General features: G+C 51.7%; 2 protein-coding genes across 2 annotated transcripts in view; both read right to left on the bottom strand.

Moving 5' to 3' along the window:
• Window positions 1-43,500: 43,500 nt before the first annotated feature.
• STARD8 (StAR related lipid transfer domain containing 8) lies at window positions 43,501-119,320 on the bottom strand. Its single transcript, XM_038748486.1, has 15 exons — window positions 119,239-119,320; window positions 103,557-103,587; window positions 64,665-64,736; window positions 63,824-63,905; window positions 63,477-63,537; window positions 61,589-62,409; window positions 58,282-58,455; window positions 56,071-56,230; window positions 53,479-53,677; window positions 52,135-52,345; window positions 50,583-50,697; window positions 49,762-50,013; window positions 48,657-48,877; window positions 45,797-45,988; window positions 43,501-44,425 (listed from the first exon to the last, which is right to left on the bottom strand). The coding sequence occupies exons 1-15, from the start codon at window positions 119,281-119,283 to the stop codon at window positions 44,308-44,310; spliced, it is 2,754 nt and encodes a 917-aa protein (XP_038604414.1). The 5' UTR covers window positions 119,284-119,320; the 3' UTR covers window positions 43,501-44,307.
• Window positions 119,321-129,053: 9,733 nt separating this feature from the next.
• Window positions 129,054-144,179, bottom strand: part of YIPF6 (Yip1 domain family member 6) — a 17,338-nt gene continuing 2,212 nt past the window's right edge. Inside the window, exons 2-7 of the mRNA XM_038747971.1 lie at window positions 141,566-141,694; window positions 138,680-138,758; window positions 134,224-134,266; window positions 131,025-131,150; window positions 130,549-130,715; window positions 129,054-129,979 (exon numbers count right to left, since the gene is read on the bottom strand). Coding sequence (XP_038603899.1) covers window positions 129,861-129,979; window positions 130,549-130,715; window positions 131,025-131,150; window positions 134,224-134,266; window positions 138,680-138,758; window positions 141,566-141,694 — 663 coding nt within the window. The 3' untranslated portion in view covers window positions 129,054-129,860. The remainder of the gene's footprint in view (window positions 129,980-130,548; window positions 130,716-131,024; window positions 131,151-134,223; window positions 134,267-138,679; window positions 138,759-141,565; window positions 141,695-144,179) is intronic.

Genomic DNA, 144,179 nt, shown 5'->3' with positions numbered 1-144,179 from the left:
CATCATTCTTCTTATTATTATTCTCTAAACCTCAGTTACCTCATCTGTAAAATGGGGATGAAGACCGTGAGCCCCCCGTGGGACAACCTGATCACCTTGTATCCCCCCCAGCGCTTAGAACAGTGCTTAACACATAGTAAGTACTTAACAAATACCATCATTCTTCTTCTTCTTATTCTCTAAACCTCAGTTACTTCATCTGTAAAATGGGGATGAAGACCGTGAGCCCCCCGTGGGACAACCTGATCACCTTGTATCCCCCCCAGCGCTTAGAACAGTGCTTAGCATATAGTAAGTACTTAACAAATACCATCATTCTTCTTATTATTATTCTCTAAACCTCAGTTACTTCATCTGTAAAATGGGGATGAAGACCGTGAGCCCCACATGGGACAACCTGATCACTTTGTATCCCCCCCCAGCGCTTAGAACAGTGCTTAACACATAGTAAGTACTTAACAAATACCATCATTCCTCTTCTTATTATTCTCTAAACCTCAGTTACCTCATCTGTAAAATGGGGATGAAGAACGGGAGCCCACGTGGGACAACCTGATCACCTTGTATCCCCTCCAGCGCTTAGAACGGTGCTTCGCACATAGTAAGCGCTTAACAAATGCCATCATCATCATCATCATCATCATCAATCGTATTTATTGAGCGCTTACTGTGTGCAGAGCACTGTGCTACGCACTTGGGAAGTACAAACTGGCAACATATAGAGACGGTCCCTACCCAACAGTGGGCTCACAGTCTAAAAGGGGGAGACAGAGAACAAAACCAAACATACTCACAAAATAAAATAAATAGAATAGATATGTACAAGTAAAATAAATAGAGTAATAAATATGTACAAACATATATACATCATCATCATCATCAATCGTATTTATTGAGCGCTTACTGTGTGCAGAGCACTGTACTAAGTGCTTGGGAAGTACAAATTGGCAACATATAGAGACAGTCCTTACCCAACAGTGGGCTCACAGTCTAAAAGGGGGAGACGGAGAACAAAACCAAACATACTAACAAAATAAAATAAATAGAATAGATCTGGACAAGTAAAATAAATAAATAAATAGAGTAATAAATATGTACAAACATATATACATATATACAGGTGCTGTGGGGAAGGGAAGGAGGTAAGATGGGGGGATGGAGAGGGGGGCGAGGGGGAGAGGAAGGAAGGGGCTCAGTCTGGGAAGGCCTCCTGGAGGAGGTGAGCTCTCAGTAGGGCCTTGAAGGGAGGAAGAGAGCGAGCTTGAAGGATGGGCAGAGGGAGGGCACTGTACTAAGCACTCAGGAGAGTACGATAGAACAATAAAGAGACATATTTCCTGCCCGTAACCGGCTTACGGTCTTAGAGGGGGAGGCGGAGGGGAATAGAAGGAAAGAAATGAGGGAGGAGGGGAAGGGCGGAGGGGGGCATGAAGGCCAGGGCCTCGGTGGCCTAGGAGGGGTCGCGGGGGGGAGAGGAGAGTGGGAGGAAGAGGGGGCGAGGATGGGAGGGGGCTCAGGGGAAGGAAAACAGAGGCCAGAGGGGCAACAGGGGGTAGACCAGCACGTGGGTTGTAGTTGTTGGGGGCAGGTGGTTTCGATTAGGGGGGGAGGCCACTGGCAAAGCCCACCGAGGCCCCGGACCCCAGGAATTTCCAAGCCCTGAGAGGAGGCAGCTGAAGCCTCCGACGCCTTCCCCGCCCCGCTTTGGGCCTCCCCTAATTCGTTCATTCCATCGTATTTATTGAGCGCTCACTGTGTGCAGAGCGCTGGACTAAGCGCTTGGGAAATCCAAGTTGGCAACATACAGAGGCGGTTCCCTACCCAGCAGGGGGCTCGCAGTCTAGAATAATAATAATAATAATAATAATAATGATGGCATTTGTTATGCGCTTACAATGTACAGAGCACTGTTCTAAGCGCTGGGGGGGATACGAGGTGACCAAGTTGTCCCACGTGGGGCTCACCGTCTTAATCCCCATTTTACGGATGAGGACACTGAGGCTCGGAGAAGTTAAGTGACTTGCCCAAGGTCACACAGCAGACATAATAATAATAATGATGGTATTTGTTAAGCGCTTACTATGTGCAAAGCACTGTTCTAAGCGCTGGGGGGATACAGGGCGATCGGGTTGTCCCACGGGGGGCTCACAGTCTTAATCCCCATTTGACAGAGGAGAGAACAGAGGCCCAGAGAAGTGAAGAGACTTGCCCAAAGTCACACAGCTGGCAATTGGCGGAGCCGGGATTCGAACCCACGACCTCGGACTCCAAAGCCCGGGCTCTTTCCACTGAGCCACGCTGCTTCTCCTGGTCTCTCTGAGTCCCTCTCGGTCTCTCCAGGTCTCTCTGGATCTCTTCGGGTCTTCTGGGGGTCTCACTGGCTCGCTAGTTCCCCTCTGGATCCCGTTTTCTCTGCCTTTAATAATAATAATGATGGCATTTGTTAAGCGCTTACTATGTGCAAAGCACTGTTCTAAGCGCTGGGGAGGTTCCAAGGTGATCAGCCTTTCTGTGTCTCCCCTTCTCTGTCTCTCTCTTTGTCTCTGTGCCTCTTTCTCTGACTCTCTGTGGTTCCTCTACCCCCGTCTGGGCCTCTGTCTCTCCGCCCGTCCCGCGACCGTCTCTCTCTATGACTCGGTTTCCCCATCTCCCTATGCACCATTTCTCTTTATCTCTGCCTCTGTGAGAGTCTCTCACTTTCTGTCCGTCTCTCAACCGCTCAGGACAGCGCTAGGCCCGTAGTAAGCACTTCCACAAATGTTAGTCCCGTTATTCATATCTGGCTCGGATCTTCTAAGCATCTCCCTCGATTTCTTTACCCCTGTCTCTGTCTCTCTTCTCTGTCTCCTGTTTCTCTCTCTTTATCTCCGTCCCTCTACATCTCGTCAGTGGCTTTGCACATAGTAAGCGCTTAATAAATGCCATTATTATTATCTCTCTATGTTCTTTATCTCTGTCTCTGCCTCCCCTCCCGGCCCGCCGGTAAATGGAGCAAATATGGAGACCAGATGTGAGCATTTCTCTGGCAGAAGGGTCTCTGATCCCTGCCTCTCTCCATCCCCCATTCATTCATCCAGTCGTATTTATTGAGTGCTTAGCACCGTACTAAGCGCTCGGGAGGGGACGATATGACGACAGACAGACGCGTTCCTGCCCACAGCGAGCTCACAGTCTAGAGGGGGAGACGGACGTTAAAATAAATAAATAGATAAAGAAATAAATTCCATCCCCTCGATTTCCCCCCGTTCAGCATTGCTTGGCAGACTGACTGGGCGGGGAGAGAGGGGGTGACGGGGTTGAATTGGCACAGATCCCCAAACCACACAATTAATCAGTTAATGGTATTTCTTAAGCGCCTACAGGTTGGCAGAGCACTGGACTGAACGCTCGGGAGAGTCCAATAGAGTTAGCGGGCATGATCCTTGCCCACAAGGAGCTGACAGTCTACTACGTACTGAGCGCTTGGGAGAGGGCAATAGAATAAACAGACACAATCGCTGCCCACAATAAGCGTACAGTCTAGAGGGACTGTACTAAGCGCTCGAGAGAGAATAGAGTTGGTAGACATGATCCCTGCCTATAAGGAGCTTAGGAAGCGCCCCTCCTCAAGCCCCAACAGTTGGGGTCTTTCCACTGGTCAAAGACCTTTCCCCCCCCAGTTCCCTGGATCACCATTTCTGGGCCTCCCACCCCTTTCTAATAATAATAGTGGTATTTGTTAAGCGCTTACTCTGCGCCAGGCACTGTACTGAGCGCTGGAGTGGATACAAGCAAACTGAAGTCCCACGTGGGGCCTCAGAGTCTCAATCCCCGTTTTCCAGACGAGGGAGCTGAGGCCCTGAGAAGTGAAGTGACTCGCCCAGGGTCACACAGCGGACAAGTGGCGGAGCCGGGATTAGAACCCACGACTCCGGGGCCGGGGCTCTATCCACTACGCCCTGCTGCTTCTCTACCGGGAAGTCCTTCCTCACATCTGACTCGGATCCCTCCTGCTGCAACAGCTGGCAAAACCCATGCTGTCGAAGCGGACGAGGGAGGTGGGAAGAGAAGTTTGTACAGTCGGATTTATTGAGCGCTGACTGTGCGCGGAGCACTGGACTAAGCGCTCGGGAGAGGACAGTAGAACAGACGGGCACATCCCCTGCCCACAGACAACTTGGCAGGATGCCTCGGGAGTGCCTCGGGAGTGCAGGATGCCTTTTAGACTGTGAGCCCACTGTTGGGTAGGGACCGTCTCTATATGTTGCCAACTTGTACTTCCCAAGCGCTTAGTACAGTGCTCTGCACACAGTAAGCGCTCAATAAATACGATTGATTGATTGATTGATTGATTGGGGCTCGGGAGGGCTTCAGGGAGCCAGCTGAAGCCAACCCAGGAAAGTAACTTGCAACTTGTCCTTCCCAAGCGCTTAGTCCAGTGCTCTGCACACAGTAAGCGCTCAGTAAATACGATTGAATGAATGAATGAATGAATGAATGAAAGCTTCCTGGAGGAGGTGGGCTTTCGGGGGGGGCAGCAGAAGTCTGGTTCCTCTCCCCCACTTCTCTGTACCTGGGGGGTCCCATGGGACCCCTCTGCCTGCCCTCCGCCTTCTTCCCCCTGCCTGTAATAATAATAATAATAATAATAATAATAATAATAATAATAATAATAATAATAATTGACGATGATGACGGTATTTGTTAAGCACTTCCTATGGGCCAAGCACTGTTCTAAGCCCTGGGGTAGATACAAAGTAATCAGGTTGTCCCACATGGGGCTCACAGCCTTCATCCTTATTTTGCGAGAAGTGAAGTGACTTGTCCAGGGTCACACAGCAGACCACCCTGTCCTCCGACTCCCAGGGCCATGCTCTTCCTAAGCCCCCTCCTCTTCCTTCCCCGTGCCCCGTAGACGCCCCCCACCCCTCCGGCCCCCTCCTCCCGGGGTTCATGGGGAAACCAGACAGCAGATTTAGCTTTTCTGCAGCTTTTTCCCCCGGCCCGGGCCCGTAACTCTAAACCGGCTGAACGGATTTAAATCAAACTTTCCGCAGAAATCCCTCTTCGGTGGGGAGGTCGCAGGAGGGGGTGGGGGCGGACGTGGGGGAGGGGGAGATGGAAAACCTCAGCCTGAAGGGGGAATTTTTCAGATGGTTTCCAGGATGGCCCGCCCCCCACCGCCCTCGGCCTCCCCCCGGCCTCCTCCTCCTCTTCTTCATCCTCCTCCCCCTCTTCTCCTCCTCCCCCCCACTCCCCCTCTCCTCCTCCTCCTCCCCACTCCCCCTCTCCTCCTCCTCTGCCTCTTCCTCCTCTCCTTTCCCCCTTCTCCTCTTCTCCCCCTTCCCTTCTCTAGTCTTCCTCTTCTCTTTCTCCTCTCCCCCCTCCCCCTTCCCCTCCACCTCTCCTCCTCCTCTTCTCCTCTTCGCTTCCTCTCTCCCTCCTCCCCTCCAGTCTTCCTCTCTCCCTTTCCCTTCTCTTCTCCCTCCTCTCCCCCTTCCCCTCTCCTCTCTCTCCTTTTCTCTCCCTCTCCTCCTCCCCTTCTTCTCCTTTTCCCTTCCCCTCTTTCCTTCCCTTCTCTTCTCCCTCTTCTCCTTTCCCCCTTCCCCTCCACCTCTCCTCTCTCCTTTCCTCTCCTTCTCCTTCCTCTCCTCTCCCCATCCCCTCCTCCTTTTCTCTCTCTCCTTTCCTCTCCCTCTTCCTCCTCCTCCCTCTTCCTCTGCTCTCCTCCTTCCCTTCTCTTCATCCTCCTCTCCTCTCCCTCTTCCCTTTCCCTCCTCTCCCCTTCCCCTCTCCCTCCTCCCCTCCAATCTTCCTCTCTCCCTTTCCCTTCTCGTCTCCCTCCTCTCTTCTCCCCTTCCCCTCCACCTCTCCTCTCTCCTTTCTTCTCCCTCTCCTCCTCCCCTTCCTCTCCTCTCCCTTCCCCTTCCTTCCCTTCCTCCCTCTCCTCTAGTCTTCCTCTTCCCTCTCTTCTCCCCTCCTCCTCTTCTCTTCTTTCCTCTCCCTCTTCCCTTCTCTCTCTCCTCCTCCTTCCCCTCCACCTCTCCTCTCTCCTTTTCTCTCCCTCTCCTCCTCCCCTTCTTCTCCTTTTCCCTTCCCCTCTTTCCTCCCGTCCAGACTTCCTCTCACCCTTCCCCTTCTCTTCTCCCTGCTCTCCCCTTCCCCTCCTCCTCTCCTCTCTCCCCTTTCCTCTCCCCTTCTTCTCCTTCCTCTCCTCTCCCCATCCCCTCCTCCTTTTCTCTCTCTCTCCTTTCCTCTCCCTCTTCCTCCTCCTCCCTCTTCCTTTGCTCTCCTCCTTCCCTTCTCTTCTCTTCATCCTCCTCTCCTCTCCCTCTTCCCCTTCCCCTCCACTTTTCTCCTCTCCCCTTCCCCTCTCCCTCCTCCCCTCCAGTCTTCCTCTCTCCCTTTCCCTTCTCATCCTTTCTTCTCCCTCTCCTCCTCTCCTCTCCCTTACCCTTCTGCCTCCTTCCCTTCCTCCCTCTCTTCTCCCTCCTCTCCTCTCCGCCTCCGCCTCCTCCTCTTCTCTCTTCTTTCCTCTCCCTCTTCCCTTCTCTCTCTCTCTCTCTCCTCCTCCTCTGCTCTCCTCCTTCTCTTCTCTCCCTCCTCCTCTTCCTCCCCCAGGGGAGAGATTCCTGCAGGAGAGAGATTCCTGCGGAGGGTGAGAATCTGACCTCGCAGCCGGTGGGAGGGAAGGAGGGAGGAAAGGAAGGAAGGGGGAGACCAGGGGAAGCAGCGGCCCCCACATTTCTCCAGGGTCACTGCCCAGGGGTTGGGGACCAGCTGGACTCCGTCTCCGCCAAGCTCCAACCTGGGGCTGTGGGCCAAAGCTGCAGCCGGGGGGATGATAATAGTAATAGTAATAACAATAATAATAATAACGATGGCATTTGTTAAGCGCTTACTATGTGCCAAGCACTGTTCTAAGTGCTGGGGGGATACAAGGTGATCAGGTTGTCCCACGAGGGGCTCACAGTCTTAATCCCCATTTTCCAGAAGAGGGAACTGGGGCCCAGAGACGTGAAGTGACTCGCCCAAGGTCGCACAGCAGACAAGTGGTGGAGCCGGGATTAGAACCCGTGACCGGGATGGAGGTTAGACTGAGGGATAGACCTTCCCCACAGTGCGGGGAGACGGGAAGGAGGAGAGAGAGAGAGCTCAAGTCCCCATGGAGGCAGGGGAATGGACAGGTTGACCCGGGAAGGGGGTTGATTTGCTCGGATCAACCCCAGCGCTCAGTGCAGTGCCTGCCACGTAGTAAGCGCTTCACAAATACCATCATTATTATTAGTAATATTATTACCAGCTGGCGTGCCAGTCTGGCCTCCTGCCTGCACCCCCAGACTCCCCCCAAGCCCAGATGGGGAACCCCAAATATCTCAAAATGCAACCTTCCGCGAGCGTGCAGCGTGCAGACAGTAGCCGTGACAGCAAAGATGCCACTATCACAAAGCAGGCACACAACCCACATGTTGGCAAACACACACATGATCATAGGGCAAGCATTCAGCACGCGTGTAGGAAACACTGCAAGCACGCTTAGTGCAGTGCTCGGCACACAGTAAGCGCTCAATAAGTACGACGGAATGAAGCGTGCAACATACGTCAGCAAACACGCCGCAAGCATTCGGCACGCGTGTAGGAAACACGGCAAGCGTGCAGCAAACGTTTATTTCATCCAATACAGAGCCAAGCGCACAGCAAACATTCAGCCAACATCCTTCAAGCATACAGGATGCGTACCTGCCAATCAATCAACCGTATTTATTGAGCGCTTGGTCTCTGTACTAAGCGCTTGGGAGAGGACAATACAGTGGAGTTGGCGGACGCGGTCCCTTCCCACAGTCAGTCTGTGGCATTTATTGAGCTCTTCCTGCGTGCAGAGCATTGTACTAAGCGCTTGGGAGCGGATAATAGAACAGAATTGGCAGATACCATCCCTCCCCGCTATCACTCAACCAGTGGTACTTACTGAGCGCTTACTTTGTGCAGAACACTGTACTAAGCGCTTCGGAGAGGACAACAGAACAGAATAGAATAGAACAGGGTTGGCAGACACCATCCCTCCCTGCTATCACTCAACTAGTGACATTTATTGAACGCTTACTTTGTGCAGAGCACTGCACTAAGCGCTTAGGAGAGGACAATAGAATACAGTAAGCACTCAATAAATATGATTGCAGGAGTTGGCAGACATATTCCCTTCCCACAATCAGTGCATGGTATTTAATGAGTGCTTCCTGTGTGCACAGCACTGTACTAAGCGCTTGGGAGAGGATAATAGAAAAGAGTTGACAGATACCATCCCTCCCTGCTAACACTCATTCATTCATTCATTCAATCGTATTTATTTATTCATTCATTCAATCATATTTATTGAGCACTTACTGTGTGCAGAGCACTGTACTAAGCGCTTGGGAAGTACAAGTTGGCAAGATATAGAGACGGTCCCTACCCAACAGCGGGCTCACAGTCTAGAAGCAAATGCCATTATTATTATTATTATTATTATTATTATTATTATTACCCTTATTATAATTATAATAATGATGAGTAGTGCTGATTATTGTTCTTCAGTCCCGATTTTCATTCATTCATTCAATCGTATTTATTGAGCGCTTACTGTGTGCAGAGCACTGTACTAAGCACTTGGGAAGGGAACTGAGGCCTAGAGAAGTGAAATCACTCACCCAGGGTCTCCCAGCAGACAATAATAATAATAACGGCATTTATTAAGCGCTTACTATGTGCCAAGCACTGTTCTAAGTGCTAGGGAGGATACAAGGTGATCAGGTTGTCCCACGCGGGGCTCACAATCTTAATCCCCATTTTACAGATGAGGGAACTGAGGCCCAGAGAAGTGTGAAGTGACTTGCCCAAAGTCACCCAGCTGACAAGTGGCGGAGCGGGGATTTGAACCCACGACCTCTGACTCCAAAGCCCGGGCTCTTTCCGCTGAGCCACGCTGCTTCTCCAAGTAAAATAAATAAATAGAGTAATAAATGCGTGCAAACATAAATACATATATACAGGTGCTGTGGGGAAGGGAAGGGCTCACAGTCTAGAAGGGGAAGACAGAGAACAAAACAAGACATATTAACAAAATACCTATCCCAGGGCTTAGAACAGTGCTTGGCACATAGTAAGCGCTTAAATACCATCATTATTATAATGATTATTATTAATCAGGGAAGCAGTGTGGCTCAGTGGAAAGAGCCCGGGCTTTGGAGTCAGAGGTCATGGGTTCAAATCCCGGCTCTGCCACTTGACAGCTGGGTGACTTTGGGCAAGTGACTTCACTTCTCTGGGCCTCAGGTCCCTCATCTGTCAAATGGGGATGAAGACTGTGAGCCCCCCGTGGGACAACCTGATCACCTTGCAACCTCCCCGGCGCTTAGATCAGTGCATTGCACATAGTAAGCGCTTAATAAATGCCATTATTATTATTGTTATTATTATTAAAGACGCATGGGGGTGGGGGGCTACTGTTTGGAGATTAGATTTCAGGCCCAGACAGGAACGCGTCATATGCCAAGCCACGCCTGGAATTGCAGACATCCTGGGGTCCCCCGGCCCCCAATCCATCAATCGTATTTATTGAGCGCTTACTGTGTGCAGAGCACTGTACTAAGCGCTTGGGAACGCACATACACACATCCACACCCTCCCCTCACCCCCCAGGGGGGCTCAGCCTAAGGGGCGACCCCCTCCCCAACAAAGCTCATCTGGGCTGGAGATCCCAACGTCCATCGCGGAAAGAACAGCCCGGATGACGGGAATTCCGGGGAATTACAAAGGAGCCGATGCATCATTCACTCAGTCAATTCATTCAGTCAATTCAATCGTATTTATTGAGCGCTTACTGTGTGCAGAGCGCTGGACTAAGCGCCTGAGGAGTCCAAGTTGGCAACATCTGGAGACGGTCCCTACCCAACAGAGGGCTCCCAGTCTAGAAGGGGGAGACAGAGAACAAAACAAAACCTATTAACAAACTAAAATAAATAGAATAAATGTGTAAAAATCAAATAAAATCATATGTAGAAGTGTCAGTTCCCTCATCATTTTATAGATGAGGGAACTGAGGCCCAGAGAATAATAATAATAATGATGGCATTTATTAAGCGCTTACTACATGCAAAGCACTGTTCTAAGCACCGGGGAGGTTACAAGGTGATCAGGTCGTCCCACGGGGGGCTCCCAGTCTTCATTCCCATTTTCCAGATGAGGGAACTGAGGCCCAGAGAAGTGAAGTGACTCGCCCAAAGTCACTCAGCTGACAAGTGGCGGAGCCGGGATTCGAACCCAGATCCTTCCGCCTCTCGGGCCCGGGATTTCCCCGCTGGGCCGCGTTGCCTAAATTGGACTGTGAGCCCACTGTTGGGTAGGGACTGTCTCTATATGTTGCCAACTTGGACTTCCCAAGCGCTTAGTACAGTGCTCTGCACACCATAAGCGCTCAATCTCCTTCTCCTTCCCCTCCCCACAGCACCCGTATATATGTATATGTTTGTATGAATTTATTACTCTATTTATTTATTTATTTTACTTGCACATATCTATTCTATTTGATTTTGTTAATATGTTTTGTTCTCTGTCTCCCCCCTTCTAGACTGTGAGCCCGCTGTTGGGAAGGGACCGTCTCTAGATGTTGCCAACTTGGACTTCCCAAGCGCTTAGTACAGTGCTCTGCACACAGTAAGCGCTCAATAAATACGATTGATTGATTTTATTTTGTTAATATGTTTTGTTTTGTTGTCTGCCTCCCCCTTCTAGGCCGTGAGCCCGCTGTCGGGTAGGGCCCGTCTCTATATGTTGCCAACTTGGACTTCCCAAGCGCTCAGTCCAGCGCTCTGCACACAGTAAGTGCTCAATAAATACGATTGATTGAATGAATATTTATTACTCTATTTTACTTGTACATATTTACTATTCTATTCATTTTATCTTGTAAATAGGTTTTGTCGCCTGTCTCCCCCTTCTCGACTGTGAGCCCGCTGTCGGGTAGGGCCCGTCTCTAGATGTTGCCAACTTGGACTTGCCAAGCACTCAGTCCAGCGCTCTGCACACAGTAAGTGCTCAATAAATACGACTGAATGAATATTTATTACTCTATTTTACTTGTACATATTTACTATTCTATTCATTTTATCTCGTTAACAGGTTTTGTCGCCTGTCTCCCCCTTCTCGACTGTGAGCCCGCTGTCGGGTAGGGCCCGTCTCTACATGTTGCCAACTTGGACTTGCCAAGCGCTCAGTCCAGGGCTCTGCACCCGGTGAGCGCTCAATAAATAGGATTGATTGATTGATTGATTGATTGATTGGGGGTAAGGGGCCGGAGCCCCCCGGCCTTCCCGCTCCCCTGAACTTCCTCCCCGCCCCCCCGGGCTGCGTGCGGGGCTTCGTCCTTTGGAAAAATGCTGTTCTCTTGGCTATGCTCAGTTGCACGTCCAGTATGCATACTAATCGGCCGGCCCTGCCAGCAATTTGCTTCAGATGTGGAGTCCTGTAAGGTATTTATTTATTTTTATTTTGCATTTCTCCCTCCTGTCCCCGCTCAGGTTGCCGGAGGCCTGGGCCGGGCCCGGGGAGCCACCCTCTGGTGGGTGCAAGGCCTCCGTATTATTGTTATTATTATTAATAATAATAGTAGCGCTAGATTATATTAGTATTGCTATATTGTGCAGGGTCTTCATATTATCAATATTATCATTAATATTAATTATAATAGCAATGCTAGATTATATTAGTATTACTCTATTATGCAGGGTCTTCATATTATCATTATTATTAATATTAATTATAATAGCAACGCTAGATCATATTAGTATTACTATATAATGCAGGGTCTTCATATTATCAATATTATCGTTAATATTAATTATAATAGCAGCGCTAGATTATATTAGTATTACTATATTATGCGGGGTCTTCATATTATCAATATTAGTATTAATATTAATTATAATAGCAATGCTAGATTATCTTAGTATTGCTATATTATGCAGGGTCTTCATATTATCAATATTACCGTTAATATTAATTATAATAGCAACGCTAGATTATATTAGTATTACTATATTATGCAGGGTCTTCATATTATCAATATTATCGTTAATATTAATTATAATAGCAACGCTAGATTATATTAGTATTACTATATTATGCAGGGTCTTCATACTATCAATATTATCATTAATATTAATTATAATAGCAATGCTAGATTATGTTAGTATTACTATAATATGCAGGGTCTTCATATTATCAATATTAGTATTAATATTAATTATAATAGCAATGCTAGATTATATTAGTATTGATATATTATGCAGGGTCTTCATATTATCAATATTATCATTAATATTCATTATAATAGCAATGCTAGATTATATTAGTATTGCTATATTATGCAGGGTCTTCATATTATCAATATTAGTATTAATATTCATTATAATAGCAGCGCTAGATTATATTAGTATTACTATATTGTGTAGGGTCTTCATATTATCAATATTAGTATTAATATTAATTATAACAGCAACGCTAGATTATATTAGTATTACTATATTATGCAGGGTCTTCATATTATCAATATTATCATTAATATTCATTATAATAGCAACGCTAGATTATATTAGTATTACTATATCATGCAGGGTCTTCATATTATCAATATTAATATTAATATTAATTATAATAGCAACGCTAGATTATATTAGTATTACTATATTATGCAGGGTCTTCATATTATCAATATTAATATTAATATTAATTATAACAGCAACGTTAGATTATATTAGTATTACTATATTATGCAGGGTCTTCATATTATCAATATTATCATTAATATTCATTATAATAGCAACGCTAGATTATATTAGTATTACTATATTATGCAGGGTCTTCATATTATCAATATTAGTATTAATTATAATAGCAGCACTAGATTATATTAGTATTACTATATTATGCAGGGTCTTCATATTATCAATGTTATTATTAATATTAATTATAATAGCAACGCTAGATTATATTAGTATTAATATATTATGCAGGATCTTAATATTATCAATAATGACATAATATTAATATTAAAGGGCATAGTAAGTGCTCAATAAATACGATTGATTGATTGATTGAGCCCGCTGTTGGGTAGGGACTGTCTCCACATGTTGCCAACTTGTCCTTCCCAAGCGCTTAGTCCAGTGCTCCGCACACTGTAAGCGCTCAATAAATACGATTGAATGAATGAATGAATGGGGTATTAATATTATCAATACTGCTATAATATATTAGTATTAATATATTATGCAGGATCTTAATATTATCAACAATGACATAATATTAATATTATTGAATGAACGAATGAATGAATGGGGTATTAATATTATTATCAATACTGCTATAATATATTAGTATTAATATATTATGCAGGATCCTACTATTATCAATAATGACATAATATTAATATTAATGGGAACAGTAAGCGCTCAATAAATACGACTGATTGATTGATTGAGCCCGCTGTTGGGTAGGGACCACCTCTACATGTTGCCAACTTGTACTTCCCAAGCGCTTAGTACAGTGCTCCGCACACAGTAAGCGCTCAATAAATACAATTGAATGAATGGGGTATTAATATTATTAATACTGCTATAATATATTAGTATTAATATATCATGCAGGATCTTAATATTATCAATCATGACATAATATTAATATTAATGGGCACAGTAAGCGCTCAATAAATATGATTGATTGATTGAGCCCGCTGTTGGGTAGGGACCGTCTCTACATGTTGCCAACTTGTCCTTCCCAAGCGCTTAGTCCAGTGCTCTGCACACAGTAAGCGCTCAATAAATACGATTGAATGAATGAATGAATGAATGAATGAATGAATGGGGTATTAATATTATTATCAATACTGCTATAATATTATTAATAATAATAATGGGGTAGCAGCTTGGCTCACTGGAAAGAGCACACACTTGGAAGTAACAGATCATGGATTCTAATCCCACCTCCGCCACTTGTCAGCTGTGTGACCTTGGGCAAGTCACTTATAATAATAATAATAATAATAACAATAATAATAATAATGGCATTTATTAAGCGCTTACTATGTGCAAAGCTCCCCTAAGTCACACTGCTCCCTGCTTCCCTGTCCCCCCGTGAGGCTCACATTCTTAATGCCCCCCTATTCCAGATGAGGGAACTGAGGCCCAGAGGAGAGAAATGACTCACCCAAGGTCTCCCGGCAGACAATAATAATAATAACGGCATTTATTAAGCGCTTACTAAGTGCAAAGCACTGTTCTAAGCGCTGGGGAGGTTACAAGGCGATCGGGTTGTCCCACAGGGGACTCACGGTCTTAATCCCCATTTTCCAGATGAGGGAACTGAGGCCCAGAGAAGTGAAGTGACTTGCCCAAAGTCACCCAGCGGACAGTTGGCGGAGCCGGGATTTGAACCCATGACCTCTGACTCCACAGCCCGGGCTCTTTCCACTGAGCCACGCTGCTTCACTTCACCTCTGTGGGCCTCAGTTCCCTCATCTGGAAAATGGGGATGAAGACCGTGAGCCCCACGTGGGACAACCTGATCACCTGGTATCACCCCCAGTGCTTAGAACAGTGCTTGGCACATAGTAAGCGCTTAACAAATGCCCTCATCTTCATTATTCATTCATTCAATCGTATTTATTGAGCGCTTACTGTGTGCAGAGCACTGTACTAAGCGCTTGGGAAGTCCAAGTTGGCAACATCTAGAGACGGTCCCTACCCAACAGCGGGCTCACAGTCTAGAAGGGGGAGACAGGGAACAAAACAAAATATATTAACAAAATAAAATTATAAATAGAAGAGTAAATATGTACAAGTAAAATAAATAGAGTAATAAATCTCTCTACAAACATATATACGGGTGCTGCGGGGATTTGAAAAGCAGAGTGGCTCAGTGGAAAGAGCCCGGGCTTTGGAGTCAGAGGTCACGGGTTCAAATCCCGCACGGGTGGGTGACCTTGGGCGAGTCACTTCACTTCTTTGGGCCTCAGTTCCCTCATCTGGAAAATGGGGATGAAGACTGGGAGCCCCACTGGGACAACCTGATCACCCAGTGCTTAGAACAGTTGTTGGCACATAGTAAGCGCTTAACAAATGCCCTCATCATCATCATCATTATTATTATTATTAGAGAAGCAGTGTGGCTCAATGGAAAGAGCCCGGGCTTTGGAGTCAGAGGTCATGGGTTCAAATCCCGGCTCCGCCAATTGTCAGCTGTGTGACTTTGGGTAAGTCACTTCACTTCTCTGGGCCTCAGTTCCCTCATCTGGAAAATGGGGATGAAGACTGTGAGCCCCCCGTGGGGCAACCTGATCACCTCGTATCTCCCTGAGCGCTTAGAACAGTGCTTGGCACATAGTAAGTGTTTAAAAACTGCCATTATCACTATTAATAATTATTAATTAGTAATTAATATATATAGTGCTTGGCACATAGTAAGCGCTTAACAAATGCCATTAATATTATTATTAATAGGGTGAAACAGATGGCTCAATGGAAAGAGCAGGGGCTTTGGAGTCAGAGGTCATGGGTTCAAATCCCGGCTCCGCCAACTGTCAGCTGGGTGACTTTGGGCGAGTCACTTCACTTCTCTGGGCCTCAGTGACCTCATCTGGAAAATGGGGGTGAAGACTGTGAGCCCCACGTGGGGCAACCTGATCACCTCGTATCTCCCCGAGCGCTTAGAACAGTGTTTGGCACATAGTAAGCGTTTAAAAAATGCCATTACCATTATTAATAATTATTAATTAGTAATCAATATATAGTGCTTGGCACATAGTAAGCGCTTAACAAATGCCATTACTATTATTATTAATAGGGAGAAACAGCGTGGCTCAATGGAAAGAGCAGGGGCTTTGGAGTCAGAGGTCATGGGTTCAAATCCCAGCTCCGCCAATTGTCAGCTGTGTGACTTTGGGCGAGTCGCTTCACTTCTCTGGGCCTCAGTTCCCTCATCTGGAAAATGGGGATGAAGACTGGGAGCCCCACGTGGGGCAACCTGATGACCTCGTATCTCCCCGAGCGCTTAGAACAGTGCTTGGCACATAGCGCTTAAAAACATGTCATTATTATTATTATTATTAATTAGTAATTAGTAATCAATATATGCTGCTTGCCACATAGTAAGCGCTTAACAAATGCCATTACTATTTTTATTAATAGGGAGAAACAGCGTGGCTCAATGGAAAGAGCCCGGGCTTTGGAGTCAGAGGTCATGGGTTCAAATCCCGACTCCGCCAATTGTCAGCTGGGTGACTTTGGGTAAGTCACTTCACTTCTCTGGGCCTCAGTTACCTTCATCTGTAAAATGGGGATGAACCCCAAGTGGGACAACCTGATCACCTTGTATCCTCCCCAGCGCTTAGAACAGTGCTTTGCACATAGTAAGCGCTTAACAAATGTTATTATTATTATTATTACTGTTATCTGGGCCTCAGTGGCCTCATCTGGAAAATGGGGATGAAGACTGTGAGCCCCACGGGGGGCAACCTGACGACCTCGTATCTCCCCGAGCGCTTGGAACATAGTAAACGCTGAACAGAGGCCCTCATTATTACTATAATGGTTGATAATAATAATATACCTGGTATAGTGGGTAGAGCCCGGGCCCGGGAATCAGAAGGTCGTGGGTTCTAATCCCTGCTTCACCACTTGCCTGCTAGGTGACCTTGGGCAGGTCACTTCCCTTCTCTGGGCCTCAGTTCCTTCGTCTGGAGAATGGGGACGGAGACTGGGAGCCTCACGTGGGACGGGGACTGCGTCCAACCCCCTTTGCCCCGCCCACAAGACCATCACGTCACCGCCCCGACCACGCCCACCAATCCCGAGCTCCGCCTTCAGGCCCCGCCCACAAGACCATCACGTCACCGCCCCGACCACGCCCACCAAGCCCGAGCTCCGCCTCCAGGCCCCGCCCATAAACCAATTACACCACCTTCCCGACCACGCCCACCAATCCCGAGCTCAGACGCCAGGCCCCGCCCACAAACCAAGCACGTCACCGCCCCCGACCACGCCCACCAATCCCGAGCTCCGCCTCCAGGCCCCGCCCACAAACCAATTACGTCACCTTCCCCGACCACGCCCACCAAACCCGAGCTCAGCCTCCAGGCCCCGCCCACAATCCAATTACGCCACCGCCCACGACCACGCCCACCAACCCAGAGCTCCGCCTCCAGGCCCCGCCCATAAACCAACACGTCACCGCCCCGACCACGCCCACCAATCCTGAGCTCAGCCTCCAGGCCCCGCCCACAAACCAATCACGTCTCCGCCCGCAAACCAATTAGGTCACCGCCCCGACCACGCCCACCAATCCTGAGCTCAGCCTCTCAGATCTCGCCCACAAACCATTTATGTCACTGCCCCGACCACGCCCACCAAATCCTCAGCTCAGCCTCCAGGCCCCGCCCGCAAACCAATTAGGTCACCGCCCCGACCACGCCCACCAATCCTGAGCTCAGCCTCTCAGATCTCGCCCACAAACCATTTATGTCACTGCCCCGACCACGCCCACCAAATCCTCAGCTCAGCCTCCAGGCCCCGCCCACAAACCAATTACGTCACCGCCTCGCACCACGCCCATCAGTCCGGAGCTCCGCCTCTCAGGCCCCGCCCACAAACCGACGGCGTCACCTCCCCGACCACGCTCACCGATCACGACCGCGCCCACCAACCCCCGAGCTCCGCCTCTCAGGCCCCGCCCACGCCCCGACCACGCCCACCAACCCCCAGCTCCGCCTTCAGACCCCGCCTCCAAGCCAATTACGTCACCGCCCCGACCACGCCCATCAACCCAGAGCTACCCTACAGGCCACGCCCACAAACCCATTACGTCACAGGTCCCGCCCCCAGACTCCGCCCACGTATCCCGAGCTCGGCAGCTCAGGCCCCGCCCCCAAACCGATTACGTCACAGGCTCCGGCCCCGCCCACCAATCCCGAGCTCCGTCTCCAGGCCCCGCCCACACACTAATTACGTCACGGGCCCACCCCCGGCCACGCCAACAAACTCTTTTATTAATAATAATAATAATAATAATAATAATAATAATAATAATAATGGTATTAGTTAAGCACTTCCTACGTGCAAAGTACTGTTCTAAGCGCTGTGGGGGGCTACAAGGTGATCAGGTTGTCCCCAGTGGGGCTCCCCATTTTCCAGAGGAGGTCACTGAGGCCCAGAGCAGTGAAGTGACTTGCCCAAGGTCACACAGCAGACAAGTGGCAGAGGAGGGATTAGAACCCACGACCTCTGACTCCCAAATCCGGGCTCTCTTCACTCAACCACGCGGCTTCTTAACAGAGCATCCCAGGCCACACCCACAGATCTCTATGGCAACCACTCTGGCCCCTCCCAGACCCCGCCCATTGGTCTCTATAGCAACCGCTCAATTTCTCGGGGCCTCAGTTCCCTCATCTGTAAAATGGGGATGAAGACGGTGAGCCCCACGTGAGACAACCTCAGTACCTTGTAATAATAATAAAAATATAATGTTGGTATTCGTTAAGCGCTTACGATGTGCCAAGCACTGTTCTAAGCCCTGGGGGGATACTAGGTCAGCAGGTTGTCCCCTGTGGGGCTCACAGTCTTCAAACCCATTTTACAGATGAGGGAACTGAGGCCCAGAGAAGTGAAGTGACTTGTCTAAAGCCACACAGCTGACAAGTGGCTGTGCTGGGATTAGAACCCACGACCTCTGACTCCCAAGCCACTAAGCCATGCTACCCCAGTGCTTAGAACAGTCCTTGGCACATAGTAAGCGCTTAACAAATACCAACATTATTATTATTAATAACCACTCTGACCTCACCCAGACCGCACCCACAAAACCCTCCCATGGGCCAAGTAGCCATCTCCCCTCCTGTGGCAGCTTCTACTCTGGGAGACAGGGTCCATGCAATCGATCAATTAATCAATCAAATCATTAATAATTCACTCATTCATTCAATCGTATTTATTGAGCGCTTACTGTGTGCACTGGACTAAGCGCTTGGGCAGTCCAAGTCGGCAACATCGAGAGATGGTCCCTACCCAACAACGGGCTCCAAGTCTAGAAGGGGGAGACGGACAACAAAACGAAACATGTGGACAGGTGTCAAGTAACTGTGGTATTTATTAAGTGCTTACTATGTGACAGGCACTATATAAGCTCTGGGATGGGTACAAATAAATCGGGTTGGATACACAGTCCCTGTCCCAGTTGGGGCTCACAGTCTCAATCCCCATTTTACAGATGAGGGAACTGAGGCCCAGAGAAGTGAAATAATAATAATAATGATGGCTTTTGTTAAGCACTTACTATGTGCCAAGCACTGTTCTAAGCGCTGGGGGGGTCAACAGGTTGTTCCACGTGGGGCTCACAGACTTCATCCCCACTTGACAGCTGAGGGAACTGAGGCCCAGAGAAGTGAAGTGACTTGCCCAAAGCCACACAGCAGACAAGCGGCGGAGCTGGGATTAGAACCCATGACCTGCTGACCCCCAGGCCTGGGCTCTATAATAATAATAATAATGGCATTTATTAAGCGCTTACTACATGCATAGCACTGTTCTCAGTGCTGGGAAGGTTACAAGGTGATCAGGTTGTCCCGCGAGGGGCTCACAGTCTTCATCCCCATTTTCCAGATGAGGGAACTGAGGCCCAGAGAAGTGAAGTGACTTGCCCAAAGTCACACAGCTGACAATTGGCAGAGCCGGGATTTGAACCTGTGACCTCTGACTCCAAAGCCCAGGCTCTTTCCACTGAGCCACGCTGCTCGCTCTATCATCATCATCAATCGTATTTATTGAGCGCTTACTGTGTGCAGAGCACTGTACTAAGCGCTTGGGAAGTACAAGTTGGCAACATATAGAGACAGTCCCTACCCAGCAGTGGGCTCACAGTCTAAAAGGGGGAGACAGAGAACAAAACCAAACATACTAACAAAATAAAATAAATAGAATAGATAGGTACAAGTAAAATAAATAAATAAATAAATAGAGTAATAAATATGTACTATATATACAGTATATATATATACATATATATATATATATATAAATATATATCCACTCCGCCATACTGCTTCTTGAATAATTGAATAAATAATTGTTCAAGAGCATTGAAAAGTGCTTTCTGTGCACCGAGCACTGTACTGAACTCTTGGGATGGTAGACAAAATCCCTGCCTGGGAGCAGCTGACTGTCTACTGTGTGCAGAGCACTGGACTGAACGCACTGGACTGAACAGAGAAGCAGTGTGGCTTAGTGGAAAGAGCCCGGGCTTTGGAGTCAGAGGTCACGGGTTCTAATCGCAGATCTGCCACTTGTCAGCTGTGTGACTTTGGGCAAGTCACTTCACTTCTCTGGGCCTCAGTTCCCTCATCTGTCAAATGGGGATTAAGACTGTGAGCCCCCTGCGGGACAACCTGATCACCTTGTAGCCTCCCCAATGCTTAGAAAAGTGCTTTTGCACATGGTAAGCGCTTAAGAAATGCCACCATTATTATTATTATTATTCTCTGGGCCTCAGTTCCCTCATCTGTATAATGAGGATTAAGACTGTGAGCACCACGTGGTTCAACCTGATCACCTTGTATCCCCTCAGCGCTTAGAACAGTGCTTTGCACATAGTAAGCGCTTAACAAATGCCACCATTATTATTATTGTTCTCTGGGCCTGTTACCTCATCTATAAAATGAGGATTAAGACTGTGAGCCCCATGTGGGACAACCTGATCACCTTGTAGCCTCCCCAACGCTTAGAAAAGTCCTTTGCACATAGTAAGCGCTTAACAAATGCCACCATTATTATTATTATTATTCTCTGGGCCTCAGTGACTTCATCTGTAAAATGAGGATTAAGACTGTGAGCCCCACGTGGGACAACCTGATCACCTTGTAGCCTCCCCAACGCTTAGAAAAGTGCTTTGCACATAGTAAGCGCTTAACAAATGCCACCATTATTATTATTATTATTCTCTGGGCCTCAGTGACCTCATCTGTAAAATGAGGATTAAGACCGTGAGCCCCACGTGGGACAACCTGATCACCTTGTATCCCCCCCACCACTTAGAACAGTGCTTTGCACATATGTTGCCAATTTGTACTTCCCAAGCGCTTAGTACAGTGCTCTGCACACAGTAAGCGCTCAATAAATACGATTGATGATGATGAGTAAGCGCTTAACAAATGCCACCATTATTATTATTATTATTATTATTATTCTCTGGGCCTCAGTTCCATCATCTATAAAATGAGGATTAAGACTGTGAGTCCCATGTGGGACAACCTGATCACTCTGTATCCCCCCCAGCACTTAGAACAGCGCTTGGCACATAGTAAGCGCTTAACAAATACCATCAATAATAATAATAACGCTGGGGAGAGTCCATTAGAGTCAGTTGACAGTATCCCTGTCCTCCGGGAGCTGACAATCCGGCTGTGGAGGAGACAGACATAAAGTGAATAACAGGTGTGGGAGGGGAGAGAGGAGATGAGGACAAAGCTGTTTCAGATGAAAGCCCGGAGAGGGTGGGGGGCTTGGGGTCTATTGGGGAGGGGGCTGCAGGGGCATTGGGTGGCTCCCCTCAATCAATCAATCAATCAATCCATCAATCAATCGTATTTATTGAGCGCTTACTGTGTGCAGAGCACTGTACTGAGCACTTGGGAAGGACAAGTTGGCAACATATAGAGACGGTCCCTACGCAACAGTGGGCTCCCCTTGTCCCCTTCTCTCTCTCTCCCCGAGTAGGGACTATTTTTAAAGCTCTCTCGCTGCTCAAGGAGGTTTCCTGTCACTTCGAATTCCAGTCTCCCGGCTTCCTGTCAGTCTACACTTTTCCCAAGCCCTGGGTTGGATCCCCCCCTCCCCACCATCCCCTTCCCCCAGATCCCTTCCCCGGGGCCCTGTGGACTAGACAGGGCTGGGGTGAAAATCCCCCTCTCCCCCCAAAAAGAGGAATCAGGTAGACGTCAAACCGTTCTGCGTTGGAAAAACCACTGGCTTGGGAGTTGGAGGTCGTGGGTTCTAATCCCGCTCCTCCACGCATCGGCTGGGTGACTTGGGGGCAAGTCACTTCGCTGGGCCTCAGTGACCTCATCTGGAAATGGGGATGAAGGCTGTGAGCCCCACGGGGGACAACCTGATGACCTTCTATCTATCCCGGGGCTTAGAACAGCGCTTGGCACACAGTAAGCACTTACAAAATACCGTTATTATTAGGCACAGAGTAAGCGCTTAACAAATACCATTATATATAATATTATTCTTCAACTAATGATGTCAAAAGAGAGACTTCTCCCCATGGTGTTCCAGCCCCTGCCCCTATATTCCAGAGTCCCCAGAGCGGCCCAAACTCCCTAATTCTCACAAACTTATACTTATACTTAGACACTAATACATATAAATAAAATGACAGATGTATACTTAAATGGTGTGGAGCTGGGTGGGGGGAAGAGGAAAGGGAGCAAGTATATATGTATATATGTTTGTACATATTTATTACTCTATTTTACTTGTACATATTTATTCTATTTACTTGATTTTGTTAATACGTTTTGTTTTGTCGTCCGTCTCCCCCTTCTTGACCGTGAGCCCGCTGTTGGGCAGGGACCGTCTCTAGATGTTGCCAACTTGTGCTTCCCAAGCGCTTAGTCCAGTGCTCTGCACTCTGCTCAATAAATACGACTGAATGAATGAATGAAAGTCCGGGCGGCACAGAAGGGAAGGGGAGATGAGGAAAAGCGGGGCTCAGCCTGGGAAGGCCTCTTGGAGGAGACGGGCCTTCGAGAAGGCTTTGATTGTTGGGGTGGAGGATTTGAGGAGGAAGGGCATTCCAGTCCGTGGAGCTGTGGGGCAGGAAGGAGGAGGCTGGAAAGAGGCTGAATCTTTCATAATAATAATAAAATAATGACGGCATTTATTAAGCGCTTACTATGTGCAACGCACTGTTCTAAGCGCTGGGGAGGTTACAAGGTGATCAGGTGGTCCCACGGGGGGCTCCCAGTCTTCATCCCCATTTTCCAGATGAGGGAACTGAGGCCCAGAGAAGTGAAGTGACTTGCCCAAAGTCACACAGCTAACAATTGGGGAGCCGGGATTGGAACCCATGACCTCTGACTCCAAAGCCCGGGCTCTTTCCACCGAGCCACGCTGCTTCTCTAAGCATCCCAACCCGCTTCAGCTCCTGGGCTTCCGGCTCGCCCCCTCCCCCTGGTCAGCGGAGGCCTGTGTGGAAAGGAATCCAGGGTGGGTGGGGGGAGGATAGGGGGAGCAGGCCGGGGGTCCATTAAAGCGGAGGAAATCAGGACGTGTTAAACAATATTAGACATGAAATATTCATGGCGCGCTGGCCGGCTTGTTAATGCGTCTATGTTGGCCGAGCGGGAAGCAGGGGCGACTCCGGGAAGGAGGGAGAGCTCAGAGGGAGGGGGGGGACCGAGGTTGGAAGTCTCCTGGCAGGGAAAAGGCGGTCCGTGGAGCAGGTGGTGGAGAGAGGCAGTGTGGCCCAGTGGCCTGGGTGGCAGAAGGACCTGGACTGCTGTGTGACCTTGGGTGAGTCACTTCTCTGGGCCTCAGTTCCCTCATCCGTAAACTGGAGATTAATAAGACTGCGAACCCCATGTGGGACAGGGACCGTGTCCAATCCGATTAGCTCGGATCGACCTCGGGTAAGTGGCTTGGCTTCTCGGTGCCTCAGTGACCTCATCTGGAAAATGGGGATGGAGACTGTGAGCCCCACGTGGGACAACGGGATCACCTTGTATCTCCCCCAGTGCTTAGAACGGTGCTTGGCCCATAGTAAGCGCTTAACAAATACCATCATTATTATTATTACCTCCCGCACTCAGTACAGTGTCTGGTCCATAGTAAGTGCTTAACAAGAGAAGCAGCGTGGCTCAGTGGAAAAGAGCCCGGGCTTTGGAGTCAGAGGTCATGGGTTCAAATCCTGGCTCTGCCAATTGTCAGCTGTGTGACTTCGGGCAAGTCACTTAACTTCTCTGGGCCTCAGTTCCGTCACCTGGAAAATGGGGATTAAGACTGTGAGACCCCACCGTGGGACCACCTGATCACCTTGTAACCTCCCCAGCGCTTAGAACAGTGCTTTGCACATAGTAAGCGCTTAACAAATGCCATCATTATTATTATTATTATTATTAAATACCATTTTTTGGGAAAACAAGACTCTGTTTCTCCACCATCGGAGCTGACCGGGAGATCCGGCCGGGGCCGAGAGGGTGGATGGGAGGGTGGACAATTCATGGTGTTGGTCAGCAGAAGCAGTGGCCGAAAGAGGAGCAGAGCGAAAATAAACATGGTAGTTAGGGGGCCGGGGGCAGAGGTCAGAGGTCAGGGGTCAGGAAACAGGGGAAAGGGGACGGTGAAAAGGGGACAGAGGGCAAGGACAGGCCAGCTAGAATGTGAACAGCCCACAGCAGACTGTCGGTTCCTTGAGGGCAAGGAATTCATTTATTCATTCATTCAATAGCATATATTAAACACTTACTGTGTGCAGAGCACTGTACTAAGCGCTTGGAAAGTACAATTCGGCAACAAATAGAGACAATCCCTACCCAACAACAGGCTCACAGTCTAGAAGTGGGGAAATGGAAAACAAGTAGATAGGCATCAGTAACAGCATTATAAATAAATAGAATTGGAGGTATATACACATCATTAATAAAATAAATAGAATAATAAAATAGGCACATATGTACCCAAGTACTGTGGGGCGGGGAGGGGGTAGAGCAGAGGGAGGGAGTCGGAGCGATGGGGAGAGGGAAGAAGCAGAGGAAAAGGTGGGGCTCAGTGTAGGAAGGCCTCCTGGAGGAGGTGAGCTCTCAGAGGGGCTTTGTAGGGGGGAAGTGGGCTAGTTTGGCGGATGTGAGGAGGGAGGGCGTTCCGGGCCAGAGGTAGGTCGATGGAGATCTTTGAGGAGGGGAGTGACATGCCCCAGAGCGTGTCTGTAGAAAGAGAATCCGGGCAGCAGAGTGAAGTATAGACTGAAGTGGGGAGAGACAGGAGCCAACTTGTACTTCCCAAGCACTTAGTACAGTGTTCTGCACACAGAAAGCACTCAATAAATACGATTGAATGAACGAATGAAGATCAGAGAGGAGACTGATGCAGTAATCCAGTCTCAGCCACCTGTGGCTCTCTGTGCTTCCCACCTTCATGGAAACACTCCTCCTTAGCACTTAGGTGTGGTTGGGGGGGGGGGGTGGAAGAGGAGGAGGAAGAGGTTAAGGAGGAGGAGGAAGAGAGGGGGAAGAGGAGGAGAAGGCAAAGGAGAAAGAGGAGAAGGAAAAGGAGAAAAATGAGGAGGAGGAGGAAGAGGAGGAGAGGCAGAGGAGGAGAGGGGGAGGAGAAGGAGGATGAGGAGGAAGAGAAAGAGGATGAGGAGGAAGAGACGGAGGAGGAGGGCGTCAGCCGGTGATAAATAATGAACCGTATTGATCCCCCTGACGGTAAGCATGCCGTGACCTTTATTAAAAATACAAGAAAACCACACAGCATCCAAGAACGGCAGCGGGGGTGGGGCAGGTGGGGTTGGGCTGGGACCCAGAGCAAAACCTTGGAATAGGGGGAGGTGAAGCAGGGAGACCCCCAGGGCTGGGGGAGCAGAGATGGGAAGGCCCCAGGGCTGGGGGAGTGGAGCTGGGGAGACCCTAGGGCGGTCTACCGTGTGCTGAGCACTGGACTGAACGCTCGGGAGAGGACAATGGAGTTAGTAGATGCCATCCCTGCCCTCGAGGAGCTGTTTACTGTGTGATGATGATGGTATTTGTTAAGCGCTTACTATGTGGAAAGCACTGTTCGAAGCGCTGGGGGGATACAAGGTGATCAGGTTGTCCCACGTGGGGCTCACAATCTTAATCCCCATTTTACAGATGAGGCACCTGAGGCACAGAGAAGTGAAGTGATTTGCCCAAAGTCACACAGCTGCAGAGCACTGTTCTGAGCACTCAGGAGGGTACAACAGTTCATAGACGAGATCCCGAAAACTGGACTGTCCAGCAGAAAATGGCCACCCTGTTCCTTTCCTTCCAATCGGCCAGCTCGCCCCTGCCTTCGGAGTCCTCCCAAAATGCCACCTCCTCCAACCAGCCTTCCCTGATTGACTCCCAACCCTGGCCAGCCCCATCAGCCCAAATTCTGCCATTCACTTTAATGGTTGTCAGCCCCAGAAGCGGGGCCTGGGCCCAGACACTTCACCCTGCCCTCCCTTCGGTGGCTCATTCCATTTCCTCTGGTGGCCAATGTTTTCTTGACCATCTCTCTGGTTAAGAGTGGGAGCTCTTTGTGGGCAGGGATCGGGTGCCCTGATTCTGTCGAGCTTTCCTGAGCATCTAGTGCAGTGCACCAAACCCAGTGGTGTTCAATAGGTCCCATTACTATAGGCCCCGGGTCTGATGTGGATTTAGCACTGGACGCCATCCAAGTGCTGTGTCTCTACGGTCAGGGGCGAGGAGGGGAGGGCATGGTGAGGAAGAGCAGAGGGAGGGGAGGGGAGAGGAGGAGGGGAGTGGGAGTGGATGGGGGAGGGAAGGGGAGGAGAGGGAGGAAGGGGAGAAGAGGAGTGGAAAGGAGGGAAGAAAAAAGGAGAGGAGGGAAGGGGGGAGTGAAAAGGAGGGGAGAAAAAAGGAGAGGGGAGAGGAGAAGGGGGGAAAGGAGGAGGGAAGGAGACAAGGGGAGGGGAGAAGAGGGGACAGGAGAGAAGGGGAGGGGGAGAATGGGAGAAGAAAGGAGGGGAGAGGAGGGAGAAGAACAGAGGAAAGTAAGGGAGAGGAGTGGAAAGGATGGGAGAATAAAAGAGAGGGGAGAGGAGGAGGGAGGGAGACGAGGGGAGAAGAGGGGACAGGAGAAAAGGGGAGGGAGGAGAATGGGAGAAGAAGGGGAGAGGAGAGAAGGAAGAAGAAAAGAGGGGAAGGAGGGGAGGGGAGTGGAAAGGAGGGGAGAAGAAAGGAGGAGGGGGAGTAAAAGTAAGGGAGAAGAAAAGAGGAGAAGAAGGGCAAGGGGAAGGGAGAAGAGGGCAGAAGAGAGAAGGGAAAGGGGAGAGGAGGGAAAAGAAGAATGAAGAGGAGGGGAAGGGAGGGGATGGGAGAAGAAAGGAAGGGAGGAGAGAGGAGATAAGGGAGAAGAGGAGAGGAGAGAAGGGGAGAAGAGGAAAAGAGGAGAGGGAAGGGGAGAATAGAAGGCAAGGGAAGAAGAGAGACGGGAGAAGAGGAGAGGAGAAAAGGAGAGAAGAAAAAAGAAGAGGGGAGGGGAGGAAATAAGGGGAGAGAAGGGAGAAGAGGAGAGGAGAAAAGGGGTGAAGAAAAGAGGAGAGGGGAGAGAAGGAAAAAAGGGGAGAAGAAGAGAGATGGGAGAAAAGGAGAGGAGAAAAGGTAGAAGAAGAAAAGAGGAGAGAGGAGGGGAGAGAAGGGGAGGGAGAAGAGGAGAGGAAGGAAGAAAAGGGGAGAAGAAGAAAAGAGAGGGGAGGGAATAAGGGGAGGGCAGAGGACGGGAGGGAGAAGAGGCGAGGAAGGGAGAAAAGGGGAGAAGAAAAGAGGAAAGGTGAGGGGAGGAAAGAAGGGGAGAGGAGGGAAAAGAGGAGAGGAGAAAGGGAGAGAAGAAAAAAAGGGGAGAGGGGAGGGGAGGAAAAAAGGGGAGGGGAGAGAAAGGGACGGAACTGTGGGCCGGGCAGGGAATGTGTCTGTTATATTGTTGCAATGCCTTCTCCCAAGCGCTTAGTCCAGTGCTCTGCACACAGTAAGCGCTCAATAAATACGATGGTTGGTTGGACGGATGGATGAATGGATGGATGGAGGGATGGATGGATGAAAATTCCAGTTCTGGGGAAGCGAGAATTTTAGCCGCCGGAGGCAACTTCCCATAAAACCTTTATGGCCAGGAAAGTTTGCTTTATAGAAATCAGATTATTAAGGGTCTGGGGTCTCCCCTCCTCCTCCTCCTCCTCCTCTCTCCCACCCTCCACCAAGGCAGCTCCCCTACCTGCCCCGGCGCCCGTTTTCTAAGGAAAATTAAATGCATTTTTGGGGGGGATTTGGGGGGCGTAAGGGGGAGGGTGAGCTGAGAAGTCAGCCCCCCAACAGGGTAGAGAAACAGAGAGGCCGAGAGGAAATTACACAGAGTCGGGAGATCTGGGTTCGAATCCCCACTCCACCCCTCGCCTGCTGTGTGACATTGGGCAAGTCACTTTGCTTTGCTGGGCCTCAGTTTCCTCCCCATCTCCCCATTTCCCCCTTTTAGACTGTGAGCCCACTGTTGGGTAGGGACTGTCTCTATGTGTTGCCACCTTGTACTTCCCAAGCGCTTAGTACAGTGCTCTGCACACAGGAAGCGCTCCATAAATACGATTGATGATGATGGGGATTCGAGGCAGCGTGGCTTAGTGGATAGAGCGCGGGCCTGGGCGTCAGAAGGACCTGGGTTCCAATCCCGCCCCTCCACGCGTCTGCTGTGTGACCTTGGGCAAGTCGCTTCACTTCTCTGGGCCTCAGTTCCCTCATCTGAAAAATGGGGATGAAGACCGTGAGCCCCCCGTGGGACAACCTGATCACCTTGTAACCTCCCCAGAGCTTGGAACAGTGCTTTGCACATAGTAAGCGCTTAACAAATGCCATCATTATTATTATTATCTGAAAAATGGGGGTGGAGACTGTGAGCCCCACATGAGACAGGGACTGTGTCCAACCTGATTTGCTTGGATCCACCCTAGTGCTTAGCACAGTGCCTGGCACATAGTAAGCGCATAACCAATACCATCATTATTATTATTATTATTATAAGTGGTGTGGGGCTGGGAGGGGGGAATGAATAAAGGGAGAAAGTCAAGACAGCACAGAAGGGAATGCTATCAATCAATCAATCAATCGTATTTATTGAGCGCTTACTGTGTGCAGAGCACTGTACTAAGCGCTTGGGACGTACAAGTTGGCAACATATTCACAAAATAAAATAAATATAGAATAAACATGTACAAATAAAATAGAGTAATAAATACGTACAAACATATATTTGTTAAGCACTTATTATGTGCCAAGCACTGTTCTAAGCGCGGGAGGGAATGCAAGGCGATCAGGTTGTCCCCCGTGGGGCTCACAGTCTTCATCCCCATTTTCCAGGTGAGGTCACCGAGGCCCAGAGAAAAATTGAGTGGCTTGCCCAACGACAAGTGGAGGAGCCTGGGCCTCAGTTCCCTCACCTGTAAAATGGGGATGAAGACCGTGAGCCCCATGTGGGACAACCTGATCACCCTCACCAGCGCTTGGAACAGTGCTTGGCACATAGTAAGCGCTTAAATGCCATCATTATTACAGTGCTCTGCACACAGTAAGCGCTCAATAAATACGACTGAATGAACAAATGAGGGGGAAAAGAGGAAAGAAGGGCTTAGTCAGGGAAGGCCTCTTGGAGGAGGTGTGTTTCTTCCAGGGTGTAGCCGGCTAAACAGACATCTGGCTGCCCAGCTCTTCCTCAGCCTGTGGACAGGGCAGCCTGTGGGCTACCCATTTCCCAGAAGGAGCCACTGAGTCCCAGGATACAGCATGGCCCAGCCCTGAGCTAAGCTACTAGTAGTAATAATAATAATAATAATGGCATTTATTAAGCACTTACTATGTGCAAATCACTGTTCTAAGCGCTGGGGAGGTTAAAAGGTGAACAGGCTGTCCCACGGGGGGCTCACAGTCCTAATCCCCATTTTCCAGATGAGGTAACTGAGGCACAGGGAAGTGAAGTGACTCGCCCAAAGTCACACAGCTGACAATTGGCAGAGCGGGATTCGAACCCGTGCCCTCTGACTCCAAAGCCCGAGCTGTTTTCCATGGAGCTGCACTGCTTCTCAATAAATACGATTGAATGAACGAACGAGTGTCTCCCCTCTCTGCCCCCACCCAGCAGACCGTCAGCTCTTTGGGGGCAGGAAATGTTCATGTTGATTGTTCTCCCAAGCGTTTAGTACAGTGTTTTGCACACAGTAAGTGCTCAATGAATGAACTGAATAATAACAATAATAGCAGTGATGATGATGGCATTGATTAAGCGCTTGCTATGTGCAAAGCACTGTTCTAAACGCTGGGGAGGTTACAGGGTTATCAGGTTGTCCCACGGGGGGCTCACAGTTTTATTCCCCATTTTCCAGATGAGGGAACTGAGGCCCAGAGAAGTGAAGTGACTCGCCCAAAGTCACCCAGCTGACAATTGGCGGAGCAGGGATTTGAACCCATGACCTCTGACTCCAAAGCCCCTGCTCTTTCCATTGAGCCACGCTGCCACATAGTAAGTGCTTAACCACTACCTTAATTAGTTTTTATTATTGTCTGCTGTGTGGCCTTGGGTGAGTCACTTCAATTCTCTGGGCCTCAGTTGCCTCATCTTTAGAATGGGGATGAAGACTGCGAGCCCCACGAGGGACGGGTACTGTGTCCAATCGGATTTGCTTGCGATAACAATAATTTTGGTATTTGTGAAGCGCTTACTATGTGCCAAGCACCGTTCTAAGCGCCGGGGAGGATACCGGGTGATCAGGTTGTGTCCCCACTTTCCAGATGAGGTCACTGAGGCCCAGAGAAGTGAAGTCTTTTAGATTGTGAGCCCACTGTTGGGTAGGGACTGTCTCTATATGTTGCCAACTTGCCCAAGCGCTTAGTCCAGTGCTCTGCACGCAGTGCTCGCTCAATAAATATGATTGATTGATTGATTGAAGTGACCCAAAGTCACCCAGCTGACAAGCGGCGGAGCGGGGATTTGAGCCCGTGCCCTCTGCCTCCCAAGCTTGGGTTCTTCCTTGGGCAAGCCGCTTCACTTCTCTGGGCCTCGGTTAGCTCGTCTGGAAAATGGGGATGAAGACTGGGACAACCCGCTCACTTGTAACCTCCCCAGCTCTTGGAACGGTGCTTGGCACGTAGTAAGCGCTTAACAAATGCCATCACCGTCATTTCCACAGAGCCACGCGGCTTCTCTACGCGTCCCCGCGCGGAGTACGGTGCCTGGCGTGTAGTAAGCGCTTATTAAAATCTTGTAATTATTATTATTGATTATTATTCGATCCCCCCTCAACCGTCCTTTCTGACCTTCCCCTATCCCGGCCCCCCATCCCCTGTCCCCCTTACCCCCGGCCCGTCTGAAACGTTCCCTTATAAAACCTGCCCCCCGAACCCTATAAAACGTGGATCCATTCGGCAGATCTTTCCTTTTGGGGGCCGGTGGTTTTGAAGTTGGGCCTTTACGCGTCCCGAGGGCCCCGCGCCCTGAAGTCCCTGCCAGCCTCCGGCCGAGGAACCGAAAACGGCCGAAAGAACCATCGTCGCGGCCGCCGTGATAAATCTATATTTCGCCGGGCCTTCTCGCTTTCGGGCCCTGATGAGGATTGCAGGCGGGGAACGGAGCCGGGGGGGAGAAGGAGGCTGGGGAAAGAGATGGGAAAGAGGAGGCAGTGTAGCCTGCGGAAGTCAGAAGGACCTGGGTTCTAATTCCAAGCGCTTAGTACAGTGCTCCGCACACGGTAAGCGCTCAATAAATACGATTGATGATCATTCCGGCAGCGCCCCTTGTCTGCTGCGTGACCTCGGATGAGCCACTTCACTTCTCTCGGCAGTACAATTAATTCATTTATTCATTCCTTCAATCGTATTTATTGAGCGCTTACCGTGTGCCGAGCACTGTACTAAGCGCTTGGGAAGGACAAGTCGGAGACATTTATAGAGAGGGTCCCTACCCAACAACGGGCTCACGAGGGGGATGAATGAGGGTGAAGACCGGGAGCCCCACGTGGGACAGGGGCCGTGTCCAACCCGATTTGCTTGTCTCCACCCCAGCGCTTAGTACAGTGCCTGGCACATGGTAAGTTGCTTAAAAAATACCATTATTGTTATGGTATTAATAATAATAATCCCAGCAGCGCCACGTGTCCCGGCCTCAGCTATCTCAGCTGTAAAATGGGGACGGAGACCGTGAGCCCCAAGTGGGACAGGGGCTGTGTCCAACCCAATTTGTTTGTCTCCACTGGCACATAGTAGGTTGCTTAACAAATACCATTATTATTATGGTATTAATAATAAAAATAATAATCCCAGCAGCGCCACGTGTCTGCTGTGTGACCCTGGGTAAGTCGCTTCACTTCTCCCGGCCTCAGCTATCTCAGCTGTAAAATGGGGATGGAGACCGTGAGCCCCACGTGGGACAGGAGCTGTGTCCAACCCGATTTGCTTGTCTCCACCCCAGCACTTAGTACAGTGCCTGGCACTTAGTAAGTGCTTAACAAATACCACCACCACCATTATTATTATTATTATTAATAATAATAATCCCAGCAGCACCACGTGTCTGCTGTGTGACCTTGGGTAAATCGCTTCACTTCTCCCGGCCTCAGCTATCTCAGCTGTAAAATGGGGATGGAGACCGTGAGCCCCACGTGGGACAGGGGCTGTGTCCAACCCGATTTGCTTGTCTCCACCCCAGCGCTTACTACAGTGCCTGGCACTTAGTAAGTGCTTAACAAATACCACCACCACCATTATTATTATTATTATTATTAATAATAATAATCCCAGCAGCACCACGTGTCTGCTGTGTGACCTTGGGTAAGTCACTTCACTTCTCCCGGCCTCAGCTATCTCAGCTGTAAAATGGGGATGGAGACCGTGAGCCCCACGTGGGACAGGGGCTGTATCCAACCCGATTTGCTTGTCTCCACCCCAGCGCTTAGTACAGTGCCTGGCACTTAGTAAGTGCTTAACAAATACCATAATAATAATAATAATAATGGTATTTATTAAGTGCTTACTATGTGCCAAGCACTGTTCTAAGCGCTGGGGAGGTTACAAGGTGGATCAGGTTGTCCCACAGAGGGTTCACAGTCTTCATCCCCATTTTACAGATGAGGGAACTGAGGCACAGAGAAGTGAAGCGACTCGCCCAAAGTCACACAGCTGACAAGTGGCGGAGCAGGGATAATATCAGATTATGTTACGATGGACTGTTTTGGTGGTCCGGAAGAGGGGTGGTCTATCTCTCCGCCAACTTTTCACCCACGTCCCACCTCTGGCCCAGAGCCCTCTCTCTCCTCAGATCCCACAATGATTCTCCCTGGCTTCCAAGCCTTATGGAAGGCCCGTCTCCTCCAGGAGGGCTTCACTGACTGCTCATTATTATTATTATTATTATTATTATTATTATTATTGTTGTTGTTGTTGTTGTTATTGTTATTATAATTTACCAGTCCCCCGCCCCCACCACCCATGGCTAATAACCATAATCCTCCCCCACCGCCCATGGCTAATAACCATAATATAATAATCATAATAATCATAATCCTTATGATCCTTATTATAATCCTTAATAATCATAATAATCATAATCATAATCTTCTCCTTCTCCCCTTTCTAAACTGTGAGCCCGCTGTTGGGTAGGGACCGTCTCTAGATGTTGCTGACTTGGACTTCCCAAGCGCTTAGTCCAGTGCTCTGCAATCAATCAATCAATCAATCGTATTTATTGAGCGCTTACTGTGTGCAGAGCACTGGACTAAGCGCTTGGGAAGGACAAGTTGGCAACATCTAGAGACGGTCCCTACCCAACGGTGGGCTCACAGTCTAAAAGACACAGTACGCGCTCAATAAATGCGATGGAATGAATGAATGAATGAAATCAACAAGCATTAACAATAAAAATAATAAATAATGATGATTAATAATGAAATCATTACTAATACATGAGGATTACTATTAATAAATAAAAGAATACATCATAATTATTATTAATTATTATATAATTGTAGAATTATTATAGTATATATTAAATATTATGATTAATTCCGACCCCATAGTAAGCACTTAATAAATGCCATCGTTATTAATAATAATAATCAACAAACAATAATAAACAATGAATAAATACTAAATAAATAAAATTAATAATAAACAGCTATTATTAACTCTGACCCTCATCCTTCCCCCCCCCAGTCTGACCACTGTGCTGTCCGGCCATGGGGCACGGCTGCCCCCTGGCGTTGGCTGGAGGGAATGTTCCCGCCGACTGGCGGGGGACTCAGCGCAGGAAATCCATGAGGAAGACTGATAGCCCCAAGACGAAGATGAAAGAAAAGAAAGAAGGGGAAGAAGGAGAAGGCAAGGAGAAGAAGACGAAAGAGAAGGCGGAGAAGGAGAGGAAGAAGGAGAGAAAAGAGAAGAATAAAGGAGGAGGATGAGGAAGAGAAGGAGGAGGGGAAGAAGTAGGAGAAAAAGAAGGAGAAAAATAAAGGAGAAGAGGGAGGAGGAGGAGGAGAAAGAGAAGAAGGAAGAGAAGGAGAAGGAGGAGAAGAAGAAGGTGGGGAAGAAGTGGGAGAAAAGGAGGAGAAGGAGGAGGAGGAGGAGGATCAGGAGGAGGAAAAGATGGAAGAGAAGGAGGAGAGGTGAAGAAAAGAGAAGGAGAAGGAAGAGAATAAGGAGGAAGAGGAGGAGGAAGAGGAGGAGGAGGAGGAGAAGAGAAGACTAAAGGAGGAGGAGGAGGAAGAGAAGGAGAAGGAGGGGAAGAAGTAGGAGAAAAAGAAGGAGAAGAATAAAGGAGAAGAGGAAGGAGGAGGAGGAGAAAGAGAAGAAGGAAGAGAAGGAGAAGGAGGAGAAGAAGAAGGTGGGGAAGAAGTGGGAGAAAAGGAGGAGGAGGATCAGGAGGAGGAAAAGATGGAAGAGAAGGAGGAGAGGTGAAGAAAAGAGAAGGAGAAGGAAGAGAATAAGGAGTAAGAGGAGGAGGAAGAGGAGGAGGAGAAGGAGAAGGAGAAGAAGAAAAAGAAGATGGAGAAGGAGAAGAAGAAGAAGAAGAAGAAGAAGAAGAAGAAGAAGAAGAAGAAGAAGAAGAAGAAGAAGAAGAAGAAGAAGAAGAAGAAGAAGAAGAAGAAAAGGAGGAGGAGGAGGAGGATCAGGAGGAGGAAAAGATGGAAGAGAAGGAGGAGAGGTGAAGAAAAGAGAAGGAGAAGGAAGAGAATAAGGAGGAAGCGGAGAAGGAGGAGGAGGAAAAGAAGAGGAAGAGGAAGAAGAAGAGGAAGAGGAAGAGGAAGAAGAAGAAGAGGAAGAGGAAGAGGAAGAGGAAGAAGAAGAAGAAGAAGAAGAAGAAGAAGAAGAAGAAGAAAGAGGAGAAGGAGGGGAAGACAAAGAAAGGAGGATAAAGAGGAGAATAAGAATGAGGGGGAGGAGGAAGAAAGAAGAAAGAGAAGGTGAAGACGAGGAGAAGGAAAAGAAAGAGAAGAAGAAGGAGGAGGAGAAGAACGAACTGAGGTAACTAGCACCAAATAACTATGGTATTTAAGTGCTTACTATATGGAAAGTACTGTACTAAGCGCTGGGGAATATAGAAGATAATCAGGTCCCACATGGGGCTAACAGTCAAAATAGGAGGGAGAACAGAAATTGAGTTCCCATTTTGCAGATGAGAAGTGAAGTGACTTGCCCAAGGTCACAAAGCAGACAAACGGTGGGGACGGAATTAGAACACAGGTCCGACTGACTCCTAGGCTCTTTCCACTAGGCCACACTGCTTCCCCAGCTGTGTGTAACAGTCATAATAGAATCTGCAAAGTGCTCACTATGTGCAGAGCACTGTACTAAGCACTGGGAGAGAATATATAGGTGGGAATTAGACATGACTTGGGCCGTCACTAAGTCCGTGTCGCTGTTCCCAGAGCTGGGATCCCTAGCGTTGGATCTTCACGCTGATCACTGCCCTCGTCTCTGGCACGCTCCGCCCCGCCAAAGCTCACACGGACTCAGGAGGCCTGGGTTCTGGTCCTGACTTCGCCACTGGCATGCTGTGCGACCTTGAGCAAGTCATTTCACTTCTCTGTGCCTCAGTTTCCTCATCTGCAAAATGAGAACTCAATCCCCGTTCTCTCTCCTATTTTGACTGTGAGCCCACTGTGGGACCTGATTACCTTCCGTCTACCTCGGCGCTTAGCACAGTGTTTTACATATAGTAAAATTGGTGGGTGGGGTGAATATCCAAGTGTTAGAGGATATGAATCAATTGGTGGTATTTTTGAACATGTACTACATTCACAGCACTGAATGCAAGTGCATATATGTTGCCAACTGGTACTTCCCAAGCGCTTAGTACAGTGCTCTGCACACAGTAAGCACTCAATACGATTGAATGAATGAATATAGTAAATGGTTTGCAAAATGTGTCGGAGAAGGCTTTTGTGGACACCAAGGGCTGCCCGAAAAACAGACAAATGGATTTTAGAGCGAATTAAGCCAAAGTGGTCTTTGGAAGGCCAAATAACTAGACTTCGATTAGCATATTTTGGACACCTCATCAGGAAGACTGATTCTCTGGAGAAGACACTCATGCTAGGAAAAGTCCCGGGAAAAGTGGAAGAAGCAGAGTGGCAGCCAGGTGGATAATAATAATAATAATAATAATAATAATAATAATAATAATGTTGGTATTTGTGAAGCGCTTACTATGTGCCAAGCACTGTTGTAAGCGCTGGGGGAGATACAAGGTAATCAGGTTGTCCCATGGGGGGCTCACAGTCTTCATCCCCACTTTCCAGATGAGGGAACTGAGGCCCGGAGAAGTGAAGTGACTTGCCCAAGGTCACACAGCTGACACGTGGCGGAGTCGGGATTAGAACCCACGACCTCTGGCTCCCTTGAGCCATGCTGCTTCTCTAGAGACCGTAGATAGAGACCGAAGCAACGATAGCAGAAGAACCGTTAGAGAGGCTGTGAATTATGGCAGAGGACAAGACGTTGTGGAGAAAGTGTATTCATAGAGTCGCTGAGAATTGGAAACGACTCGACAGCACTTAATAATAATAATTTTAAAAAAGCTTAACAAATACAATTCTTCTCTCCCTCCTCCTCCTTCTTCTTTTACACCTTCTTCCTCCTTCTAAGTTGCCGCAACTGTAAAATGGAATTTAAACACCTGTCTTCCCGCCCCCCATAATAATAATAATGATGATGATGGTATTTGTTAAGCGCTTACTATGTGCCAAGCACTGTTCTAAGCGCTGGGGTAGATACAAGGTCATCAGGTTGCCCCATAGTCACTAAGGAGCGCTCCTGCCCCTTCTACTGCCACGTGTCAGCTGTGTGACCTTGGGCAAGTCACCTAACTTCTCTGTGCCCCAGTTGCCTCATCTGTAAAATGGGGATAAACACTGTAAGCCCCATGTGGGACAACCTGATCACCTTGTATCCTCCCCAGAGCTTAGAACAGTGCTTTGCACATAGTAAGCGCTTAACAAATGCCATTATTATTATTATTATTATTATTATTATTATTATTACTGGCCCAATGCCCACCCTCCCAGTCCTGAGAGTCACTTCTTCCATGAAGCCTTCCCAGATTGGTCCGGAGCGGGTCAGGAGGCTCAGTGCGGTTGCAGGTTGTGTGTCACCGTGGTGGGGATTGTTGCTTTTTTCTTTTCGTGGTACTTAAGATTGTTGCTTTTTTCTTTTTGTGGTACTTAAGAAGTGCTTACTGTGTGCCAAGAAGGGAGTAGGACTGAACGCCCATTTTACAGATGAGGAAACTGAGGCCCAGAGAAGTTAAGTGAGTTGCCCGAGTTCACAGAGCAAGCAACTGACAGGGCCGGAATTAGAACCCAGGTCCTCTGATTCCCAGGCCCGGGCTCTACCCACTAGGCTACTTTATACTGGACGGCCTGGACTCTTCCCTAAACAGGTGCCCTGAAGGGTCAAATAATAATAGTGGTATTTGTTAAGCGCTTACTATGTGCCAAGCACTGTTCTAAGCGCTGGGGTAGATACAAGGTAATCAGGTTGTCCCACATGGGGCTCACAGTCTTCATCCCCATTTCCCAGATGAGGTAATGGAGGCGCAGAGAGGTGAAGCGACCTGCCCAAAGTCACACAGCTGACAAGCGGTGGAGCGGGATTAGAACCCATGACCTCTGACTCCCAAACCCATTCCCAAATCTGGATCCAAACGTGCCCCAGTGGACAGAGCACAGGCCTGAGAGTCAGAGGACCCGGATTCTAATCCCGGCTCCACCGCTTGTCTGCTGGCTGACCTTGGGTTAGTCACTTCACTTCTCTGGGCCTCAGTGACCTCACCTGTAAAATGGGGATTAAGAATGAGATCCCTATGTCCGATAGGGACTGTGTCCAATCCCGTATAATAATGAAAATGGTGGTTTCTGTGCTAAATGCTGGGATGGATACAAGCAAATCAGGTTGGTCACGGTCCCCGTCCCACAATAGGGCTCACAGTTTCAATCCCCATTTTACAGATGAGGTAACTGAGGCCCAGAGAAGTGAAGCGACTCGCCCAGATCACACAGCAGACAAGTTGCCGAGCCGGGATCAGATCTCCAACTTTCTGACCGCAGGCCCATTCGTTCATTCAGTCGTATTTATTGAGCGCTTACTGTGTGCAGAGCACTGTACTAAGCGCTTGGGAAGTCCGAGTTGGCAACATATAGAGACGGTCCCTACCCGACAGCGGGCTCACAGTCTAGAGGGGGGAGACGGACGACAAAACAGGCCCAGGCTGTGTCCTCTACATCGGACTGCTCCTCTGTCTACCCCAGCGCTTAGTATAGTGCCTGGGACTTTCCTCGCCGCCTCTCAAAGCGGGCAGAGCAGCCGGCCCGGGTTGGCACTGTGAAACCCACAGCTGCGGATTTGCCTGCTGCCGTGCTTATTATGTTGCCAATTTGTACTTCCCAAGCGCTTAGTACAGTGCTCTGCACATAGTAAGCGCTCAATAAATACGATTGATGATGATTCGCATCCAGCCTCTTTTAATTCCTGGCTACGTTTCCGGCTTCCTCTCCCGATGCCCAAATTCCCTCCCACTCCCCCCGTGTCCCAGCCCCTGCCCGTCTCTCCACAGGACTCTTCCTTCCACTTGGCTTCTGTGTGCCAGGGCAGTGGGGGCATTGGCAATCAATCAATCAATCAATCAATCATATTTATTGAGCGCTAACTGTGTGCAGAGCAGTGTACTGAGCGCTTGGGAAGTCCAAGTTGGCAACATATAGAGACGGTCCCTACCCAACAGCGGGCTCACAGTCTAGAAGGGGGATTGGCAGACTGACACTATGTAGAGAAGCAGCGTGGCTTAATGGAAAGAGCCCGGGCTTTGGAGTCAGAGGGCATGGGTTCGAATCCCGGCTCCGCCAATTGTCAGCTGTGTGACTATGGGCAAGTCACTTCACTTCCCTTCAAGGCCCTACTGAGAGCTCACCTCCTCCAGGAGGCCTTCCCAGACTGAGCCCCTTCCTTCCTTCCTCTCCCCCTCGTCCCCCTCTCCATCCCCCACATCTTACCACCTTCCCTTCCCCACAACACCTGTATATATGTTTGTACATATTTATTCCTCTATTTATTTATTCCTCTATTTATTTATTTTACTTGTACCTATCTATTCTATTTGTTTCATTTTGTTAGTATGTTTGGTTTTGTTCTCTGTCTCCCCCTTCTAGACTGTGAGCCCCCTGATGGGTAGGGACCGTCTCTATATGTTGCCAGCTTGTACTTCCCAAGCGCTTAGTACAGTGCTCTGCACACAGTAAGCGCTCAATAAATACGATTGATTGGTTGATTGATTGATTCACTTCTCTGGGCCTCAGTGCCCTCATCTGGAAAATGGGGATTAAAAAACTGTGAGCCCCCCATGGTGTCCCAACCTAATCACCGTGTAACCTCCCCAGCGCTTAGAACGGTGCTTTGCACATAGTAAGCGCTTAACAAATACCATCATTATTATTATTATTATCTCCCCTAGAACAGCCTGGCAGAAAGGAATCAGGCCGGGATGGAGAGGGAAACCAGTCCAGCGCCCAGCGGAGTCCCCAGCCCACCTGGCATTCCCAGGTGGAATTTCCCCTCCTCTCCCGAGCCCACCCCCAAATAAGCACTACTGATTGGGTGGGGGCCAGTGCAGAGTTTTGGGTATTTTTATACTCCTCACTAAGTGCTTACTATGTGCCAGACGCTGTACTAAGCGCTGGGGTAGATCCGTTAATCAGGTCGGACGCAGTCCCCGTCCCACGTGGGGCTCACAGTCTTCCTCCCCATTTTACAGATGAGGGAACTGAGGCCCAGAGAAGTCAAGTGACTTGGCCGAGGTCACCCAGCGGGCAAGGGGTGGAGCGGGAATTAGAACCCAGGTCCTTCTGAATCCCAGTCGGGCTCTATTCGTGTCATTCATCGTCATCATCATCAATCGGATTTATTGAGCGCTTACTGTGTGCAGAGCACTGGACTAAGCGCTTGGGAAGTACAAATTGGCAACATATTCAGTGGAAGGAGCACAGGTTTGGGAGTCAGAGCACGTGGGTTCTAATCCCGGCTCTTCCTCTTGACTGCTGTGTGACCTCGGGCAGGCCGCTTCGCTTCTCTGTACCTCAGTTCCCTCATCTGGAAAATGGAGATTAAGACTGTGAGCCACACGAGGGACGACCTGATTACCATGTATCTACCCCAGCGCTTAGAACAGTGCTTGGCACATAGTAAGCGCTTAACAAATACCATTATTATTATTATTATTCAGGGCAGTGCTGACCGAGGATGACGCCACCCTTTCCCGAGGCCGCATCCTGCTCCCTAGGGCCATCATTGGCCCTCCAAGAGGTCAGCAGGCCCATCTGCTGTGTGACCTTGGGTAAGTCACTTAACTTCTCTGAGCCTCAGTTACCTCATCTGTAAAATGGGGATTGAGACTGTGAGCCCCGCATGGGACAACCTCGTTACCTTGTTTCCCCTCCCCAGCGCTTAGAACAGTGCTTTGCACATAGTAAGCGCTTAACAAATGCCATCATTATTATTATTATTATTATTCCCCAAGAGGTCACCGGGCCCAATCCCCTGTCTCCAGGCAGCCCGGTCTGGGTGATCCTCATTGCTGCCAACTCGGGGCCGGGAAGTGGAAACTGGGTGGAAACGGAGCGGAGGAGGGGAAGGAGAAGTTGGGGAGAAGGGTTGGGGGAGACGGAGGAGGAGGAGGGGGAAGAAGAAGGGAAGGAGGAGGAAGTGGAAGAGGAGTTTCCACCCCAGTCATTCCATGGAAACTGACCCATCCAAGGTTAACAATAACCTCCTTCTTGCCACATTCCTACAGCCTCTACTCCATCCTGATCCTCCTGGACCTCTCAACTGCCTCTGACATTGTCCCGAAAATGCCCTTCTCCCGAAATTGTCCTTCTCCCGAAAACATTATCCAACCTCGGCTCTGCCGACACATCCTCTCCCGGTTCTCCTTCCATCTCTCCGGCCACTCCTTCTCCGTCTCTTTCGCCGGCTCCTCCTCCGCCTCCCACTCCTGAACTGTGGCGGGGGGTCCCTCGAGGTTCAGGGAGAATTCATTCCCTTCTACGGCCTCAACTACCATCCAGTGCTTAGAACAGTTTTGGTACATGGTAAGCACTTAACAAATACCAACATTATATTATTATTATTATTATTATTATTATTATTATTATATCGCTATGTGGATGATTCCTACATCTCCACCCTTGTTCTTTTTCCTTCTCTCCAGTCTCACATCTCCTCAACTTCAGGACCTTTCTACTGGGGTGTCCTGCAAACTCCTCCAATTAAACACGTCCAAAACCGAACTCCGCATCTTCCCCCCCAGATCCTGCCCTGCCCTCCCCCCGACTTTCCTCTCACTGCAGACAACACAACTATCCTCCCTTGTCTGACAAACCCATAATCTTGGCATTATCCTCGACTCATTTCTCTCATTCAAACCACAGATCCAACCGATCATGAAATCCTTTCGGTTCTGCCTCGTTAAACGAGCATTATTGCTAAAACCCTCCCGTTCCTCTCCATCCGAACTGCCACCACACTGATCCAAGAACTTCTCCTATCGTACTTTGGCTACTGCATCAGCCTCCTCGCTGATGTCTCGGCCTCCTGTCTTTCCCCGCTCCGGTCCAGATTTCACTCTGTTGCCCGGATCGTATTTCTACGGAAACATTCAGGACATATCACCCCCCTCCTCAAAACCCTCCAGCGGTTGCCCATCCACCTCTGCATCAAACAGAAACTCGTCACAGTCGGCTTTAAAGCCCTCAATCACCTTCCTGCCTCACCTCGCTACTTTCCTTCTACAACCCAGCCCGCACACATTGGGCCTCTATGTGAAGTGACTCGCCCAAAGTCACGCAGCTGACAAGTGGCAGGGCTGGGATTAGAACCCACGACCTCTGACTCCCAAGCCTGTGCTCTTTCCACTAAGCCAGGGTGCTTGTGTGACCTTGGGTGAGTCACTTTACTTCTCCGGGCCTCAGTTACCTCGCCGGCAAAATGGGGATGAAGACTGGGAGCCCCACTTGGGACAACCTGATAAACTTGTGTCTCCCCCAGCACTTTGAACAGTTATCTCATCTGTAAAATGGGGGCTAAGACTGGGAGCGTCCCCTCTAGACTGCAGAGTCGTTGTGGGTGGGGAGTGGGTCTGTTTATTGGTGTATTGTCCTCTCTCAAGCGCTTAGTCCAGTGCTCTGCACACAGTAAGCGCTCAATAAATACGATTGAATGAAAGAATGGCTCCAGAGAGATGCTCTTGGCTTTCTTCTCAACTTGGCCGCTGAGCCCCAGGAGGTGGAGGTCTGCTGGACCCCCTCAAACCTTTCCCACGCTTCTTGGGGGGCTCCCGTTCGGTCAGCCCCGGGACGGCGGCAGCGAGTTTCCCCCCACAAGTTTCGGGGGCCGACTGCCACCGCCGTACGGGAGGTGACGCAGTCCGAATCCTCCTCCCCTCTGGGACCGTGTCCAGCAGGGCCCGGGACCCCCTCTCTGACAACACGGGCCTGCGGGTTTGGGGTTCGACTCCCCCCACCCTCCACGGGGCCTGTTGAAGAAGAGTGGCCTAGTGGAAAGAGCACGTGGCTGGGAGGCGGAGGACCTGGGTTCTAATCCTAGGTCTGCCACCTGTCCGCGGGGCGACCTGGGCAAGCCGCTTCCCTTCTCTGTGCCTCGGTTCCCTCATTTGTAAAACAGGGATGGAGACTGGGAGCCCCGCGTGGGACGGGGTTGGGTCCAACCTACCTTGAATCTACCCCAGCGCTCAGAACGGTGCTTGGCCCATAGTAAGCACTTTGTAATAATAATAATAACGGCATTCGTTAAAAGTGTTTACTATGTGCTAGGCACCAGGGTGGGCACGAGCAAATCGGGTTGGGCCCAGTCCCCGTTCCGTGTGGGGCTCACGGTCTCCATCCCCATTTTGCAGATGAGGTCACTGAGGCCCAGAGAAGTGAAGTGACTGAAGTCACACAGCAGACAACCTTAACAAAAAACACAATTATTAGCACAGTCGTTACCTGCGGCCCCCCGACCCAACCTGGGGGCAAGATAGGGTGGACTGGGAGGGCGAACCTCCGTCCCCACGGCCCCTCAACCCCCGGGTAAGCTCAGTCCTGAGGCCCCTGGCCCCCTGGCAGGGGGAGACGCCCCCTTCTCCCCCAACCCTGGGTGGATGCAGATGGTTTAACACGCACTGTCCATTAGTACTTTATTATAGCAGGGGCCAGGGCCGCCGGGGCCGCCCCGCGGTCAGTCCTGGCCGGCCCAGGGCCCACACCTCCGCGGCCGGCTCCGACCAATATATTAACATTCCTCTGTATGATATTTAGAGTTCCAGAACAAGCCGGTTTGGCCCGGAAGAGAGCGGGGCTACCGCCCCCCCCATCCCCGGGCCACCCCGGGGACCGGCCGTGGGCCCAGCCGGGTCGGCGTGGGCTCGTCCCGGGTCACCGCATGGTCTGCGGCCCTGTCTGAGCGGAGAGGGGCCGGCGGGGCGTGGACTCAAACTGGAAGCCGAGTCTGTGTCTGGGACGGGGCGAGGAGGGGGCCGCCGATGGGGAGACGCGGGGAAAGGCCCCCCCAACCAACTCCTGAGAGCTGCGGTCCTCCTCACGTGGCTAGAGCCCCCCCGGGGGTCCCCACGGACGGAGAGAGAGGCAAGATGAGGCCCAGTCTGGGCCCTGGCAGGCCTACGTCTCCTTTCCCAGGGCCGCAGGGGTCTCTAGGAGAAGACGCAACAGTTCCACACCCTGGTAGCGGGGTGGAGAGGGGGCCCAGCTGGCACGCCGGGCACAGGGAGAGGCCCGGCCACTGCTCGACGTAGCGGGGTGGGATCCGTCTGGGGGGAGACGGAGGCTCTCCCCGCTGCGGAAGGCCCCACGCCACCGGAACATCTGCTGCCCGGCGGGTCAGGGAGCCGTGCCCACCGTCTCTCTGGAGCGGGCAAAGCGTGGTCCCAAGGCCGGCCGACTCGGGTCTTCCCGGGGTGCGGCGGCCCCGGCTCAGGGTTTGGCGCTGGGGCGGCCGGGCTGGGCGGCTGGGAAGGAGTCCCGGATCCTTGCCACCTCGGTGGCGCAGAGATGCCCAAATGCTTTGTTGTACCAGTCGGGAGAGCGACCCCTGGGAGGACAGAAACACCCGGGCCTGAGGTGGGGGGCACACGGGGGGGAATCGGGGGGCCACGGGGCCGGGAGGGAGAGAGGAGAGAGGGGTCAGGGCGGAGAGGGGGAGGGAGGAAGAGAAAAGAGGAGCAGCGGAGCGGATAGAGCACGGGAGTCAGAAGGTCGCGAGTTCTAATCCAGGGTCTGCCACTGGTTGGCTGGGTGACCTTGGGTTAGTCACTTCACTTCTCTGGGCCTCCTGGGGATTGAGACCGTGAGTCCCACGTGGGACAGGGGCTGTGTCCAACCCAGTCCGCCCGAGCACTTAGTACAGTGCCTGGCACGTAGTAATAGATGCCCTAATTATTATTATGATTAAGGGGAGAGACACGAGGAGTGGAGGGGAGAGATGAGGAGAGAGGGAGAGTGATCCAAATAAATGCTAATATTAATAAATACTAATTGTGGTATTTGTTAATACCACAAAGCACTGTTATAATAACAATAATTGTGGCATTCGTTAAGCACTTACTGTGTGCCAGGCACTGTGCTAAGCACTGGGGTGGAGACGAGCAAATCGGGTTCGACACAATCCCTGTCCCCCGTGGGGCTCATGGTCTTCATCCCCATTTTACAGTCCAGGTAACTGTGGCACTGAGAAGTGAAGTGGCTTGCCCAAGGCCACGGAGCAGATAAGTGGCAGAGTCAGGATTAGAACCCAGGTCCTGCTGACTCCCAGGCCAAGCTAGAGAAGCAGCGTGGCTCAGTGGAAAGAGCCCGGGCTTTGGAGTCAGAGGTCATGGGTTCAAATCCCGGCTCTGCTACTTGTCAGCTGTGTGACTTTGGGCAAGTCACTTCACTTCCGAGCCTCAGCTGTGTGACTTTGGGCAAGTCACTTCACTTCTGAGCCTCAGCTGTGTGACTTTGGGCAAGTCACTTCACTTCTGAGCCACAAGTCACTTCACTTCTCTGAGCCTCAGTTCCCTCGTCTGTAAAACGGGGATGAAGACTGTGAGCCCCCCGTGGGACAACCCGATCACCTTGTAACCTCCCCAGCGCTTAGAACAGTGCTTTGCACATAGTAAGCGCTTAATAAATGCCACAAAAAACTGCTTCTCTGTACTAAAAGCACTGTACTACACGCTGGGGTGGACCCGAGATCATCCGGTCCCCCATGGGGCTCACGGTCTAAGTAGGGGGAAGACGAATCCCCATTTTCCAGATGAGGGAACTGAGGCCCGGAGAAGTGAAATGACTTGCCCTGGGTCACACAGCAGACAGGTGGCAGGTGAGAACCCAGGTCCTCTGAGTCCCAGGCCCCAGGGAGGAGGGGAAAGAAGGGGACGGGGAGAGGGGAAGGGGAGAGAGTTGGAGGAAGGGGAGCACTGACCTCAAATCTGCTCGGCAGATGTGGGTGAGCCTGGTGAGGGCAGGCCCGCAGGGCTCCATGAGGTACTGGGAGGTGAAGAGCAGGGCCCGCACGCCCCCCTCCAGGGTGGGCAGCGGGGGCACGGGGGTCCCGGGCTCCAGGGACGTCGACACCAACAGGCAGCCTCCCCGCGGTAGGTCCGACCGCCAGCGCCTGCGGAGGGCCGGACCGGCCGGGAGATGGGCGTGAGACGGCCGGGTGGCAGGTGGCAGGCCGCGGGCGGGAGGCGGGGTGGACAGGAGGAGGCAGCGGGTGGGCAGAGGGAGGCTACTGATGATATTTGTCAAGCGCTTACAATGTACTAAGCGGGAGGGTGGATACAAGCAAATCGGGGTGGACACAGTCCCTGCCCACCGTGGGGCTCCCAGTCTTTACAGATGAGGGAACTGAGGCCCAGAGAAGTGACGTGACTTGCCCATAGTGGACAAGTGGCGGAGTTGGGCTCTATTCACTAGGGTATGACAGGAGGAGGCAGTGGGCAGGAGAGGAGCAGACAGGAGCGGGAAGGAGGGTGGACAGGAGGAAGCAGCAGATGGGAAGTGGGGCAGACAGGAGGAGACAGCGGGAGGGCAGAGGGGAGGACAGGAGGAGGAAGAGGGAGGGCAGAGGGGTAGACAGGAGGAAGCAGTGGGCAGGAAGAGGGGCAGACAGGAGGAGACAGAGGGTGGGCAGAAAGGCAGACAGGAGGAGGTAGTGGGCGGGCAAAGGGGCAGACAGGAGGAGACAGCAGAAGGGCAGACAGGAGGGGACAGTGGGTGGGCAGAGGGGTAGACAGGAGGAGGCAGTGGGCAGGAAGAGGGGCAGACAGGAGGAGACAGCGGGAGGGCAGAGGGGCAGACAGGAGAAGGCAGTGGGCAGGAAGAGGGGCAGACAGGAGGAGACAGTAGAAGGGCAGACAGGAGGAGACAGCAGGAGGGCAGAGGGGCAGACAGGAGGAGACAGGAGGAAGGCAGAAGGTCAGACAGGAGGAGACAGGAGGAGGGCAGAGGGGTAGACAGGAGGAGGCAACGGACAGGAAGAGAGGCAGACAGGAGGAGACAGAGGGTGGGCAGAGGGGCAGACAGGAGGAGACAGGAGGAGGGCAAAGGGGTAGGCAGGAGGAGGCAATGGACAGGAAAAGAGGCAGACAGGAGGAGACAGCAGGAGGGCAGATAGGAGGAGACAGTAGTTGGGCAGAGGGGTAGACAGGAGAAAGCAGTAGGAGGGCAGAAGGGCAGACAGGAAGAGGCAGGAGGAGGGCAAAGGAGGAGGCAACCGACAGGAAAAGAGGCAGACAGGAGGAGACAGCAGGAGGGCAGACAGGAGGAGACAGTGGGTGGGCAGAGGGGTAGACAGGAGGAGGCAGGAGGAGGGCAAAGGAGGAGGCAATGGACAGGGAAAGAGGCAGACAGGAGGAGACAGTGGGTGGCCAGAGGGGTAGACAGGAGGAGGCAGTGGGCAGGAAGAGGGGCAGACAGAAGGAGACAGCAGGAGGACAGAGGGGTAGACAGGAGGAGACAGCGGGAGGGCAGAAGGGCAGACAGGAGGAGACAGGAGGAGGGCAAAGGGGTAGACAGGAGGAGGCAATGGACAGGAAGAGGCAGACAGGAGGAGACAGAGGGTGGGCAGAAAGGTAGACAGGAGGATGCAGTGGGTGAGCACCGGGGTAGACAGGAGGAGGCAGTGGGCAGGAAGAGGGGGAGACAGGAGGAGACAGCAGCAGGGCAGAGGGGCAGACAGGAGGAGACAGCAGGAGGGCAGAAGGGCAGACAGGAGGAGACAGTGGGTGGGCAGAGGGGTAGACAGGAGAAGGCATCATCATCAATCATATTTATTGAGCACTTACTGTGTGCAGAGCACTGTACTAAGCACTTGGGAAGTACAAATTGGCAACATATAGAGACAGTCCCTACCCAACAGTGAGCTCACAGTCTAAAAGGCAGTGGGCAGGAAGAGGGGCAGACAGGAGGAGACAGCAGGAGGGCAGAAGGGCAGACAGGAGGAGGCAGGAGGAGGGCAAAGGGGTAGATAGGAGGAGGCAATTGACAGAAAGAGAGGCAGACAGGAGGAGGCAGTGGGAGGGCAGAAGGGCAGACAGCAGGAGACAGGAGGAGGGCAGAGGGGTAGACAGAAGGAGGCAATGGACAGGAAGACAGGCAGACTGGAGGAGACAGCAGGAGGGCAGAGGAGGAGGAGACAGTGGGTGGGCAGAGGGGTAGACAGGAGGAGGCAGTGGGCAAGAAGATGGGCAGACAGGAGGAGACAGTGGGAAGGCAGCAGGGCAGACAGGAGGGGGCAGCGGCAGAACGGAGGAGACAGTGGGTGGGCAGAAGGGTAGACAGGAGGAGGCAGTGGGCAGGAAGAGCGGCAGACAGGAGGAGACAGCGGGAGGGCAGAAGGACAGACTGGAGGAGACAGTGGGTGGGCAGAGGGGTAGACAGGAGGAGGCAGCGGGCAGGAGGAGGCAGCGGGCAGGAGGAGGGGCAGACAGGAGACAGCAGAAGGGCAGACAGGAGCAGACAGCAGGAGGGCAGAGGAGCAGACAGGAGGAGACAGTGGGAGGGCAGAAGGGCAGACAGGAGGACACAGGAGGAGGGCAAAGGGGTAGACAGGAGGGGGCAACGGACAGGAAATGAGGCAGACAGGAGGAGACAGCAGGAGGGCAGAAGGGCAGACAGGAGGAGACAGTGGGCAGACAGGAAGAGACAGTGGGAGGGCAGAAGGGGAGACAGGAGGGGACAGCGGGAGGGCAGAAGGGCAGACAGGAGGAGGCAATGGACAGGAAGAGAGGTGGACAGGAGGGGGCAGGTGGTGAGCGGCGTGGGCCCCGGGCCTGGCTCACCGCAGCACGAGGAAGTCTCGGTGTGGGTGGGGGGCCATGCTGCCCGTGACGTAGTGGTAGAGGTCGGTGTCGGGGCCCGGGACGGCCAGGACCCGCTCCCGCAGCAGGTCCTCGTCCCACAGCGCCCGCTCCCGCAGCACGCGTTGCAGCACGGCGCCCGGACTGGCGCGCACCGACGACGAGGCCTTCCACGCGCGGCGCGGGGCCGCCCCGTCCCGCACCTGGCAGGGGGGAACGACAGTTGCGACGGCCGCGACAGATGACCACGAGTGGGGCTGGGGGCTGCCCACCGCCCGGCTTCCCTCAGGCCCCACTAATAATAATAATAATAATTATTATTATTATTAAGCGCTTACTATGTGTCAAGCACTGTTCTAAGCACCAGGGAGGTTACAAGGTGATCAGGTTGTCCCCCTGGGGCTCCCAGTCTTCAACCCCATTTTCATTCATTCATTCAATAGTATTTATTGAGTGCTTATTGTGTGCAGAGCACTGTACTAAGCTCTTGGGAAGTACAACTTGGTAACATGTATTCATTCAATCGTATTTACTGAGTGCTTACTGTGTGCAGAGCACTGTACTAAGCACTTGGGAAGTACAAGTCGGCAACATAGAGACGGTCCCTCCCCAACGACGGGCTCACAGTCTAGAAGTGTCAGTTCCCTCATCTATAAAATGAGGCCCAGAGAATAATAATAATAATAATGATGGCATTTATTAAGCGCTGATAAATAGAACTGATTAATAGAACTGAGGCCCAGAGAATAATAATAATGATAATGGCATTTATTAAGCGCTTACTACGTGCAAAGCCCTGTTCTAAGCACTGGGGAGGTTACAAGGTGATCAGGTTGTCCCATGGGGGGCTCCCAGTCTTAACCCCCATTTCACAGATGAGGTGACTGAGGCCCAGAGAAGTGAAGTGACTGGCCCCAAGTCCCACAGCTGACAAGCGGCGGAGCCGGGATTTGAACCCGTGACCTCTGACTCCAAAGGCCGGGATCTTTCCACTGAGCCACGCTGCTTCTCCCTCCACGGCCACCCCCGTCCGCCCGCCTCCCCCCGGGCTCCCGCGCCAACCCCGGCCCTCCCGGCGGCCCGCCACCTTCTTGGACGCCAGCTGGGTGTTGCGGGGGCCGGGGACGTTGATCCAACCCTTGAAGCGCTCGGCGGCCTCGCAGAGCAGGTCCTGGACGCTGGCCTCCAGGAGGTCCTCCTGGCTCGCCCCGTCCCCGGGCAGGAGGAAGCCGGGGTGGCCGGCCCCGGCCCCGGGGGGACCGCCGGACTCTCCCCCCGGCTCCGGCCCCGGGCTGGCGGCGTAGGAATGGCACAGCTGCAGCATCATGTCCTGGGGGACCTGTCGGACGGGCGAGGGACACAAATTGGGTAGGGATCATCCCAAGCGCTTAGTCCAGTGCTCGCTTAGTCCAGTGCTCTCCCCCTTTTAGACTGTGAGCCCACTGTTGGGTAGGGACCGTCTCTATATGTTGCCAATTTGTACTTCCCAAGCGCTTAGTACAGTGCTCTGCACATAGTAAGCGCTCAATAAATACGATTGATGATGATGATGACGCACACAGTCAGCGCTCAATAAATACGATTGAATGAACGAACGATAGTACGAAGGACGGTATCTGGTGGGCCTTACTAAGTGCCAAACACGGTTCGAACCACCGGGATAGACACGAGGTCATCAGGTCATCCCCGCCGGGGCTCACAGTCTTCATCCCCATTTGACAGAGGAGTGACTGAGGCCCGGAGGAGTGAAGTGGTTTACCCAAACAGCAGACGAGTGGTGGGATTAGAACCCACGACCTTTGACTCCTGAGCCCGGGCTCTGGCCACGGAGCCACGCCGCTTCCCAGGTGGGTCAAGGGTGGGCGCGGGGAGGGCGCGAGATGGGGTCCGGCGTCCGGAGGGACCCACCTTGAAGAGCTTCTTGCAGTCGCTGATCATGTGGGAGAGGCCCTGGGTGGCTGCCATGTTGTCATTCAAGTCCCTCTGGGCCGGTTTTCCCGCCGTCCCGCGTTTGGGGATGGCCCTAAGGGTGGGGTGACAGAGGGGCGCGGGCGGGCAGGGGTCGGGGCCCTGACTGAACCCCCTTTTTCCCTCCTGCCGTCCCCCTGATTCGCTTCATCCCCCCACTCCCGGCCCTACCCCACTTACAATAATGATTACGGCATTCGTTAAGTGCCTACTATGTGCCAGGCGCCGTACTAAGCGCCGGGGTGGGCGCAAGCCAGTCGGGTGGGACCCGGTCTCAAGCCCCATTTTAAAGACGAGGGAGCCCGGAGAAAGGAAGTGACTGGCGCAAGGTCACCCAGCAGACGCGCGGCGGAGCTGGGATTAGAACCCGTGACCTCCCGACACCCGGGACCGTGCTCTGTCCGCTACGCCACGCGTGTCACTTATTTCTATTCATGTCTGCCTCCCCCTCTAGACTGTCAGCTCGTTGTGGGCAGGGAATGTGTCCGTTTATTGTTGTGTCATCCTCTCCCGAGCACTCAGTACAGTGCTCCGCACACAGTAAGTGCTCAAGAATAATAATGACTTTGGGCAATTCACTTCTCTGTGCCTCAGTTCCCTCACCTTTAAAAATGGGGATTAAAACTGTGACCCCCGCCGTGGGACAACCTGATCACCTTGTAACCTCCCCAGTGCTTAGAACAGTGCTTGGCACATTGTTATTGCTGAGTCATCCTCTCCCGAGCGCTCAGTACAGTGCTCTGCACGCGGTAAGTGTTCAAGAATAATAATGACTTTGGGCAAGTCACTTCACTTCTCTGTGCCTCAGTTCCCTCACCTGTAAAAATGGGGATTAAAACTGTGAACCCCCCATGGGACAACCTGATTACCTTGTAACCTCCCCAGTGCTTAGTAAGCGCTTAATAAATGCCATTATTATTATTATTATTATTATTATTATTCAAGCCATCCAATGGCACTTACTGAGTGCTCACTGTGGACAGACCACTGTACTAAGCGCTCGGGAGAGGATGACACAATGATAAACAGACACATTCCCTGGGATTGTGAGAACCGTCCCCTCTCTGGGCCCCTTCCTTCCTCTCCCCCTCGTCCCCCTCTCCATCCCCCCCATCTTACCTCCTGCCCTTCCCCACAGCCCCTGTATATATTTTTGTACAGATTTATTACTCTATTTATTTATTCATTTTACTTGTACATATCTATTCTATTTATTTTATTTTGTTAGTATGTTTGGTTTTGTTCTCTGTCTCCCCCTTTTAGACTGTGAGCCCGCTGTTGGGTAGGGACTGTCTCTATATGTTGCCCACTTGTACTTCCCAAGCGCTTAGTCCAGTGCTCTGCACACAGTAAGCGCTCAATAAATACGATCGATTGATTGATTGATTGATTGATGGATTGGCAAGACATCCCTGTCATTTCTAAAGCAGCAAGGGCTTTGATTGATTCTTGGGGCAGGTGGGATCCCCCGCGGCCCGGCCCGCTCACCCACCTGGGCGAGGTGCCCTCCTTCTTGGAGACGTTGAGGTGGAAGACGGAAGGGGCGAGGCAGACGGCCAGGCTCCCGGCGGTCATCTGGTTGCCCTGGGCCCGGGCCATGTCGCTCAGGAAGTAGAGCAGCGTCTGCAGGACTTCCCGGTTCTCGTCCGGCAGCAGGGTGACTGCCGCCTGCACCGCGGCCAGCCGGTGCTCCTTCGGGACGTCTGCGGGGCGGGCGGCCAGGGGTCAGTGGGACGGAGGGGTGGGTGGAGAGTGGTCAGCGGGGCTGAGGAGGGGGCCGCGGGCACTCGGTGGGCGGCCTGTGGTCGGCGGGGCGGAGGAGTCAGTAGCGCAGGGGGGTGGCAGGGGAGGGGAGTGGAGTGGAGTGGACGGCCAGTGGTCGGGGCAGAGGTGGGCAGTGAGTGAATGGAATGGAGTGATGGGTAGAAAGGAGTCAGGGGGAGAGAAGTGGGAAGTGATCGGTCAGAGGGGTGGAGTGAGGGGTCAGCAAAGCTGAGGGATGGGCAGTGAGAGGTCAGTGGGGACGCCGGGTGGGCCGCGAGTGGTCGGTGGGGCTGAGGGATGGGCAGTGAGGGGGCTGAGAGTGGTCAGCAGAGCTGAGGGGGTGGGTAGTGAGTCGTCAGAGGGGCTAGAGGGTGGGCAGTGAGTGAGTGAAAGGTGGGAAGTGAAGGGGAAGAGAGTGAGAAGTAGGTGGGGCCGAGGGGTGGGCAGTGAGCTGTCAGAGGGGCTGAGTAGTTAGTGGTCAACAGGGCTGAGGGGTGGGCAGTGGGTGGTCAGAGATGTCAAGGAGCAGGCACTGAGCGGTCAGCGGGGCTAGAGGGTGTGATGTGAGTGATTGGCGGGGCTGAGGGGTGAGCAGGGGGTGGTCAGCGGGGCCTAAGGGTGGCGAGAGAGTGGTCAGCTGGGCCGAGGGGTGGGCAGTGAGCAGTCAGAGGGGCTGAGGGGTGAGTAGTTAGTGGTCAACAGGGCTAAGGGGTGGGCAGTGGGTGGTCAGAGATGCCAAGAAGAAGGCACTGAGCGGTCAGCGGGGCCTAAGGGTGGTGAGAGAATGGTCAGCTGGGCCGAGGGGTGGGCAGTGAGCAGTCAGAGGGGCTGAGGGGTGAGTAGTTAGTGGTCAACAGGGCTGAGGGGTGGGCAGTGAGTGGTCAGAGATGCCAAAGAGCAGGCACTGAGCGGTCAGCGGGGCTAAAGTGTGTGAAGTGAGTGATCAGCGGGGCTGAGGAGTGAGCACGGGGTGGTCAGCGGGGCCTAAAGGTGGGCAGTGAGCAGTCAGTGGGGCCGAGAGGCGAGCAGGGAGCGGTCAGCAGGGTGGGCAATGAGTGGTCAGCGGGCTGACCGTGGTAGATGCGCAGGAAGCTGTCCCCCAGCTTGCTGGTGAAGAGGGGCTCGGGCAGGTCTCGGAAGTACTGCTTCAGCAGGTCGGCCACGTCGTACGGAGACTGGCCCGCGTAGCTTACGTGGTCCGGGGACGCCTCGTTCAGCCGTCGCAGGGCCTCGATGCGGGACTTCACCCCCGATCTGCGGAAAACCCCCACCTGGGCCCCCACCCCCCCCCAGTCAGGCCCACCCCGCGGGCTTGCGATCCCCCCTGGCTGGGCGCTTACGGTGTGCACAACGCTGGACTAAGCGCCAGGGAGAGGCCGCTACAACCATAAACAGGCCCATCTCCTGTCCATGACCAGCTGACAGGCTGGGAGGGGGCTTGGGCAGCGTGCCTCAGTGGACTCCCCCTTCTAGACTGCGAGCCCACTGTTGGGTAGGGACCGTCTCCCTATGTTGCCAATTTGTACTTCCCAAGCGCTTAGTACAGTGCTCTGCACACGGTAAGCGCTCAATAAATACGATTGAATGAAATGAATGAATGAATGAAAGAGCCCGGGCTTTGGAGTCAGAGGTCACGGGTTCAAATCCCGGCTCCGCCCCGTCAGCTGTGTGACTTTGGGCCAGTCACTTCACTTCCCTGAGCCTCAGTTCCCTCATCTGGAAAATGGGGATGAAGACTGTGAGCACCCCCGTGGGACAACCTGATCACCTTGTAACCTCCCCAATCAGTCAATCAATCAACCAGTCGTATTTATTGAGCACTTACTGTGTGCAGAGCACACAGACTAAGTCCCCAGCGCTTAGAACAGTGCTTTGCACATAGTAAGCGTTTAATAAATGCCATCATCATCACTACTATTATTGTTATTATTCAATTCATTCATTGAGCACTTACTGTGTGCAAAACACTGTACTAAATGCTTGGGAGAACAATCAACAGAAACATTTCCTGCCCCCAAAGAGCTGGCAGTTTTTAGACTGTGAGCCCATTGTTGGGTAGGGACTGTCTCTATATGTTGCCAATTTGTACTTCCCAAGCGCTTAGTATAGTGCTCTGCACACAGTAAGCACTCAATAAATACGATTGATGATGATGATGATGATGGCAGTCTGGGGTGGGGGCCAGAGAGGGGAGACACATTCATTCATTCAATCGTATTTATTGAGAAGCAGTGTGGCTCAATGGAAAACAGCTCGGGCTTTGGAGTCAGAGATCATGGGTTCGAATCCCAGCTCTGCCAATTGTCAGCTGTGTGACTTTGGGCAAGTCACTTCACTTCTCTGTGCCTCAGTGACCTCATCTGTAAAATGGGGATGAAGACTGGGAGCCCCCCGTGGGACAACCTGATCACCTTGTAACCTCCTCAGCACTTAGAACAGTGCTTGGCACATAGTAAGCTCTTAATAAATGCCATTATTATTATTATCGTTGAGCACTCACTGTGTGCTGAGCACTGTACTAAGCGCTTGGAAGAGACCAGTACAGTACTAGACACCTTCCCTGCCCACAATGAGCTGACAGTTGGGAGCGGGGTGTGGGGGAGAGACACTCATTCGTTCATTCAATCGTATTTATTGAGGGCTTACTGCACACAGAGCACTGTACTAAGCGCTTGGGAGAGGGCAATAGAGCATTAAACAGACACATTCCCTGCCCACAATGAGTCCAGAGTGGGGATACCCCCACAAAGAGAAGCAGCGCGGCTCAGGGGAAAGAGCCCGGGCTCAGGAGTCAGAAGTCCTGGGTTCAAATCCCGGCTCCGCCCCTTGTCAGCTGTGTGATTTGGGCGAGTCATTTCACTTCTCTGGGCCTCAGTCCCCTCTTCTGGAAAATGGGGTTGAAGACTGTGAGCCCCACGTGGGACAACCCGATCACCTTGTATCCTCCCCCAGTGCTTAGAACAGTGCTTGGCACATAGTAAGCGCTTAGCAAATGCCATTATTATCATCATCATCATCAATCGTATTTATTGAGCGCTTACTATGTGCAGAGCACTGTACTAAGCGCTTGGGAAGTACAAATTGGCAACATATAGAGACAGTCCCTACCCAACAGTGGGCTCACAGTCTATTATTATCCTTCGCGAAGCAGCACGGAATACTAGGAGAGCCCGGGACTAGGAGTCAGAGGGACATGGGTTCTAATCCCGGCTCCGCCACCCGTCTGCTGCGTGGCCTTGGGCGAGATGCTTAATTAGACTATGATTAATTAGACGGGGACGGGGAATTAGACTATGAGAGAGGGCCTGTGTCCAGTCTGATGTGTTTGCATCCAAGCCGGCACTCAGTACAGCGCCTAGGCGCAGCCTTCTAGACCGTGAGCCCGCCGTTGGGTAGGGACCGTCTCTAGATGTTGCCGACTTGGACTTCCCAAGCGCTTAGTACAGTGCTCCGCACGCAGTAAGCGCTCAATAAATACGATTGATGATGATGATGATGATGTTGCCAACTTGGACTCCCCAAGCGCTTTGTCCGGTGCTCCGCACGCAGGGAGCGCTCAATAAATAGGACTGAGTGAACGAGTAGTAGGCGCTTAATATAGGCGGGAATCGTTATTGTTAGCCCTCCCCGGGGCCGGTCCTCGCACGCGCCCCGGCGGACGTACCTGATGGCGGCACTGACCCCGCAGGTAGCGCATGGCCTGCTGGATGCTCTGCGGCAGGGGCTGCCCCGTCCGCTGCACGTGGACTATGGGGGGGACGCCAAACACGCTCCGGCCTCGGTAGTCCGGGGTCTTACTCCTCTTCATGAACTTGGGGACGGACCTAGGGGCCGGAGGGGGTGGGAGGTCACGGCGGCACCCCCAAACCCGCTCTCCCCCACCGCAGCCCCCCGTCCGCGGGCCTCCGGGCCCCGGAGGGGTAGGGGTCACCTCCCCCGGGTTTCGGGGATCCCCGGCCCGGAGAAGCAGCGCGGCTCGGTGGAGAGAGCCCGGGCTTTGGAGTCAGAGGTCATGGGTTCAAATCCCGGCTCTTCACCTCTCTGGGCCTCCAGTGCTCTGCACACAGTAAGCGCTCAATAAATACGATTGATGATTGATTGACTACCTCATCTGTCAAATGGGGATTAAGACCGTGAGCCCCCCGGGGGACAATCTGATCACCCTGTAACCTCCCCAGCACTTAGAACAGTGCTTGGCACATAGTAAGCGCTTATTAAATGCTATCATTATTATTATTATTATTCTCTGGGCCTCAGTTCCCTCACTTAATAAATGCTATCATGATTATTATTATTATTATTCTCTGGGCCTCAGTTCCCTCACCTAATAAATGCTATCATGATTATAATTATTATTATTCTCTGGGCCTCAGTTCCCTCATCTGTCAAACGGGGATGAAGACCGTCAGTTCCCTCACCTAATAAACGCTATCATGATTATTATTGTTATTATTATTCTCTGGGCCTCAGTTCCCTCATCTGTCAAACGGGGATGAAGACCGTGAGCCCCCCGGGGGGGCAACCTGACCACCCTGCATCGACCCCAGTGCTTAGAACAGTGCTTGGCACACAGTAAGCGCTTACCAAATACCGTCGTTATTATTACCATCTATTGTCCTGCAGTCCGGCAAACTGAAGTGGGGTTAGACTGTCAGCTCACTCACTCAATCAATCAATCAATCGTATTTATTGATTGCAATAAATCTGCAGCGTGCAATAAGTGTCTGCAGCGTGGCTCAGTGGAAAGAACACGGGCTTTGGAGTCAGAGGTCATGGGTTCAAATCCCGTCGCTGCCAATTGTCAGCTGTGTGACTTTGGGAAGTCACTTCACTTCTCTGGGCCTCAGTGACCTCATCTGTAAACTGGGGGCTAAGATTGTGAGCCCCCTCGTGGGACAACCTGATTACCTTGTATCCCCCCAGCGCTTAGAACAGTGCTTTGCACATATAGTAAGCGCTTAACAGATACCATCATTATTAAGAGAAGCAGCGTGGCTCAGTGGGAAGAGCCCGGGCTTTGGAGTCAGAGGTCGTGGGTTCGAATTCCGACTCTGCCGCAAGTCTGCTGTGTGACCTTGGGCAAGTCACTTAACTTCTCTGAGCCTCAGTTCCCTCATCTGTAAAAATGGGGATGAAGACTGTGAGCCCCACGTGGGACAACTTGATCACACTGTATCCCCTCCAGCGCTTAGAACAGTGCTTTGCACATAGTAAGCGCTTAACAAATGCCATCATTATTATTATTTATTGAGCACTTACTGTGTGCAGAGCACTGGACTAAGTGCTTGGGGGCAGAGAGCAGTGCTTTGCACATAGTAAGCGCTTAACTTCTACACTGTGAGCCCACTGCTGGGTAGGGACCGTCTCTAGATGTTGCCAACTTGGCCTTCCCAAGCGCTTAGTCCAGTGCTCTGCACACGGTAAGCGCTCAATAAATACGCTTGGCACATAGTAAGCGCTTAACTTCTAGACTGTAAGCCCCCCTTCTAGACTGTGAGCCCACTGCTGGGTAAGGACCGTCTCTAGATGTTGCCAACCTGGACTTCCCAAGCGCTTAGTCCGGTGCTCTGCACATGGTAAGCGCTCAATAAATACACTTGATTGATTGATTGACTAACAAATGCCATGATGATGATGATGATGATAAATACACTTGGCACATAGTAAGCGCTTAACTTCTAGACTGTGAGCCCACCGGCTGGACTGGGAGCCCACTGCTGGGTAGGGACCGTCTCTAGATGTTGCCAACTTGGCCTTCCCAAGCGCTTAGTCCGGTGCTCTGCACACGGTAAGCGCTCAATAAATACGACTGATTGATTAATTGATTAACAAATGATGATGATGATGATGATTCCCCGCAGGCCGGGCGTCTCACCAGGCCCAGCCGCGGCCGGGGGCGGCGGAGAACTTGTCCAAGAAGGCGGTGAGGCGCAGCAGGGAGTATTTCTGCAGCAGGTTGATCTGGGCGCACGACCGACAGCTGAGCTCCAGGGAGGCCGATCCCAGGCTGGGCCGGTGCGAGTTCTGGAAGCTGTGCCAGCGGATCTTCCTGCGGGAAGGCCGGGATCATCACGCCGGGAGCGGCCCACCACCCCCGGAGCGGGGCGGGCGAGGGGCAGCCGCCCGGCACGCCCTCCCGCCTCATACGTAGTTACTATATTTTCTTAAATATGTCAATATATTTTGACACCCGTCTACATGTTTTGTTCTGTTTTCTGTCTCCCCCTTCCATAATAATAATAATAACAATAATAATAATAATGGCATTTATTAAGCGCTTACTATGTGCAAAGCACTGTTCTAAGCGCTGGGGAGGATACAAGGTGATCAGCCCCTTCCTTCCTCTCCCCCTCGTCCCCCTCTCCATCCCCCACTTCCCCACAGCACCTGTATATATGTATATATGTCTGTACATATTTATTACTCTATTTATTTTACTTGTACATATCTATTCTATTTATTTTATTTTGTTAGTATGTTTGGTTTTGTTCTCTGTCTCCCCCTTTTAGACTGGGAGCCCACTGGTGGGTAGGGACTGTCTCTATATGTTGCCAATTGGTACTTCCCAAGCGCTTAGTACAGTGCTCTGCACATGGTAAGCGCTCAATAAATATGATTGATTGATTGATCAGGTTGTCCCACGTGAGGCTCACAGTCTTCATCCCCATTTTCCAGATGAGGGAACTGAGGCCCAGGGAAGTGAAGTGACTTGCCCAAAGTCACCCAGCAGACAGTTGGCGGAGCCGGGATTTGAACCCATGACCTCGGACTCCAAAGCCCGGGCTCTTTCCACTGAGCCACGCTGCTTCTCTGCTTCTAGACTGTGAGCCTGTTGTTGGGTAGGGACCGTCTCTCTATGTTGCCGACTTGTACTTCTCAAGCGCTTAGTACACAGTAAGCACTCAATAAAATACGATTGAATGAATGAATGAATATTGTTATTATTATTACTGTGGAAAATAAAGATAATAATAATAATGACGGTATTTGTTAAGCGCTTGCTATGTGCAAAGCACTGTTCTAAGCACTGGGGAGGATACAAGGTGATCAGGCTGTCCCACGGAGGGGGGCTCACAGTCTTCATCCCCATTTTACAGATGAGGTAACTGAGGCTCAGAGAAGTGAAGTGACTTGCCCAAAGTCACACAGCTGACAGTTGGCGGAGCCGGGATTTGAACCCATGACCTCGGACTCCAAAGCCCGGGCTCTTTCCACCGGGCCACGCGGCTTCTCGACTCCAATGGACGGCCCGCCGTCCGAAGGCTTATCGAGAGGCAGCGTGGCTCGGTGGTGAGAGCCCGGGCTCAGGAGTCGGAGGTCGTGGGTTCTAATCCCGGCTCCGCCACTCGTCAGCCGGGTGACTTTGGGCAGGTCACTTCACTAGGCCTCATTTCCCTCGTCTGTCAAATGGGGATGAAGTCTGTGAACCCCCGCTCCCGTGGGACGACCTCATCACCTTGTATCCCCCCCTCCGGCGCTTAGAACAGCGCTTGGCACATAGTAAGCGCTTAACAAATGCCGTCATTATTGACGAGAAGCAGCGCGGCTCAGTGGAAGGAGCCCGGGCTTGAGAGTCAGAGGTCATGGGTTCGAATCCCGGCTCTGTCACCTGTCAGCTGCGTGACTCTGAGTGAGTCGCTTCACTTCTCTGGGCCTCAGTTCCCTCATCTGTCAAATGGGGATGAAGACCGTGAGCCCCCCATGGGGCGACCTGGTCACCTCGTATCGACCCCAGTGCTTAGAACAGTGCTTGGCACATAGTAAGCGCTTAACAAATGCCATCGTTATTATTATTATCTATTATCCTGCAGTCTGGCAAACTGAAGTGGGGTTAGACTGTCAGCTCACTGTGGGCAGGGATAGTGTCTTGTTTATTGTTGTACTGTCCTCTCTCAAGTGCTTAGTACAGTGCTTTGCACTCAGTAAGTGCTCAATAATATGATGGAGTGAATGAATGAATGAAAACCCCTTGTGGGGAGGGAATGTGTATCGTCCTCTCTCAGGTGCTTAATACAGTGCTCTGCACAGAGTGAGCTCTCAATAAGTACGATGGAAGGAATAAATGGATGAAAGCTCCTCGTGGGTGGAGAGCGTGTACTGTCCTCTCCCAAGCGCTTAGTACGGTGCTCTGCACACAGTAAGCGCTTAATAAATAGGATGGAATGAATGAATGAAAGCTACTTGTGGGCAGGGAGCATGTACAGCCTTCTCCCAAGCGCTTAGTACAGTGCTCTGCACAGAGAGAGCTCTCAATAAATATGAAGGAAGGAATAAATGATGAAAGCTCCTCGTGGGTGGAGAACGTGTATTGTCCTCTCTCAAGCGCTTAGTACAGTGCTCTGCACACAGTAAGCGCTCAGTGGATATGACAGAATGAATGAATGCTACTTGTGAGCAGGGGATCTATATTGTCTTCTCCCAAGCGCTTAGTACAGTACTCTGCACACAGTAAGCACTCAGTGAATAGGATGGAATGAATGAATGGAAGCTACTTGTGAGCAGGGAGCATGTACAGTACTCTCCCAAGCGCTTAGTACAGTGCTCTGCACACAGTAAGCGCTCAATAAACAGGATGGAATGAATGAATGGAAGCTACTTGTGAGCAGGGAGCATGTACAGTCCTCTCCCAAGCGCTTAGTACAGTGCTCTGCACACAGTAAGCGCTCAATAAACAGGATGGAATGAATGAATGGAAGCTACTTGTGAGCAGGGAGCATGTACAGCCCTCTCCCAAGCGCTTAGTACAGTGCTCTGCACACAGTAAGCGCTCAATAAACAGGATGGAATGAATGAATGGAAGCTACTTGTGAGCAGGGAGCATGTACAGCCCTCTCCCAAGCGCTTAGTACAGTGCTCTGCACACAGTAAGCGCTCAGTGAATAGGATGGAAGCTATTTGTGGGCAGAAAATGTGTATCGTCAATCAATCAATCAATCGTATTTATTGAGCGCTTACTGTGTGCAGAGCACTGTACGAGTCGGCAACACAAAGAGACAGTCCCTACCCAACAGTGGGCTCACAGTCTAAAAGGGAGAGACAGAGAACAAAACCAAACATACTAACAAAATAAAGTAAATAGAATAGATATGTACAGGTAAAATAAATCCTCTCCCAAGTGCTTAGCACAGTGTTCGGCCCACAGCAGGCGCCCAATAAATCCCGCCGCGCCCTTCCCCCCGCACCTGCAGGGCCGGGTCAGCGAGGCCCCGACGCCGGAGTCCCGCCGCTCGGCGTCCTCGGCCTCGGTGAGGGAGTCGCTGGCCGAAGTGCCCGCGTCCGAGCCGGACCGCTCGTCCTCCGGGCTCAGGCCGGGAGGGAAGGCCGCTTCCCCGCCCGAGTCCGTGCCCTCGTCGTCGTCGTCGTCGTCGTCCAGCTCCGGGCACACGGCCCGCGCCCACAGTTCCACCCGCTGCTGCAGCCCTCGCACGTGCTGCAGGATGGCATCCAGAGGGGCATCCCCGCCGCCCTCCTCCTCCTCCTCGTCCGGCTGCTGATGCCCGCAGGCCACATTGTCGTACAGGCTGGCACAGCTGCCCACCGAGTCCCGGCGGGCCCGGGCCTCCGGAAGGTGTCGGTCCTCCAGGGCCCGCCCGGCCTCCGGGCACAGGCTCTCGATGGACAGGGAGCGGGGGAAGGTGCCCGGCTTGTGGTCCCCGGGCACGTGCACCCGGTGGGCGCCCCCGGGCCCCACCTGGACGGTGCCCCGGGGGCGACTCTCAGGCGGCGGGGAGGCCCGGCCGGGCTTCTCCCGGTGCCTCAGGGACTCCAGCCGGCGGAGGAAGCTGCCCGGCCGGGCCTTCCCGGGCCGGCGGCACGCCGGGCCCGGTGGGGCGAGGAGGAGGGGGCCGCCGCTGGCCTGGCTGGGCAGGGAGGCGGTACTCAGGGTGGTGAGGACGCTCTCGTGGCTGGACGCCGCCCGCAAGCCCGGGCTCGGCGGGGCCGAGGGGCCGAGGCGGGCCCGGTGGTCACTGATGATGCACAAGTCCTCCTGCGAGGCCTCATTCTGCGGGGAGAGGGTCACGGCCACCCTCGCGCCCGCCCGCCCCGGGCCCTGGGGGAAACTGAGGCAGGGACCAGCACTCCCACTCCAGGCTAGCCCGGGGCTGGGCTTTAATTCTAGTGGTTCTGACGACTTGACACCCGTCCGCATGTTTTGCCGTCTGTCTCCCCCTTCTAGACCGTGAGCCCGCTGTTGGGTAGGGACCGTCTCTATCTTGGACTTCCCAAGCGCTTAGTCATCATCATCATCATCATCATCATCATCAATCGTATTTATTGAGCGCTTACTATGTGCAGAGCACTGTACTAAGCGCTTGGGAAGTACAGATTGGCAACCTATAGAGACAGTCCCTACCCAACAGTGGGCTCACAGTCTAAAAGATCAATCAATCAATTGTATTTATTGAGCGCTTACTGTGTGCAGAGCGCCGGGCTAAGCGCTTGGGAAGTACAAGTTGGCAACGTATCAACATCATCAATCGTATTTATTGAGCGCTTACTGTGTGCAGAGCACTGTCCTAAGCACTTGGGAAGTACAAGTTGGCAACATACAGAGACAGTCCCTACCCACCAGTGGGCTCACAGTCTAAAAGGGGGAGACAGAGAACAAAACCAAACGTGCTAACAAAATAAAACATATGGAATAGATATGTACAGGTAAAATAAATAAATAAATAAATAATGTATTTTTTAATGATATTTTTTAATAAATAGTCCAGTGCTCTGCACACAGTAAGTGCTCAATAAATCATCATCATCATCATCAATCGTATTTATTGAGTGCTTACTATGTGCAGAGCACTGCACTAAGCGCTTGGGAAGTACAAATTGGCAACATATAGAGACAGTCCCTACCCAACAGTGGGCTCACAGTCTAAAAATAAATACGATTGAATGAATGAATGAATAGGGACTGTCTCTAGATGTTGCCGACTTGGACTTCCCAAGCGCTCAGTCCAGTGCTCCGCACACAGTAAGCACTCCATAAATATGAATGAATGAATGAATGAATGAATGGGCCAGGGCTGGCCCACTCCCCGGACCCCCGTTAGCCCGGGGTCGCGTGCTCACCTTGTGCTGAAATCTCACCTCCAGCTTCATGGAGGCAGAAGCGTTCAGGGTCATGAGCCTCCTGTCAATCAATCAACCAATCAATCATATTTATTGAGCGCTTACTGTGTGCAGAGCACTGGACTAAGCGCTTGGGAAGTACAAGTTGGCAGCATCCGTCGGCAGATGCCCCGGGCACTTCCCTCCGGTGCCCTCCCCCGCCAGAGCCCCCGGATGCCCCGAGTCACCGCCACCGTCCCAGTGCCCCCCGCCGCCGGACCCCCAGACGCGAGTCGTGGACCGGAGGGACTCCACTGCCCGATTTCGTTTCGGGCCCTCCACCTGAGGTCTCCGGGGCCCGGACTCACCTGCAGAGCGCGCGGAGGGAGTCTTGATCCAGAAAAGGGTGGTCCCTCTTCACAGATTCGATGTCCAGCGGGAACTGGGAGTCTGCGGGGGTGAGAGGGTCACAGGCGGGGCTCGGAGGACAGTCGAGGCACCCCGTCATCCGGGGGTCCGGCCAGAACCCCTCCGGAGGCCCCGTCAGCCCGTCGCGGGCCGGGAAAGCGTCTGGCGGTCGTTCCAGCGCGCCTCTCCGCAGCGCTCAGCACCCAGGAAGCGCTCAAGAATTTAATTTAGTCATTCAATCGTATTTATTGAGCGCTTCCGATGTGCAGAGCACTGGACTAAGTGCTTGGGAAGGACAAGTGGGCCTTTAAGGCGCTTGGGAAGGACAAGTGGGCCTCTCCCCCTTTTAGACTGTGAGCCCACTGTTGGGTAGGGACTGTCTCTATTTGGTGCCAATTTGTGCTTCCCAAGCGCTTAGTCCAGTGCTCCGCACACAGTAAGCGCTCAATAAATACGGCTGATGATGATGAAGTGGGCAACATCTGGAGACGGTCCCTACCCGACGACGGGCTCACAGTCTAGAAGGGGGAGACGGGCGACAAAACAGGCCGCGTGGACGGGTGTCAAGCCGTCAGAACAAGTAGGATGAAAGCTAAATGCACGTCGGAACAAATAAGAAAATAAATTAGCAATACTAAATAATAATAATCAATAAAATAAATCGTTCACAAAATTAATAGAATAGTCAATAGGGACAAGTGAAAGAATGGACGGACGGTGGGCAGGGAGGGGAGAGGAGTGTGGCACAGGCCTTCCGCCCCCAGCCCGGGGGTCAGAAGCGACTCCCGGCCCCGTCCTCACCGTCGTAAAGCTGGACGTACTGGGGGAATCCCGCCGCCCGAAGCCAGGAACAAGCTTTCTTCACCTCGGCTTCTGCAGGGGGGCAGAGGACACGGGATGCCCGTGACGGAGCGATTCCCGACCCCTCACCCCTCCGTGCCCTGCCCCTTCTGGATCGTCACCCCCCCATCCGCCCCCGTCAGTGCCCACCTCCGGCCTTTACTGATTTCTATCCGTGTCTGTCTCCTAGACTGGTTCCCTTCCCCACAGCACCTATATATGTATATATGCATGTATATATATGTATATATGTATGTATGTATATACATATGTACATATAAATATATGTATATATGTATATATGCTTGTACATATTTATTACTCTATTTATTTATTTATTTCTTTTACTCGTACATAGCTATTCTATTTATTTTATTTTGTTAGTCCGTTTGGTTTTGTTCTCTGTCTCCCCCCTTTTAGACTGTGAGCCCACTGGTGGGTAGGGACTGTCTCTGTATGTTGCCAACTTGGACTTCCCAAGCGCTTAGTCCGGCGCTCTGCACACAGTCGGCGCTCAATAAATACGATTGATGATGATGATGATGGACGCTCGCTGTGGGCAGGACAGGTGTCCGTTTGTTGTCAATCAATCATCAACCGCATTTACTGAGCGCTCACTGTGTGCAGAGCGCTGGACTAAGCGCTTGGGGAGTCCAGGTTGGCAACACATAGAGACGGTCCCTACCCAACAGTGGGCTCCCAGTCTAGAAGGGGGAGACAGAGAACAAAACATATTAACCAAATAAAATAGAATAGATATGTACAAGTAAAATAGAGTAATAAATATGTACAAGCGCTCTCCCAAGGGCTCAGTCCACTCAGTAAGCGCTCAATAAATACGACTGAATGTGTTGCCAACTTGTACTTCCCAAGCGCTTAGTCCAGTGCTCTGCACACAGTAAGCGCTCAATAAATACAATTGATTGATTGATTGACTGAATGCATGGGTGAATGCCCGGGGCTGACACCCGCCCAGAGCCCAATCAATCAATCAATCAATCGTATTTATTGAGCGCTTACTGTGTGCAGAGCACTGTACTAAGCGCTTGGGAAGTACAAGTCGGCAGCCCAAGACAGCGGAACCGGCCTGGTCTTCCCAGACTGAGCCCCTTCCTTCCTCTCCCCCTCGTCCCCCTCTCCATCCCCCGCTTCTTACCTCCTTCCCTTCCCCACAGTACCTGCATATATGGATATATGTTTGTACAGATTTATTACTCTATTTATTTATTTATTTTACTTGTACATATCTATTCTATTTATTTTATTTTGTTAGTATGTTTGGTTTTGTTCTCTGTCTTCCCCTTTTAGACTGTGAGCCCACTGTTGGGTAGGGACTGTCTCTATATGTTGCCAATTTGTACTTCCCAAGCGCTTAGTACAGTGCTCTGCACATAGTAAGCGCTCAATAAATACGATTGATGATGATGATGATGGTGGAATTGGGGACCCGAGTTGGGTCAGGCTGTGTGACGCTGAGCAACTGCCTGCCCCTCTCTGGGCTCCGGTTTCCCCCTCCCTGGGGGGAGGAGAAGGGCAGGGGCATTCAGATTCCCCAGGGCCACTCCGCAGTGAGGAAAAGCGGGATCTGGGCACTGTTTGGAAGCCCCCTACCCGACTTTCACCGCTCCGCCGCCTGATGTCTGTGGTCCGCCGGACTCCCGGGCCGGAGACCCCAGAAGGTCCCAGGACAGACCCCCGGGGTGGCAGTGGGCACCGGGACGCCGACACAGAGACTAGACACTGCTGCCAGGGCTCTGGCCCCATAACATTACTAATAACGATGGTATTTATCAAGTGCTTACTAGGTGCCGGGCACTGTACTAAGCGCTGGGGTGGAGACAAGATAATCAGGTTGGACACAGTCCCTGTCCCACGTGGGACTCACTGCCTTGATCCCGATTCGACGGATGAGAGTACTGAGGCCCAGAGAAGTGAAGTGATTTGCCCGAGGTCACCCAGCGGACGAGTGGAGGAGGCGGGATTAGAACCCAGGTCCTAGGCCAAGCTGCTTGTCTGTAGTAAAAGCAATGTACTGAGCACTGGGGAAGACCTGAGGTCATCAGGTCCCCAAGGGGCTCACAGTCTAAGTAGGCGGGAGAACATTGAGAAGCAGCGTGGCTCAGTGGGAAGAGCAAGGGCTTTGGAGTCAGAGGTTATGGGTTCAAATCCCGGCTCTGCCAATTGTCAGCTGTGTGACTTTGGGCAAGTCACTTCACTTCTCTGTGCCTCAGTTCCCTCATCTGTAAAATGGGGATTAAGACTGTGAGCCCCCCGTGGGACAACCTGATTACCTGTAATCTCCCCAGCGCTTAGAACAGTGCTTTGCACAAAGTAGGTGCTTAATAAATGCCATTACTATATATGTTTATATGTATTTATTACTCTATTTTATTTGTACATATTTATTCTATTTATTTTATTTTGTTAATATGTTTTGTTTTGTTCTCTGTCTCCCCTTCTAGACTGTGAGCCCACTGTTGGGTAGGGACCGTCTCTCTACGTTGCCAACTTGGACTTCCCAAGCGCTTAGTCCAGTGCTCTGCACACAGTCAGCGCTCAATAGCTACAATTGAACAAATGAATGAACCGGGACTGAAACCCCATTCGACAGATGGGGGAGCTGAGGACCAGAGAAGCGAAGTGACTTGCTCAAGGTCACACAGCAGACGGGGGGCAGAGCTGGGATCAGAACCCAGGGCCTTCGGACTCCCAGGCCTGGGCTCCCAACGAGTTTTGAATCATTCATTGGATGGCGTGCTCTGGGACTGTCACTTCCCTCCTCAAAAATCTCCAGTGGCTGCCTGTCAATCTGCGCATCAGGCAGAAACTCCTCACCCTGGGCTTCCAGGCTGTCCATCCCCTGGCCCCCTCCTCCCTCACCTCCCTTCTCTCCTTCTCCAGCCCAGCCCGCACCCTCCGCTCCTCTGCCGCTGATCTCCTCACCGTACCTCGCTCTCGCCTGTCCCGCCATCGACCCCCGGCCCACGTCCTCCCCCGGGCCCGGAATGCCCTCCCTCTGCCCATCCGCCAAACTAGCTCTCTTCCTCCCTTCAAGGCCCTGCTGAGAGCTCACCTCCTCCAGGAGGCCTTCCCACACTGAGCCCCTTCCTTCCTCTCCCCCTTTCCATCCCCCCCATCTTACCTCCTTCCCTTCCCCACAGCACCTGTATATATGGATATATGTTTGTACATATTTTTTACTCTATTTATTTTACTTGTACATATCTATTCTATTTATTTTATTTTGTTAGTATGTTTGGTTTTGTTCTCTGTCTCCCCCTTTTAGACTGTGAGCCCACTGTTGGGTAGGGACTGTCTCTATATGTTGCCAATTTGTACTTCCCAAGCGCTTAGGACAGTGCTCTGCACATAGTAAGCGCTCAATAAATACGATTGATGATGATGATGATCAGGTTGTCCCATGTGGGGCTCACAGTCTTCATCCCCATTTTCCAGATGAGGGAACTGAGGCCCAGAGAAGTGAAGTGACTTGCCCAAAGTCACACAGCTGACAATTGGCGGAGCCGGGATTTGAACCGGTGACCTCTGACTCCAAAGCCCGGGCTCTTTCCACTGAGCCATGCTGCTTCTCTGCTTCTCCTTTCACTTCATTCAATCGTATTGAGCGCTTACTGTGTGCAGAGCACTGTACTAAGCGCCTGGGAAGTACAAGTTGGCAAAGCCAAACTGAGAGCTCACCTCCTCCGGGAGGCCTTCCCTCACTGAGCCCCCTCCTTCCTCTCCCCACAGCACCCGTATATATGTTTGTACAGATTTTTTTACTCTATTCTACTTGCCCATATTTACTATTCTCCGCCAATTGTCAGCTGTGTGACTTTGGGCAAGTCACTTAACTTCTCTGGGCCTCAGTTACCTCATCTGTAAAATGGGGATTAAGACTGTGAATCCCAAGTGGGACAATCTGATCACCCTGTATCCTCCCCAGCGCTTAGAACAGTGCTTTGCACATAGTAAGCGCTTAACAAATGCCATTATTATTATTATTATTATTCTATTTATTTTGTCAATGATGTGCATCTCTATATGTTGCCAACTTGTACTTCCCAAGCGCTTAGTACAGTGCTCTGCACACAGTAAGCGCTCAATAAATACGATTGATCTAGCTTTACTTCTATTTATTCTGATAACTTGACACCCGACCACATGTTTTGTTTTGATGTCTGTCTCCCCCTTCTAGACTGTGAGCCCACCGTTGGTTAGGGACTGTCTCTATTTGTTGCCAACTTGGACTTCCCAAGCGCTTAGTACAGTGCTCTGCACACAGTAAGCGCTCAATAAATATGATTGATTGATTGCTCTGCACACGGTAAGCGCTCAATAAATACGATTGAATGAATGAATGGTAGGGACCGTCTCTATCTGCTGCCGACTTGTCCTTCCCAAGCACTCAGTCCAGCGCTCTGCCTGCAGTAAGCGCTCAGTAAATACGATGCAATGAATGCCTTGTGACCTCCCCAGCGCTTAGAACAGTGCTTTGCACATAGTAAGCATTTAATAAATGCCATCATCATCATTATTGCTATTATAATGACTGACTGCAAGAAGCAGCGTGGCTCAGTGGAAAGGGCCTGGGCTTTGGAGTCCGAGGTCACGGGTTCAAATGCCGGCTCCACCAACTGTCAGCTGGGTGACCTTGGGCAAGTCACTTCACTTCTCTGGGCCTCAGTTCCCTCATCTGGAAAATGGGGATGGAGACTGTGAGCCCCCCGTGGGACAACCCAATCACCTTGTAACCCCCCCAGCGCTTAGAACAGTGCTTCGCATATAGTAAGCATTTAATAAATGCCATCATCATCATTATTGCTATTATAATGACTGCAAGAAGCAGCGTGGCTCAGTGGAAAGAGCCCGGGCTTTGGAGCCCGAGGTCACGGGTTCAAATCCTGCCTCCGGAAACTGTCAGCTGTGTGACTTTGGGCAAGTCACTTCACTTCTCTGGGCCTCAGTTCCCTCATCTGGAAAATGGGGATGAAGACTGTGAGCCCCCCGTGGGACAACCCGATCACCTTGTAACCTCCCCACCACTTAGAACAGTGCTTTGCACATAGTAAGCGCTTAATAAATGCCATTATTATTATTATTCTCTGGGCCTCAGTTCCCTCATCTGTAAAATGAGGATGAAGACTGTGAGCCCTCTGTGGGACAACCCGATCACCTTGTAACCTCCTCAGCGCTTAGAACAGTGCTTTGTGCTTAATAAATGCCATTATTATTATTATTCTCTGGGCCTCAGTTCCCTCATCTGGAAAATGGGGATGAAGACTGTGAGCCCCCCGTGGGGCAACCCGATCACCTTGTAACTTCCCCAGCGCTTAGAACAGTGCTCTGCACATAGTAAGCGCTTAATAAATGTCATTATTATTATTATTCTCTGGGCCTCAGTTCCCTCATCTGGAAAATGGGGATGAAGACTGTGAGCGCCCCGTGGGACAACCTGATCGCCTTGTATCTCCCCCAGCACTTAGAACAGTGCTTGGCACATAGTAAGCACTTAATAAATACCATAATAATAATAATAATGATAACGGCCTGAATGCCCGAGCCCTGGCCAGAGGGGTAGGATTGGGGGTCCATCTCCCCGGCGGACAATCCTTCCCTCCCTTCCTTCCTTCCTTCCTTCCCGCTGTCTCCAAGGCGGATGGGCGGGTGGCTCCGGGATGGGAATGCCGGGAATGCCCAAGAACATTCCCAACCCCTCCCCTCTCCTCCCGCTAATGCTAAGCGCTTATAATAATAATAATGACGGCATTGATTAAGCGCTTACTATGTGCCAAGCAATGTTCTAAGCGCTGGGGAGGTACAAGGTGATCAGGTTGTCCCATGGGGGGCTCCCAGTCTTCACCCCCATTTTCCAGATGAGGCCACTGAGGCCCAGAGAAGTGAAGTGACTCGCCCAAAGTCACCCAGCTATGTGGCAGAGCCGGGATTTGAACCCATGACCTCTGACTCCAAAGCCCGGGCTCTTTCCACTGAGCCGCAATGCTTCTCTGTCCAGTGCTTAGTCCAGTGCTCTGCACACAGTAAGCGCTCAATAAATACGATCGAATGAACGACTGAACTTCTTCTGCCCATCGCCAGCCCTCCCTAAATACGACTGATTCACCTTAAAGCCTCAAAGGATATTGCTTGGAAAAGGCAACTTAAAGGACTCCATTCTCTGAACGCTTCCCGTGTGCAGGGCACTGTACTAAGCGCTTGGGAGGGGACAATATAGCTCTCAGCCCCTTTACTATTCATTCATTCAGTCGTACTTTTGGAGCGCTGATTGTGTGCCGGGCACTGTAGTAAGCGCTTGGTCCCTTAACTATTCATTCATTCAATGGTATTTTTGGAGCGCTGTGTGCAGATCACTGTACTAAGCGCTTGGTCCCTTTGCTATTCATTCATTCAATGGTACTTTTGGAGCGTTGTGTGCAGAGCACTGTACTAAGCGCTTGGGAGAGGACAACATAGCTCTCAGCCCTTTTACTATTCATTCATTCAATGGTATTTTTGGAGCGCTGACTGTGTACAGGACACTGTACTAAGCGCTTGGTCCCTTTACTATTCATTCATTCAATGGTATTTTTGGAGCACTGACTGTGTGCACAGCACTGTACTAAGCGCTTGGGAGAGGATGATATAGCTCTCAGTCTCTTTACTATTCATTCATTCAATGGTATTTTTGGAGCCCTGACTGTGTGCACAGTACTGTACTAAGCGCTTGGGAGGGGACAATATAGCTCTCAGTCCCTTTACTATTCATTCATTCAATGGTATTTTTGGAGCACTGACTGTGTGCACAGCACTGTACTAAGCGCTTGGGAGGGGACAATATGGCTCTCAGCCCCTTTACTATTCATTCATTCAATGGTATTTTTGGAGCGCTGTGTGCTGAGCACTGTACTAGGCGCTTGGGAGAGGACAAAATAGCTCTCAGTCCCTTTACTATTCATTCATTCAATGGTATTTTTGGAGCGCTGACTGTGTGCAGGGCACTGTACTAAGCGCTTGGGAGGGAACAATATAGCTCTCAGCCACTTTACTATTCATTCATTCAATTGTACTTTTGGAGCGCTGACTGTGTGCAGGGCACTGTACTAAGCGCTTGGGAGAGGCCAATACAGCTCTCAGTCCCTTTACTATTCATTCATTCAATGGTATTTTTGGAACACTGACTGTGTGCAGGGCACTGCACTAAGCGCTTGGGAGGGGACAATATAGCTCTCAGCCCCTTTACTAGTCATTCATGCAATGGTATTTTTGGAGCGCTGACTGTGTGCAGAGCACTGTACTAAGCGCTTGGGAGTGGACGATATAGATCTCAGCCCCTTTACTATTCATTCATTCAGTCATACTTTTGGAGCACTGACTGTGTGCTGAGCACCGGACTAAGCGCTTGGGAGAGGACAAATCGGCCACAAATGTAGACAATCCCAACCCAACAACGGGCTCTATTTCAGGGATTCCTCTGGATGGGCAGGACCCGCGGGGTCATCGTACGTTGCCAACTTGTACTTCCCAAGTGCTCAGTACAGTGCTCTGCACACAGTAAGCGCTCAATAAATAGGATTGATCCTGTCCATCCCCCTGCCTTTGGGCCCGCTCAGAGCCTGTGAGCAGCCACGCGACCCGCTGTTGTCGCTCCCCCTTCCCTTCCTTCTTTCAGCAGCTCCAAGCCCCCCTCCTCCAAGAAGCTATCCGTGGTTGGACACGTCCTGTAATGTCATATAATAATAATGGTGGTATTTGTTAAGCGCTTACTATGTGCCAAGCACTGTTCTAAGCGCTGGGGGAGATACAGGGTCATCAGGTGGTCCCACGTGGGGCTCACAGCCTTCATCCCCATTTTCCAGATGAGGTCACTGAGGCCCAGAGCAGCAACGTGACTCGCCCGAAGTCACCCAGCTGACAAGCGGCGGAGGCGGGATTAGAACCCACGACCTCTGCCCGCCAAGCCCGGCCTCTTTCCACTGAGCCACGCTGCTTCTCCAATCTAAGGACCAGAACAGCACAGGAGAAAGAGCTCGGGCTTGGGAGTCGGGTTCTAATCCCGGCTCCGCCACTTGTCCGCTGTGTGACCTTGGGCGAGTCACTTCACTTCTCCGTATCTCAGTGACCTCGCCTGTAAAATGGGGATTCAATACCCGTTTTCCCTCCCCTTCAGACTGTGAGCTCCGCGGGGGACGGGGACTGCATCCAACCTGATTGGTATCTACCTCAGTGCTTAGCACAGCGCTTGACACCCTGGGAGCACTTCACAAATACCGTGATAATATTGACGATAATAATAATCATCGGCAATCTCTCACCTACGCCATTATGCACAAAAAGAGAGACTGGCTAATTTCGTCTCTCTCGCTGCCAACCTTGCCCTCCCTTTTCACATTCATTCATTCAATCGTATTTATTGAGCGCTTACTGGGTGCAGAGCACTGTACTAAGCGCTTGGGAAGTCCAAGTTGGCAACATAGAGAGACGGTCCCTACCCAACAGTGGGCTCACACTCTAGAAGGCTCACAGTCTAATTTATTGAGAGCTTACTGTGTGCAGAGCACTGTACTAAGCGCTTGGGAAGTCCAAGTTGGCAACATAGAGAGACGGTCCCTACCCAACAACGGGCTCACAGTCTAGATCCGACAGACGATGACTCTCCCCACCTTCAAAGCCTCATTGAAAGCCCAACTCCTCCAAGAGGCCTTCCCTGACTAAGCCCTCCTTTCCTCTTCTCCCACTCCCTTTTGAATCACCCTGACTTCCTCCCTTTAGTCATTTCCCCTTCCTCCCAACCCCACAGCACTTATGTCCATATCTGTCATTTATTTATTTAACGACCATCTCTATATGTTGCCAATTTGTACTTCCCAAGCGCTTAGTACAGTGCTCTGCACATAGTAAGTGCTCAATAAATACAATTGATTGATTGATTGATTGATTATCTCCCCCTCTAGACTGTAAGCTCACTGTGGGCAGGGAACGTGTCCGTTATATGGTGTTGTCCTCTCCCAGGCGCTTTGTACAGGGCCCCGCACGCGGTAAGAGCTCAATAAATACGACCGGTGGATTGAAAATAATGATAAAAGGGGAAATTGGGTCTCCGGGGGAAAGGGCCAGCAATCAGTGGCATTTATTGAGCGCCTACTGTGTACACAGCGCTGCGGTGAGCCTCCTTGCTGACCTCCCCGCCTCCTGTCTCTCCCCACTCAGGTCCCTACTTGGCTGCCCGGATCATTTTTCTGCAAAAACGTTCAGGCCACGTTTCCCCACTCCTCAGGATGCTGCAGGGGTTGCCATCCATCTCCGCCTCAAACAGAAACTCCTCTCCATGGGCTTCAGAGCCGCCGATGACTTTGCCCCTGCCTTTAATAATAATAATGATAATAATAATAATAATAATAATGATAATAATAATAATAATAATAATAATAATAATGGCATTTACTATGTACAAAGCACTGTTCTAAGCTCCTATCTCAGCTTACTCCTCTCCTCCTACAAGGCAGCCCATGCATTTGGCTCCTCTGATGCCAACCTTCTCACTGTCCCTCGATCTCATCTATCTCATCGCCGACCTCTCGCCCACATCCTGCCCCCGGCCTGGAACGCCCTTCCTCGTCGGATCCGACGGACAATTTTCTCTCTCCTGCTTCAGAGTCCCACTGAAAGCAGATTGGGTTGTCCCCCGTGGGGCTCCCAGTCTTCATCCCCATTTTCCAGATGAGGGAACTGAGGCCCAGAGAAGTGAAGTGACTTGCCCAGGGTCACGCGGCTGACAATCGGCGGAGCCGGGATTCGAAGCCATGACCTCGGACTCCCAAGCCCGGGCTCTTTCCACGGAGCCGAGCTGCTTCTCTAAATCTGTGCTGTTTCCCCGCAGAGATGCCCCGATTTTTTGACCCCCTCCAACTTGCCCAAGTGCCCCATCTGGTCTCCAGATCCAGCTTCTCGATGCGAAAATCAAACCTCAACTCCATCCTCTCCGCTGCACTCAACTCATTCGTCCCCCTATCCCTTCGTCGCCCCGTATCACTAATCCCTGTCCCGCCACCTCCCCCATCTCTTTCCCTAATGTCCCAGTTAAATACTTTATTGAGAAAACTGAAATGTATGTGCCCTAAAATCCTCCCTAGTCCCTCCCTACTTCTTCATTTCTCCCATCTCTCCCAGCAGGATCTCAAGAGGAGATCTCCCACCTCCTCTCAAAATCCACCTCCTCTCAAAATCCACCTCCTCCGACCCTATTTTTCCTTTTCCAGCCCAGCCCACATCCTCCGCTCCTCTGCCGCCGCTCACCTCCTCACTGGGCCTCATCCTCCCCCGTCCCGCCATCGACCCCCGGCCCGCGTCCTCTCCCAGCCTGGAATGCCCTCCCTCCCAAAATCCGCCCAACTAACTCTCTTCTTCCCTTCAAAGCCCTACTGAGAGCTCACCTCCTCCGGGAGGCCTTCCCAGACTGAGCCCCCTCCCCACAGCCACTGTATATATGTTTGTACAGATTTATGACTCTATTTATTTTACTTGTACATATTTACTATTCTATTTTATTTTGTTAATGATGCGCCTCTAGCTTTACTTCTATTTATTCTGATGGCTTGACACCCGGTCGCATGTTTTGTTCTGTTGTCTGTCTCCCCCTTCTAGACTGCGAGCCCGCTGTTGGGTAGGGACTTGTCCTTCCCAAGCGCTTAGTCCAGTGCTCTGCACCCAGTAAGCGCTCAATAAATACGATTGAATGAATGAATGAATGAATATCTCTTAGCACCTTATCAAAACATTTGTCACCTCCCTTCTTTCCCCTCTGACCGCCCGCCATCTTCAACCGTTCGCTCTCCAATGACGACTTCTCCACTGCTTTCGAACATGCTCGGGTCTCCCCTAACCTAAAAATCAAACCCTCCCTTGCCCCCCTGGCTCCCTCCAGTTATCGCCCCATCTCCCTCCTCCCCTTCCTCTCCAAACTCCTTGAGCCAGCCGTCTACACCCGCTGCCTCCATTTCCTCTCTCCTCCGATTCTCTCCTCGACCCCCTTCCAATCTGGCTTCCGCCCCCTTCCCTCCACGGGAAGCGTCCTCTCAAAGGTCACCGATGATCTCCCTCTTGCCAAATCCAACGGCCTCCGCTCCGTCCTAATCCTCCTCGACCTCTCAGCTGCCTTTGAAACTATTCAACCACCCCCTGCTCCTGGAAACATGATCCAATCTTGGCTACGCTGACACTGTCCTCTCCCGGTTCTCCTCCTATCTCTCTGGCCGCTCATTCTCAGTCTCTTTCATTCATTCATTCATTCATATTTATTGAGCGCTTACTGTGTGCAGAGCACTGTACTAAGCGCATGGGAAGTCCAAGTTGGGCTCCGCCTCTGCCTCCCATGCCCTGAATGTTGGTCGGGGGGGTCCCAAAGCAGCGAGCCCGGGCTTGGGAGTCAGAGGTCATGGATTCAAATCCCGGCTCTGCTGATTGTCAGCTGTGTGACCTTGGGCAAGTCACTTCACTTCTCCGGGCCTCAGTTACCTCATCTGTAAAATGGGGGATTAAGACTGCGGGACAACTTGATCGCCTTGTAGCCTCCCCAGCGCTTAGAACAGTGCTTTGCACATAGTAAGTGCTTAATAAATGCCATCATCATTATTATTAATATCCTCTCCTTTGCTTGTTAGCTTCCCCGGCTTCAACTTCCACCTCTGGGCGGATGATTCCCCCATCTCCACCTCAAGGCCCGATCTCTCTCCTCCTCTGCAGTTGCAAATTCCCTCCAGCCTTCAGGACACCTCTGCACTTGCAAAACGTGGAACTTGCAAAAGAGAACTCAAACCCAATCCTCCTGACTTTCCCATCACTGTAGACAGAACCACCGTCCTCCCTGGCTCCCGAGCCTGTATCCTGAGCATTATCCTTGAATCATCTCTCTCCTTCAACCCCCATTTTCCGTCTGTCACCGATCCTGTGGGTTTAAACGGTTACCACGCTGATGCAAGGACTTCTCCTATCCCGCTTTGATTGTTACATCAGCCTCCTCGCTGACCTCCCAGCCTCCTGTCTCTCTCCAAACCGGTCCTCACTTCCCTCTGCGGCCCCGATCATTTTTCTACGAAACCGTTCAGTCCACGTCTCCCCAGTCCTCCAGACCCTCCAGTGGCTGCCCATCCGCCTCCGCCTCAAACAGAAACTCATCACCGTGGGCTCTAAAGGCCTCCATCATCTCCCCCCCTCAACCTCACCTCGCTGCTCTCCTCCTCGAACCCAGCCCGCACGCTTTCCTCCTCTGACAGCAACCTACTCACCAACTCACCTAGATCTCATCCACCTCACCACCGACCCTGCCTCGGGCCTGGAATCGATCAATCGATTGTCTTTATTGAGCACCGCTGTGTGCAGAGCCCTGCACTAAGCGCTCGGGAGAGTACAATACAGCAGTGTCGGTAAGCACTTTACCTGTCCACAATGAGTCTAGAGAGGGAGACGGACCTGAATAGAAATAATTTCTATTATAGCTATTTAATACCTCATTTATAGATGTATACAAAAGTGCTGTGGGGCTGAGGGTGGGGCGAATATCAGATGCCCAAAGTGCATCACGAGAAGCAGTGTGGCTCAGAGGAAAGAGCCCGGGCTTTGGAGTCAGAGTCATGGGTTCAAACCTTGGCTCCGCCAACTGTCAGCTGTGTGACTTTGGGCGAGTCACTTAACTTCTCTGTGCCTCAGTTACCTCATCTGGAAAATGGGGATTAAAACTGAGCACCCCTTGGGACAACCTGATCACCTTGTAACCTATCTAGCGCTTAGAACAGTGCTTTGCACATAGCAAGTGCTTAACAAATATCATTATTATTATTATCTCCTTCGACCCCTTCCAAACTCCCCAAACCACCCCTCTCTCCTCCTTTCCTCTTCTCCCAGACTGTGAGCCTGCCGTGGGACAACCTGATCACCTTGTAACCTCCCCAGTGCTTAGAACAGTGCTTTGCACATAGTAAGCGTTTAACAAATACCATTATTATTATTATTATTATTATTATTATTATTATTATTATTATCCCCTTCGACCCCTTCCAAACTCCCCAAACCACCCCTCTCTCCTCCTTTGCTCTTCTCCTAGACTGTGAGCCCCCCATGGGACAACCTGATCACCTTGTAACCTCCCCAGCACTTAGAACAGTGCTTGGCACATAGTAAGCACTTAACAAATACCATTATTATTATGTATTACATTATTATTATATTATCATTATATTATTATCCCCTTCGACCCCTTCCAAACTCCCCAAACCACCCCTCTCTCCTCCTTTCCTCTTCTCCCAGACTGTGAGCCCCCCGTGGGACAACCTGATCACCTTGTAACCTCCCCAGCGCTTAGAACAGTGCTTTGCACATAGCAAGCGCTTAACAAATACCATTATTATTATTACTATCCCCTTCGACCCCTTCCAAACTCCCCAAACCACCCCTCTCTCCTCCTTTCCTCTTCTCCCTCTCCCTTCTGCATCACCCTGAGTGGCTCTCTTTATTCACCCCCACACCACTTATGTCCAGCTCTGAAATTCCTTTCTATTAATGTCTGTCTCTCCCTCCAGACCACAATCTCCCTGTGGGCAAGGAACCTGTCTACTAACTCTGTTATACTGTATTCGCCCGAATGCTTAGTCCAGTGTCCCGCGCACAATAAGGAGTCACAAATGCCGTTGCTCGATACACACACCGACCCGCCCCCGCCCCCCCGCATCTTCAGGCCACGGCTCTTACATGTATGCTGGCCATAATCCGTACATATATACACACACCAGTTACAGTCTATACCCACATGCTGGCTTAAGTCCTTACACACACACATAACTGTTGCAATCAATCCTTACACTCTCTTGTGTTCACACACACACGTGCACACAGACACATGCAGACGTGCACACACACAGACACCCACACAAAGTGGCTCAGTGGAAAGAGCATAGGCTTGGGAGTCAGAGGTCGTGGGTTCAAATCCCGGCTCCGCCACTTGTCGGCTGGGTGACTTTGGGCAAGTCCCTTCACTTCTCCGGGCCTCAGTTGTAAAATGGGGATGAAGAGGGTGAGCCCCACGTGGGACAACCTGACCACCTTGTATCTCCCCCAGCGCTTAGAACCGTGCCTGACACATAGTAAGGGCTTAACAAATTCTATTATTATTATTGTTACTATTATTATTATTATTATTATTATTATTATTGAGCAGCAAACAGCAATTAATCACAGCAACCAACAACAATACTTCAGTCCCTGACCCTTGTCCAGGGACTCCTCCTACAGGGTATCCTCTCCGCCCCCTGCAACCCCCTCCCCAAATCAATCAATCAATCAATCGTATTTATTGAGCGCTTACTGTGTGCAGAGCACTGTACTAAGTGCTTGGGAAGTACAAGTTGGCAACATATAGAGACAGTCCCTACCCAACAGTGGGCTCACAGTCTAAAAGACTATAGCCTATAGCCCAAATAGCCTATAACTCCCACAATAAGTCCTCCCAGAGTGTCCCCCCGCCAAGCGACCCCTCCCAGAAAGCTCCCGTCCACCCTCCTAGTGTTTCCCCCCCGCCCTGGTGACTCCTCATTCATTCCATCGGAATTATCGAGTGTTTCCTGTGTGCAGAGCACTGTACGAAGCGCTTGGGAGAGTGCAATACAACAACAAATGGACGTATTCCCTGCCCACGGCCAACTTACAGTCTGGGGAGGGCCTGGGGGAGCTCTGGCCCTCCCGTAGCGACCCCTCCCAGAAGGAAGGGGTCCGAAAGGAAGGCAGGAGTCTGGTTTCTGGGGCAGCCCCCCGCTTCCCTCTCCCAGAAACTCTTGCCGCAGTTAAGGGCCCAGTTGTCCCCTCTCCTCCCCCCACCCTGCCACCCCCAGTTTCCGTTTCCCTCCCCGGAGCCAAACAGAAGTTCCCGGCAGGAAACGTGGGCGGGAGAGACACCCCCGACCCAGCCCGGCTGACCGCAACGCACCCGGATCTGGGCCTTGCTTCGGCCTGGCGCCTCGCCAGTCCGCCAGCCCGCAGCCCGCTCGAAACCGCCTCCTCAAGGAAGCCTCTCTGATTCTTAGCCGTCTCCTCAAGCTGCTGCCTTAACTTACAGCCTCCAGTACAAGGTTTCCTCCTTGGTCCCAAGCGCACGGCGACGGCCTCCTCTCCGGACCCGATCTTCCTCTCCCGGAGCCTTGGCCCCAGCTGGGCTCCCAGCGCAAGGCCTCCTCCCTGATCCAAATCAGTCCAACGTATTTACTGAGCGCTTACTGCGTGCGGAGCACTGTGCTAAGCACCTGGGAGAGGGCAATACAACAGAGCTGATAGATACAATCCCTCCCTGGAAGGGGAGCCAGCCATTAACGTAAAGAAATTGTAGATCTGGACAGAAGCGGCGCGGGGCTCAGGGAGGAGCGAATAGAGGGAGCAAATCGGGGCGACAAGAAGGGAGGGGGAGAAGAGGAAAGGGGGGCTTAATCAGGGAAGGCCTCTGGGAGGAGATGGCTCGGAAGGGCGGGGGAGTCGTCGTCTGTCGGATACGAGGCATTCCAGGCCGGAGGCGGGAGGTGGGCGAAGGGTTGGCGGCGAGTTAGACAAGATCCAAGTACAGCGAGAAGGCTGGCAAAGTAGACGAGCAAATTGTGTGGGCTGCGTTATAGTAGAAGAGTGGCGAGGTAACAGGGGGCAAGGTAATTGAGGGTTTTAAAGCCAGTGGTGAGGAGCTTCTGTTTGGTGCGGAGGTGGATGGGCAAGACCGGAGGGTCTTGAGGAGCGGGGAGACGCGGACTGAACGGATTTGTAGGAAAATGATCCGGGCAGCAGAGTGAAGTAAGGACCGGAGCGGGGAGAGGCAGGAGACAGGGAGGTCGGCAAGGAGGCTGGTATGGTAATCAAACAATCAACCGGTGGTATTTATTGAGTGCTTTCTATATGCAGAGCAGTCTACTAAGCAGTTGGGACAGTACAATACAGTACCGTTGGTAGACGTGTTCCCTGCCCACAGTGAGTTTACAGTCTTGAGGTCCAAGCAATTAACTATTAATAATAATAATGATAATGATGATGATGATGGCATTTCTTAAGCGCTTACTATGTGCAAAGCACTGTTCGAAGCACTGGGGAGGTTACAAGGTGATCAGGTTGTCCCACGGGGGGCTCACAGTCTTCATCCCCATTTTCCAGATGAGGTAACGGAGGCCCAGAGAAGTGAAGTGACTGGCCCAAAGTCACACAGCTGACAATTGGCGGAGCCGGGATCTGAACCCATGACCTCTGACTCCCAAGCCCGTGCTCTTTCCACTGAGCCACGCTGCTTCCCTTGATTGACGTTTATCATAAATATTGATATTTATGATAAATATCTATCTATACTATGTGCTCTGCACATAGTAAGCGCTCAATAAATACGATTGATGATATTTATGATGATGATGATGGTATTTGCACTGTTCTAAGCGCTGGGGGGGGATACAAGGTAATCAGGTTGTCCCACGTGGGGCTCGCGGTGTTCATCCCCATTTTACAGACGAGGTCACTGAGTTCTGAGCCCTGAGGGACGAGAGATGGAGAGACGGAGAACGAACGGCCGGAGAGACAGGAGGGGAACCAAGAGAGGATGGTGTCAGTGAATCCAAGGCTGGATAAAGTTGCAGGGAGAAGGGGGAGGTCCACAGTGTCAAAAGCAGATCATCATCATCATCAATCGTATTTATTGATGAGAGATCTAGAAAGTTTTGGCAAAGTTATTTAGAAGAAGGTCACTGGTCACCTTAGAGAGGGCTGTTTCCATGGATGAGGGGGGCAGAAGCCAGATTGGAAGGGATCTAGGAGAGAATTGGAGGAGAGGAAGTGGAGATATTGGGTGTAAACAACTCCTTTGATACATTTGAAGAGGAGGGAGATGTGGACAAACACTGGAAGGAGCCATGGGGTCAAGGGAGGTGGGTGTTTTTTTTACAACAGGGGAGACATAAGCATGTTTGAAAGCAGTGGGGAAGAAGCTGCTGGAAAGTGAGCAGTTGAAGATGGCAGGCAAGGAGAGAAGAAGGGAGAGGGGCGAGTTTTAAAAAGATAGAAAGAGATTCATTCACTCATTCATATTTATCGGGCACTTACTGTGTGCACTGTTCCAAGGGCTTGGGAGAGGACAGGACAACAATAACAAGTATCACCTTGAAGTCACTTCACTTCTCTGTGCCTCTGTAAAATGGGGATTAATGTGAGCCCCACGTGGTACAACCTGACTACCTGAGTGCTCAGAACAATGCTCGGCACATAGCAAGCGCTTAACAAATACCATTATCATTATTATTAATAAACCGACACATTCCCCACCCCAACGAGCCAACAGTCTAGAGTCCGAGGCACAGATGGAGGGGTCGGATTTAGAGAGGAGGCGAGAGATTCCGTCTCGAGTTACCACGGGGAACGCAGGGCGAGTCGAAGAGGGTGGAGGAGGAAGGGGGGTCGGAGAGGAGCGATTTTAGGGAGATCACACCTGATGGTTTCAATTTTGTCGACGAAGCATGTGGCCAGGTCATTAGGGGAAGGAGACGGTGGGGGTGGAGGAGGGAACAGCTGCCGGGCGAAGTGGAGTGAATTAAGAAGGAGAACCATTGTCGTCGGGCAGTGGACAGGGATAAGAATGAATCTGAGGCGGACAAGGTCGAGGAGATTTCCTCAACAGCGCGCCGTAGCTCGGGCCCAGAAGCGGTGGAAGCGTAGTATGGAGGTGTTCCAGGGCTGTGGATTAGCGGTAGGAGAATGGGAAGGGATGGGGGAGAAAAGGGAGTTCGGTTCGGTGGAGAGGGTGTCCGTTCGTCCGTCAGGTGAAGGTAGTTTGGGTAGGGAGACCAAGTGGGGTAGGATGGCTGCAGAACGAAAGGGGTTAAAAGAAAGGAGGTCTCTGTGGGGGGAAAACGACACGTTTTCGGAGCAGTGGTTAATAACAATAATAATGACGGCATTTATTAAGCGCTTACTATGTGCAAAGCACTGTTCTAAGGTGACCAGGTTGTCCCAGGGGGGGGCTCACAGTCTTCATCCCCATTTTCCAGATGACCGCATCCGGACCTCAGCTGTGTGACTTTGAGCAAGTCACTTCACTTCTCTGGGCCTCAGTACCCTCATATGAGGTCCAGAGAAGTGACGTGACTCGCCCCAAGTCACGCAGCTGACGATTGGCGGAGTCGGGATTAGAACCCATGACCTCTGACTCCCAAGCCCGGCCTCTTTCCACTGAGCCAGGCTGCTTCTCAGAGAAGTGAAGGGACTCGCGCAAGGTCACGCAGCAGACGTGGCCGAGCCGGGATTAGAACCCATGACCTTCTGACACACACCCTCTTTTTTCTTCCTGAATGTGTGATTTTGTCCCCACCCAAGGGCTAAGGAGGGGGGGACGACAACTCTCCCCCTCCTCCCGCTGCCCGCCTAATTTTAGCCCACTGGGTGGGAGACGCTTCCCTCAGACACTTCCCATTCCTATGATCCGGCATCAGGAAGCGGGACGGCCCCCTCCCTCCCACCCAGGCTTTTTTGGGGGGGGTGGGGAAGGGAGGAAGTTGGGGCCGGAATCTGGGAAGAGCCAGACTTCCCAGCGTGTCCCAAGGCCCCCATCCCCGGATCCTTGTCTCCCGGGGCTGAGGAGATGAACCCCAGGGAAGGGTTCATCCCCCTAATAATAACTGCAGCATTTGTTCAGCGCTTACTACATGCCCAGCACTGTACTACGCACTGGGGTGGATACAGGTAAATTGGATTGGACGCAGGCCCTGTCCCGTGTGGCGTTCCCAATCTCCACCCCCATTTTCCAGAGGAGGAAACTGAGGCCCAGAGAATAATAATAATACAGATGGCATTTATTAAGCGCTCACTATGTGCCAAGCACCGTTCTAAGAGCTGGGGAGGTTACAAGGTGACCAAGTTGTCCCACGGGGGGCTCACAGTCTTCATCCCCATTTTCCAGATGAGGGAACTGAGACCCAGAGAAGTGAAGTGATTTGCCCACTGGCGGAGCGGGGATTTGAACCCATGACCTCTGACTCCCAAGCCTGGGCTCTTTCCACTGAACCACGCTGCTTCTCGGAGAAGTGAAGTGACTCGCGCAAGGTCACGCAGCAGACATGTGGCAGAGCCGGGATTAGAACCCATGACCTACTGAGGCCCAGGCCCGGGCTCTATGCGCTACATGAGGGCAGCCTAAGAGAGGATGAGCCGGGCCTACAGCAGGAAGGACCCAAGTTAGACTGTGGGAGGCATTTTCCTCCACAAGAGACTTAGAGAGATTCATACAGAGAGATCCTCAGATGCAGAGAGACAGAGAGCGTGGCCTGGTGGCAGGGGGAGATTCAGAGGCTCAGAGATAATAATAATAATAATAATAATAGCATTTATTAAGCGCTTACTATGTGCAAAGCACTGTGCTAAGCACTGGGTGACATGGTGATCAGGTTGCCCCACGGGGGGCTCACAGTCTTCATCCCCATTTTCCAGGTGAGGTGACTAAGGCACAGAGAAGTGAAGTGACTTGCCCAAAGTCACACAGCTGGCAATTGGCGGAGCCGGGATTTGAACCCATGACCTCTGACTCCAGAGCCCGGGCTCTTTTCCACTGAGCCATGTCACAGACGTAGAGAGAAGCTCAGAGCCGGGGCTGGGGGTCTCCTCCCTCTCCTCCGCCCCTTCCCCACGGCTCAGAGCTCAGACTCTGGGTCCTGCCACGTGCCTGCTGTGTGACCCTGGGTAAGTCACCGAACCTCTCTGGACCTGGTATTCTAATTCCCATTTTACAGATGAGGTAACTGAGGCGCAGAGAAGTTACGTGACTTGCCCAAAGTCACAGAGCTGACAAGTGGCAGAGCTGGAATTTGAACCCATGATGTGACTCCAAAGCCCGGGCTCTTTCCACTGAGCCACGCTGCTTCTCTAATAATAATAATGATGGCATTTATTAAGCGCTTACTATGTGCAAAGCACTGTTCTATGCGCTGGGGAGGTTACAAGGTGATCAGGTTGTCCCACGGGGGGCTCCCAGTCTTCATCCCCATTTTACAGATGAGGGAACTGAGGCACAGAGAATAATAATAATAATAATAATAATAATAATAATAATAATAATAATAGCATTTGTTAAGCGCTTACTATGTGCAGAGCACTGTTCTAAGCGCTGGGGGGGATACAAGGTGATTAAGTCGTCCCACGTGGGGCTCACAGTCTTAATCCCCATTTTCCAGATGAGGTAACTGAGGCTCAGAGAAGTGAAGTGACTTGCCTAAGGTCACACAGCAGACATGTGGCGGAGCCGGGATTCGAACCCACGACCTCTGACTCCAAAGCCCGGGCTCTTTTCCACTGAGCCACGCTGCTGTGAAGTGACTTGCCCAAAGTCACCCAGCTGACAAGTGGCGGAGGCCGGGATTTGAACCCATGACGCGACTCCGAAGCCCGAGCTCTTTCCACTGAGCCACGCTACTTCCCATGTGCCAGACTCTGTACTAAGCGCCGAGGGAGATACAAGCCCATCGGGCTGGACAAGCGGCAGAGCCGGGATTTGAACCCATGACCTGCCTCCAAAGCCCGGGCTCCTTCCGCTGAGCCACGCTGCTTCTCTACTAGGGAAGCAGCGCGGCTCAGCGGAAAGAGCCCGGGCTTTGGAGTCAGAGGTCGTGGGTTCAAATCCCGACTCCACCACTTGTCAGCTGTGTGACTTTGGGCAAGTCATTTCACTTCTCTGGGCCTCAGTTCCCTCATCTGTAAAATGGGGATGAAGACTGTGAGCCCCTCACGGGACAACCTGATTACCTTGTATCTACCCCAGCACTTAGAACAGTGCTTTGCACATAGTAAGCGCTTAACAAATACCAACATTATTATTATTATTACTACCTTGTATCTATCCCAGTGCTTAGATCAGTGCTCGGCACATAGTAAGTGCTTAACAAATATCATTATTATGATGATTATTCATCATCATCATCAATCGTATCTATTGAGCGCTTACTGTGTGCAGAGCACTGTACTAAGCGCTTGGGAAGTACAAGTTGGCAATATATAGAGGCAGTCCCTACCCAACAGTGGGCTCACAGTCTAAAAGATTATTATTGTTATTAGAGAGATGCCATCCCAGAGACACTCCATCTCAGAGTCATCCCTCTCCCAGAGAGATACCCCCGTCGGGGAGAGATACTCCCTTTAAAGAGACACCCTAACTGTGAGAGACTCCCCAAATATATTCTCGCACACACAGAGTCCGTCAGTCCATCCATCGGCCCGTCCATCCAACCGTCCACCTGTCCGTCAAACCCGCCGGCCCACCCGCCCTCCCGCCAACCCATCTTCATGCAGTCCTATTTATTAAGCGCTTACTCTGTGCCTGTTGTGTGCCCTGGGGCAAGTCACTTCACTTCAATCAATCAATCAATCGTATTTATTGAGCGCTTACTGTGCGCAGAGCACTGTACTAAGCGCTTGGGAAGGACAAGTTGGCAACATCTGGAGACGGTCCCTACCCAACAGTGGGCTCACAGTCCAAACGTAAAAAGGAGGCAAAATCTCCTTTCTCCTTAATAATAATAATGTTGGTATTTGTTAAGCGCTTACTATGTGCCAAGCACTGTTCTAAGCGCTGGGGTAGATACAAGGTCATCAGGTTGTCCCCCGTGGGGCTCCCGGTCTTCATCCCCGTTTTCCAGATGAGGTCACTGAGGCCCAGAGAAGTGAAGTGACTTGCCCAAGGTCACACAGCAGACACGCGGCGGAGCCGGGATCAGAACCCATGACCTCTGACTCCCAAGCCCGGGCTCTTTCCCCTGAGCCACGTGTGGAAATCGGTCTGTGTCCAACTTAATAATAATAATGATGATGGCATTTGTTAAGCGCTTACTATGTGCCAAGCACTGTTCTAAGCGCTGGGCAGGACACAAGGTGATCAGGTTGTCCCACGGGGGGCTCACAGTCTTTAATCCCCATTTTCCAGATGAGGGAACTGAGGCCCAGAGAAGTGAAGCGACTTGCCCAAGGTGACACAGCAGACAAGTGGCGGAGCCGGTATTAGAACCCACGACCTCTGACTGCCAAGCCCGGGCTCTTTCCACTGAGCCACGCTGCTTGATTATCTTGCCTCTACCCCAGCGCTTAGTACAGTCCCTGGCACATAGCAGCATGGCTCAGTGGAAATCATTCATTCAGTCACTCATTCATTCAATCGTATTTATTGAGCGCTTACTGCGTGCGGAGCACTGGACTAAGCGCTTGGGAAGTCCAAGTTGGCAACATAGAGAGACGGTCCCTACCCAACAGTGGGTTCACAGTCTAGAAGGGGGAGACAGACGACAGAACAAAACATATTAACAAAATAAAATAAATAGAATAAACATGTACTAATAAAATAAGTAAATAAAGAGTAATATAAGATAAATAAATAAATAGAGTAATACACATGGTAAGAGCCCGCTGCGGGACAAGGCCTGCGTCCAACCCGATCTCCTTGGGAGCCACCCTGGCGTTCATTCATTCATTCAATCGTATTTATTGAGTGCTTACTGTGTGAAGAGCACTGTACTAAGCGCTTGACACCGTACTAAGAGCCCGGGCTTTGGAGTCAGAGGTCACGGGTTCAAATCCCCGCTCCGGCAGTGTCAGCTGTGTGACTTTGGGCGAGTCACTTCACCTCTCTGGGCCTCAGTTCCCTCATCTGGAAAAGGGGGATTAAGACTGTGGGCCCCCCCGTAGGACGGCCTGATCACCTTGCGCTTAGAACAGTGCTTTGCACATAGTAAGCGCTTAACAAGTAGCATCATTCTTATAGCAAGCCCTTAAAAGCCTCAATGATCACTAGTAGTCGTAGGGGACCGATGAAGACTATCAGTTGGCCGGTGGGGAGGGGAGGTGGCTAGCGGAGAGAGTCAGTGGCCAGCGGAGAGAGGCGGGGGGCCGGCGAGGGTCTTGGGGGGACCAGGGCCCGGGAGGGAGTTGGGGAGACAGTAGGGGGTCGTCTAGTACAACAGAGGAAGTGGCCACAAGCAGGGCCAGGCCGATTAGCTGACATCCTGGGAAAGCCGCGCGGCCTTCCGGCTTTTCCCGTTTCCTTTCTTCCACCTCTGGGGAAGGATGAGGGATCCAGGGATCCTCACCCAAGCCCCCCGGGGAAAGAGAAGACGGCCTTACGCTCTCCTTGCCCAGGCGGGGAAACTGAGGCCCGGGGAGGATGGGCACGGGTGGTAACAGACTAGGTTGTGGGCAGGGAAGGGGTCTATTTTAGCACCGTCCTCTCCCAAGCGCTTAGTCCAGTGCGCCGCACGCTGTAAGTCAATCGTCAATCGTATTTATTGAGCGCTTACTATGTGCAGAGCACTGTAAGTCCTCGCTAAATACAATTGAATGAATGAGGGAGTGGGAGACAGGAAGGGTCATGGGTTCTAATCCCGCCCCCGCCACTTGTCAGCGGTCTGAGTTTGGGCAAGTCACTTCATTTTCATTCTTTCATTCATTTATTCAATCGGATCTACTGCGCGCTTACTGCGTGCGGAGCGCTGGGATGTACAAGTTGGCAACATAGAGAGACGGTCTCTGGGCCTCAGTTCCCTCATCTGGAAGATGGGGATGAAGACTGTAAGCCCCTCGTGGGGCAACCTTGATTACCTTGTATCCCCCCGCAGCGCTTAGAACAGTGCTCGGGACGTAGTAAGCGCTTAACAAATACCAACATTAGTTGGGGGGGCGGGGGCAAGATGGGCAGGACATGTTGATGCCCTCCAGGGTCCGGGGATCAATCAATCAATCGTATTTACTGAGCGCTTACTGTGTGCAGAGCACTGTACTAAGCGTTTGGGAAGTCCAAGTTGGCAACATAGAGAGACGGTCCCTACCCAACAGTGGGCTCACAGTCTAGAAGGGGAGAGGAAAGAAGCCAGGCCCTGGGTTCCAATCTCGCTCTGCCGCTCGCCTGCTGTGTGATCTCGAGCAAGTCACTTCACTTCTCTGGGCTTCCGTTTCCTCATAAGTAAAATGAGGATTCTATGCCTTTTTTTTAAAAAAAAGTGATATCTGTTAAGCGCTTACTATGGGCCAGGCACTGTACTAAGCAGTGCGACAGATAAAAGGATCAGATAAGATACGGTCCATGTCCCACATGGGGCTCTTAACTTCCATTTTAGAACTGAGGGAACTGAGGCGTAGAGAATAATAAAGATTATGGTATTTGTGAAGCACTTACTATGTTCCAGGCACTGTACTAAGCGTGGGGGGTGGGTACTTCTCTGGGCCTCAGTTACCTCATCTGTAAAATGGGGATTAAGAATGTGAGCCCCACGTGGGACACCCTGATCACCTTATATCCTCCCCAGCGCTTAGTACAGTGCTTTGCACATAGTAAGCGCTTAACAAATGCCTTTATTATTATTATTATTATTACTACTACTACTACTAGTAAATCGGGTTGGACACAGTCCCTGTCCCACATGGGGCTCACAGACTCAATCCCCATTTTACAGATGAGGGAACTGAGGCCCAGAGGCGTGAAGCGACTCGCCCCCGGGGTCACCCGGGAGACAGGTGGCGGGGTCGGAATTAGAACCCAGGACCTTCTGACTTTCAGGCTCGTGATTTTTGCTCTCTAGGCTGCACAGCTGTTCTCCCTCCCGCTTTGACTGTGAGGTCTGTGTGGCCCTCCCCTCGTCCCCGCAACCCCTCGCACCTGGCCCCTGCTCTGAGCCTCAAGTTGCCCACTGTCTAGTCAGCGGGGACCCCCACCCCCCTGATAATAATAATAACGATGGCATTTGTTAAGCGCTTACTATGTGCAAAGCACTGTACTAAGCGCTGGGGAGGATACAAGGTGATCAGGTTGTCCCATGGGGGGCTCACAGTCTTCAGCCCACTGTTGGGTAGGGACCATCTCTATGTGTTGCCAACTTGTACTTCCCAAGTGCTTAGTACAGTGCTCTGCACACAGTAAGCGCTCAATCAATCAATCGATCAATCGTATTTATTGATACGATTGAATATGTATTCAATAAATAAGATTGAATGAATGAATGAATAAAGCCCCATTTTCCAGATGAGTGAACTGAGGCCCAGAGAAGTGAAGTGACTTACCCAAAGTCCCACAGCTGACAAGTGGCGGAGCCAGGATGGAACCGGACAAATAATAATAATGATAATAATTTTGGTATTTGTTTAGCGCTTGCTATGTGCCAAGCACTGTTCTAAGCGCTGGGGAGGAAACAGGTGATCAGGTTGTCCCACGTGGAGCTCACAGTCTTCATCCCCATTTTACAGATGAGGGAACTGAAGCCCAGAGAATAATAATAATAATAATAATGATGGCATTTGTTTTTTTATGGCACTTATTAAGCGCTTACTATGTGCCAAGCACTGTTCTAAGTGCTGGGGAGGTTACAAGGTGATCAGGTTGTCCCACGGGGGGCTCACAGTCATCACCCCCATTTTCCAGATGAGGTCACTGAGGCCCAGAGAAGTGAAGTGACTCGCCCAAAGTCACACAGCTGACAATTGGCGGAGCTGGGATTTGAACCCATGACCTCTGACTCCAAAGCCCGGGCTCTTTCCACTGGCATTTGTTAAGCCCTTACTATGTGCGAAGCACTGTTCTAAGCACTGAGGGGGGGGGGATTACAAGGTGATCAGGTGGTCTCACGGGGGGGTGGGGGGGGGCTCACAGTTTAAAGCCCCATTTTCCAGATGAGGGAACTGAGGCCCAGAGAATAATAATAATGATGATGGCATTTGTTAAGCGCTTACTATGTGCAAAGCACTGTTCTAAGCGCTGGGTGGGGGAATACAAGGTGATCAGGTTGTCCCACGGAGGGGCTCACAGTTTAAATCCCCATTTTCCAGATGAGGGAACTGAGGCCCAGAGAATAATAATAATAATAATGATGATGGCATTTGTTAAGCGCTTACTATGTGCAAAGCACTGTTCTAAGCGCTGGGTGGGGGAATACAAGGTGATCAGGTGGTCCCACGGGGGGCTCACAGTTTAAAGCCCCATTTTCCAGATGAGGGAACTGAGGCCCAGAAAAGTGATGTGACTTGACCAAAGTCACACAGCTGACAAGTGGCGTTGCTGGAATTAGAACCCGGGCTCCTTCCACCGAGCCACGCGGATTGGGGTTTGCAAATAGGCCCAGCTGTGATGGATGCCCTCCCTGCTCAGGCCCCCGGCAGGACGCCAAGAGGGGCTTGGCCCTGGGTTGGGGGTCGCATAGCAGACTGGAGCCCCCCGGCCCTGCTCCGCTGTTCCTGATAATAATAATAATAATAATGGAATTTATTAAGCGCTTACTATGTGCACAGTACTGTTCTAAGCGCTGGGGAGGTTACAAGGTGATCAGGTTGTCCCATGGGGGGCTCCCAGTCTTCATCCCCATTTGACAGATAAGGTAACTGAGGCCTAGAGAAGTGTGAAGTGACTTGCCCAAACCGGATTATTGCTCTGCACTCCGGTGGTCCAGGAGACCAGAGAGAGGCAGGAACCGGGCCGGGGACACACAGCCTCGCCCGGGGGTTTATGGAGGGGGTCTTCCGCCCCGAGGCGACCACCCCAGGCCTGGGAGCAGGCACGGCCAGCCCAGTCATCCCCCTGCCTCCGAAGCCCCCGGCCTGGGGCAGATCCCGAGCCCGGAGACCGGAGCCCTTAATCCAGGCCTTCCCGATGAGTCCCCTGCCCCTTAACTACAGCACATTCTGACCCCCCGGAGCCCCTCACCCCTAAATCCAGACCTCCCCGATGAGCCCCCCGCCCCTTAACCACACCTGATCCTGCCCCCTCTTCTCCCCGGAGCCCCTCACCCCTAATTCCAGGCCTCTGCGATGAGCCCCCCGCCCTCAGTCCAGATCAGCCCCTGCCCACCCTGGAGACCCTCACCCCTAATCCAGGCCTCCCCTCTGAGCCCCCCGCCCTCAGTCCAGATCAGCCCCTGTCCCCCCGGAGACCCTCCCCCCTAAATCCAGGCCTCTCCGATGAGCCCCTGCCCCCCTGGAGACCCTCACCCCTATTCCAGGCTTCCCCTCTGAGCCCCCCGCCCTCAGTCCAGATCAGCCCCTGCCCCCCCGGAGACCCTCACCCCTAAATCCAGGCCTTTCCGCTGAGCCCCCCGCCCACAATCCAGATCAGCCCCTGCCCCCCTGGAGACCCTCACCCCTAAATCCAGCCAAGATGAGCCCCTTACCCCCCGGAGACCCTCACCCCTATTCCAGGCTTCCCCTCTGAGCCCCCCGCCCTCAGTCCAGATGAGCCCCTGACCCCCTGGAGACCCTCACCCCTAATCCAGGCCTCCCTGCTGAGCTCTCCGCCCTCAGTCCAGATCAGCCCCTGCCCCCGGGAGACCCTCACCCCTAATTCCAGCCCTCTCCGATGAGCCCCCCGCTCTCAGTCCAGATGAGCCCCTGTCCCCCCAGAGACCCTGACCCCTAAATCCAGGCCTTTCCGCTGAGCCCCCCGCCCACAGTCCAGATCAGCCCCTGCCCCCCAGAGACCCTCACCCCTAAATCCAGGCCTTTCGGATGAGCCCCCCTCCCACAGTCCAGATCAGCCCCTGCCCCCCAGAGAGACCCTCACCCCTAAATCCAGCCCTCTCCGCTGAGCCCCCCGCCCACAGTCCAGATCAGCCCCTGTCCCCCCCGGAGACCCTCACCCCTAAATCCAGCCCTCTAGGATGAGCCCCTGTCCCCCCGGAGCCCCTCACCCCTATTCCAGGCTTCCCCTCTGAGCCCCCCGCCTTCAGTCCAGATGAGCCCCTGCCCCCCAGAGACCCTCACCCCTAATCCAGACCTCCCCGATGAGCCCCCCCGCCCCTTAACCACACCTGATCCTGCCCCCCCCTTCTCCCCGGAGACCCTCCCCCCTAAATCCAGGCCTTTCCGCTGAGCCCCTGCCCCCCCGGAGACCCTCCCCCCCTAAATCCAGGCTTCCCCTCTGAGCCCCCCGCCCTCAGTCCAGATGAACCCCTGTCCCCCCGGAGACCCTCACCCCTAAATCCAGGCTTTTCCGCTGAGCCCCTGCCCCCCCCAGAGACCCTCCCCCCCCCCCCAAAATCCAGGCCTCAACCCTGTGAAGGAGCCCCCCTCCCCTACCTGGGCTGGGGTCCGGCCGGCGGCGGCCGCTGGCAGCCGGGCTGGGCGCGGGTCTGACACCTCCCCCCTGCCCCCAGCGGGGGGCGCCAGCGGGGCCGTCAGCCCCGCCCCTCGGGACCCTCCGGCCAATCGGAGGCGGGCTATCCCCGCCCCGGGAGGCCCTCCGACCAATCGGAAGCGAGCCACCCCCGAGGCCCCGCCCACTTCCCCGAGCGGGGGGGGGGCGGGCCCTGCCTCCGGCCTCAGCCAATCAGCGGGCGGGGATCCGGCCCGCCCGGATCATTCATTCATTCAGCCCGTAGTATTTATTGAGCGCTTACTGCGTGCACAACACTGTACTAAGCGCTTGGAAAGTCCAAGTCGGCAACATAGACGGACGGTCCCTACCCGACAGCGGGCTAACAGTCTAAAAGGGGGGAGACGGACAACAGAACAAAACAAGGAGGTGTCAATACCACCAGAATTATTAATAATAATAATAATAATAATAATAATAATAATATCATTTATTAAGCGCTTACTATGTGCTAAGCACCGTCCTAAGCAATGGGGAGGTGACAAGGTGATCAGGTTGTCCCACAAGGGGGCTCCCGGTCTTCATCCCCATTTCCCAGAAGAGGGAACTGAGGCCCAGAGAAGTGAAGTGACTTCCCCGAAGTCACTCAGCTGACAAGCGGCGGAGCCGGGATTTGAACCCGTGACCTCTGACTCCCAAGCCCGGGCTCTTTCCCCAGAGCCACGCTAAGCGCTTACTATGTGCAAAGCACCGTTCTAAGCGCTGGGGAGGTTACAAGGTGATCAGGGTGTCATTCATTCAGTCGTATTTATTGAGCGCTTACTGTGTGCAGAGCACTGTGCTAAGCGCTTGGGAAGTACAAGTTGGCAACATATAGAGACGGTCCCTATCCAACAACGGGCTACTTGCCCAAAGTCACACAGCTGACAATTGGCAGGGTGGAGATTTGAACCCATGACCTCTGACTCCAAAGCCTGGGCTCTTTCCACTGAGCCATGCTAAGCGCTTACTTTGTGCAAAGCACCGTTCTAAGCGCTGGGGAGGTTACAGGGTGATCAGGTTGTCCCACGGGGGGCTCACAGTCTTCATCCCCATTTTACAGATGAGGGAACTGAGGCCCACAGAATAATAATAATAATGATAGCATTTATTAGGCGCTTACTATGTGCAAAGCACTGTTCTAAGCGCTGGGGAGGTTACAGGGTGATCAGGTTGTCCCACGGGGGGCTCACAGTCTTCACCCCCATTTTACAGAAGAGGGAACTGAGGCCCAGAGAATAATAATAATAGCACTTATTAGGCACTTACTATGCGCAAAGCACTGTTCTAAGCGCTGGGGAGGTTACAGGGTGATCAGGTTATCCCACAGGGGGCTCACAGTCTTCACCCCCATTTTACAGATGAGGGAACTGAGGCCCAGAGAAGTGAAGTGACTTGCCCAAAATCACACAGCTGACAGTTGGCGGAGCTGGGATTTGAACCCATGACCTCGGACTCCCAAGCCCGGGCTCTTTCCACTGAGTCACGCTGCTTCTCGGCTATAGAATTATATAGCTAGATACACATAATTAATAAAATAGAGTAGTAAATACGTACAAATATATACGAGTGCTGTGGGGAAGGGGAAGGGGGTAGGTAGTTTTAGACTGTGAGCCCACTGTTGGGTAGGGACTGTCTCTCTATGTTGCCAACTTGTACTTCCCAAGCTCTTAGTACAGTGCTCTGCGCACAGTAAGCACTCAATACATACGATTAATTGATTGATTGATTAGGGCAGGGGCGGTGGGGGGGTGGCGTTAAAAGAAGGGTGGCCAGAAATCACACTCTGCCACATGGACCCCCAGCTCTCTGCCACCCTGTAAACCCGTTATGAGCAGGGAATGAGTCTGCTATATTGTTCCGTCAATCAATCAATCAATCGTATTTATTGAGCGCTTACTGTGTGCAGAGCACTGTACTAAGCGCTTGGGAAGCCAAGTTGGCAACATATAGAGACGGTTACTACCCAACAGTGGGCTCACAGTCTAGAAGGGGGAGACAGAGAACAAAACAAAACATATTAACAAAATAGATTCTCATGCACCCAGAACCCTGCTCCCCCAACCCCCATTACTCCAGCCCTCTGCTCCTCCAGCCCCCCAGCTCCCCCAGACCCCTGCTACTTATTCATTCATGCAATCGTATTTATTGAGCTCTTACTGCGTGCAGAGCACTGTACTCGGCGCTCGGAAAGTACAATTTGGCAACAGAAACAATCACAGTCCCTAGGCCGCTGCTCCCCCAGCCCCCATTTCACCAGCCCCCCTGCTCCCCCAGCCCCCCCTCCCCCAGCCTCCTGCTCCTCCAGCCCCCAGGCCCCTGCTCCCCCAGACCCCCAGACTCTCACTCCCCCATCCTTCAGCTCCCCCAGACCCCCAGACTCTCACTCCCCCATCCCTCAGCTCCCCCAGACCTCCAGACTCTCACTCCCCCATCCCTCAGCTCCCCCAGACCCCCAGACTCTCACTCCCCCATCCTTCAGCTCCCCCAGACCCCCAGACTCTCACTCCCCCATCCTTCAGCTCCCCCAGACCCCCAGACTCTCACTCCTCCATCCCTCAGCTCCCCCAGACCTCCAGACTCTCACTCCCCCATCCCTCAGCTCCCCTAGACCCCCAGACTCTCACTCCCCCATCCCTCAGCTCCCCCAGACCCCCAGACTCTCACTCCCCCATCCTTCAGCTCCTCCAGACCCCCAGACTCTCACTCCCCCATCCCTCGGCTCCCCCAGACCTCCAGACTCTCACTCCCCCATCCCTCAGCTCCCCCAGACCCCCACTCCCCCATCCCTCGGCTCCCCGAGACCCCCAGACTCTCACTCCCCCATCCCTCAGCTCCCCCAGACCCCAGACTTTCACTCCCCCATCCCTCAGCTCCCCCAGACCCCCAGACTCTCACTCCCCCATCCTTCAGCTCCCCCAGACCCCCAGACTCTCACTCCCCCATCCTTCAGCTCCCCCAGACCCCCAGACTCTCACTCCTCCATCCCTCAGCTCCCCCAGACCTCCAGACTCTCACTCCCCCATCCCTCAGCTCCCCTAGACCCCCAGACTCTCACTCCCCCATCCCTCAGCTCCCCCAGACCCCCAGACTCTCACTCCCCCATCCTTCAGCTCCTCCAGACCCCCAGACTCTCACTCCCCCATCCCTCGGCTCCCCCAGACCTCCAGACTCTCACTCCCCCATCCCTCAGCTCCCCCAGACCCCCACTCCCCCATCCCTCGGCTCCCCGAGACCCCCAGACTCTCACTCCCCCATCCCTCAGCTCCCCCAGACCCCAGACTTTCACTCCCCCATCCCTCAGCTCCCCCAGACCCCCAGACTCTCACTCCCCCATCCCTCAGCTCCCCCAGACCCCCAGACTCTCACTCCCCCATCCCTCAGCTCCCCCAGACCCCCAGGCTCTCACTCCTCCATCCCTCAGCTCCCCCAGACCCCCAGACTCTCACTCCCCCATCCCTCGGCTCCCCCAGACTCTCACTCCCCCATCCCTCAGCTCCCCCAGACCTCCAGACTTTCACTCCCCCCAGACCCCGGCTCCCCCAGACCCCAGCTCCCCCAGACCCCTGCTACTTTAGCCCCCAAGACTCTCACTCCCCCAGACTCCTGCTCTCCCAGCCCTTTTTATTCCATCCCTCACTACCCCAGTCTTTGGTTACTCCAGGCCCCCAGCCCCCTGCTTCCCCAGACCCTGGCTCTCCCAGACCCCCGGCCCTCAGCTCCCCTAGACCCCACTACTCCAGCCCCTGCTCCCCAAGCCCCCACAACTCCAGCCCTTGCTGCCCCAGTCTCCCGCTACTCCAGCCCCCCAGACTTTGGCCCCCCAACCCCCACTACCCCAGCCTCATTCAATCATATTTATTGAGCGCTCACTGTGTACAAAGCACTGTACTAAGTGCTTAAGTAGCCTCCTGCTACTCCAGTCTCCCCCAGCCCCCAGGCTCCCCCAGACCCTCGCTACTTCGGCCCCTTGAACCCTCCTGCTCCCCACCCCCAACTACCCCAGTCTTCCCCAGCCCCCCGGACCCCCAGTCCCCAGCTCCCCCAGACCCCACTACTCCAGCCCTCGCACCCCAGTCTCCTGCTCCTCGAGACCCCGGCCCTTGGCTGTCCACGGCCTAGGCCTAGTGGGCCCCCCATCCTCAGCAGAGCGGCAGTAGCAGCTGCAGGGCGGCCTCTGTGACTTGGCGTCCCCTGCTCGATGCCCACCCCGCAGCTGGCACCTCGAGCCGGCGGCTCTGAACCTCTGAAACCCGACCCACGCCCACCGGCTCCACTCTGGGAGAGGGGAAGGGGCAGCTGCAGGCTCTGCGACCCCCCACCCGGCCCCCGCTGCCACCCACAAAAGCTCTTCTTTCCTTCCTGCCCACCCCGGCAGGCCCCAAGACCAGGCCCGACGGGACTTTGGCTAAGCTTTCCAGGCCCTGACGGGGTTTGGGGGGGGCAAGCATCCCCCCCAATGTCCCACCCCCTGCCCCTCTCCCCCAGTGTCCCAGGCCCTGCCCCTGCAGTTGGAGGGAGGAAGCTGGGAAGAGGCAGGGAACTGTCCCCAGACGAGGGAGGAGACGGGAAGAATTTTCCATTTGTCTCCCTGAGAGCGGAGAAGGCAGGAAGCAAGTCTGGAAGACTTGGTTCCAGGGGGGCGGGGGGGCAGGAGGGCAGGGGGAAGGTCCAGGCCACAGAAACACCCAAACGGAAACACACACACACACACACGTACATGGACACACACACATGCATGATGCATGCACACATACACATGTGATCCTGGAATCCCTCAGAAGAGAAAGGCTGAGCGCCCTCCTCCTCCTCCTTCCCTCCCTCCTCATCTTCATTTTCCTTCTCCTCTTCCTCCTCCTCCTCCTCATTTTCCTCCTCCTCCTCCTCATTTTCCTCCTCCTCCTCTTCCTCTTCCTCATTTTCATCCTGCTCCCCCTTGTCCTTCTCCTATCTTTCCTCTTCCTCCTTCTCTTCATTTTCCTCTTCCTCCTCCTCTTTCTCTTCCTCCTCCTCATTTTCATCCTGCTCCTCCTTGTCCTTCTCCTATCTTTCCTCTTCCTCCTCCTCTTCATTTTCCTCTTCCTCCTCCTCTTTTTCCTCCTCCTCCTAATTTTCATCCAGCTCCTCCTTGTCCTTCTCCTATCTTTCCTCTTCCTCCTTCTTTTCCTCTTTCTCCTCCTTTTCCTTTCTCCTCCTCCTCCTCCTTCTCTTCCTCCTCCTCCTCCTCTTCATTTTCCACCTCCTCCTCTTCCTCCTCCTCCTCATTTTCATCCTCCTCCTCCTACTTCTCCTCTTCCTTGTCCTTCTCCTCTCTTTCCTCTTCCTCCTTTTCCTCTTTCTCCTCCTCCTCCTCCTCCTCTTTATTTCCACCTCCTCCTCTTCCTCCTCCTCCTCATTTTCATCCTCCTCCTCTTACTTCTCCTCTTCCTTGTCCTTCTCCTCTCTTTCCTCTTCCTCCTTTTCCTCCTTCTCCTCCTTCTCCTCTTCTTCCTCCTCCTCCTTCTCCTCATTCCCCCTCCTCTTCCTTTTTCTTCATTCTCCTCCTCTCCCTCCTCTTCTTCTTCCTTTCCTCCCCATACCCACCCCACCCCCTCTGTAAATGGGGGTGTGACCCGGGCCCCCAAGATCAATGGTTTGTAGCAAATGGCTGAAGAGCAGTTTGTAGTCCTGTGTCAGGGGTGTGTGTGTGTGTTTGTGCACACATGTGATTATGTGCATGGTCCCCTGCATGTGGGTAGGCCTGTGTTTGTGCATATGTGTGTGTGTGGCCGGGGGTGGGAGCCGTATGGGTACGTATGTAAGGGTGTACGTGCGTAGGTCTGCATGTATAGTGATGTACATATGTGTGTGGGGGTGTGGATGGGTATGTGTGAAGGGTGTAGGTACACAGGGGTGCACGTATGGAGAGGTATATGTGTGTGTAGTGCGTCTGAGTGCTTACATATGGGAAGACTGTAAGCTTCTTGAAAGCAGGGATCCCATCCAAAGAAGCAGAGTGGCTTGGGAGTCAAAGGTAGTGGGTTCTAATCCCGACTCTGCCACTTGTCAGCTGGGTGACTTTGGGCAAGTCACTTCACTTCTCTGGGCCTCAGTGACCTCATCTGTCAAATGGGGATAAGGACCGTGAGCCCCACATGGGACAACCTGATAACCTCGTATCTCTTGCAGGTGCTTAGAACAGTGCTTGGCACATATTAAGTGCTTAACAAAAACACCATTATTATCTACTAACTACTCTCCCAAGCGTTCAGTTCAGTGTTCTGCACATAATAGACTGTCACGTTCTGAGACAGGTGAGGGAGGGGAGGGATGGGGCCAGACGGGGTTGCTCCCCACCTACTTTGGCCATTCATTCATTCATTCAATCAATCATTTCATTCAATCGTATTTGAGCACTTACTATGTGCAGACGACTGTACTAAGCGCTTGGGAGAGTATAATATAAAAATAGATATATTCCCTGGCCATGGGAAGTCTGCCTGTAGTTCCCACTTCTCCCCAAACATCCCCCCAACCTCGCCCCTTCCTAATAATAATAATATAATAATGGTACTTGTTAAGCACTTACTATAAGCCAAGCACTGTTTTAAGCGCTGGAGCAGATATATTCATTCATTCAATCATATTTATTCATTCATTCAATCGTATTTATTGAGTGCTTACTCTGTGCAGAGCACTGTACTAAGCACTTGGGAAGTACAAGTTAATGGGGTCAGACACAGCCCCTCTCCCTCATGAGGCTCACAGTCTTAACCCCCATTTTACAGATGAGGTCACTGAGGCCCAGAGAATAATAATGATAACAACGATGGTATCTGTTAAAAGATCTCTGGTGATCTTTTAATATTTTTAATGGTATTTGCTAAGCCCTTACTATGTACCCAGCACTGTTCTAAGCACTCGGGTAGAGACAACCTGATACCAGGTACTGAACGCAGTGCAGGGCTGGGGTGGATAACAATAATAATAATGCCATTTATTAAGCGCTTACTATGTGCAAAGCACTGTTCTAAGCCCTGGGGAGGTTGCAAGGTGATCAGGTTGTCCCACGGGGGGCTCACAGTCTTCATCCCCATTTTACAATTGAGGAAACTGAGGTACAGAGAAGTGAAGTGACTTGCCCAAAGTCACACAGCTGACAAGGATAGGTACCATGTCCTTCTGTCTAGACTGTGAGTCCACTGTTGGGTAGGGACCGTCTCTACATGTCGCCAACTTGGACTTCCCAAGCGCTTAGTACAGTGCCCTGCACACAGTAAGCGCTCAATAAACATGATTGATTGATTGATTGACACCCAGCAGTGTGGCTCGGTGGAAAGAGCACGGGCTTGGAAGTCAGAGGTCATGGGTTCTAATTCCGGCCCCACCACTCACCGGTTGTGTGACTTTGGGCATGTCGGTTAACTTCTCTGTGCCTCAATTACCTCATCTGGAAAATGGGGATTAAGATTGTGAGCTCCATGTGGGACAACCTGATCGTCTTGTAGAACAGTGCTGTGCACATAGTAAGTGCTTAATAAATGCCATCATTATTATTATTATTAGGCCACGTTGTTTCTAGAAAATCTCTACCGGAGTGTAGACGGGGAGTGTGATAGGAGTGGAGGCAGGGGACGGGACAGAAAGGCGTTTTGGGGTCCCGGCTACCCCCGAAGCCTATAGCCGTCTCTCCCGGAGGAATATGACAGCGGCAGGGATTAGGGTTAGGGTTCAGCCTGCACATCTGGACCCCCTCACCCCCCAGCCGGGCCCCGGCCTCCTGCAGGGAAACCAGCTGCCATTCCCAAGCTCCCGGCCTTCCCAGATGAGGAATGCGGTCCTTCCTGAGAGCCCCCCCTTTCATGGGATGGGGGCGGCCACCCCCCAGCCCGTGGCGGGAGGGAATAAAAGGGGGAGAGAGGGGGCTGGCACCTCTCCAGGCCCGAAACCTCCCCTGGGATGCCAAGATCCCTCCAGCCGGGAGGGCCTTGGGAGACCATTTATTCAGTCACTCAATCGTATTGAATAATAATAATAGTAATAATAATAATAATAAATTTATTCAGTCAGTCAATCGTATTCAATAATAATAATAATAATAATAATGGCATTTATTAAGCCCTTACTATGTGCAACGCCCTGTTCTAAGCGCTGGGGTAGATACAAAGCAATCAAGTTGTCCCACGCGGAGCTCACAGACTTAATCCCCATTTTGCAGATGAGGTAACAGAGGCACGGAGAAGTGAAGTGACTTGCCCAAAGTCACCCAGCTGACAAGTGGCGGAGCTGCGATTTGAACCCGTGACCTCCGACTCCAAAGCCCGGGCTCTTTCCACTGAGCCACGCGGCTTCATTGAGCACTTACGGTGCGTAGAGCGCTGTACTAAGCGCTTGGGAGAAGATAATAGAATAATGAACAGATTGAAATCAGTCTCCCCCACTCTAATAATAATGATAATGATCGCATTTATTAAGCGCTTACTATGTGCAAAGCACTGTTCTAAGCACTGGGGAGAAGATAATAGAATAATAAACAGATTGAAATCAGTCTCCCCCACTCTAATAATAATAATGATGATGGCATTTATTAAGCGCTTACTATGTGCAAAGCACTGTTCTAAGCACTGGGGAGAAGATAATAGAATAATAAACAGATTGAAATCAGTCTCCCCCACTCTAATAATAATAATAATGATGGCATTTATTAAGCGCTTACTATGTGCAAAGCACTGTTCTAAGCACTGGGGAGGTTACAAGGTGATCAAGTTGTCCCACGGGGAGCTCACAGTCTTCATCCCCCATTTTACAGATGAGGGAACTGAGGCTCAGAGACGTGAAGTGACTTGCCCAAAGTAACACAGCTGCCAATTGGTGGAGCTGGGATTTCAGTCATTCATTCAATCGTATTTATTGAGCGTTTACTGTGTGCAGAGCACTGTACTAAGCGCTTGGGACGTACAAGTTGGCAACATAGAGAGACGGTCCCTACCCAATAACGGGCTCACAGTCTAGAAGGGGGAGACAGACAACAAAACAAAACATGTGGACAGGTGTCAAGTCATCAGAATAAATAGAAATAAAGCTAGATGCACATCATTAACAAAATCTTACCTCTTACCCTTCCCCCATCTTACCTCCTTCCCTTCCCCACAGCACCTGTATATATGTATATATGTTTGTACATATTTATTACTCTATTTATTTATTTATTTTACTTGTACATATCTATTCTCTTTATTTTATTTTGTTAGTATGTTTGGTTTCGTTCTCTGTCTCCCCCTTCTAGACTGTGAGCCTGCTGTTGGGTAGGGACTGTCTCTATATGTTGCCAACTTGTACTTCCCAAGCGCTTAGTACAATGCTCTGCTCACAGTAAGCGCTCAATAAATACGATTGATTGACTGAAAATAAAGAGAATAGTAAATATGTACAAGTAAAAAAAAAGAATAATAAATCTGTACAAACATATACTTCCCAAGCGCTTAGTACAGTGCTCTGCTCACAGTAAGCGCTCAATAAATACGATTGAAATGAATGAATGAATGAATATATACAGGTGCTGTGGGGGGGGTGAAGGGGAGGAGGAGAGGAAAAAGGGGGCTCTGTCTGGCCTCCTGAGGTCACTGAGGCCCAGAGAAGTGAAATCAATCAATCGTATATATTGAGCGCTTACTGTGTGCAGAGCACTGGACTAAGCGCTTGGGAAGTCCAAGTTGGCAACATAGAGAGACAGTCCCTACCCAACAGTGGGCTCACAGTCTAGAAATGACTTGACTAAGGTCACACAGCAGAGAAGTGGCAGAGCTGGGATTCGAACCCGTGACCTGCTGACTCCAAAGCCCGGGCTCTTTCCACTAGGCCTCGCTGCCCCTGGTTCATTCCCCTGCGGGCCCATGGGGTGGTTTGGACCAAACCCCTGGTTCACCACCTCTGTCCCCTCCAGGTGGTTTGGACTGAACCCCTGGGGTTCCCATCCCAGGCCCCATCCCAGGCCCCATCCCCAGGATCATCCCCGGCACTCTGGAACACCGGAACCGTGGGCGACGGCCCTGGCAGTGCCACCCCGGCACCTCATCAATCGTATTTATTGAGCGCTTACTGTGTGCAGAGCACTGGACTAAGCGCTTGGGAAGTACAAGTTGGCAACATATAGAGACGGTCCCTAACAGTGGACTGTGAGCCCACCTTTTAGACTGTGAGCCCACTGTTGGGCAGGGACCGTCTCTATATGTTGCCAATTTGTACTTCCCAAGCGCTTAGTCCAGTGCTCTGCACATAGTAAGCGCTCAAAAAATACGATTGATGATGATAAAAGACACCTCGGGTTGCCCCCAGCGGCGGCCCCGCGGCGCTCAGTGGCAAGGGCCCGGGCTTGGGAGTCGGAGGTCGTGGGTTCAAATCCCGGCTCCGCCGCTTGTCGGCTGGGTGACTTTGGGCGAGTCGCTTCACTTCTCTGGGCCCCAGCTCCATCGTTTGGAAAACGGGGATGAAGACTGTGAGCCCCCCGTGGGACAACCTGATGACCTTGTATCCTCCCCAGGGCTTAGAACAGTGCGCCGCACATAGTAAGCGCTTAACAAATACCAAAATTATTAATTATTGTTATTATCCCCGGGCACAGTCCTGGCATGGGCACCACCACGGACACCCTGGCATCTCTGGTTGTCCCCAGGACCCTCCTCCCTACTTTCCCTCCCTCCTGCCATGTAGGAATATCGACGGGCAGTAGCCGCACTTACCCGCTTTCTTGCCCTCCAGAAATGGGGAACACTGCAACAAACAGACAGAGAAACGTGTCAGCTCCCTCTGCCCACAGACACACACAAACACACACTACACACACGCACAAAAAACACCCAGAGACAGACACACCGACACACAGAGAGGGAATCGAGTCAGCTCTCTCGGCCCCCAGAGAGACAGAGGGAGGGAAGTGGAAAGGGCCGGGGCCTGGAAATCTCATAAAGATCCAGGTTCTCATTCGGGCTCTACCACGGATAATAATAATAATAATAACGATGGCATTTGTAAAGCACTTACTATGTGCAAGCGCTGGGATCTGCTGTGTGACCTTGGGCAACTCACTTCCCTCCCTCTGTGCCTCGGTCGCCTCGTCTGTAAAAACGGGGATAAAGACTGCAAGCCCCACATGGGATAATAATAATAATAATGATGATGGCATTTATTAAGCGCTTACTCTGTGCGAAGCGCTGTTCTAAGCGCTGGGGAGGTTACAAGGTGATCAGGTTGTCCCACGGGGGGCTCACAGTCTTAATCCCCATTTTCCAGAGGAGGGAACTGAGGCCTAGAGAAGTGAAGTGACTTGCCCAAAGTCACCCAGCTGACAATTGGCAGACGTGGGATTTGAACCCATGATCTCTGACTCCAAAGCCCGGGCTCTTTCCACTGAGCCACGCTGCTTTGGACTGGGTCCAGCCTGATGAGCTTGTATCTCCCCCCGGCGCTTAGTACAGAGTCTGGCAAACGGGAAGGATCTAAGTGGATGGGTGGGTGGATTTTGAGGGGAGGAGGGAGATCTCCTTCTGAGCTACGCCTGAGAAAGATGGGAGGGTCAAAGAAGGGGCAGGAGGACGGAGAGACCGAAGAGGAGCAAGGGAGAATTTATTAATAATAATTACGGTATTTGTTAAGCACTTACTAGGTGCCAGCCACTGTACTAAGCACTGGGGTGGATATAAGCAAATGCAGTTGGACACAGTCCCTGTCCCGCATGGGGACATGGGGAGGAGGAGAGGAAAAAGGGGGCTCAGTCTGGGAAGGCCTCCTGGAGGAGGTGAGCTCTCAGTAGGGCTCTGAAGGGAGGAAGAGAGCTAGTTTGGCGGATATTTGGAGGGAGGGCACTTGGGAGAGGTAGTCGGTAGACACATTTCCCGCCCACAGGAGCTCACAGGGGAAGTCAGACACAATCAATTAATTAATTAATCAATCATCAATCAATCGATCATATTTATTGAGCGCTTACTGTGTGCAGAGCACTGGACTAAGCGCTTGGGAAGTCCAAGTTGGCAACATAGAGAGACGGTCCCTACCCAACAGCGGGCTCACGGTCTAGAAGACGCATCACGCCCAAACAGGGACATCATCAGTGGTATTCCTTCATTCAAGGTGGGGGATTAAGACTGATTAGCTCTGTATCTACCCCAGCACTTAGCACAGTGCCTAGCACAGTGCTTAAGAAATGCCATGAAAATAGTAGGGGGCAGGGGGGCTTCATCTCGGGACTGACTGCACCCCGATTTGGCCCCTAATCACAGGGAAGGGAGACTCGGGCTGGTGCGGAATGAATTTTTAGCATTCCCTATCCCTCCCGCAGTGATTCCATCCCACACTCATTCGTTCAATCGTATTTATTGAGCGCTTACTGTGTGCAGAGCACTGGACTAAGCACTCCTGACTCTCCTCTCCCAGGCCCTGACTCCCTCTCTGGGAATTGCCAGAGCTCCTGGCTGCACTTGTCCCTGCAGGCATGGATTTCCCGCGCTCACCCCTGGCTGGGGGAATGATGATGATAATAGCAATAATAATGATATTTATTCAATCAGTGAATCATATTTATTAAGCGCTTATGGTGAGCAGAGGACTCGGGAGAATACAATAAAATAAGAGTCGGTTGACGTGTTCCCTGCTCAAAAGGAATTTACTACATTTACTGTATGCCAAGCCCTGTGCTAAGCGCTCGGGATAACTATGAGGTAAACTGATCAAACGTAAGGGCTTATCAAGTGCCAAATCTTCCCTATTCATTCATTCGATGGTATTTATTGAGCACTTGCTATGTGTAAAGCTCTGTACTAAGCGCTTGGGAGAGTATAACAGAGCAATAAACAGTCACATCCCCTGCCCACGATGAACTTACAGTCTTCCTTCTGACTCTTTCCGCTAGGCCACACTGCGCTTCCATGATAATGTACAGAAGAAGCGTAATTAGTCAGAATATGTGAGACTATGTGGAGATATAAATTGAAATACCAATAATAATGATATTTGTTAAGCGCTTACTATGTGCAAAGCACTGTTCTAAGCGCTGGGGAGATGCAAGGTGATCAGGTTGTCCCAGGTGGGGCTCACGGGCTTCATCCCCATTTTTCAGATGAGGTCACTGAGGCCCAGAGAAGTTAAGAGGCTTGCCCAAGGTCACACAGCTGACAAACGGCTGAGCCGGGATTTGAACCCATGACCTCTGACTCCCAAGCTCACGCTCTTTCCACTGAACCACGCTGCTTCTCTAAGTGGGTGGGTGGGTGGATTTTGAGGGGAGGAGGGAGATCTCCTTCTGAGCTACGCCTGAGAAAGATGGAAGAGTCAAAGAAGGGGCAGGACGACGGAGAGACCGAAGAGGAGCGAGGGAGAATTTATTAATAATGATTACGGTATTTGTTAAGCACTTACTAGGTGCCAGCCACTGTACTAAGCACTGGGGTGGATATAAGCAAACGCAGTTGGACACAGTCCCTGTCCCGCACAGAGCTCACGGTCTTCATCCCCCTCGTCCCCCTCTCCATCCCCCCATCTTACCTCCTTCCCTTCCCCACAGCACCTGTATATATGTATATATGGTTGTACATATTTATTACTCCATTTATTTATTTATTTATTTTACTTGTACATTTCTATCCTATTTATTTTATTTTGTTGGTATGTTTGGTTCTGTTCTCTGTCTCCCCCTTTTAGACTGTGAGCCCACTGTTGGGTAGGGACTGTCTCTATGTGTTGCCAATTTGTACTTCCCAAGCGCTTAGTACAGTGCTCTGCACATAGTAAGCGCTCAATAAATACGATTGATTGATTGATTGATTGATTCATCCCCATTTTACAGATGAGGTAGCTGAGGCCCAGAGCCTCTGACTCCCAAGCCCCTTCGCTCCCCAGTGGTTTCCTCCCCGATGCTTTTAAACAAGCTTTTGTCTCCCCCATCCTAAAAAAAGAAACCCCTCCCTTAACTTCACGGCTTCCTGAAGTCGTCCCCCCATCTCCCTCCTTCCACTCCTTTCCAAACACCTCGAGCGAGTCGTCTACACCCGCTGCCTCCGTTTTCCCACTTCCAATCCTTTCCCTGACCCCCTCTGATTTGGCTTCCACACACTTCACCCTCTCCAAAGTCGCCAGTGATACCCTGTCCGAATCCAACAGCCCCTACTCCACCCTAATCCTCCTTCGACACTATCAGCCACTCCATTCTCCTGGAAATATCGCCTCACCTTGGCTTCACCGACACTGTCGTCATCAATCGTATTTATTGAGCGCTTGCTGTGTGCAGAGCACTGTACTAAGCGCTTGGGAAGTACAAGTTGGCAACATATAGAGACAGTCCCTACCCAGCAGTGGGCCCGCCTGGTTCTCCTCCTATCTCTCCGGCCGCTCCTTCTCAGTCTCTCTTTCACGGGCTCCTCCTCTGCATCCCACCCCCGAACAGTGGGGGTTCCTCAAGGCTTAATTCTGGATTCCCTTCTCTTCTCCATCTGCACCCACTCCCTTGGAAAACTCATCCTCTCCCGCAGCTTCAACTCCCACCTCTATGAGGATGCTTCCCAAATCTCCATCTCCAGCCCTGACCTCTTTTCCTTCTCTGCAGTCTCGCGTTTCCTGCATCTCTGCTCGGATGTCCCACCAACGCCTCCGACTTAGAATGTCCGAAACCGAACTCCTCACCTTCCCACCCGAGCCCCATCCTCCCTGCGACTTTTCCATTCCTGCGGACAACGCCATCCCCCTCCCCGACTCACAAGCCAAATGCCATAAAAAATTAAACGACGTCAACAAAAAAAAACCAGTTGAAGATGGAAGTCAGGGAGGGAAGAAAGGAGGGGCAAGCACTTAGATGAAATGAAAAGGGATGGGGTCTTAGGTGCAGATGAAGGGGCGGATTTTGAGGGGAGGAGGGAGATCTCCTTCTGAGCTACTTCTGAGAAAGATGGGAGGGTCAAAGAAGGGGCAGGAGGACGGAGAAACCGAAGAGGAGCAAGGGACAATTTATTAATAATAATTATGGTATTTGTTAAGCGCTTACCAGGTGCCAGGCACTGTACTAAGCAATGGGGTGGATATAAGTAAATGCAGTAAATCCCGCACAGAGCTCACGGTCTTCATCCCCATTTTACAGATGAGGTAGCTGAGGCCCAGAGAAGTGAAGAAGTCACACAGCAGACGAATGGAGGAGCAGGATTAGAACCCACGACCTCCGACTCCCAGCCCCACGCTGCTTTTTTAGGGAGATGCATCCCAGAACTGCAGGTCCCAGAGCGGGGTGGGACCTCTACATGGCATGAGGTCCAGCTCCCGGCCTTCCTAGAGGGAATCCGGGGCCGAAGGAGGGAAACGGGAGAGGCTGGGTCGGGGGAGGATGAAGGTCGTGGGAATCAGAGCGGGATGGGATGGAATATGTATACATGTTTGTAAATATTTATTACTCTATTTATTTATTTATTTTACTTGTACATATCTATCCTATTTATTTTATTTTGTTAGCATGTTTGATTTTGTTCTCTGTCTACCCCTTTTAGACTGTGAGCCCACTGTTGGGTAGGGACTGTCTCTATATGTTGCCAACTTGGACTTCCCAAGCGCTTAGTACAGTGCTCTGCACACAGTAAGCGCTCAATAAATATGATTGATGATGATGATGGAAGGAAGAGAAGGCGAGGAGGATGAAGCGACCTGGGTTCTCGTGCTGGCTCCACCTCTTGCCTGCTGTGTCCCTCTAGATTGTAAGCTTGCTGCGGGCAGGGAACATGTCCGCCAACTCTGTTAGATTGTCCTCTCCCAAGTGCTTCGTACAGTGCTCAACTTGGACTTCCCGAGCGCTTAGTACAGTGCTCTGCACACAGTAAGCGCTCAATAAATACAATTGATTGAATGAATGAATGAATGTTCTGCACGCAGTAAGCACTCAATGAATTGATTGAGTCTATATGTTGCCAATTTGTACTTCCCAAGCGCTTAGTACAGTGCTCTGCACATAGTAAGCGCTCAATAAATACGATTGATGATGATGATTGATTGGAAGAGCTGATGTTGTCCAGAGCTGGTCCGAAACCATCGCTCACTCGCCCACCCTCTGAGCTCCCTGCCGGGCCTGTTCCCTGCAATAATAATAATAATAATGATATTTGTTAAGCGCTCACTAAGTGCCAGGCACCGTACTAAGCGCTGGATGGATCCAGGCAAATCGGGTTGGACACAGTCACTGTCCCACCTGGGCTCACGGTCTCAATCCCCATTTTCCAGATGAGGGAACTGAGGCCCAGAGAAGTGAAGGGGCTCGGCCGAGATCACCCAGCAGACAATCAATCAATCAATCGTATTTATTGAGCGCTTACTGTGTGCAGAGCACTGTACTAGGTGCTTGGGAAGTACAAGTTGGCACCATATAGAGACGGTCTCGGCCCAACAGTGGGCTCACAGTCTAGAAGCAGCGTGGCTCAGTGGAAAGAGCACGGGCTTTGGAGTCAGAGGTCATGAGTTTGAATCCCGACTCCACCACAAGTCTGCTGTGTGACCTTGGGCAAGTCACTTAACTTCTCTGAGCCTCAGTTACCTCATCTGTAAAAATGGGGATTAAGACTGTGAGCCCGACGGGGGACAACTTGATCACATTGTATCCCCCCCCCCAGCGCTTAGAACAGTGCTTTGCACATAGTAAGCGCTTAACAAATGCCATCATTATTATTATTATCAGAAGCAGTGGAGCCGGGATTCGAACCCAAATCCTTCTGACTCGCAGGCTGGGGCATCGCCCTCAGTGGCGGGTAGGGACCGTCTCTATATGTTGCCAACTTGTACTTCCCAAGCGCCCAGTACAGTGCTCTGCACACAGTAAGCGCTCAATAAATACGATGGATTGATTGATTGATTGATTGGAGGGCACCCCGCAGTCCAGGGTGACCGCAGCCCGGAGCCGACGATGGGCCGGTAGCCACGGTAGCCACGGGGCTGGTGGCTTTCAGCGTGCCTCCATCCGTCGCACAGAGCAGCCCCGGTGGGGTCCCCATTCCGCAGGACGGACAAGATTCCAGGTGTCCTGACGCCCGGATCCGGGATGTCCGCTGTTCCCAAGGAAGGGTGGGAAGGAGGAAAGATGGACGTTCAGAGAGGAGCACCATGGAAGAGTCTCACCTGCCGTGTCCTTCTCGGCTGCAAGCTCGTTGAGGTCAGGTAATATATCTACCGACTCCCGAGCGCTTAGTCCAGTGCTTTGCCCACAGTAAGCGCTCAATAAATACGATTGATTGGTTGACCTTAATCACTTATCTCCTCAGGGCCTCAATTTCCTCATCTGTAAAATGGGGAGCCAGTACCTGCCCTCCCTGCCCCTTCAGCTGTAAGCCTGATTTGATTATCTGGAATCTGGCACAGTGCTTGGCACATAGTAAGTGTGCAGAGCACTGTACTAAGCGCTTGGGAAGTACAAGTTGGCAACATATGGAGACAGTCCCTACCCAACAGTGGGCTCCCAAGCGCTCTGCACACGCTGAGCGCTCAATAAATACGATTGAATGAATGAATCCCCCCAGCCCTACCTTCTTCCCTTCCCCACAGCACCTGTATATATGTATATATGTTTGTACGTACTTATTACTCTGTTTATTTTATTTGTACATATTTATTCTATTTATTTTATTTTGCTAATATGTTTGGTTTTGTTGTCCGTCTCCCCCTTCTAGACTGTGAGCCCGCTGTGGGTAGGGACTGTCTCCAGATGTTGCCAACTTGTACTTCCCAAGCGCTTAGTACAGTGCTCTGCACATAGTAAGCGCTCAATAAATACGATTGAATGAAGTGCTTACTCGTCCTCTCGACTGTCAGCTCGCTATAGGCAGGGAACGCGTCTACTCTACTCTTTAATAATCTCCTAAGCACTTAATACAGTGCTCTGCACACACTAAGCGCTCAATAGAGAAGCAGCATGGCATAATGGGTAGAGCCCAGGCCTGGGCATCAATCAATCAATTGTATTTATTGAGTGCTTACTGTGTGCAGAGCACTGTACTAAGCGCTTGGGAAGTACAAGTTGGCAACATATAGAGACAGTCCCTACCCAACAGAGGGATCAGAAAGTCCTGGGTTCTAATCCCGGGTCCACCACATAATAATAAGAATGATGACATTTACAGTGCCTGGCACATAGTAAGCGCTTAACAAATACCATAATTATTATTATTATTATGCGCTTACTATGTGCAAAACACTGTTCTAAGTGCTGGGCAGGTTACAAGGTGATCAGGTTGTCCCACGGGGGGCTCACAGTCTTAATCGCCATTTTGCAGATGAGGGAACTGAGGCCCAGAGAAGTGAAGTGACTTCATTCATTCATTCATTCAATCGTATTTATTGAGCGCTTACTGTGTGCAGAGCACTGTACTAAGTGCTTGGGAAGTACAAGTTGGAAACATAGAGAGATGGTCCCTACCCAACAGTGGGCTCACAGTCTAGAGGGGGGAGACAGAGAACAAAACAAAACATATTAACAAAATAAAATAAATAGAATAGATATGTACAAGTAAAATAAATAAATAAATATGTACAAACATATATACAGGACTTGTCCAAAGTCACCCAGCTGACAATTGGCGGAGCTGGGATTTGAACCCAGGACCTCTGACTCCAAAGCCCGGGCTCTTTCCACTGAGCCGCGCTGCTTCTCATCTGTAACATGGGGATTAAAACTGCAAGCCCCACGTGGGACAGGGGCTGCGTTCGACCCGATTTTCTGGTATCCACCCAGCGCTTAGTACAGTGCTTACTGTGTGCAGAGCACTGTACTAAGCGCTTGGGAAGTACCAGTTGGCAACATATGGAGACGGGACAGCGATTTGTCCAGAGCAGCCCAGCGATCATCATCATCATCATCAATCGTATTTATTGAGCGCTTACTATGTGCAGAGCACTGTACTAAGCGCTTGGGAAGTACAAATTGGCAACATATAGAGACAGTCCCTACCCAACAGTGGGCTCACAGACTAAAATGGATTTGAACCCAGATCTAGGTGGTAGGGCAGGGTGGGCCCTGCCGGCCAGGGCAGTTGTGGGGGGGCGAGGCAAGCGCTTAACAAATACCATCATTATTATTACAGCACTTCATCATCATCGTCATCAATCGCATTTATCGAGCGCTTACTGTGTGCAGAGCACTGTACTAAGCGCTTGGGAAGTACAAGTTGGCAACTTGGCACCTAGTAAGCGCTTAACCCCACAATTCTTAATATTATTAGTAGTATGATTGACTGATCATCATCATCATCATCATCATCAATCGTATTTATTGAGCGCTTACTGATTAATAAATACCGCGGTGATGATTAGGGACGTGCAGGCTGTGGAAAGGGAAAAGGCGGTGGGGGGGCGGGCAGGTGAAACTGCCCCCCCCATCCCCTCCCTTGGGTTCTCTCAGCTTCAGAGTGGCCTTGTCATCATCATCATCATCATCATCAGTCGTATTTATTGAGCACTTACTATGTGCCGAGCACTGTACTAAGCGCTTGGGAAGTACAAATTGGCAACATATAGAGACAGTCCCTACCCAACAGTGGGCTCACAGTCTAAAAGGGGGAGACGGAGAACAAAACCAAACATACTAACAGAATAAAATAAATAGAATAGATATGTACAAGTAAAATAGAGTAATAAATATGTACAAACATATATACATATATACAGGTGCTGTGGGGAAGGGAAGGAGGTAAGATGGGGATGGGCCTTGTTCCCCCCCCACCCAGGGCCCCAGGGGTCTCCCCCACTGCCCTCGTTCCTCAAATTCCAGCCCCCTCCCACCATTCCCCGTTTTCCGGGCTGGTTGCCAGGCATGGATTGGGAGAGAGAGAGGGAAAGAAAGAGGAAAAGAGAGAGAGAGCACCCATTCATTGCACCCCTCTCCCCTCCCTTCCAGCTGCCCCTAGGCACAGACAGGCCTCGCCCCCCCAACTGCCCTGGCCGGCAGGGCCCACCCTGCCCTACCACTCAGATCTGGGTTCAAATCCATCGCTGGGCTGCTCTGGACAAATCGCTGTCCCTATGTTGCCAACCTGTATTTCCCAAGCGCTTAGTACAGTGAGCGCTCAATAAATATGATTGATTGAATGAATGAATGAATGCGTATCCCTCTCTGGCTTCTCCCCTCCAATAAGAGTCATGATGTTTGCCAAGTGTTAACTAGGCGCTACACACTGTACTAAGCGCCGGGGCAGGTACGGTCCATTCATCATCATCATCAATCATATTTATTGAGCGCTTACTATGTGCAGAGCACTGTACTAAGCGCTTGGGAAGTACAAATTGCCACCATATAGAGACAGTCCCTACCCAACAGTGGGCTCGCAGTCTAAAAGGGGGAGACAGAGAACAAAACCAAATATACTAACAAAATAAAATAGAGAAGTAGCATGGCGTAGTGGATAGGCCACGGGCCTGCGAGTCAGAAGGCCATGGGTTCTAATCCTGCCTCCGCTGTGTGGCCTCCGAGGAGTCACTTTCCCTCTCTGGGCCTCAGTGGCCTCATAATAAAATAATAATGACAACGGCCTTTATTAAGCGCTTGCTAAGTGCAAAGCACCGTTCTAAGTGCTGGGAAGGTTACAAGGTGATGAGGTCATCCCACGGGGGGGCTCGCAGTCTTCATCCCCATTTTCCAGATGAGGTCACTGAGGCCCAAAGAAATTAAGTGACTTGCCCAAAGTCACACAGCTGACTAGCGGCAGAGGCGGGATTTGAACCCCTGACCTCTGACTCCAAAGCCCGGGCCCTTTCCACTGAGCCACCTCATCTGAAAAATGGGGATGGAGACTGTGAGCCCCACATGGGACAGGGACTGTGTCCAACTCCATTGGCTTGTATCTAGCCCAGCGCTTAGTACAGTGCCTGGCACATAGTAAGTGCTTAACGAATACTACAATTGTTATCATTATTATTCAATCTTTTTTTATGGTATTTTTTAAGTGCTTACTATGTGCCAAGCGCTGTTCTAACCTTTCTTTCAATCGTATTTATCGAGCACTGACCATGTGCAGAGCACTGTCCTAAGCGCTTGGGAGAGGACGCTGTAACAGTAAAGAGACCCCCATTCCCTACCCACAACCAAGTAGCTTGGCTCAGTGGAAATATCCCGGGCTTTGGAGGCAGAGGTCATGGGTTCAAATCCCGGCTCCGCCAACTGTCAGCTGGGTGACTTTGGGCAAGTCACTTCACTTCTCTGGGCCTCAGTTCCCTCATCTGTAAAATGGGGATGAAGACTGTGAGCCCCCCATGGGACAACCTGATCACCTTGTAACCTCCCCAGCGCTTAGAACAGCGCTTTGCACATAGTAAGCGCTTAATAAATGCCATAAAAAAAAAAAAAACAACTTACAGGCTAGAGGGGATTCCCAGTCTTAGGGGTCACAGTGGTGCCGGAGGCAGACGGAGGGGTGACTTTTGGGGGGTGTCCTCGGGTCGGGGGGTGTGGATACACACTGAATCCTCTCTGTTCCCACCTCCCTCAGCCCAGGCACCCCAGGATCCTTCCCGCTGCAGTGGGATCACCATCAATGGTATTTATTAAGCGCTTACTGTGTGCAGAGCACTGTACTAAGCACTTGGGAAGTACAAATTGGCAACATATAGAGACAGTCCCTACCCACCAGTGGGCTCCCAGTCTAATGTGTCCTAGTCTCCGGAGAGGGTGGGGGGAGCCGGGAAGCTGAGAGCTTCCCAATTCCCACAGGATGCCCATCCCTGCTGCCCTTCAATGCCAGACCCCTCAGGCACCCCCAACCCCAGCCCGGACCCTGATAGACCCCGCAACTCTCCTCGGCCTGGCATTGCCCTTCCCTGCTGTAAATTGCAGCTGAATGTCACTGCCTCCGGAAAGCCCTCCTGGGTTGAGCCCCACAGTTGGTCGTGGATGCCTTGATCGGTATAAAATAATAATAATAATAATGATGATGGCATTTATTAAGCGCTTACTATGTGCAAAGCCCTGTACTAAGCACCAGGGAAGTTACAGGGTGATCAGGTTGCCCCACGGGGGGCTCACAGTCTTCATCCCCGTTTTACAGATGAAGTCACTGAGACCCAGAGAAGTGAAGTGACTTGCCCAAAGTCACCCAGCTGACAGCTGGCGGAGCCGGGATTTGAACCCCTGACCTCTGACTCCAAAGCCCGGGCTCTTTCCACTAAGCCACGCCGCTACTATCATAATTATATAATTATATAACCTGTATATATGTTTGTACTTATTTATTACTCTATTTATTTATTTTATTTATTTTACTTGTACATATCTATTCCATTTATTTTATTTTGTTAGTATGTTTGGTTTTGTTCTCTGTCTCCCCCTTTTAGACTGTGAGCCCACTGTTGGGTAGGGACTGTCTCTGTATGTTGCCAATTTGTACTTCCTAAGCACTTAGTACAGTGCTCTGCACATAGTAAGCGCTCAATAAATACGATTGATGATGATGATGATGATAATTATGGTCCTTGTTAAGCGCTTCCTATGTGCCAAGCACTGTTCTGAGTGCTGGGGTAGATGAGAGTTAATCAGGGTGGACACAGTCGCTGTCCCGCATGGGGCTCACACTCTTCACCCCCATTTTACAGATGAGGGAACCGAGGCTCAGAGACTTTAAGGGACTTGTCCAAGGTCACATAGCAGCCATGTGACAGAGCGCTGAGTACAGTGCTAGGCACGCAGTAAGCACTTAATAAATACCACTTAATAAATAAGTAAAGTAAGTATTACTAAAGATTAATAATATAAATAATTAATAAACAAATAATTTATAAATTTGTTTATAATAACATTACTATATACTTATACATTATATATTAATATAATATGATTTATAATTTATAAATAATAATATAACTACTATAAAGTAAGTAAATATTAAGTAAGCACTTAATAAATAGAGAAGCAGCATGGCTCAGTGGAAAGAGCCCAGGCTTTGGAGTCAGGGGTCGTGGGTTCAAATCCTGGCTCCGCCAGCTGTCAGCTGTGTGACTTTGGGCAAGTCACTTCACTTCTCTGGGCCTCAGTTCCCTCATCTGGAAAATGGGGATTAATGTGAGCCCCCCGGGGGACAACCTGATCACCTTGTAACCTCCCCAGCGCTTAGAACAGCACATAGTAAGTGCTTAATAAATGCCACCGTCATAGCAGCCATGTGACAGAGCTCTCAGGACAGTGCTAGGCACGCAGTAAGCACTTAATAAATACCACAATCGTTAGTATTATGAGCACCCCAGGGACCCTGGAAGGGATGACAAGGGCAAAGGGAGTAGTAGGGGATAGTTGTCAGAAAAATGCCGTGTCCCAGGGAGGTGACTGGGCCAAGGTCACCCTGCAAGAGCCCAGGCCAGTCTAGAACTCGGGGCTCTCGCTTCCCAAACTGCGCTGTCACTCCGGGATAGAGCAGTCACCGCTTTCCCAGTGCCGACCTCGCTCCCATCCCAACGCACCCCCCAGCTGCTTGGGAAGCAGGTAGCTGGAATCTGGGATTCCCCCCTCTCCACCATCCCCGGCAGGCCTGAGCCCGAGGGGGGTCAGGGCAGAATCCCGGAGCGTCCCCAGTGTGTTCTCCTCGACAATAATAATAATAATAATGACATTTATTAAGCACTTACTATGTGCAAAGCACTCTTCTAAGCGCTGGGGGAGGTTACAAAGTCATCAGGTTGTCCCACGTGGGGCTCCCAGCCGTCACCCCCATTTTACAGATGAGGGAACTGAGGCCCAGAGAAGTGACTTGCCCAGAGTCACACAGCGGCCAGTTGGCGGAGGCGGGATCTTAGGAATCTCAGGACAATCTTAGGAATGTCACATCTGTTGGTCAAACTTTCCCAACGGCCCTCGGGGACAACGCTTCCGTCCGGGGCCTGGGATCGTGCAGGGAGAGGGGAAGCCGAGGGACATTCATTTATTCATTCAGTCGTATTTATTGAGCGCTTACTGTGTGCAGAGCACTGGACTAAGCGCTTGGGAAGTACAAGTTAGCAACAAATAGAGATGGTCCCTACCCAACAACGGGCTCACAGTCTAGAAGGGGGAGACAGACAGCAAAACAAAACATGTGGTCAGGTGTCATCAGAATAAATAGAAGTAAAGCTAGATGCACATCATTGACAAAATAAATAGAATAGCAAATATGTAAAGTAGAATAAATAGAGTATAAAAATCTGACTCCAAGGGCCCGGGCTCTATCCACTAGGCCACACCGCTTCCCCTAAAACAACCTGCTCCCCGCTAAGCTCCCAGGGAAAAAATTAGGGAGCATCTTTGTGAGCCAGGAGAAGTTGGTCCCCCAAAACACCCGTCCCAATCCTACCGCTTGAGACTCCCTGCCAGACTGTAAGCTCATCTCTAGGCTGTAAGCTCGTTTTGGATGGGACAAGCTGGGGGGGGCTCGGGGTGGTCGACCCGGTGGGCTCAGGGGTCCGATCCGGGCCGGGATGGTGGTCTGAGAGGCCGCGATGGCCCTTCCGGCCCCCCAACCTCTGTAGGATTCCGGGTCACTGCCAGCCACGGCTGGATGCATAATAATAATAATAATAATAATAAAGCACTTACTATATGCAAAGTACCGTTCTACTAAGCGCTGGGGAGGTTACAAGGTGATCAGGTTGTCCCTCGGGGGGCTCACAGTCTTCAACCCCATTTTCCAGATGAGGTCACTGAGGCCCAAAGAAGTGAAGTGACTTGCCCAAAGTCACCCAGCTGACAATTGGCGGAGTTGGGGCTTGAACCCATGACCCCTGACTCCAAAGCCCGGGCTCTTTCCACTGAACTGCACTGCTTCGACGCACCTGGGCTCGGGGTCTCTGCTGAGTCACCAGGCTCCAGTCAGCTGTATTTATTATTAATAATAATCATTATTATTTGTTACAAACTTACTAGGTGCTAGGCACTGTACTAAGTGCTGGTGTGAATGATAATAATAATAATAATGATGATGGTACTTGTGCAAGGGACTGTACTAAGCGCTGGGGTGGATACAAGCAAATAGGGTTGGACACAGTCCCTGCCCCACATGGGGCTCACAGTCTCCATCCCCATTTTGCAGATGAGAGAACTGAGGCCCAGAGAAGGGAAGTGACTGGCCCAAGGCCACGCAGCAGAGCCGGGATGAGAACCCATGACCTGCTTACTCGCAGGCCCGTGGTCTACCCATGCCACCGTGTTGCTTCCCAGAGTTTACCGTGTCACTGTACTAAGCACCGGGGAAAGGACAACACAACAATAAGCAGGCACATTCCCTGCCCACAAGGAGCTTAAAGTCTAGAGGGGGAGGCAGACAGCCAGAGAAATTGACAAACATCAGATATGGACTTAAGTGTGGGGGACACAACAATAAACAGACGCATTCCCAGCCCACTGACGGTCCAGAGGGGGAGACGGGGGAGAGTCAGGAATAGGCCAAGACGGACGTCCTCTCCATCGCTGATCCGCACCCAGTGATCCCGAACGGCCTCGCCACCGTCCTTCCTCGATTCTCACCCACTGAGGCAGAACGGACCATCTGAACCCCGGGAATATCCCTGCTTCGTCCCTTCCTCTCCCCCAGTGACCCAGCTTGGAACATCCTACGCCCCTGACTCTTTCCTTCTCCATCCCTGACCAACGCAGATCATCCCACCGCCGTTCTGTGTCCGAGTCCTGAGCCGGGCCGAGCCGGCGGACTGAGCCATCGCCGATGTTCGGAGCTGTTTATGTCTGTGTATGTGATGTATTTGTGCGGGTGTCTGTGAACACGGGAGAGGACTGAGCCATCCCTGATGTTTGGAGCTGTTTGTGTCTGTGCATGTGATGTACTTGTGTGGGTGTCTGTGAACACGGGCGAGGATTTGAGAATCCCATGCCGAGTGCCTTCGGAATTCTGCTTTCCCCTCCATCCTCCCTCTTCTGTGCTTGAGTGTTGCAAAGTCCAGTGTTAGTCTCAGGGTGGATTTGGGTCTCAGAGAGATAGGTAGATATAAATCAGGAATCAATCAATCAATCAATCAATCGTATTTATTGAGCACTTACTGTGTGCAGAGCACTGTACTAAGCACTTGGGAAGTACAAGTTGGCAACATATAGAGACAGTCCCTACCCAACAATATAAATATGTATATATATTTAGAGAGAGAGAGAGACGTGTGCTCATTCATTCATTCAATTGTATTTATTGAGCGCTTACTGTGTGCAGAGCACTGGACTAAGCGCTTGGGAAGGACAAGTTGGCAACATATAGAGACGGTCCCTACCCGACAGTGGGCTCACAGTCTAGAAGACGCGTGGTAAAGACACGGGTGGCGTGTGTGGCTTTGCGCGCAAAGAAGGCACGTGTTGGGTGTGTCGTCGTGCGTGTAGAGGAGGCGTGCGTGGTGTGTGTCAGTGGGTGGGGGGCTGTGTCCGCTGTCCCCCGACCAGGCTGGACCTGGAGTTCTTACCTTGATCTTGCGGAAGCAGGCCCAGAAGGCTTCCAGCAGCGGCATGGTGGTGGTGGGCCCGGAGGCCAAGAAGGGTCAGGGGTCGGTGATCCGGGGGCCGGGGGTCTTGGGGGGCTGGGGGAGCCGGGGCCAGCCCGTCCGGCCTCCAAGCCCTGACCACTACTGGGGAGAAGCGTCCGCAGCGGCGAGGGGGTCCGCCGGACTCTGGGGGGCCATGGGAAGGATGGAGGAGGTGGGAGAGGAGGAAGGGGAGGAAGAAGGATGGAAGAGGAGGAGAAGGAGAAGGAGGGGGAGGAGGAAGGGGAGGAGGAGGAGGAAGAGGAGAGGAAGAGGAGGGAAAAGGGGAGAAGGGAAGGACGAAGAGAGGAGGAGGATGGAGGAGGAGGAGGAGGGGGGAAAAGGGGAGGAGGAAGAGGAAGAGGGGGAGGATGGAGGAGGAGGGGGAAAAGGGGGAAGAGAGGGGGAGGAAGAGGAGGAGGAAGAGGGGAGGAGGATGGAGAAGGAGGAGGAGGGAGAGGAAGAAGGGGAGAGGAAGAGGAGGGAGAAGGGGAGGACGAAGAGAGGAGGAGGATGGAGGAGGAGGAAGAGGAAGAGAGGAGGAGGATGGAGGAGGAGCAGGGGGAAAAGGGGGAAGGGGAGGAAAAGGAGGAGGAAGAGGGGAGGAGGATGGAGGAGGAGAGGAAGAGGAGGGAAAAGGGGAGAAGGGGAGGATGAAGAGAGGAGGAGGTTGGAGGAGGATGAGGAAGAGGAGAGTAAGAGGAGGGAAAAGGGGAGGAGGAAGAGAGGAGGAGGATGGAGGAGGAGGGGGAAAAGGGGGAAGAGAAGGGGAGAAAGAGGAGGAGGAAGAGGAGGGGGAAAAGGGGGAAGATAAGGGAGAGGAAGAGGGGAGGAGGATGGAAAAGGGAGGAGGAGGAGGGAGAGGGAGAAGAGGAGGCGAGTGGGATTCAAACAGTGCACCGTTATCCGGTTGGCTGGGCGGCGGGCGGGCAGAATGAGCAGTCCCGCACCCGGGCCGCCCAGCCCCCCTCGGGATCCCGCCCCCCGCCCCCTCCCTCCTCTCCCTCCCCACTCCCTCTTCATTCATTCATTCATTCACTCATTCATTCATTCATTCAAGCCTACTTAGGCTCAGTTATTACTCTATTTATTTTATTTGTACATATTTATCCTATGTATTTATTTTATTTTGTTAATATGTTTTGTTTTGTCGTCTGTCTCCCCCTTCTAGACTGTAAGCCCGCTGTTGGGTAGGGACCGTCTCTCTATGTTGCCAACTTGTAATTCCCAAGCGCTTAGTACAGTGCTCTGCACACCGCTCAATAAATACGATTGAATGAATGAATGAATGAAAAGAGCCCGGGCTTGGGAGTCAGATCTTGTGGGTTCTAATCCCGACTCCACCGCTTGTCAGCTGTGTGACCTCGGGCAAGTCACTTCACTTCTCTGGGCCTCAGTGACCTCACCTGGAAAATGGGGATTAATAATAATAATAATAATGATGGCATTTATTAAGCGCTTACTCTGTGCAAAGCACTGTTCTAAGCGCTGGGGAGGGTACAAGGTGATCGGGTTGTCCCCCGGGGCGCTCACAGTCTTCATCCCCATTTTCCAGATGAGGGAACTGAGGCCCAGAGAAGTGAAGCGACTTGCCCAAACTCACACAGCTGACAGTTGGCGGAGCGGGATTTGAACCCATGACCTCTGACTCCAAAGCCCGGGTTCTTTCCACTGAGCCTCATAATAATAGTAATAATAACAACGATGGCATCTGTTAAGCGCTTACTATGTGCAAAGCACTGTTCTAAGCGTTGGGGAGGATCCAAGGTGATCAGGTTGTCCCACGTGGGGCTCACAGTCTTAATCTTCAGCTGTGTGACTTTGGGCAAGTCACTTGACTTCTCTTTGCCACAGTGACCTCATCTGTAAAATGGGGATGAAGACTGTGAGCCCCACGTGGGACAACCTGATCACCTTGTTTCTCCCCCAGCGCTTAGAACAGTGCTTGGCACATAATAAGCACTTAACAAATATTATTATTATTATTATTATTATTATTAAGCACTTACTGTGTGCAGAGCCCTGAACTAAGCGCTTGGAAAGTACAATTCTCCCTTCTCCTTTCTCTTCTACCTTTTTCTCCTTTTCCCTTTCTCTTCTTCCTCCTCCTCCTCCTTTTCCCCCTTCTTCCCTTCCCATGTCCTAGTGGAAAGAGCCCGGGGCTGGGAGTCAGAAAGTGGTGGGTTCTAATCCCGGCTCCACCACTCGTCTGCTGGGTGACCTTGGGCAAGTCACTTCACTTCTCTGGGCCTCAGTTCCCTCATCTGGAAAATGGGGATGGAGACTGTGAGCCCTGCGTGGGGCAGGGACTGTCCAAACCGATTTGCTTGGATCTATCCCAGCGCTTAGTACAGTGCCTGCCACATAGTAAGTGCTTAATAAATATTATTATTACTATTATTATTATTAGGAGAAACAATCCCTGCCTACAATGGGCTCACAGTCTTTCCCCCTTTCCTCCTCTCCCCCTCTCCCTTCTTCTCCTCCTTCTCCCCCCACCAACTCTTTTTCTCATTCATTCATTCATTCATTCATTCATTCATTCATTCAATCGTATTTATTGAGCACTTACTGTGTGCAGATCACTGTACTAAGCGCTTGGGAAGTACAAGTCCTCTTTTCCCCCCTTTTTCCCCTCTCCCCACTTTATGAGAAGGGCAGGGGGTGGGACACTGTGAGGGGAGAGGCAGGGCTGGGGTTGTTTCCATGCATTTTGACATTAAAAGAATATTCTGCAAATAGGATGCAAATTAATATTCACTCAGTCATATTTACTGAGCGCTTAATTGGTGCCGAGCGCTGTACGAAGCGCTTGGAAAGTACAATAGAGCAATAAAGAGAGACAATCCCTGCCCACAACCAGTTCACAGTGCTGAGAAGCAGCGTGGCTTAGTGGAAAGAGCCCGGGCTTGGGAGTCAGAGGACGTGGGTTCTAATCCCGACTCCGCCGCTCGTCGACTGTGTGGCCTTGGGCAGGCTGCTTCACTTCTCTGGGCCTCAGCTACCTCATCTGGAAAATGGGGATGAAGACCGTGAGCCCCACGGGGGACAACCTGATGACCTGGTATCTATCCCCGCGCTTAGAACAGCGCTTGGCACATAGTAAGCGCTTAACAAGTACCATTATTATTATTATTATTATTATTATTAAATTGGTTTCTGGTTATGAGAAGCTGGCCATCAGCCTGGACGTCGATGGTGGGATGGAGGTGGGAAGCTGTTAGGAGGAGGGAGGAGAGGAGGAAGGGGATGGTGGCCCAGGTTGGAAGGGTCTCCCCTCTCTCCTACCATATCCCTCCTCCTCTCAATCAATCAATCATATTTATTGAGCGCTAACTGTGTGCAGAGCACTGTACTAAGCGCTTGGGAAGTCCAAGTTGGCAACATATAGAGACGGTCCCTACACAACAGTGGGCTCACAGTCTTCTCCTCCTCCTCCGGCCTCCCTGAGGGTCGAATGGACCCGAAGGTGCAAGAAGAAGAAATAATAATAACTAGACTGTGAGCCCGTTGTGGGACCGTCTCTATATGTTGCCAACTTGGACTTCCCAAGCGCTTAGTACAGTGCTCTGCACACAGTAAGCGCTCAATTCATACGATTGAATGGATTAATAATAATAATAACATTCTACGTAAAGCACTTACTATGGGCTAAGTGCTGGGTTTGTCTTTTGCTGTCGAGTCGTCTCCGCGTGCTGAGCTGGGTAAGGGAAATCATTCTCTAGACTGTGAGCCTCTTGTGGGTAGGGAGTGTCTGTTGTTGTCTTGTCCTCTCCCAAGCGCTCAGTACAGTGCTCTGCACACTGTAAGCCCTCAGTAAATACAATTGAATGAATGAAAGTTGTTCTCGGCCCCTCATGGGACTCTCGTTCTGAGCTGGAGGGAGAACAAGTATTTCCACCCTATTTTACAGAGGTGGAAACTGAGGGCCCCGAGAGGTCAAGCGACTTACCCAAGGTCACACAACGGACAAGTGGTGGAGCCAGCCAGGATTCGAACCCAGGGTATAGAGGCAGGCTTTGGGGTGTCCAGGTCCTCACTCTGGCCCTGCTGTCCCGGGCCACTCCTCTGAGCCTCAGTTTCCCCTCAATGGTGCAGTGAGGTGCCTTCCAAAGGCCTTAATAATAATAATGGCATTTATTAAGCACTTACTATGTGCAAAGCACTGTTTTAAAGCTTGGGGGGAATACAAGGTGATCAGGTTGTCCCACGTGGGGCTCACAGTCTTCACCCCCATTTTACAGATGAGGGAACTGAGGCCCAGAGAAGTGAAGTGACTTGTCCAAAGTCACCCAGCTTCTGCTTTAAACTACCTAAATCCAACCTGCTGTCGCCTCCGGCCTCTGCTGTCCTGAGCCTCCACCATCCTCAGACTCCACCGCCCCAGCCTCCACCAACCCCCAGCCTCCACCCTCAGCCTCTGTTAATAATAATAATAATAATATCATTTTATAATAATAATAATAATAATGATAATGGCATTTAATAAGGGCTAAGTGCAAAGCACTGTTCTAAGCGCTGGGGAGGTTACAAGGTGATAAAGTTGTCCCACAGGGGGCTCACAGTCTTAATCCCCATTTTCCAGATGAGGGAACTGAGGCCCAGAGAAGTGAAGTGACTTGCCCGAAGTCACCCAGCTGACAAGTGGCAGAGCCGGAATTTGAACCCATGACCTCTGAATCCAAAGCCCGGGCTTTTTCCGCTGAGCCACGCTGCTTCTCTGTTGCCCCAGCCTCCCCCAGTCGCAGCCCCTCGGAGGCCGAGGGCCCAGCGGCCGCCCGGCGAGAGTGTCTATGTTGCCAACTTGTCCTTCCCAAGCGCTCAGCCCAGTGCTCTGCACACAGTAAGCGCTCAAGAAATACGATTGAACCAATGAATGTGTGCTGCCCTCTGGCGGCCACCGGGGGGAAGGCCCGGCCGGCCCGACGCTGCCAGCAACGCTGTGACTGTCCCCCCCAGGGACCCAGCCCGGACCACCTGACCGGCCCCTCTCCATCCCTGACTGTCCCCCAGTGACACCCAACACCCCTGACCGTCCTCTCTCCATCCCTGACTGTCCCCCAGTGACCCAGCACGGGCCACCCAACACCCTTGACCGTCCCCTCTCCATCCCTGACCGTCCCCTCTCCATCCCTGACTGTCCCCCAGTGACATCCAACACCCCAACTGTCCCCTCTCCATCCCTGACTGTCCCCCAGTGACATCCAACACCCCCACTTTCCCCTCTCCATCCCTGACTGTCCCCCACTGACCCAGCACGGACCACCCAACACCCTTGACCATCCCCTCTCCATCCCTGACTGTCCCCTAGTGACATCCAACACCCCGTGTCCCCTCTCCATCCCTGACTGTCCCCCAGTGACATCCGACACCCCAACTGTCCCCTCTCCATCCCTGACTGTCCCCCAGTGACCCAGGACGGACCACCCAACACCCTTGACCGTCCCCTCTCCATCCCTGACTGTCCCCCAGTGACATCCAACACCCCTGACTGTCCCCTCTCCATCCCTGTCCCCCAGTGACATCCGACACCCCGACTGTACCCCTCTCCATCCCTGACTGTCCCCCAGTGACATCCAACACCCCAACTGTCCCCTCTCCATCCCTGACTGTCCCCCAATGACCCAGCACGGACCACCCAACACCCTTGACCATCCCCTCTCCATCCCCGACTGTCCCCTAGTGACACCCAACACCCCAACTGTCCCCTCTCCATCCCTGACTGTTCCCCAGTGACATCCAACACCCCAACTGTCCCCTCTCCATCCCTGACTGTCCCCCAGTGACATCCGACCCCCCCGACTGTCCCCTCTCCATCCCTGACTGCCCCCCAATGACCCATAGTGGACTACCCCTGTTGCCTGACTCTCCCGTCCACCTTTGACTGTCCCCCAGTGACCCAGCACAGACCACCCAACACCCCTGACTATCCCCTTGCAATAATAATAATGATAGTATTTGTTAAGCGCTTACTATGTGCCAAGCACTGTTCTAAGCGCTGGGGTAGATACAAGGTCAACAAGCTGTCCCCCGTGGGGCTCAGTCTTAATCCCCATTTTACAGATTAGGTAACTGAGGCACAGAGAAGTGAAGTGATTTGCCCAAAGTCACACAGCTGACAGAGCCGGGATTAGAACCCATGACCACTGACTCCCAAGCCCGGGATCTTTCCGCTGCTTCTCATGCTGCGATCCCAGTGACCCAACACTGACCACTGTCACTGACCACTGACAACTCTATATGTTGCAACTTGTACTTCCCAAGCGCTTAGTACAGTGCTCTGCACACAGTAAGCGCTCAATAAATACGATTGAATGAACGAATGACCATCCTGTACAAGTACAAGTCTTGTACTTGGGAAGTACAAGTCTTGTACTTGGGAAATACAAGTCGGTGCACAGCACTGTACTAAGCGCTTGGGAAGTACAAGTCGGCAACATATAATAATAATAATAATGACGGCATTTGTTACCATCCCTGGCTCTGCCCCCAGTGACCCAGCCCAGACCATCCCACACCCCTCAATCCCCCATCTTCATTCTTGACTCCCCCAAGTCTGGCCCAGACCATCCCACACCCCTCAATCCCCCATCTTCATTCTCGACTCCCCCAAGTCTGTCCCCCCGTGCAGACAATTCGCCGACGCCGACTCTCCCGTCCAAACCTGAAACCCCCAAGTGACCCGTCCAACAGCAGAGACTCTCCCCTCTCCATCCCTGACTCTATAATAATGATGGCATTTATTAAGCACTTACTATGTGTAAAGCACTACTATAAGCGCTGACCCAGCACACACTTGTCCCTCGATCTGTCCAAATCCCATTTCCTCCTGCTCCTCTTCCTTCTCATCTTCCTCCCCCTCCTCCTCTCCATCTACACCCACTCCCTTGGAGGATTCAATTCACTCACATGGTTTCAACTACCACCTCCCAAATCTCCGGTCCTGATCTCTCTCACTCTCTGCAGTCTGGCATTATAATTCTATTATAGCGATAATTCTATTTGTTCTGACGATTTTCACACCTGTCTCCATGTTTTGTTTTGTTGTCCGTCTCCCCCTTCTAGACTGTGAGCCCGCTGTTCATTCATTCAATCGTATTTATTGAGCGCTTACTGTGTGCACAGCACTGTTGGGTAGGGACTGTCTCTGTTGCCGACTTGTACTTCCCAAGCGCTTAGTACAGTGCTCTGCACACAGTAAGCGCTCAATAAATATGAATGAATGAATATTCTATTTATTTTATTTTGTTAATTTGTTTTGTTTTGTTCTCTGTCTCCCCCTTCTAGACTGTGAGCCCACTGTTGGGTAGGGACCATCTCCCTATGTTGCCAACTTGTCTGTCCCAAGAGCTTAGTACACTGCTCTGCACACAGTAAGCGCTCAATAAATACGATTGAATGAATTTCCTCCTGTCTTCAAGTCATCTTTACATGGATGCCCTCCCATCACCTCAGACTTAAACTACTTAGAACTCCTCATAATAATAATAATGGCATTTATTAAGTGCTTACCATGTGCAAAGCACTGTTCTAAGGTTGGGGAGGTTACAAGGTGATTAGGTTGTTCCATGGGGGGCTCACAGTATTAATCCCCATTTTACAGAGGAGGTAACTGAGGCACAGAGAATAATAATAATAATGTTACTATTTGTTAAGTGCTTACTATGTGCAAAGCACCATTCCAAGCGCTGGGGTAGATACAAGGTAATCAGGTTGTTCCCACAAGGGACTCAGCCTTCATCCCCATTTTACAGATGAGGGAAGTTAACTGACTCGCCCAAAGTCACCCAGCTGACAATTGGCAGAGCGGGGATTTGAACCCATGACCTCTGACTCCAAAGCCCGGGCTATTTCCACTGAGCCACACTGCTTCTCATCTTTCCACCCGAACCCTGTCCTCCCGCTCACTTGCCCATCACTGTAGACGGCACACGGCCATCCTTCCTGTCTCATCAGCCCATAACCTTGGCGATATTCATTCAATCGTATTAACTGAGAGGTTACTGTGTGCAGAGCATTGTACTAAGCGCTTCTCTTTGACTCCTCTCATTCCACCCACATATTCAATCCATCTTCTCCTGCCTTGATGACCGTATCAGCCTCCTGTCTCTCCCCACTCCGGTCCATACTTCACTCTGCTGCCCGGATCGTCCTTCTACAAAAACGTTCAGGCCGCGTTTCCCGGCTCCTCAAAAACTGCCAGTGGTTGCCCAACCACCTCTGCATTAAAAACGAACTCCTCAATGGCCTCGCCCCCTCCTACCGCACTTCATTGCTCTCCTACTCCAAGCCAGGCCGCACGCCTTGCTCCTCTAACCATCTTCTCACCGTGCCTTGATCTCACCGCAGACTTCTCATCCACATTCCTTCATTCAATCGTATTTATTGAGCGCTTACTGCGTGCAGAGCACCGTACTAAGCGCTTGGGAAGTACAAGTTGGCAACATAGAGAGACGGTCCCTACCCGACAGTGGGCTCACAGTCGAGAAGGCATCCACATCTCGCCTCTGTTCTGAAACACCCTCCCTCCTCCTATCCGACAACGATCCCCCCCAACATCAAAGCCTTATTGAAGGCACCCCTCCTCCGAGAGGCCCTCCTTAAGTCCACTTTTTCTTTTCTTCATTTCCCTTCTGCGTCACCCCGACTTGCTCCTTCCACGGCCCTTCTGTCCGTGTCATTTAATTATTTCAACTAATGCCCGTCTCCCCTTTTAGACTGTGAGCTTGCTACAGGTAGGGAATGTGTATCACCCCGACTTGTCCTTCCACGGCACTTCTGTCATTTAATTATTTCAACTAATGCCCATCTCCCCTTTCAGATTGTGAGCTCGCTACAGGTAGGGAATGTGTATCACCCCGACTTGTCCTTCCACGTCACTTGTCTGTCCGTGTCATTTAATTATTTCAACTAATGCCCGTCTCCCCTTTTAGACTGTGAGCTTGCTACAGGTAGGGAATGTGTATCACCCCGACTTGTCCTTCCACAGCACTTCTGTGTCATTTATTTCAACTAATGCCCATTTCCCCTTTTAGACTGTGAGCTTGCTACAGGTAGGGAACGTGTATCACCCCGACTTTTCCTTCCACGGCACTTCTGTCCGTGTCATTTAATTATTTCAACTAATGCCCGTCTCCCCTTTCAGACTGTGACTCTGTTAGGGGATGTGTCTGTTATATTGTTGCATCGTCCTCCCAAGTGCTCAGTACAGTGCTCTGCACGCGGTAACTGCTTGACAAATACAATGGACTTACTTGACTGAGTTGAGGCTGGGCTGGTTGAGGGTAGGGGATGAGCCTGTTTATTGCCATATTGTCCTCTCCGAAGCGTTTAGTCCAGGGCTCTGCACATGGTAAGCGCTCAATAAATACGATTGACTGGGATTGAGTGGGATGGAAATGAGAAGGGAACGGAGACAGAGGGAGGGGAGGAAAGGGGGAAACAGGAGGGGACAGATACGGACTCTCCTCCTTGTCCCCAAGTTTGGCCCCGGGGTGGCTGGCGTGTGCCACCCCCCAACTCTCACACAGACACCCCCTCCCTCCCTCACCGCCCCCTCCAGCCCCTCTCCCTCCTGCAGCCCCCGCCCCAGACGTGGAGACCCCTTTCCAATGCGTTTTATTTATAAATCTCCGTATTAACAAATAATTTACGACTCATTGTGTAGACTTCCTATATACAGAGAAGGTCAGAGCGGAAGCGGAGGTGGGCCCCTGAAGGGTTTGGCCCAAGGCAGGTGGCGGGGGGGGTGGGGGGGGGGGAGGGGAGGTGGGGTCCGGCCGCCCCGGCCCAGGATGGGGAGGGAAGGGGGCTCTTCCTTTGGTCAAAGGTCAGTTTTATCCGTCTGGCCCCAGACGGCAAACCCCAAGGTTGCCCAGACCCATCTGCCTCCCTGCTGTTTTGGTGGCGGTGGGCACGTGAGCTGGGGAGGGGAGGTGTCGCTGTTCGGACCAGGGCGCCCGGGCTTCGAGGACCACTGGGTAGATGTAGCCCCCCGAGGGGCCGGGGCCATGGCTGGTCCACCTGACTCCGGTTGTCACCGGGTGGGTGATAACGGACGGGGCCAACCTCCTCTATCCCCCCCGATCGACTTCCTGGGACACCGTTTCCCGTGCGCTCTCTCTGCCCAAACACGTGCCCGCTCCGGCCCGCTTGGTGGGGGGCTACAGACGCTCCCATCCGCGCCGGCCCCTTTCACGTCCCTCAAGGTGCCCGCTTTCGTATGCCCCCGCCCTCCCCGCTTCACTTCGCCAGACGCCGAGGGGAGTCCACTTCTGCACAAGACCCATGGGGGCAGTTGGGGCCCTAAAGCCCTGCCTGCAATACCAGCCTGAGCAATAATCCGGAGCCGGGGCTGGTCCGGAATCCGGAGCGGCGGAGGAACCCGCTGGATTGAGAGAACGGAGCGGCGCCCGGCCTAGAGGAGGCGAGGCCCCGCTTCCCTTCCCAGAGACAGTCTTGCCTGCCGCGGCCCCCCGGAAGCCGGAGGGGGGTCACCGCCGCGCGGAGGACGGCCGAGGGGCGTCGGGGGCCCCCCAGCCCCGGCCCCCGGGGCGGCCCGCCGGTCACTGCGGCGTGAAGGTGAGGATCATCCAGCTGATGACGAAGTAGAAGAGGAAGATGGGATAGACGACGAGGGCCTTCCGGTTCGGAGGCTGGCTGTCGGCCAGGAATGCCGTGGATGCTGGACGGGGAAAGGAGCGGAGAATGAGGAGCGGTTGGAAGAGCCGGGTGGTAGCGTGTGCCCGTGGCCCTGTCTTCCCCTCAGACTGGCAACCTCCCCGAGGGTAAGGACCAAGTCTCCTCCGCTTGACTATCCCCTCGGGAGCTCCGCCAACCCCGTCTTATCATCCCGGAAGTCCCGTCTTCCCGTCTGCGGCACCGGGCAGCGGACTGACGGACGCCTTCGGTCCGTGGTGCTGGCTGGGCGCTTACTATGTGCCGAGAACTGTACTAGAGAAGCAGCGTGGCTCGGTGGAAAGAGCCCGGGCTTTGGCGTCAGAGGACACGGGTTCAAACCCTGGCTCTGCCAATTGTGACTTTGGGCAAGTCACTTCAGTTCTCTGGGCCTCAGTTCCCTCATCTGTAAAATGGGGATTAATGTGAGTCCCCCATGGGACAACCTGTGCTTTGCACGTAGTAAGCGCTTAATAAATGCTATTATTATTATTATTACTAAGCGCTCGGGAGAGTCCCGGGGAGACCCTGCCTCCGGCCTCCCCCTCCGCCCTGACGGCCGGCGCGGACCCCCACCGAGAGTGGACCAGGCGAACATGGCGAGCACGAGGAAGAGGCGGACGATGAAGATGGCGGCGCTGGTCCCCCCGGGCCCGGCCAGGGCCAGCAGACGGCACAGCAGCAGGGCCACGGTCAGGGGCAGCACGCAGTAGCCCAGCACGCACAGGCTCTGAAAGAAAGATCTGGGCCCCGCGCCACGGCGGTTGGGGGGTCGCGGGGGTCACCGGGAAGATCCAGGGCAAGTTTCATCCCAGCCGGTCCCGGCGCTGCCCATGTTGGGGGGCCCACACGGAGTCCTTGCCCCAGTAGGGACCCCCCCCCCAGACCCCCAGCCAGCTGCGGGACCCCCATCCGTCCACCGCCACGGACGGGAAGAGGGCGGTGCGATGATAGGTGGTGGGGGGCCGGGCCCCAGGGGCGATGGACAAGAGGTGGCGGGGCTCTTGGGTTGACAGGTTGGGGGGCAGGGGGTCCCGCCCGCTCTGACTCACATGGTCCCCCCGAGGAGCTTCGAGTTGAGGGTGATAACGACGGCCCCGAACCAGATGACGACGAAGACTTCGGCGAACTGCGGCCCCCCGTCTTCCTTACTGTCCGCTGAGCCCCCCTGCAGCATCCTGGGCATAGAAGGGGAGACGGTCCGGCACGGGGGAGGCTGCCGGGGCCGCCCCCGGCGCCACCACCGTCGAGCGCGTCGGACCCGCTCTGGTGGGCCGCCCCCATCGAGGGGGCGTCGACTGTGGGCACAGCACTGGACTGAGCGCTTGCGAGAGAATGGTACAGTTAGTAGAGACCAGCCCTGCCTTCAGGAAGCGTCCCCCCACCCTGGGGGCTCTTTCTCCTGCATGTTTCCAGGTGGGAGGCTGGGCCCCGCCGGCCCTTTGAGCCCACAGGAACCACTTTCTAGGGGACCCCACGATGACCCCCCAAGTCGGACGGCACGGGCCCAGGTGCTCACTGGCACGAGGCTTCCCTGAATCCTGCTGGGCAGGCAGACCTGCCTCTGGCTTTCCTCCCTTCCCAAATCCTCTGGCCGCCCTCCCTCCTCAAATCCGACAATGACCCTCCCACCTTCGCAGGCCCATCTCCTCCAAGAGGCCTTCCCAGACTAAGCCCCACTTTTCCTCATCTTCCACTCCTTTCTGCATCGCGCTGGCTCGCTCCCTTTGTTCTCCCCCCGTCCAAGCCCCCCAGCCCCTAGGAACCGCACTGACGTACATCTATAATTTTATGTATTTGTATTGATGTCTCGTCTCCTCCCGCCTCTAGACCGTGAGCGCGTTGGGGGCAGAGAATGCCACTGTTTATTGTTGAATTGTACTTTCCCAAGCACTTAGTACAGTGCTCTGCACACAGTAAGCGCTCAATAAATACGATTGAATGAATGAATCTTATATATACCCCTGGGTTAGTACCACACAGTAATTTCTTAAATACCATAAATACTATTATTAAAATGATGATGATGGTATTTATTAAGCGCTTACTATGTGCAAAGCACTGTTCTAAGCGCTGGGGAGGTTACACGGTGATCAGGTTGTCCCACGGGGGGCTCCCAGTCTTAATCCCCATTTTACAGATGAGGTAACTGAGGCACAGAGAAGTCAAGTGACCTGCCCAAAGTCACACAGCTGACAAGTGGTGGAGCCGGGATTTGAACCCATGACCTCTGACTCCAAAGCCCAGGCTCTTTCCAAAAATCACACCTCTTCCCAAAAGTCTTCCCTCCCTTCCCTCTCATTCCTTCCCTGGACCCTGACAAGGCCTGGGTCAGCACTTCCATATATATATGAAATGTATATATATGAAATGTATATATATATATATATATATATATATATATATATATATACACACGCATACATATACATACATATGCATATATACATATACATACATATACATAAATATATACATATACATAAATATATACATATACATATATACACATATATGTATACATATATACATATATGTATATGTACATACATATGTATATGTATTTCATATACATATGAAATGTATGTGTGTGTGTATATATATAGATATATATATCTATATATCTATAAATATATAGGCATTTGTTAAGCACTTACTATGTGCCCAGCACTGTTCTAAGCGCTTCATTCAATCGCATTATTTATCATATTTATTTGTGGTGTGCACAGCACTCTACTAAGCGCTTGGGAGAGGATAATACAACAATAAACGGACACATTCCCTGCCCACAACGAGCTTACGGTCTAGAGAGGGGGAGACAGACATGAATAGAAATAAATAAATGACAGATAGGGACATAAGTGCTGTAGGGCTGGGAGGGGGGAAGAACAAAGGGAGGTCAGGGTGACCGCAGAAGGGAGTGGGAGAAGAGGAAATTGGGGGGTTTAGGGAAGGCCTCCTGGAGGAGATGGGCCTTCGGGAAGGCTCTGAAGCGGGAGAGAGTCATTGTCTGTCGGTTTTGAGAAGGGAGGGCGTTCCACGAAGAACGGGGGTGAGGGGTCGGCCGTGAGAAAGGTGAGATCGAGGCACAGTGAGAAGGTTGGCATCAGAGGAACCAAGTGCCCCCTCCTTCCTCTCCCCCTCCTCCCCCTCCCCACAGCACCTGTATATATGTTTGTACAGATTTATTACTCTATTTATTTTACTTGTACATACTGACTATTCCATTTATTTTATTTTGTTAACATGTTTTGTTTTGTTGCCTGTCACCCCCTTGGAGACTGTGAGCCCGCTGTTGGGTAGGGACTGTCTCTATCTGTTGCCGACTTGTACTTCCCAAGCGCTTAGCACAGTGCTCTGCACACTATAAATACGACTGAATGAATGGATGAATGAATGTTGTCATCTTGTACTTCCCACGCGCTTAGTACAGTGCTCTGCACACAGTAAGCGCTCAATAAATACGATCGAATGAATGAATGAAAGGAGAGTAGGGAAATGAAGGTGGGAGGAGAGGTGGTGGTGGGCTTTAAAGCCAATGGTGGGGAGTTTTTTGTTTGATGCTGTGGGACCCTTCTTACCTCCTTCCCTTCCCCGCAGCACCTATATATATGTATATATGTTTGTACATATTTATTACTCTATTTATTTATTTATTTATTTTACTTGTACATATCTATTCTATTTATTTTATTTTGTTAGTATGTTTGGTTTTGTTCTCTGTCTCCCCCTTTTAGACTGTGAGCCCACTGTTGGGTAGGGACTGTCTCTATATGTTGCCAATTTGTACTTCCCAAGCGCTTAGTACAGTGCTCTGCACATAGTAAGCGCTCAATAAATGCGATTGATGATGATGGTGGGCAACCACTGGAGTTTTTTAAGCAGCGGGGTGACATTCCAGCCGAAAAACATCCGGGCGGCCGAGAGAAGCGTGGACTGGAGTGGGGAGAGAGAGGAGGCTCAGCGGCGTGCCCCCGCTCTACCGGCCACTTCTCTCCACTCTAGAACATCCGCCCGGAGGGTTATTTTAGCCCGTCTCGCCTTGCAGATTGTCAGCTCCTTGAGGGCAGGGGCTACGTCTGCTAACTGTAGGCTGGCAGCTCCTTGAGGATGGCAGGGGGGGAGGATGGGGGAGAGCGTGAGCGGCCGTCTCGGGGGTGGGAGTACAGCGTTCAAGCCATCCCCCTCCAGCCCAAATCCTCCCCAGCCTCCAACGCCCGAGCCTCCGCCCCGGAGGCAGGTGGTACTCACAGGGCCAACGACACGCACAGAACCAGGGGCCCCCAGAGATCCCCTGCAAGGGAAGGAAGACAACGTGAGCACCCCTGGCCTCCGTCCTCCCCGGGCGCCCCCGCCTCACTTCCCGCGCCCGCCACCCGGACCAGACACGCTATTACTCTATTTATTTATTTATTTATTTATTTTACTTGTACGTATCTATCCTATTTATTTTATTAGTATGTTTGGTTCTGTTCTCTGTCTCCCCCTTTTAGACTGTAAGCCCACTGTTGGGTAGGGACTGTCTCCATATGTTGCCAATTTGTACTTCCCAAGCGCTTAGTCCGGTGCTCTGCACATAGTAAGCGCTCAATAAATACGATTGATGATGATGCTGATGGAGGGTGAAGGCAGGGTGACCCTTACGGGCACCACCTTTCTGCCCCCGGACAAGGCCGCACGGGGAGGTTTGCCAAGGGCCAAGCACCGTGCTAGGCGCTGGGGCCGGGCCAGGACCGTCAAACAATCAATCAATCGTATTTATTGAGCGCTTACTGTGTGCAGAGCACTGTGCTAAGCGCTTGGGAAGTACAAGTTCGCAACATATAGAGACAGTCCCTACCCAACAGTGGGCTCACAGTCTAAAAGGGGGAGAGGGCTGGGCCGGGAGTAGAACAAACATTTCTAATCTTCAAAACATCCACCGCTTAACGAGAAGCAGCTGGGCCTAATTAATTAATTAATAATGGCATTTATTAAGCACTTACTATGTGCAAAGCACTGCTCTAAGCGCTGGGGAGTTTACAAGGTGATCAGGTTGTCCCACCGGGGGCTCACAGTCTTAACCCCCATTTTCCAGATGGGGTAACTGAGGCCCAGAGAAGTGAAGTGACTCGCCCAAAGTCACCCAGCTGACAGTTGGCGGAGCCGGGATTTGAACCCATGACCTCTGACTCCAAAGCCCGGGCTCTTTCCACTGAGCCACGCTGCTTCTCTGACGGACGGGGCTGGGGACTCAGAGGACCCCGGTTCTCATCCCAGCTCCACCATGTGCCCACTGGGTGACCCTGGGCAAGTCACTTCCCTCGCCCGTGTCTCAGTTTCCTCATCTGTAAAAGGGAGATCATCATCATCATCATCAATCGTATTTATTGAGCGCTTACTATGTGCAGAGCACTGTACTAAGCGCTTGGGAAGTACAAATTGATTCGATCCCTGTTCTCCCTGACTTAGACTGTGAGCCCCAAAGGGGCCAGGGCCCGACAGGATATTTATTTCACTTGTACGTATTTACTATTCTATTTATTTTATTTTGTTAATATGTTTTGTTTTGTCGTCTGTCTCCCCCTTCTAGATTGTGAGCCCGTTGTTGGGTAGGGACCGTCTCTATATGTTGCCAATTTGGACTTCCCAAGCGCTTAGTACAGTGCTCTGCACACAGTAAGCGCTCAATAAATAAATACAATTGAATGAATGAACTTCTATCGGCCCCAGCACTTAGCACAGTGGAAATAATAATAATAATAATGATGATGATGGCATTTATTAAGCGCTTACTATGTGCAAAGCACTGTTCTAAGCGCTGGGGAGGTTACAAGGTGATCAGGTTGTCCCACGGGGGGCTCCCAGTCTTAATCCCCATTTTACAGATGAGGTAACTGAGGCACAGATAATAATAATAATAATAATAATAATAATAATAATAATAATAATAATAATGGCATTTATTAAGCACTTACTAGGTGCAAAGTACTGTTCTAAGCGCTGGGGAGGTTACAAGGTGATCAGGTTGTCCCACGGGGGGCTCCCAGTCTTCATCCCCATTTTACAGATGAGGTAACAGGCATAGAGAATAATAATAATAATAATGATGGCATTTATTGAGCGCTATGTGCAAAGCACTGTTCTAAGCACTGGGGAGGTTACAAGGTGATCAGGTTGTCCCTCGGGGGGGCTCACAGTCTTAATCCCCATTTTACAGATGAGGGAACTGAGGCACAGAGAATAATAATAATAATAATGATGTCATTTATTAAGCGCTTACTATGTGCACAGCACTGTTCTAAGCGCTGGGGAGGTTACAAGGTGATCAGGTTGTCCCTCGGGGGGGCTCACAGCCTTAATCCCCATTTTAAAGATGAGGTAACTGAGGCCCAGAGAAGTGAAGTGACTTGCCCAAAGTCACACAGCTGACAAGTGGCGGAGCCGGGATTTGAACCCCTGACCTCGGACTCCAAAGCCCGGGCTCTTTCCACTGAGCCACGCTGCTTCTCCGATGCTTAACGAATATAATAATATTCGTTATATTATGTGTATATAATATGTATTATACACATACTATGTGTATAATATGTTTAATATTATTATACACATAAATGATATCATCCATCACTTCTTTTCGCAGATCCAGTGATCGGCCAAGAGAAGCAGCCCCCTACCCATGGGGCATGGGCCGGGAGTCAGAGCTCCGCCCCTTGTGTACCTGGGCAAGTCACCTCACTTCTCTGTGCCTTGGTTCCCTCATCTAATAATAATAATAATAATGACGGTATTTGTGAAGCGCTTACTATGTGCAAAGCACTGTTCTAAGCGCTGGAGGGGGATACAAGGCGATCAGGTTGTCCCATGTGAGGCTCACAGCCTTCATCCCCATTTTCCAGATGAGGGAACTGAGGCCCAGAGAAGTGACTTGCCCAAGGTCACACAACTGATGACGGGCGGAGGCGGGATTCGAACCCCTGACCTCGGACTCCAAAGCCCGGGCTCTTTCCACTGAGCCACGCTGCTTCTCCAATGCTTAACGAATATAATAATATTCGTTATATTATGTGTATATAATATGTATTATACACATGCTATGTGTATAATATGTTTAATATTATTATACGCATAAATGATATCATCCATCACCTCTTTTCGCAGATCCAGTGATCGGCCAAGAGGAGCAGCCCCCTACCCATGGGGCATGGGCCGGGAGTCAGAGCTCCGCCCCTTGCGTACCCGGGCAAGTCACCTCACTTCTCTGTGCCTCGGTTCCCTCATCTAATAATAATAATAATAATGACGGTATTTGTGAAGCGCTTACTATGTGCAAAGCACTGTTCTAAGCGCTGGAGGGGGATACAAGGTGATCAGGCTGTCCCACGTGAGGCTCACAGCCTTCATCCCCATTTTAAAGATGAGGGAACTGAGGCCCAGAGAAGTGACTTGCCCAAGGTCACACAACTGACAATTGGCGGAGGCGGGATTTGAACCCCTGACCTCGGACTCCAAAGCCCGGGCTCTTTCCACTGAGCCACGCTGCTTCTTCAATGCTTAACGAATATAATAATATTCGTTATATTATGTGTATATAATATGTATTATACACATACTATGTGTATAATATGTTTAATATTATTATACACATAAATGATATCATCCATCACTTCTTTTCGCAGATCCAGGGATCGGCCAAGAGGAGCAGCCCCCTACCCATGGGGCATGGGCTGGGAGTCAGAGCTCTGCCCCTTGTGTACCTGGGCAAGTCACCTCACTTCTCTGTGCCTCGGTTCCCTCATCTAATAATAATAATAATAATGACGGTATTTGTGAAGCGCTTACTATGTGCAAAGCACTGTTCTAAGCGCTGGAGGGGGATACAAGGTGATCAGGCTGTCCCACGTGAGGCTCACAGCCTTCATCCCCATTTTCCAGATGAGGGAACTGAGGCCCAGAGAAGTGACTTGCCCAAGGTCACACAACTGATGACGGGCGGAGGCGGAATTCGAACCCCTGACCCCGGACTCCAAAGCCCGGGCTCTTTCCACTGAGCCACGCGGCTTCTCCAATGCTTAACGAATATAATAATATTCGTTATATTATGTGTATATAATATGTATTATACACATGCTACGTGTATAATATGTTTAATATTATTATACGCACAAATGATATCATCCATCACCTCTTTTCGCAGATCCAGTGATCGGCCAAGAGGAGCAGCCCCCTACCCATGGGGCATGGGCCGGGAGTCAGAGCTCCGCCCCTTGTGTACCTGGGCAAGTCACCTCACTTCTCTGTGCCTCGGTTCCCTCATCTAATAATAATAATAATAATAATGACGGTATTTGTGAAGCGCTTACTATGTGCAAAGCACTGTTCTAAGCGCTGGAGGGGGATACAAGGTGATCAGGCTGTCCCACGTGAGGCTCACAGCCTTCATCCCCATTTTCCAGATGAGGGAACTGAGGCCCAGAGAAGTGACTTGCCCAAGGTCACACAACTGACGACGGGCGGAGGCGGGATTCGAACCCCTGACCCCGGACTCCAAAGCCCGGGCTCTTTCCACTGAGCCACGCGGCTTCTCGCCCGGCAAATGGGGAGGAAGGCCGTGAGCCCCAAGGGGGACAGGGACTGGGTTCAACCCGATCCGTATCTATCCCGGTGCTCGGCACACAGTAAGTGCTCAACAAATACCCCGCGCGCACACAACCCGGACGACACTCACAATCGCGCAGGAGCGCGCTGCTCTTCTTGGGGTACATCACGTGCACGAACTTCTTGCCGACGGCCTTCAGGTCTCGCATCTGAAACGCACACAAACCAACGGAGTCCGGACTGCGGGCCCCCTCCGTGAGGCAGAGCACTGTACTGAGCGCTGGAGAGAGCGCAATGTGGCGGACGCCACCCCGGCCCTCAAGGAGCTGCCGGCTAGCGTGTCCAGACCTAGACTGTGAGCTCGTTGTGGGCAGGGAATCAATCAATCAATCAATCAATCAATCGTATTTATTGAGCGCTTACTATGTGCAGAGCACTGTACTAAGCGCTTGGGAAGTACAAATTGGCAACATATAGAGACAGTCCCTACCCAACAGTGGAATGTCACCATGTATGGCTGCGCTGCACTTTCCCGGGCGCTTAGCGCAGTGCTCTGCACACTGTACGCGCTCAATACGACTGAAAAATGAATGAATGCTATGTGGCGCACTTAGGAGATTCATTCATTCATTCAATCGTATTTATTGAGCGCTTGCTGTGTGCAGAGCACTGTACTAAGCGCTTGGGAAGTACAAGTTGGCAACAGAGGTAGAAATGATCCTTGTCCTCAAGGAACTAACATTTTACTGTGTGCAGAACTCTGGGGACGGGACAAGAGTTAGCGGACACAATCCCGGTTGTCAAATTATTATTTATTTATATTATAAATTTACACGTGTATTTAACCCTTCTCCCTCTCTAGACTGCTCGACGTGGGCAGGCAGCATGCCAGTTGAAGCTGACGCTGCGTCCCCTCCCACGTGTTTAGTGTGCCCGCAGGAAGCGCTCAATAAATACCACCGATTGACCCGCTGAAGGTGCTTAGTCTACTGCGGGCAGAGCGCTTGGGAGAAGACAATAATAACGATGGCATTTATTAAGCGCTTACTATGCGGAAAGCTGGGCAACTGAACGGCAGACCCGATCCCTGCCCTCCTCGAGGGGCTGACGGTCTAGTCGTCTCCCTCTGGGCGGGGGCCCGGGCCTTGGGTTCACCTGCCGGCTGCGTGACCTTGGGTCAGTCACCTCGCCTCTCTAGGCTCGGCTTTCCTCCTCCGTAAAATGGGGATGAAATCAGTGTTCTCCTTCCCGAGACTGGGAAGGAGAAATACGTTGCCAACTTGGACTTCCCAAGCGCTTAGTACAGTGCTCTGCACACGGTAAGTGCTCAATAAATATGATTGATTGATTGATGGATGTCCAAACTGGGTATCTTGCCCTTCCCCCAGCGCTTAGCACAGTGTTTGGTCCACGGTACCAAGCCACACTGCTTCTTCCAAGATTTCAAAGCAGTCACCGCCGCTGGGAATGTATTCCTCCTGTTGCCCCCCAACAACCGCTGCCCGGTAGAGCGGAAGCCCCGCTGGGGGTAGGGCACACGAATCAACAAATCGCTCCATCAGGGTCCTGACTGCGGGCCTTCTCTGTGCGGCACAGCACTGTACTGAGCGCCGGAGAGAGCTCGATGTGGCAGACACCACCCCGGCCCTCAAGGAGTTGACGGCTCTCGTGTCTGGAACTAGACGGTGAGCTCGTTGTGGGCAGGGAATGTCACCGTTTATGGTTGCGCTGTACTTTCACGGGCTGACCTTGGATGGCCTCTCGTCACAAAAACCGAGCTCCCCCTCTTCCCGCCCCGAACCCCGTCCTCCCCGTGACTTTTCCACCACCCCCATCCTTCCCGTCTCTCAAATCCGTAACCCCGGCGTCATCCTCAACTCCTCTCTCTCACTCAACCCTCACGTTCGATCCGTCGCTAAATCCCGTCGGTCCCACCGTCACGGCATCGCTAAAATCCACTCCCTCCTCTCCATCCAGCGCTTAGAACAGTGCTTTGCACATAGTAAGCGCTTAACAAATAGCGTTATTATTATCCCAGCCGCTCCCACGCGGATCCGGGCGCGTCTCCTATCCCACCTCGATTGCTGTATCTCCCTGTCTATACCTGCCATTTATTTCTTTCTATCACTGTCTTTCCCCCTTCTAGACTTTAAGCTTGCTGTGGGCAGGTAATGTGTCTGTGTATCGCTATATTGGATTCTCCCAAGCGCTTAGTAATAATGACAATGCTGACGGCATCTGTTGCCAATTTGTACTTCCCTAGCGCTTAGTACAGTGCTCTGCACACAGTAAGCGCTCAATAAATACGATTGATGATGATGATCTGTTAAGCGCTTACTATGTGCCAAGCTCTCTTCTAAGCGCTGCAAGGTTGTCCCAAGCGGGGCTCACATTAGAACAGTGCTTTGCCCATAGTAAGCGCTCGACAAATACATTCATTCATTCATATTTATTGAGCACTTACCGTGTGCAGAGCACTGTACTAAGCGCTGGGAAGTCCAAGTTGGCAACACACAGAGAACGGTCCCTACCCAACAGTGGGCTCACAGTCTAGAAGGGGGAGACAGACAACAAAACACACACTATTACGAATCTCCATTTTACAGATGAGGTTCAGTGCTCTGCACGCAGTAAGCGCTCAATAAATACCACTAAGTGCCCTGTAATAATAATAATAATGGCATTTATCAAGCGCTTACTATGGGCAAAGCACTGTTCTACGTGCTGGGGGTGATCAGGTTGTCCCACGGCGGGGGGCTCACAGTCTTCATCCCCATTTTGGGGATGAGGCCCAGAGAAGTTAAGCGACTTGCCCCAAGTCACACAGCTGACAAGGGGCGGAGCTGGGATTTGAACCCACGACCTGACTCCAAAACCCGGGCTCCTTCCTCTAAGCCACGCTGCTTCTCACAGTGCCCGCTACGCGGCGCGGGGCCGGACCCCCAGGCGGGTGGCGACGGGGATATAAGTCCGCGTCCCCCGCTGTCGGCTCGATCGGGGGCCGGAACCCACTCACGATGGTGTCCTTCACGGGCTCGTCCAGCGTGGAGTAGTCGTCCTCCGGGCCGTGGGTCCCCATGGGGACGGTGATCTGCCCCTCCACGGGGACATCTTCCGATATGGACACGTCGGCCAGGCCTGCAAACTGCCAGATAGAGGGGGGGCCGGTCAGGCGCGACCCCCTCCCACACCCCCCGCTCCTCAGTTTCCTGCCCTGGATTCTCGGGGGGCTTCGGTGGCCCCCCCAGCCCCTCTCCCCAAGCCTCGGCTGCCCCCCACCCCCTTGCTCCCTAATAATAATAATGATGGCAGAGTGGAAAAATCCCGGGCTTGGGAGTCATTCATTCAATCGTACTTATTGAGCACTTACTGTGTGCAGAGCACTGTACTAAACGCTTGGGAAGTACAAATCGGCAACACAGAGAGACGGTCTGCACTTGCCTGCTGTGACACCTTGGTCAAGCCACGTCACTTCTCTGTGCCTCAGTTCCCTCAGCTGTAAAACGGGGATTGAGACTGTGAGCCCCACGGGGGACAACCTTTCATTCATTCATTCATTCATATTTATTGAGCGCTTACTGTGTGCAGAGCACTGTACTAAGCGCTTGGGAAGTCCAAGTTGGCGACACATAGAACCTGATGACCTTGTATCCTCCCCAGTGCTTAGAATAGTGCTTGGCACATAGTAAGCGCTTAACAAATACCATCATTACTATTAAGCGCTTACTGTGGGCCAGGCACTGTATTAAGGATCCAAGCAAATCGGTTTGAATGCGGCCGCAGTCCCGCAGTCTCCATCCCCATTTTCCAGATGAGCTAACTGAGGTCCGGAGAAGGGAAGTGACTTAACCAAGGTCACACAGCACACAAGAGGCGGAGCTTGGATTTGAACGCATGACCTCCCGCCACTTGTTTGCTGTGTCACCTTCACTGGGCCTCAGTTCCGTGATCTGTAAAATGGGGATGAAGACTGTGAGCCTTAAGTGGGAAAGGAACTGCCTCCAATCCAACTACCTTGTATCTCCCCCGGTGCTTAGAACAGTGCCTGGCATATTGTAAGCGCTTAACAAATATCTTGGGTATATGTGAACATGTTTATTGCTCTATTAATGATGTATATATATATATATTATATATACATATAAAATTTTATTTAGAGAAGCAGCATGGCTCAGTGGAAAGAGCCCGGGCTTGGGAGTCGGAGGTCCTGGGTTCTAATCCCAGTTCCGCCACCTGTCTGCTGTGTGACTTTGAGCAAGTCACTTCACTTCTCTGTGCCTCAGTTCCCTCATCTGTAAAATGGGGATTAAAACTGTGAGCCCCACGTGGGCCAACCAGATCACCTTGTATCCTCCCCATCGCTTAGAACAGTGCTTGGCACGTAGTAAGTGCGTTAACGATTGCCATCATTATTTTGATGGTACTGATGCCTATTTATCTTGATGTCTGTCTTCCCCTTCTAGACTGTGATTTATTACTCTATTTTCCAATCCCGGCTCCGCCACTTGTCAGCTCTGTGACTTTGGGCAAGTCACTTCAAATCTCTGGGCCTCAGTAGCCTCATCTGTAATATGGGGATGAAGACTATCAGCCCCGACGTGGGACAATCTGATCGCCTTGTATCTCCCCCGGTGCTTAGCACAGTGCTTGGCACATAATAAGCGCTTAATAAATGCCACTATTATTATTATTACTATTGTTGGGGATGAAGTAACTTAACTTCTCTGTGCCTCAGTTCCCTCATCTGTAAAATGGGGATTAAGACTGTGAGCCCCACATGGGACAACCTGACCACCTTGTAACCGCCCCAGCCCTTAGAACAGTGCTTTGTACATACTAAGCATTTAATAAATGCCATTACTATTATTATTATTATTATGAAGACTGTGAGCCCCCCGTGGGACAACCTGATCACCTTGTAACCTCCCTAGCGCTTAGAACAGTGCTTTGCACATAGTAAACGCTTAATAAATGCCATTATTATTATAAAGACTTTGAACCCCCCGTGGGACAACCTGATCACATGTAACCTCCCCGGCACTTAGAATAGTGCTTTGCACATAGTAAGCGCATAATAAATGCCATTATTATTATTATTATTATGAAGACTGTGAGCCCCCCGTGGGACAACCTGATCACCTTGCAACCTCCCGGGTGCTTAGAACAGTGCTTCGCACATAGTAAGCGCTTAATAAATGCCATTATTATTATTATTATTATGAAGACTGTGAGCCCCCCGTGGGACAACTTGGTCACCTCGTAACCTCCCTAGCGCTTAGAACAGTGCTATGCACATAGTAAGTGCTTAATAAATGCCATTATTATTATTATGAAGACTGTGAGCCCCCCGTGGGACAACCTGATCACCTTGTAACCTCCCTAGTGCTTAGAACAGTGCTTGGCACATAGTAAGCGCTTAATAAATGCTATCATTATTATTAGTGATTTGTATATATCTACAATTCTGTCAATCTATTTTGAGGCCTGTCTACTTGTTTTGTGGTCTGTCTCCCCCTTCCAGACTGTGAGCCTGCTGTAGGGTACGGACCGTCTCTAGATGTTGCCGACTTGTCCTTCCCAAGCGCTTAGTCCAGTGCTCTGCACACTGTAGGCGCTGAATAAATAGGACT

This window comes from Tachyglossus aculeatus, chromosome 6 (genome assembly GCF_015852505.1).
Source record: "Tachyglossus aculeatus isolate mTacAcu1 chromosome 6, mTacAcu1.pri, whole genome shotgun sequence".
NCBI classification, from domain to species: Eukaryota; Metazoa; Chordata; class Mammalia; order Monotremata; family Tachyglossidae; genus Tachyglossus; species Tachyglossus aculeatus.
Note: the sequence above shows the minus strand (reverse complement) of the source record. Positions and strands in the feature narration are given on the sequence as shown.

What these genes read in the sequence shown, in the direction of transcription:
- STARD8 (XM_038748486.1), bottom strand. Translation starts at nt 119,283, where the DNA reads ATGCCGCTGCTGGAAGCCTTCTGGGCCTGCTTCCGCAAGATCAAG. An exon ending in CTTCCTGCGCATCTACCACG is followed by an intron (nt 52,346 to 53,478) that starts GTCAGCCCGCTG and finishes CCCGCCCCGCAG; the next exon opens with ACGTCCCGAAGGAGCACCGG. An exon ending in AAGGAGGGCACCTCGCCCAG is followed by an intron (nt 50,698 to 52,134) that starts GTGGGTGAGCGG and finishes CCCCACCCTTAG; the next exon opens with GGCCATCCCCAAACGCGGGA.